The 120,664-nt window shown below is 35.9% G+C and overlaps 14 protein-coding genes, 1 long non-coding RNA gene and 1 pseudogene across 21 annotated transcripts; 5 read left to right on the plus strand and 11 right to left on the minus strand.

Moving 5' to 3' along the window:
- Positions 1-12,021: 12,021 nt before the first annotated feature.
- LOC123917933 (tetratricopeptide repeat protein 27 homolog) lies at positions 12,022-23,441 on the minus strand. Its single transcript, XM_045969845.1, has 20 exons — positions 22,998-23,441; positions 22,763-22,898; positions 22,064-22,377; positions 20,520-20,601; positions 20,067-20,379; positions 19,292-19,350; positions 19,042-19,131; positions 18,204-18,295; positions 18,007-18,105; positions 17,841-17,918; positions 16,529-16,613; positions 16,353-16,411; positions 16,131-16,200; positions 15,649-15,740; positions 14,822-14,884; positions 14,410-14,476; positions 13,539-13,811; positions 13,243-13,365; positions 12,732-12,884; positions 12,022-12,621 (listed from the first exon to the last, which is right to left on the minus strand). The coding sequence occupies exons 1-20, from the start codon at positions 23,393-23,395 to the stop codon at positions 12,526-12,528; spliced, it is 2,742 nt and encodes a 913-aa protein (XP_045825801.1). The 5' UTR covers positions 23,396-23,441; the 3' UTR covers positions 12,022-12,525.
- A 2,763-nt stretch (positions 23,442-26,204) lies between these two features.
- Positions 26,205-28,790, minus strand: LOC123915016 (helicase-like transcription factor). Its single transcript, XM_045966174.1, has 3 exons — positions 28,776-28,790; positions 26,448-27,201; positions 26,205-26,398 (listed from the first exon to the last, which is right to left on the minus strand). Exons 1-3 carry the CDS (start codon positions 28,788-28,790, stop codon positions 26,205-26,207), a joined length of 963 nt encoding a protein of 320 aa, XP_045822130.1.
- A 4,621-nt stretch (positions 28,791-33,411) lies between these two features.
- On the minus strand, positions 33,412-37,184 carry LOC123917935. Of its 4 annotated transcripts, none has more exons than XM_045969848.1 (5): positions 36,713-37,184; positions 35,113-35,187; positions 34,931-34,978; positions 34,727-34,795; positions 33,412-34,625 (listed from the first exon to the last, which is right to left on the minus strand). In XM_045969848.1, exon 5 carries the CDS (start codon positions 34,444-34,446, stop codon positions 33,607-33,609), a length of 840 nt encoding a protein of 279 aa, XP_045825804.1. In that variant the 5' UTR covers positions 34,447-34,625; positions 34,727-34,795; positions 34,931-34,978; positions 35,113-35,187; positions 36,713-37,184; the 3' UTR covers positions 33,412-33,606. The 4 variants fall into 3 exon arrangements, 3 of the variants coding, with proteins under 3 accessions (XP_045825804.1, XP_045825803.1, XP_045825802.1); XM_045969847.1 differs by having other exon boundaries at positions 35,113-35,352; XR_006812638.1 differs by having other exon boundaries at positions 35,113-37,184.
- Positions 37,185-39,012: 1,828 nt separating this feature from the next.
- LOC123917936 (calcium-dependent protein kinase SK5-like) lies at positions 39,013-41,178 on the plus strand. Its single transcript, XM_045969850.1, has 4 exons — positions 39,013-39,615; positions 40,424-40,567; positions 40,707-40,859; positions 40,945-41,178. The coding sequence occupies exons 1-4, from the start codon at positions 39,075-39,077 to the stop codon at positions 40,998-41,000; spliced, it is 894 nt and encodes a 297-aa protein (XP_045825806.1). The 5' UTR covers positions 39,013-39,074; the 3' UTR covers positions 41,001-41,178.
- Positions 41,179-42,937: 1,759 nt separating this feature from the next.
- Positions 42,938-44,293, plus strand: LOC123915017 (calcium-dependent protein kinase SK5-like). Its single transcript, XM_045966176.1, has 4 exons — positions 42,938-43,484; positions 43,627-43,770; positions 43,884-44,036; positions 44,142-44,293. Exons 1-4 carry the CDS (start codon positions 42,938-42,940, stop codon positions 44,291-44,293), a joined length of 996 nt encoding a protein of 331 aa, XP_045822132.1.
- A 2,030-nt stretch (positions 44,294-46,323) lies between these two features.
- Positions 46,324-50,384, plus strand: LOC123917938 (calcium-dependent protein kinase SK5-like). The gene is made up of 7 exons (XM_045969852.1): positions 46,324-47,006; positions 47,705-47,848; positions 47,962-48,114; positions 48,220-48,335; positions 49,457-49,624; positions 49,748-49,972; positions 50,149-50,384. Exons 1-7 carry the CDS (start codon positions 46,463-46,465, stop codon positions 50,278-50,280), a joined length of 1,482 nt encoding a protein of 493 aa, XP_045825808.1. The 5' UTR covers positions 46,324-46,462; the 3' UTR covers positions 50,281-50,384.
- Positions 50,385-50,926: 542 nt separating this feature from the next.
- LOC123917941 (acyl-coenzyme A thioesterase 13-like) lies at positions 50,927-52,520 on the minus strand. Its single transcript, XM_045969856.1, has 2 exons — positions 52,129-52,520; positions 50,927-51,283 (listed from the first exon to the last, which is right to left on the minus strand). The coding sequence occupies exons 1-2, from the start codon at positions 52,444-52,446 to the stop codon at positions 51,140-51,142; spliced, it is 462 nt and encodes a 153-aa protein (XP_045825812.1). The 5' UTR covers positions 52,447-52,520; the 3' UTR covers positions 50,927-51,139.
- Positions 52,521-53,289: 769 nt separating this feature from the next.
- Positions 53,290-54,770, minus strand: LOC123917939 (acyl-coenzyme A thioesterase 13-like). The gene is made up of 3 exons (XM_045969853.1): positions 54,539-54,770; positions 54,215-54,361; positions 53,290-53,834 (listed from the first exon to the last, which is right to left on the minus strand). Exons 1-3 carry the CDS (start codon positions 54,731-54,733, stop codon positions 53,691-53,693), a joined length of 486 nt encoding a protein of 161 aa, XP_045825809.1. The 5' UTR covers positions 54,734-54,770; the 3' UTR covers positions 53,290-53,690.
- Positions 54,534-57,405, plus strand: LOC123917942. The gene is made up of 2 exons (XR_006812639.1): positions 54,534-54,639; positions 56,729-57,405. It is a non-coding gene; the product is annotated as an uncharacterized LOC123917942 (long non-coding RNA).
- A 1,726-nt stretch (positions 57,406-59,131) lies between these two features.
- Positions 59,132-61,751, minus strand: LOC123917937 (pentatricopeptide repeat-containing protein At1g25360-like). Its single transcript, XM_045969851.1, has one exon. It carries the CDS (start codon positions 61,643-61,645, stop codon positions 59,138-59,140), a length of 2,508 nt encoding a protein of 835 aa, XP_045825807.1. The 5' UTR covers positions 61,646-61,751; the 3' UTR covers positions 59,132-59,137.
- A 642-nt stretch (positions 61,752-62,393) lies between these two features.
- On the minus strand, positions 62,394-65,100 carry LOC123917940 (putative esterase F42H10.6). 2 transcript variants are annotated; one of them, XM_045969855.1, is made up of 5 exons: positions 65,027-65,100; positions 64,502-64,727; positions 64,288-64,434; positions 62,997-63,179; positions 62,394-62,599 (listed from the first exon to the last, which is right to left on the minus strand). In XM_045969855.1, exons 2-4 carry the CDS (start codon positions 64,676-64,678, stop codon positions 63,030-63,032), a joined length of 474 nt encoding a protein of 157 aa, XP_045825811.1. In that variant the 5' UTR covers positions 64,679-64,727; positions 65,027-65,100; the 3' UTR covers positions 62,394-62,599; positions 62,997-63,029. The 2 variants fall into 2 exon arrangements, with proteins under 2 accessions (XP_045825811.1, XP_045825810.1); XM_045969854.1 differs by having other exon boundaries at positions 62,394-63,179.
- Positions 65,101-74,944: 9,844 nt separating this feature from the next.
- On the minus strand, positions 74,945-80,073 carry LOC123917944 (putative esterase F42H10.6). Of its 3 annotated transcripts, none has more exons than XM_045969857.1 (4): positions 78,765-78,911; positions 76,634-76,850; positions 76,390-76,536; positions 74,945-75,511 (listed from the first exon to the last, which is right to left on the minus strand). In XM_045969857.1, exons 1-4 carry the CDS (start codon positions 78,776-78,778, stop codon positions 75,368-75,370), a joined length of 522 nt encoding a protein of 173 aa, XP_045825813.1. In that variant the 5' UTR covers positions 78,779-78,911; the 3' UTR covers positions 74,945-75,367. The 3 variants fall into 3 exon arrangements, with proteins under 3 accessions (XP_045825813.1, XP_045825815.1, XP_045825814.1); XM_045969859.1 differs by lacking the exons at positions 74,945-75,511; positions 76,390-76,536 and adding exons at positions 79,424-79,570; positions 79,662-80,073 and having other exon boundaries at positions 76,721-76,850; positions 78,765-78,944; XM_045969858.1 differs by lacking the exons at positions 74,945-75,511; positions 76,390-76,536; positions 76,634-76,850 and adding exons at positions 78,247-78,669; positions 79,424-79,570; positions 79,662-80,071 and having other exon boundaries at positions 78,765-78,944.
- A 945-nt stretch (positions 80,074-81,018) lies between these two features.
- LOC123917945 (cleft lip and palate transmembrane protein 1 homolog) lies at positions 81,019-88,828 on the minus strand. Its single transcript, XM_045969860.1, has 12 exons — positions 88,313-88,828; positions 87,579-87,725; positions 87,340-87,454; positions 87,148-87,242; positions 85,929-86,032; positions 85,722-85,759; positions 84,643-84,878; positions 83,921-84,014; positions 83,623-83,813; positions 83,114-83,333; positions 82,311-82,478; positions 81,019-81,601 (listed from the first exon to the last, which is right to left on the minus strand). The coding sequence occupies exons 1-12, from the start codon at positions 88,523-88,525 to the stop codon at positions 81,444-81,446; spliced, it is 1,779 nt and encodes a 592-aa protein (XP_045825816.1). The 5' UTR covers positions 88,526-88,828; the 3' UTR covers positions 81,019-81,443.
- A 2,769-nt stretch (positions 88,829-91,597) lies between these two features.
- On the plus strand, positions 91,598-95,340 carry LOC123917946 (putative pentatricopeptide repeat-containing protein At5g08490). The gene has a single exon (XM_045969862.1). The coding sequence runs from the start codon at positions 92,111-92,113 to the stop codon at positions 94,733-94,735; it is 2,625 nt and encodes an 874-aa protein (XP_045825818.1). The 5' UTR covers positions 91,598-92,110; the 3' UTR covers positions 94,736-95,340.
- A 737-nt stretch (positions 95,341-96,077) lies between these two features.
- On the minus strand, positions 96,078-100,466 carry LOC123917947 (protein SUPPRESSOR OF GENE SILENCING 3-like). The gene is made up of 6 exons (XM_045969863.1): positions 100,302-100,466; positions 98,620-99,628; positions 98,170-98,467; positions 97,780-98,024; positions 96,938-97,095; positions 96,078-96,638 (listed from the first exon to the last, which is right to left on the minus strand). The coding sequence occupies exons 2-6, from the start codon at positions 99,613-99,615 to the stop codon at positions 96,434-96,436; spliced, it is 1,902 nt and encodes a 633-aa protein (XP_045825819.1). The 5' UTR covers positions 99,616-99,628; positions 100,302-100,466; the 3' UTR covers positions 96,078-96,433.
- A 13,557-nt stretch (positions 100,467-114,023) lies between these two features.
- Positions 114,024-117,728, minus strand: LOC123917948 (annotated as a pseudogene).
- Between the last annotated feature and the right edge of the window lie 2,936 nt (positions 117,729-120,664).

Here is a 120,664-nt window from a genome sequence, read left to right on the forward strand (position 1 = left end):
TTTAAAAAAAAAAAAACAGGTTTGAGGTTGTTTATTATAAAAAAGGAAAATAATTAACGAATTAAGCAATTTATAGTAAGTATTCTCTTTTTTTAAAAGAAATATATATCTATTAAGCAGTATCCTTGATTGACATTAATTTGTGATTTCCTATGAAAAATTAAATTAATAGAAAAATTATGAAAAAATATATATACTACAGATTTTTTGTAAAGTAGCATTAGATATAAATTTTTTTAATAGAAAATTTACGCTATTGAATCTTTAAGCACTATCCTTGATAACGACATCAATTTGTGACGTAAATCACAACATTAATCACGCAATTTCTTTTTTTTGGATATATCTAATCATGCAATTTAGATTTAGTAAAAAAAAATCACATAATTTAGTCAAAAATAAAAAACATTAATCACGTAAATCTAGCCTTAAGAGTTAAGATGTAAGGCGAGAGCAATTTTTTTTTTTTTTTTGTCGCTACCGAGCTGACTCAAGGAAGGGATACAACTTTCGCTTCCTATTCCTTTCCTTGATTATTTGAGTAATCTGGTGGCTAGAAATTTCATCTTTGGAGTGGATAAGTGGAATCACCGGGATTCGAACCCAAATTCTGCATATATAATGCAATATCTATACCAGCTGAGTTAAGTTCACGGACAGACGACAGCAAAATTCTTCTAGATGAGATATAAAAAAAATAAAAAAATGCTAAATGGGAAGTGTTGAAAAAATTCTTTCTAATATTTATTTTTATTATAAAGTGAAGGAATCCATATAAATGCTAGGCAAAGTGTTGAAAAAAGTGTTACTACTTTTATACCTTTTTATATCAGATTTTGTATGATTTTTCAACTACAAATTCTACTACGATTTTTTGACAATGCACATAAACTATTCATGAATGAATTATATAGATTAAATTATCCACTTGTATTAATATTTTAAGTGGAACAGTTTGAACAGGACATTTGTTCTTAAGTTTTGTCCTTTTATAACATTGTGATAAAAAAAAAAATATTGAACAAGAAATACAAATTTGACATGAAAGATTGATTTGAAACATTAATAGAATCCAGTTAAATTCTTCTCTCTTTTAGAACAACATCAAATTTCAAGCCACTAATTTTAGTTTAGTGGTGACGACTTTTAGTAGTATGCGAGAGATCTTGTGTTCGATCATCGGCTTCATTGGAAACCAAATAAAAAAAACATCAAATTCTCTTTTCAAAAATACAACTTTACATTATATATAATTTGAAAACATATTAAATCGATTAAAATAATCTCACTAAATCAAGAAATACATAACTTCATGATGTCTGGAAACGCAAAGAGAGCATAGCATATTCATGTGATACTTACAAACAAATTTATAAAAATTTAAAGTACAAAGTTGTAAATACTTATTTTAAGTACAATACAACATGAGGTCATAGTTTTCCGTAAAAAAAATAAATAGAGGTAATAAGGAATAGAAAAATATTAATATTTGGTACTAAATACATACCTTTGTCACTGCTAAAAAAGGTTTTTTTTGGACAGAATTACGGACGGTTTAGGGATGGAATTTGGACTAATTCTCTCAATTTTGTTAAACGTGTTTTCTCATCAATACTCTGTGCTTTTTCAGTCTCAAAACAAGCGTATTTATAGATTATTACAAGGTGCCAAAAATTTGGAAGGAAAAATTTATTTTTTTATTTTTTTTGTGTAAAGGAAGGAAAGTTTTTTTTTTTTTTTTGAGCAAAGGAACGAAAGATTTCCGTCTTCGTGTACCAAAATAAAAAAGAATATCGATTTAACACCGATTATTGGCAAAAGTTTTTTCATAAAATTATTTCTTTCCTTTTTTATGATTTCCATATTAATTGGGCTTATTTAGGTTTAGTGTTTTACTTTACATTGGCACAACAATATGACCGCACATGCATAAGACTTAAAGCCCTAATCTCATCCAAAATCATCTCCTAAACTCAAAACGCACCAAACCATTTACAATCTCTATTAACGAATTACCCTTGTGTTTACACTGATTTTTGGTAAACAACCGCTAGTTTAAATTAATTACTTGAGAGATCAACTAGTAAATCTCGGAACATATTTGTCTGTTATTTTCTAGAAAAATATGAATGTTCATCATCTTTTACTTGAACATTTATTGTCTGATTTGCATTAAATGCATTAAAAACAGACTGATTCGACGAAGTCGAATGATCAAATTAAAATACAAAAAGGATTAAAGTAAATTTGAATAAACTTGTTAAATGATTTGCAAATAAAAGTTAAAGAACCTGAAGATAAATTGCAATGAAATGATAAAGTGCAGAAACTTTAAAAGACTTGAAAGATTAAATTGCATTTGAATGTAAATAGTGGTTGGAATCCATCTATGTCCGTCCCTTGAACCCGTTTGCCACCGCGGCGTGGGTGTTGCAAGACTTTCATAAAATAGGATTCAACCCTTTGTTCTTATTACAAACAGATATATATAGACCTTGCAGGAAAAACTATCACTAGATCCTACGGTCTAAGTTAAAACAGGAAATAACTTCTAATAGTAGCCTTACACTTGGCATAATTACAAGACAAATAAAGATAACTCCCACTTGCATGCTTCTGCCTTGCTTCACGTTGATAACTTCTATATTTTTTCAACTTAAACCAATATATATATAAGTCTGTATTAAATTGAGAAAGAGCAAGATAGAATTCGACCTCATGGCATTAACATGCTGCCACGTTCCTCCCAACTTAATAACTTCTATTATATATATATATATTAACCTTTTTCGACCAAATATATATATATTTGTGGTATTAACAATGGATTAAAGTGAAACACAATATACCAATTCGACCACTTTTTTGAATAACATATATGTACTTGGATTAATACTTGATAGCATGCATGTATCAATTAACATTTTGGCAATTGGAACCTCAAACCAATAATTCGACAAGTACACATATATAAATTAATCTTAGTCGAAATACACATGCCGATCAAAATTAGTTTTTTCCTTCTTTTAAATTCAAACACCAAGACTTTCTCAATACCATAAATCTTATAATTTTGGTGTTAACAGAGGCCCCCAAAAATGTTGTTTCTCGAATGAAGTGAGAGGAATAACATTTTTAATCATGTCACCAATTTAGAGAAAACACTTACTGACCTCTTTTAAAAGAAACAAGACCAAATTTTAGAGAAGATGATTCCGACATCATCACCACATTTTTTTTTATTTTTTGTCGAAAGAAACATGGTAATACTTTACCATTGTTTTGGTCAACAATAGAGTCTACATCTTAATAAAATGTTTGGTCGAGAACATTATTCTTAGAATGAGATAAAATATAAAAATTCAATCAGTTTTACGGCATCCCTCGAACCGTGTTTGACCAATATTTCACTCATCTTTTCATACTTGATATGATCAACAAAATTTTGACCACTTTACCAATTTTAAAAACAACTTCCATGTTAGCATCATGCATGGCAAAGTGTTTCTTCAAAATTTAATTTGAATCTTCTAAATATTGGCTTAACCGTACCCAACCAAATTTGATTCATGAAATGAAGTATATACACATTAATTATTAGAAAACAATTTCGATCATTGTTTTCTTGAATTTAGTTTTATTAAAACTTCTCCATACCACTTGGAGTTAAAAGCAATTCAACCTTTACATGATGAACGTGTTTACACTGATTTTTGGTAAACAACCGCTAGTTTAAATTAATTACTTGAGAGATCAACTAGTAAATCTCGGGACAATTGTTCATGCATTTTGTTAAAGGAAACTTGGAAGTTTATCTTTGAAGACATCCTTATTTGATAAAAGAACAATATGTTTAATTTCTGAAACATATGTTAAATGTAATTAAAGCAAGTTCACTCGAACGAGGGAACTAATGAAAAGCAGAATTTGTAAATGCTTTAAGAAAATAAAGACTTATGAAAAGTAAATTTGCATTTAGAATGTAAAAGTTACAAAGAAAATGTAAAGGTTCACCGATTCATACATTTTTCTCGAGTAACTCGTTTCTCGCCTTAACATGGATACTTTGAGTGTTTGAGATTTTGTGTAAATGAATTGTGACCCCTACTTCGACTATACATACTTCTATTTATAGAAAAACTAAGCAACGTCTATCCTAACGTTAAACTACTAAACTTCAGCCACGCGTCCTTTTGCATTTGAAATGAACCAAGGCCTTTAAACCGTTGTAACCGTCGAAGTCGAATCACACTTAAATGATAAAAATGCTCTAAGTCCATAATTCTTGACTATTTCGATTCATTGGCTTTCATCGAAAGATTCTTCAGTCTCGAGCTATGAAGCTTTTCCATTAGGATTCTCTTGTTCTTAAAGACATTACCCTTAACCTTCATTTAAACGATAAGAGAAAGAATCTCTCTTGTTTTTGAAGACATTAAAGACTAAGGCTACTTAAGGCCATTTCAACAGGTTTTTTTAGCAATAAATGTCTTTGGAACTGGAGATTATAACATATTTTACCTTGAGCTAAAATATGGGATAACAAATTGCCCCCAAAAATGCCTATTTCGATTTGAATGACTCGAATGAAATAAGAGATTGGCATTTTTCAAAGTACCTCTTTCCAAACGCCATCCCTTCTATTAATTGTTCTAGCTTTTCTTTGGACACTTTGTATCCTGAAGCAATCTGGGCTAAGTCATTTGCTTCTTGATTTTCTATTCGAGGAACATGTTCTATGTCAATCGAATCGAAACGTTTTAGTAACGCATTTGCTATGACAAAATAACGAATCAAATGCTCTTTGATACATTTGTATTCTTTTGTCAGTTGTTTCAAAACTAGTTCTGAATCACCTTTTATTTTAATGTCTTTTGCCCCCAGGCTTAATAATATTTCTAATCCTGCTATCAAAGCCTCATATTCAGCTTCATTGTTCGAACAAATACCATTAATCCTGTATTTGAACTTAGTGGGAATTTTTTGTGGGGAAATTATCAAAATACCTATTCCAGTACCATGTTGATGTCTAGACCCATCGAAATACAAAGTCCATGGTTCTAGAGCAATGTAATTTTGAGGTGATTCGATTGCTGAATGATCAACAATGAAGTCAGCCACTATTTGGCCTTTAATTGCTTTCAAAGGCTTGTATGAAAGTGAATATTCAGAAAGAGCTAAAGCCCATCTCCCAATTCGACTATGTAAAATTGGTTTTAGCAACATATGTTTAATAACATCATAATGAGAATAAACATAAACATCAATAGGCTTTATATAATGCTTCAATTTCATACAAGAAAAGTACAAACAAAGACAAAGCTTTTCAATACTACTATATCTAGTTTCAACATCATTAAGGACTCTACTTAGATAATAAATGGCCTTTTCTTCGCCATTTTCGTCCTCTTGGGCTAACATACTACCTAATGTGGTATCAGATGCTGAAATATACAACTTCATAAACTTATTTCTAATTGGTGGCATCAGAGTTGGAGGATTAGACAAATATCTTTTGATTGCATCGAATGCTTCTTGCTGATCCTGCCCCCAAGTAAAAACATCCTCTTTCTTGAGTCGAAGCAATGGTGAAAAAGCTTGAGCTTTACCACTTAGATTCGAAATGAATCTTCTCAGAAAGTTGATTTTTCCCAACAAGGATTGAAGTTGCTTTTTGTTTGTTGGAGGGTTAGTCTCCAAAATCGCTTTTGTCTTGTTTTGGTTTATCTCAATGCCCTTTTTATGCACCACAAACCCAAGGAAATCTCCTGCATGTACACAAAAAGCACATTTCAATGGATTCATTTTCAATCCATATTTCCTCATTCTTTCGAATGACTTTTTTAAACAAACCAAATGATCATTTTGTGATGATGATTTAACAATAATATCATCAATATATACTTGCATAAAAGTATCTATAAAATCATGGAAAATTGAGTTCATTGCTCTTTGGTATGTGGCTCCAGCATTTTTCAATCCAAATGGCATTACGACCCATTCATAGGTACCTAAAGCCCCTGGGCATCGAAAAGCTGTTTTTGCCACATCTTCCTCAGCGATAAAAATTTGGTTATATCCAGAATACCCATCTAACATGCTAAGATATTCGAAACCTGCTGCTGAATCTATTAACATTTCTGCTACAGGCATCGAATATTCATCTTTAGGGGTAGCATTATTTAAGTCCCTAAAATCTATACATATTCTAAGAGAACCATTTTTCTTAATGACAGGAACTATATTTGCTAACCATTCGACATACCTGGTAGTCCGGATGAACTTGCTTCTCAGCAGCCTTTCAATTTCCTCCTTGATCTTAGATAGGATTTCTGGTGCAAATCTTCTTGGTGATTGTTTAACTGGTTTCTTGTCTGGTCGAATGGGTAATCTATGTTCGACCAAATTTCTGTCTAGACCTGGCATTTCATTGTAATCCCAAGCGAAACAATCTTTGAACTCTTTAAGGAGTTCGACCAGTTTATTACGCAAGTCCTTTGGGATATTGGCACTTATGTACGTTGGCCTTTTGATAGAGCCATCTCCAATATCTATTTCTACCAAAGGATCTTGGGCCTGCATCTTTTGACTGGAACTGGAAGGATCTTTCTCAAATCCTAATGGTTCTTCATCATAGATGCAGTCCATTTTTTGAGTCATTGGCAATAATTTGCCATTTTCACAGTTGTTGGCTTCGACAGCCATGTTTTCTTGCAGCATTGTGGCTTCTAAAGCCATCTTTATCTTGTTTTCGGCCATATAAGCCGAAATCTTGGCCCAAGCATTGGGCTTAGTCATCGTAGTATTCTTCAAGGTCCCACCCAGTTGGGCGGACTTTGCCTTCATCCACATGTGGACCTTCGTCTATCTCCTCTCTCTCCCAAATGAATCCATGAGTTGGATCCAATTTGACAGAATGGTAGACATTATCAGCAGGGGCATAGGCATATCCCTGTTCAGTGCATGGCGATATATTCGCCAATTTCTTATCAAATGAATGCTTGGTTATGTGGTGTGTTTCAGCCCTAAAATAACTTTGATCAGCTTCGATATTTTCTACCACACCATCATCTCTCCAAATACTCACTCTCTGATGGAGGGTCGAAGGCACTGCTCCAACACCATGTATCCACTCCCTTCCTAGAAGCAGATTATAATTGGCCTTCGATGCTACAACCAAAAATAAAGTTGGCCTAACAGTGCTGCCAACTGCCACATCGACTTGAATTGCCCCCAGCGAGAAACCAGTCTCACCTTCGTAATTCGAAAGAACGATGTTGTGAGGGTGCAAGTCAGTAGAGAATTTACCAATCTTGGTAATCATGAATTCTGGCATCAGGTTTACTGCTGCTCCTCCATCAATCAACACTTTGTTGACCCCCACATTGTTTACTTTGGCCTGAATAAAGAGGGGTTTCAAATGATTCTTCATTCCCTCAGTTGGCCTCTCAAAATTGGCCATCTGTTCCTCTAAGCAGCCATTATTCATTACATAATAACACATTGGCTTGTGTAAAGCCAATTCAGACTCATCGAATTCATCCTCCCCTTCAGTCACTTCTGACCACACGTCATATTCAGCAGGGAGAATCGAAACTACGTTCACCAGCACATCAAACTCGGGATCTGAATCGAGGAGATCCTCATCTTCCATGTTCTCTCCTTCAAACTCATTCTCAACCTTTTGATCATCCTCTGGTTGAGTCAATCTTTCTTTCAGAGGCCTTCTAGCCACTTCGATAACCTGTTTTCCTTTGTTGTCTTCAGTCTTTTGAGCCTCTTGAAGGGAGAGCCTTTGTTGGCGTTGATGCCTACGCCATTGTGTGCGGGTCATGGGATTCTTTCCCTTGTAATTGTTTCTGTAAGCATACTTCTTCGAATCGACAGAATGACTCGAACTTCCCTTGTCAACAGAATTTCTGACAAAGTTGGATGCATGACCATGAACCCATTTGTTCATTGGTGATTTGTTGGATGGCACAAAAGTATTTGGGTTGCCCAACCTTTGATGTATTGGTTTAGCATGCGCCATGTTCTGTTTTTTCATTGGCCTTGAGTTTGGCCAATTCTCTTTGTTTCTTCTGAATGGTATAAACTTGTTAAGGCCCTCAGTAGCCTTCTTATCGAATACAGCACTGCACCTTGGGCAAAGCATCACCTCAGACTTGTTAAGCTTACACCTTTGTAGAAAATCAATCAGTTCCTCTTCAGCCCCAGGATATACTACTTTCATTTTCTCATAGTACTCATTCTCTGGAATAGAAACTAATTGAGCGCCTCCTGATAAGTCCATGGCATCGATCATCAAGCATTCGACCGGTTCCACATAGGAAGCATCAGATATTTGTAGTGGATCTTCGTCAATTTTCATCTTGTGTCCGGATTTCTCTCCAAACTTCAGCCTTCCATCTTTCAAAGCCTTTTGAACCAGATCCCTGAAAAGAACACATTGTGAGGTTTTATGACCCAAAAAATTATGAAATTTGCAGAAACCTCTTTTCTTTTGCTGTTCAAGGGGAGGCACTTTCAATCCCTTTGGAACAACAATTTGGCCATCAGTAACCAACAAATCAAATATTTCATCACATTTAGTTATATCAAACGAATAAGTTTTAGCGACAAATTTATCATTCTTGGGTTCGACAGGATTTTTTCCATTCGAAGGTTTTAGTAATTTGCAGACATAAGGGGGCCCAGGTTTTAATTCGGCCACATTAATTTCATTATCCTCTATGTCTCCATAGTTTATTACGTATTCCTCATCATCATCATCTATAGTTTCAACATAAGCAATCTTTTCTCTCTTCTGAAACTTCGATGATCTAGCCTTCTCAGCCTTAAGGCGTTCGACCTGTCTTACCCTATCTGCTAATTGTGCCATGTCTCTTAGATGTTGTGTATCTAATTTCTTTCGAATTGAATAATCTAGGCCTCCAGCAGCCATTTCGACTAACTCATGTTCAGGCACTTGAGTAAAGCATCTAGCCTTAAGTAGCCTAAATCGATTCAAATAGTCATCTATGGACTCTGGTGTCTTTCTCCTGACACTGGCCAATTCCTTCAAACTAATCTTAGATTGGCCCATATAAAACTGTTCATGGAAAGCCCTCTCCAATTGAGTCCAATGCTGAATCGAACGGGGGGGAAGAGTTGTGAACCAAGTGAAAGCATTTTTTGTAAGGGAATTTGGGAAATATTTCAACCTTAAATTTTCGTTATCTGCCAAATTTCCTGCTTCGGCAAAAAATCTTGCCACATGTTCCACTGTTGACTCAGTTGTGTCCCCAGCAAACTTTGTGAATTTGGGGATCTTCCATCCCCTTGGCAATTCAGTTTGTAACACGTATTCAGATAATGGGGAAATGAAGTTAGGCCTGTGTAGGCCAACATTGAAACCGTTTTGAGTTAAAATAGTTTCGACTAAATTTGCCAAGTTATCTTGTTGCGCAAAATTATTTCTTTGCACATTTCTAATTACTTCGTCAGCATTTTGATTTCGATTAACCAAAATTACTTCAGGCTCTGGCACATGGTGCACTACTGGAGCCGGTGGTTCCTCTGGTACCACTTGTGGTACTTGATCGTTTGGAACTTCATTGTTCACACGAAACCCTTGGTTCTGAACCTGTGTTTGGTTTCGAATGGGCTGAAGGTTTTGGTTAGGCATTGTAGGAGTACCAAAGAAATCTGCAATCCGCCCCATCTGATGGGCTAGCAACTGATAATTATTATTTGTATTGTTGATTAAAGGGTTCAAAATAGTCCCCAATTGTGAAGTCAGAGTGTTAACCATTTCATGATTACTCTCGTCCATTTGTTGTCGAAAAGACATCATAGTTACATTGGTTAAATTTTGTAAGGCAATATCTCTGGTCCTATTTCCCACAACAGAGGCTGCTGGGGAAGGCATGGTACTCCTGTCAGGATTTGGGTTAGAATTATGTAAGCCTGCCATCAAAGAATCTGGCATTCCTAATCCTGATTGGTTCAACAAAAACGATCGAATGGGGCTCCTTACATCTTCAGCACCAGGCTGACTGCCCCCTATACCATGTGATACTAACGAAGATATCGACCCAGATACAGTCGAACTCGTTGAGGGCATTGTTACCCCTATATTCCCAAAACTGACTGCAGGAACGCTCGAAGCAGATGTTCCAGAGCCTTGGGCCATGACAGTAGCGTTACTAATTGACGCTTGTGTTGGCTGTCCTTCAGGATTTGGGACATTGTTGTTATTGTTTTGATTATTATTTGGTGGTCTAACCATTTTTGACCTAGATTTGACACTAGTTAAATTTGGTAAAGATTTACCACTTCTCAAATGCATACAGAACCAAAACACAAAACTGTAAACACTAACTGTCTTAGTATTTGTAAAAGATTTTTAGAAAATAAACTTCTTTTAACAATGTAAATTGCACAACACAACCCGTCCCACTGGGCGTGCCAATTTGTTTACACTGATTTTTGGTAAACAACCGCTAGTTTAAATTAATTACTTGAGAGATCAACTAGTAAATCTCGGGACAATTGTTCATGCATTTTGTTAAAGGAAACTTGGAAGTTTATCTTTGAAGACATCCTTATTTGATAAAAGAACAATATGTTTAATTTCTGAAACATATGTTAAATGTAATTAAAGCAAGTTCACTCGAACGAGGGAACTAATGAAAAGCAGAATTTGTAAATGCTTTAAGAAAATAAAGACTTATGAAAAGTAAATTTGCATTTAGAATGTAAAAGTTACAAAGAAAATGTAAAGGTTCACCGATTCATACATTTTTCTCGAGTAACTCGTTTCTCGCCTTAACATGGATACTTTGAGTGTTTGAGATTTTGTGTAAATGAATTGTGACCCCTACTTCGACTATACATACTTCTATTTATAGAAAAACTAAGCAACGTCTATCCTAACGTTAAACTACTAAACTTCAGCCACGCGTCCTTTTGCATTTGAAATGAACCAAGGCCTTTAAACCGTTGTAACCGTCGAAGTCGAATCACACTTAAATGATAAAAATGCTCTAAGTCCATAATTCTTGACTATTTCGATTCATTGGCTTTCATCGAAAGATTCTTCAGTCTCGAGCTATGAAGCTTTTCCATTAGGATTCTCTTGTTCTTAAAGACATTACCCTTAACCTTCATTTAAACGATAAGAGAAAGAATCTCTCTTGTTTTTGAAGACATTAAAGACTAAGGCTACTTAAGGCCATTTCAACAGGTTTTTTTAGCAATAAATGTCTTTGGAACTGGAGATTATAACATATTTTACCTTGAGCTAAAATATGGGATAACACCTTGACATCCCTTATTCCTTATTTTCAAAATCCTTATTTTCAAAATGTTGGATAGTCACTTAACCCTTCTAAAAACCCTAATCGTGCCCAAAATATCCCCGAAATGCAAAATGCGGCAATCCATTTATAAACTATATTGACGACTTGTGTTAACTGGCCATTGATATTATCAAAATATTTTCGAAATTGATGATCCATTTGATCCCACAATGCAATGCTTCATTGGCTTCAAACCTTCAACCCATACTTATGACATTAAATACTTGAACACCATTTGTCAAAGCTTAATTATAAAGTGTGCATTTTTTCAGAACTTAATCATGAAATGTGTTTGCCATTTGCAACAATATCAGTGATCCTGCTTTAAGATTTTTTATCTAATTACTCTTTCCTTTCACTTTTTAACGATGTAGTATCGCTCAACTTTCATAATTTTACTCAGGATTTTGCCATCGCTCAACTTTCATCTCTTTACTCAGGATTTTGCCATGACAATCACCGAATAATGGTGCAGCAAGAGGAACATAATCTTTTTTCATGCTATATGCTTTATCGTTATATATGATTTATAAATACCTCTCCAAAATATAGTATACATAATTTTTTGAAATTTTTTAGTATGCAATATCCGAGATATATAACATGTTAACAAGTTAAATTTTTTTTTTTTGTGTGTATAATTGTTTACACGTTTTATATATAATAGGTAATAATATAATTTTTTTTTTTTTGGAGAAAGGGTAATAATATAATTCCGTCAAAGAAAAGGTAATACTATAATTAAGACAAACACTAACAAGTGCTTTTACGTTAGAGTAAAAAATAGAAATATTATCGCAAAATATATTTAATTTAATGTGTTACACAAACTTCTACAAAAAAATTATTTATGAATATTTCTAAATGAGTTAACCAAATCAAATGACTAAGCTACATCCTAATTATGGCAATAGCAAAGAAATAGAATACATAATAAACAATAGAGATACAGATCCCGTCCATCTCAAAATCAACCTTTCAACAGATTTGAGAAAGTTTCATAGCCATTCTAGTATATGATGATTCAGGTCAAAACTTGGGTTGAACTCACTGATGACTTCAGGTTGAAGATTGAACTTTTCGCCGCAACAAGTTCAGTGGGAGAATCAGATTCAGCATTTTGACTTCAGGTCAAAACTTGGGTTGAACTCGCTAACAATCTCATAATTCCTTTAACAAGATTTTAGCTAGGTATTGAGTTAGATTGAAGTTTAATTTTCACTTCATCAAGGCAAGTCTGAATATCCATGAATTCTTCTGTGTCAGAGAAGCTCTCGCCCTGAGAAAATAAGTGTAATGAATTAGAAAAATTTAACACACAAAGAACAACCTTGTTTCCTAACTTTTTTCAATCCTCAAACATCAGAAAGCTTAAAACAAATATCTTGCCTGTCTGCAGATGTTCTTCAAGTGCATCTCAGCCGTAAACAATTCCTTGATACTGCCAGTTGATGCGGATATTTCCATGTACACCTTGCAAAGTTCCAAAGATGCTTTTGAAAACTTTTGGAAGCGATCTCGGTCCTTCCAAGTATCAGAACCCTGAGAGAATACAATCGGACAATTATATTAAGACAACAAATGAGAAATTTCAGAGAGCGAGCTAGCAAATAAGTCAAAAAACAATAGATCAAAGATACTTCTAGTTAAAAATGCTTTTGACAATCAAAAGAAAATGGTGAGTGGTTCATTGTGCACAAGCTACTTTTACTTAAAATCACCCCGAACCACCTAGACTGGCAGTTCACGCTAGCCAAAGACATGTTATTGAACGATGACCTTCTCTGACAAACACTGCATGTGAATATCATTTTGCAAATGTGTGCTTCACAGAAATCATGCCAATATCTTTCGGATAAAAAAGATATCTGAGATGTACTTGACCGTGTATGGGACATACCTGGAGTGATCGAACTTGCTTTAAGAGGGCTTCAGAACACATCATGAGATCTCCCTTAATTCTGTGCCATTTAGCATATAAGCCCCAGATATCAGGTCCACATTCACTCCCATTTTTAACTATCTGTATCAGTGAAATAATATTAAATAGGGCCTCGTGGACTTACATGTACCACTAATCATTTAGCATATCCTTTATTTAACGAGCAAAGATTATTGAGTTGCACTGACTGTTCATTAACCACTTGACTAAATAGAAAGAATCTACAGAAACAGAATCTTGAGAGAATTGTTAACCTGCTGTAAAACATTTCCAAGCAACGACAATAATTGCTCACTTTCACGCAATCTTCCTGCAACGGATAGTCCAGATACTTGCTCTTGATGTTCTGACCCAGAATCAACAATGCAGGATTGATCTGTATTAGGTTTATTATCAGTTGTCACAGGAGGTACAAAGTTACTTGTAGAAAACCTCTTTTCCACCTCATTTGTGATTCTTTCCAATAAAACCGTATCTACTCTTTTATTATTAGACATGTCCAAAACCATCTTGGTGCCTTCCAGTGCCTAAAAGAATTTACCAAAATAGATGAACAATGAAGAATCAACAAGTGTTTCAAGTAAAGTACTTTTTTAATGCACCAACCCTGCATTTTATGTCATTGATTTGTTAAAAAAATAGCCAAACCTTTAAGTTTATTTATTTTCCACCATATATTTGTATCGACTGTGTATTCTATGACCTATGTGAATGAAGACAGTTTCATACATTGCGTACTTATCACATGTCCAGGTCTGGATATTTAGCGCAAACAAATAAGGGCGACACAATAAAACTGCCTTAACATTAAGGAAATATTTGATAAATAAGTTGATTCCATACCATAACCCAAAGAAGAGAGCAATGGGGGAAAGGTACTAGATGGAACGAACCATTCTATGATATTTTAAACAAGACAATGATAATTAATATAATCATATTTCATTTCAATGCACTCGAATTTATCCCTCCCTATCAATCCAAACATAGCCTCGCAGTGATGACATAGAAATGAAAGATGGCATATAACATGAAATAAAACAGCACAAAAACACCTTTCATCCTTCATAATATCCTATTACATGTCAGACTAGTTTTGACCAACAATATAAAAAATTCATATACCTGACTGATATTGTCAACGTCAACAGCAACATGACTGTAATTCTCCCAGAGTTGCCAGCTGTTCCGTCTGTTACCAAATATCATGGTGTTAATGGGTAGCTTAGATGACTAAATTTCCAATTATTATGAACTAAAACATATATCACAGTAGGTGTACGTTTTTTAATGGGTATCCTAGATGGGCTAAATTTGCAATGATTATGAACTGAAACAGATACTCCCTCCGGCCCCTATTATAAGAAAAAAATCACGTATAAACTAGATACGTCAGTTATTTAATGAATCTAAAACGTAATTTTTTTTCCTTATAATAGGGACCAAAGGGAGTATATCGCATTAGGTTTCTTTGAATGCAATAAAGGCCGATATATATGACATAGAGAAAGTTTACTAAGAGGAGTAAATACTGAACTTGAACTTCAAGGCTTCTTTGAATGCAATAAAGGCCTCTTTGCTCTTTTTCTTGATCAAATGCCTGCAATGTTAGGTTAAACATGTCATTAGTACAGGCAAGAAGGAAAATATTTAATAACCCTATCAACTGATTTTTTTTTATCATTACTATTACTACCTTTGTCCCTAAATATAGGAGCACGAGTTTTTTTGTCCCTTTTTATAAAATCCTTTTAAAATTCTAAGTGCAATAATTATTTCCTTGCCAACATACCCGTAATTATGTTACATCTTTTTCGGCAATCTGTAATAAATATTTTTATGCAAACATTAACTAATTCTCTCTCCTAAAGGATAAACTTGTAATAAAACAATACAAATTACCAATAAATAATTTTTTGGCATACTTAACTTAATACCATAACCAATTTTGTCATGTGATTTACTCAACTGTGACTTTATTTTTTTAATAATCATTATTGACTGGGAATATATTGAATTTTATTGCCGAGCTCACAACTGTGATACCAAGGTAAAAGGGTTCCGATTCAGTTTCTACAAGATATTTTGTGCCTAAAGATAATCTACAATGGTAAAGCATCAAATTCTCCAAGCTGGAGATATCAACTTTGAGCCCACAGGAAGAAAATCAGGTGAAATTTAAAGGAGGGACTTCATTTTCTCATTATTATGTAGCCCAATTTCTGAAGTCCAAAAAATTATGCCTTTACATAATTACAGGTAAGGTGGGGCTTTGCGGGAAAAAAAAAAAAAAAAAAAAACTTAAATAGTTTAAAACACAGACAAACTAATTTTTATTATAAGAAGAAAGCAAGAGCTACATACAAGCAAGCTATGTTATTCCAAGCTTCCCCATTTTCGGGATCAAGTTGAACAGCACGAGTAAATGCATCTAGAGCCTTTTCAACATCCCGTGCCTGTTGAACTTCTATGGTTAGTAAGAAGTACTCAAGAAAACATAAGTAAGAAACAGAAAACAAGTGGAGCAAATCTACATTAGCCACTGTCAAAACATGGGAATTTGTAATTCCATGCCCATCCCGACAAACCAATTAAGTGATGCAACATAAACAAATACTACCTCAGGTCCTTATTATAATAGAATTTTTGGATATTGTTTTGGTCCTATTTATAAGAAAAATTCATTTCAAATGTGTAATTAATGCCTCACAATTTCTCCTGAGGGGTGTAATTAATGCCTCACAATTTTTTTTGTTTTTCTTCTTATTCTTATAATATAACAAGGACTTATTATTAACCAAAGGGAGTAGATGATAAGCAAATCTAAGAGACATCACGCAGTTTACCTTCAATGCAGCAGCGCCAAATGCAAACCAACCATCTGGATACATAGAGTTCATTGACATTGCAGACTCCCTTAAATTAACAAACAAAATTTACTGTAGTTAATATACTATACTAAACCAAATAACAATGTTACAATCAAAACAACCGACATTTTTAACATAATGATGATAAAGACAGTGATGAAAGTGAAAAGCTTCATTCAGGATATGCATAGAACACACCATAAAGTTTTAGACATCTCATAGTCTCCTCTATTGTATGCACTGCGAGCCAGAGAGCGCTGTGAACAGAGAAAAACAAATTTATCAAAAAAATGTGAGTTTATAAATTTAATAATATCATAGAAGCAAACATGAAGAATATAAGCACAACAGATTAAGCATATACACAGGCCCACCTTAGCTCTAGCAGACCTATTGTTTGAAACTTCCAGAGCTTTCTCATAGCATGCATCATTATTGGTAGTGTCACCCAAGGAGCACCTAGAATAATATTCATGTGAGAAATAAATTAGGCAAAATAATTATATTCTAGCTGTTTAATTTTTCAATTTCTTTATAGTGTAAGCTAGACTGTGATCTGTCATGGCAGGTTCTTGATTGATACAAAGTGAGCGAGGAAAAACAGATAACCACATATACCCTCAGTGAAGAGATAATCCAAGTCTGCACTCTTTCGATATGTGATCATTGCTTACCTTTTTAAATTGTTCAAATTATTGTGGTCCCAACTTTTGGCCAATTTAGAAACACACTATGTGAGGTTTTATTTAAGCTGTTGGAAATTAATTTATCTTTTTTCAGGAACAAATTGGGAATTGGGAACCCTTGCATAGGGGATTAAACCTTGTGGCCTTTTACTAAACCTAAAGCTAATTTTCTTAAATCATTTATTTCTTTCATATTCAGTAGCTTGTGCATAGAAAATTAGTATTTGGTTTCTTTCCTTTCCTTCTCCTTATATCACACCTCCGGAGCTGATCTTGAGCTATTTATGTACTTCTCTTTTGGTAAAATGAACCAACAAACAAATTAGGGCCCGTTTTTTTATGAAAACATTTTCTAAAATTCATGTTAATTTTACTTGTTAACAAGAACATAGAGACTCTTGAAGTGAACAATTGTTTACATTTTTCGGAAACAATAAAAAGCCAAAAGAATTATTTTCATTATTTCTTGAACTGCATAATCTCTAACTAGCATTTCATCTTCTCTCCATCACAATGGTTCACTCTTCAAACAATTATCATCCCAGAAGAATCAGATAAAAACATAAATTAAAGGAACAAAAATGATTGTTTGATATATCTTGATATTAAAAGTAGTGGCTAAAAGATTTGGATGTCGTTCTTCATGCTCATTGGTTGTTAATTGTTATCCGTAAAATACCAATGTGTTTGAATAAGCAGCTTAATTAAGTGCTTTTCACATGAGAGCTTATATCATAAATGCTTAAAATATTCAATAAGCATAAGCCAATTTCCATTAGCGCTTGTATCATAAATGCTTAAAATATTCATTAAGCATAAGCCAATTTCCATTATCTTATCCAAGTAACTGCTTATAAAAAAAAATAAAAACTTATCTAAGTAACTTAGTGTTTGTGCCATAAGCTAAACCTAAATAGTCATGGAAATTAATTAACTATTGTTCAAGAGGAATGATAACCTAATTAGGAAAACCAAAAGCAAGATGAGCAAAGTAACATACCATAATCTGGGGTCATTTGGTCTTTCAGATAGTCGTTTCCTGATGAGTTCAACAGCTGTTGCTTTCTTCTCCAATAGACTGATTTCCATATCAAACATCAAATGAACCAATAAGGCGTGAATATTGAGAGAGAAAATTGGTTCATTAATTTCATATTACATCATACCTGTAGCAGTGTATGAGATTGTCCCATAATTCTAAGTCTTCAAACTCCTTTATTGCATCCCCTATCAAGCCACAACGCACCAAAAGTTCCCCATATTCCCTGAAATTGAAAGAAAATGTAATAAGAGTTAAAAGAAGAATAAAAAACTTAGGGTGTGAGGAGGTCATGTCCAAAATCTACAGAGCGAAAGTTTATACTTTCTCAAAGCAGGAATGCTAGCCATATAAACACCATAACTAAGAGGAATTCTTTCTGCAATTTCTGGAGAAGATTCAGAAACACGCTTCACCTGCAGAAATATGTATATATCTTATTAGGAACAGTAGACAATCAAGACAATTCACAATCACATTGCAGCCAAATTGAAACCAATGCGTTTTTTTGTACAAAGATTTAAAAAAGCTTCAATGTGTTATATATATATATATATATATATATATATAACCTTGCTGCATCCTTAGTTTCTCTGAAATAAGCTTGTTACTGTGTGAATCTTGTATAACTTCCACATTAGAGTCTCTCAAATTAATTCATTTACTCAAAGTATTAAATAGAATGAAATGTGTAGCAGAACAAATAAGGAACACCGAGAGTAGCTTTAGAAAGAAAAATGGCATCTACTAGGTACTTTCTGCTCAATCTTGCTGGAACTTACATTAGTTTCAGCTTAGATTCCTTTTGCCTTTCTAGAATATTCTGCCAGCACGGCAGTTTCTGTTAGCAGCAGTTTGCACTGCTCTAAAGTTAGATACAGGGGTTTAGGATAACCCCTCAGTCGGTGTAGGATAAGAATCCTATATAAATCATCGTACTCTGTATTTTTCTTTCAAGAATTCACAATTCAGAAATTGAAAGAATAGATTTCTCAATTCTCCTTTCACTTTTCTATTACTATGAGAAGCTTAATATCAATATTTTGACGCAGAATTATAAAAGCCGTTCATTACATAGGAATACAGCAAAATCAATTACCAGAAAAATGATATAGTTTTATAAACATAAAGCTAACATGTTACAGAAATGAAACACACATACTAAGCTTTCCATCATCAGTAATGCACGCTCCTTTGTTCGACTACGCAATGACTCCCATCTAATACGCAGGATATCGCAGAAGCATCGTATCTATAGCAGGAAAAGAACATTAAAAATGCAGATAATTAAGTGGAACATTAGAATAAAGGAAAACACACACCATAAGCACACACGAAGTTGGCTTTATGGTGTGGAAAAAAAAAACTCATCTTAAAACAAATACAAGTGGTAGATTTTTTTTTCTACTTACGATGAAGTAAGAGAAATGCTGGGAATCAATTGCCTCAATGTAAGGAGCCATATCCCATCCTGAAACCAAATGACGAGCCATCAATTAAGTGAACATATACAAGACACGGCCATTTTGTTTTCTCCTTTTTTTCAGAAATATTTGTGGTTTTGGATTTTAGAACTCAATTAGAAATGTAAATAGCACTAAAAGTTGGAAAAATAATGGAAAGAAGATCACTAAATGTTAGAGACCATAATCTTGGTTCTGCCATGAAAGAAAGGCTAATTAGGGATTACATAGTAATGAATCCTCCAAGTTCCAAGCTAAAGTGAACATTTAAATAGACACCAGATCAACTTAGAAAAGCAAACAAGACTACTGAAATTTATTTATTTATTTATTTTTTACTTCAGACAAATCTCTCCTTTGATCAGACTAAAAAAAGGACAACATATGTTTAACAGAAGAATTGGTTAAATTGTAGAAGTTGACCCTAATTTTATCCCCCTGTGGTTTCAGATTTGGCATTCAACACACTGAAAGTTTCAATATGTGGCTAATAAAATAACCACAACAAATTAATGTTGAACAAATTTAGAAACGTTAACTGAAAATTCAATTGCACATCTAGAGCAGTGACCTAGGAGAACAGCTGTTCAGTAAAGGTAAACCAAAATCTCTATTCATTCTCTGAGGTAGTTTCCAATTAGAAGGTTGAAAGAGGGATTTATATCGAAGTATAAAGATGCTAGAAATAATATTGTAAATGCATGTTCAAATTAAGGCAACTTACGTTGCAATTCATCGTGTCGGGAACTCTTCTCAATTAGAAGGCAGTATGCTAGAATTACAGCCTGTTGTGTTGATGTTAGGTTGGAAGTGACAGAAGCACCATTTTCCATGTCTTGTGACCTAGCTTTAGAGTCATCAGTGTTTTCTACCAACTTTGGTATTACAAGTATGTCAGATTCTTCAGAGGCTTGATGCTGACGCAAATTATTGCTGCCATCATGTGTTTGGATACCAGTTCCCGTTAAGGGGCGGTTGTCCCCACTGTTTGACGAACCTGTGCATGTAACAAGTACCATTTGTGCCTTTGGTTCGACCTATGTCAAAGAATAATGTATTAAAAGGTAAGTACCATTAATGAAACATGCCAACGAAGCAATTTACTGTGTTTGCGTAACGTACTAAAAGGTAAGTACCATGAACGAAACATGCCGACGATGCAGTTTATTGTGTTTACCTGATGTGCAGTACGGAAACCAAGTACCCCGGTAACTGAAAGCTGAAGCCCAGCTGCCGTCTCAGCTGACTCAAAATGTGTCCTGATACAATAAGGTACTTCATCATAAAAGGATACCATGGGAAATCAAAGTCAACCATCATTTAAACATTCAAGTAGTATTCTACAGGAAAATTTTACAATAAATTATTTTCTAGTATAATCAAAAGCATTTCCAAGGACATCATGCTTCCAATATATTTTTGCACACTTCAGGGTGAATCCTCACAACTGGATAGGAAATACGGGGTGGGGAGTTACAAGTCACAACTTAGTATTATCGGTGAGAAGTAAGAAGCAATGCATGTGTTAAACTAATCAAACACAGGTGTGCTTAACCTTGTATTTGTGAACTACTTTTTGCTTAAGAAGATGAATAAATGTAAGAAGAAAAAGATATCACTTTATGCAATGCAAGCCCAAAAACCATACAAAGGAAAACACAACTTTTTTCCCAACCAACTGTCCTTTTCCTCAGGGAATAGTTTTAGTTGGTTTTTATTCCAGTTCCTCACTTAATTATGTAACAGATTAGTAAATCCTGTTTACTCCCAGCAAGGTTACGTAAAGCAGTTGGAACATATAAAGGAACCAGAAAAAATAACCTCACAAATATATGTGACTATGCAAATATTGTCATTCATATGTTGCTTATATCCAAGCAAGAACAACAAATTCATTCCGAGAGGGTAACAAAACAGGTTACAGTATATCAAAATAAGTATATTAAAGATAAGACATCGCTAATATTTTCCCAAAATATCATAAAATAAATATCAACTTTTTATGCTTTTATACACTGAATCAACAAAAAGCTCTAGTATGTCAGTGACTTCCTTCAGGATATGATACCAATTATGGTGCAAGTTATGACATGGTTTATTATGGTTCATTGTTCATAGTAGCTTGTTAGCATAAGCAGACATTAAGTGTTTTATTTGCAGGGAAAAATTCAAAGATTTTTAATTTTAAAATTATGTGGCTATCATCGGGGGGGATCTTATTCACCGTGATTTATTGAGTAACAACATTTTAGAGTTCTATCCTATACCCAGTTTTAAAATTTATATATCACATGACTATTTTAAAAATAAACATAAACCAGACAACTTTTTCTTGTCTAGTCCCTCGTTTTTAAACAAACCATACCTACCCTAAAGGTAAAGTGCTTCCATTGAACAAACTACCTTGCATACCAAGAGTGGCCTAAATATTCCCAGTGACTGGACTATATGTAGGTACTTAAAGCAAGCTAGTAACACATAATGAATCAGATTTTCCATTCACATTGCAAATAAAATAGTACAAATAAGTCTACAAATCCTAGCTCAACTGGCAGAAATGCCGAAATTGCTAGGTCGGACGCCATGACCGGGATTCGAACCCCGGTCCCTCCACTTTGTGTGTGTGAGTTTTCAATGGCTTGTCATTTCGTCTACCAAAAAAAATAGTACAAATAAAACCTGTGAAAGTAAAAGGAAAAGTAAAAATCCAAGCGAACTGACCTACAAGGGTCAACTCGTCCATATGCATATTCCATAATTCCAGCCTCTAAATGAAGCAAGGAAACAATAGCCAAGCTCTCTCTATCACGCAAATCAGTATCCCAATAACTCTGAACTTTTTCTGAAGTGCCAAATTGCTGTAAAGCTTCGCCCATATAAGCATGCAAGAGATCGCAAAGTGAAGAAGACCGCTCGTCCAAAATCCTCTGTTCAAGAAGCAAAACTCTTCCAAGCCACCAAGAAAGACTTCTAATTCTAATATCAATTGATAAATCTTTCATCCTCATAAGCAACATCTTAGCAAAAACTATATACTAGAAGAAAAGAAAAAAAGACTAGTTAGTTATTAGTTGATAATTCAAAATAAAATTATGAAAGATTTGGTTACAACTAACTTTATATGGGCCCTGTTCAGATAAAAACCATAATTAAGCGTGCATAGCAGAAGTGCATATCATATAGTTGATTATTGAAATAAGCTATAAGAGAAAATAAAGTCAAACTATTTTTATATAAGTTGTTTCCTAAGCTACCCTGAACAACTTACGAAAATAAACTTAAACCTAAGTTATTTCCACAAGCTCTCACAATCAGTCTCACAAACGTTTATGTCAGTAGATAAGTTCAAATACGTCGATCCAAACACCCCCATGGTTTAATAATGAAATGATAAATGCAATGCCAGCACGAACGGAGTACCTGAAGATTCGAGAACTTTCCAAGCAAATCAGAACCATCAGACATAATATAATTACGTGCCCAAATATCCCATTCTGCACACTCAAATTCAACCAAAGGCAAAGGGAATCTTGGTAGCTCCTTCCCCTTCAAAGGCCTGCAATTACAATTTCACAAACCACTAATTCATAAACCAAAATAGCAAATAGTAAAAATAGTTTCAAACTGTTACTTTTGTGATGAAAATGAACATTACCCTGTAAAATTACATTGAGTAAACCCTAGAAATGCAGCAACAGCAATACACATCACGAGGATGGCTCTGTGAGATTGTTCAACAGTGCTAACTGAGGCGTCTGTTATGAAAGACTCGGCGCAGTTCACCAACTCGGAGTAGAAGTGTTCGGCGGATTCCGGTGGCGGTGAGTTGTGATTAAGTTGGAAGATGAGTTTGCAAGATTGAGAGGTGAGTGCTTCAGCATAGTTGCCACATTCAATTGAGGCCAATAGTTCCTTGATGAGGTCATCTGAGGATTCGGTTTGAGGTTCAGGATTGAACGCCGTCGTCGTCTCCGGTGAAGGAGTGAGGGTGCAACGGATGAGGCGGAGTTCGTAGCGACGGGTTACGGCGACTTGAGGTTCGGAGTTAGACATGTCTGTTCCTGCTTCAGGGTTTAGTGGTTCCGTTAAAATACTTCAATTTTACTGGTAGAACTCGTTTGAATTAGTTTATTGGTGACAATGTAGTTTATGATAAAATAAAATGCAATTTTCACTGATATGATCTTATAAAATAACATAAAACCTAATTTATATTAGATAATCTGTTTGCGTTAATCCAAACGAGACTCTAAATTATACTGAAAAACAATAAAATAGTTTCGAAACTATCATAAAACAATTGAAAAATAATCTCTAAATGTTCAAAAAAATAAAAAAAACAGGTCTTAAGAGTTGCAGTAAAAAATAAAATAGATTTGTAGTAAAATAAAAAATTCAATTGTAACAAAAAGAAATTTCAATATATAAAAAGTCTTCACTAAAATAAAAAATTCAATATAAAAATATTATTCTTAAAAATTGTGCATTCAAATTTTTAAGAGTCGCAGTAAAAAAATGTTTTTAAGAGTTAAAATGTTGTACTTTTCATTGCAAAAAAAAAAAGAAAATTCTATAGTACATTTGATAATTTCTAATGTATCGGTACACTAGGTCATTAAAATGATAGGTAAATGAATTTTTTTAAAAATAAATAATTTTTTCTATCATTTAAAACATTATAATAACCATCTTCTAAAAAAAAACATTATAATAACCAAATATTATTTATCAAAATTGTCAAAAATATAAAATTTGATATTTTTTGAATTTTTATTCCTTATAATATCAATATTGAATTTTTTTTAATGAAATTTTTTTAAAAAAAAAATAGTGAATTGCTTATAAACATTGAAATTGTGATTGTTCTTGTGATGTTATTATCTCTAAAATACAATAATCGACTTAATTCATAAAAATAATCGCTAATTTATCAATTTAACGACTTAATGTACCGATACATTCGAATTATTTCAATGTACCGTAAAAGCTCAAAAAAATGTTATACTTTTCAATGCAAAAATTCTAATGTTGGAATCTTTAATGTGTCTTAAGAGTGCACTTCTGACATAGGGTTCTAGATCTGCCATCGAATATATAAATGCACTCTCGTCATCAAATCAATCCATTTTAAATGTATTGACATCTTTATATATGAGAATTATTGTGTGGATATACTATTAACATGGTGTTCAAGACGTGGTTTGATGGTCTAATTGTCTTAACTCTATTAGGGATGAGATCTTTGAAGCACCGATACGCTGAAATGACTTCATAATCGTACTTAAGTATCGATACGTTTTGATATGTTGTCGATACGTATTGAACAAGTATCCAAATTTATTTTTAAAAAATTAAAATGATTTATAATTTGGTACGAGGGAGTATCATTTTTTCTCGAGTTATCTTTGTTTCGTCGTCAACATTGTTTTTTTATTATTATTTCATTTATTACTCCTTGTATCTCTAATATTTGTCCTTTTAACTTTTTACTTTTGTCTCAAAATTTTGATTATTAATAGTTTTAAAATTATTACTTGTGTGGGAAGCATATAAATAACAGCAAGTGAGAAGCTCTGACTCTGTCTTCCTACTTTCATTCTCTTTTGTTCCAAACCAAACACAGCAAAAGTTGAAGAATGTCTTCCAACGCCGCACCACCAAAACCCACCCAGGTTCACCCTTTATGCAACAAAGGATCTTCTTGAAGTCTACACCTTGGGTACGAAATTGGGTCAGGGTCAATTCGCTACTACATATCTCTGCACACACAACACAACAGGTAGAACCTATGCTTACAAATCAATTCCAAAGAACAAACTTTTGTTCAAAGAGGATTATGATGGTGTGTGGAGAGAGATTCATATAATGCAACATTTATCTGAACTCCCAAAAATTGTGAAGTTCAATGATGCCTATGAAGATTCATTTTTTGTTCATTTGGTTATGGAGCTTTGTGAAGGTGGTGAGTTGTTCGATAGGATCGTGCAGAAGGGATATTATAGTGAGCAAGAAGTTGTTAAGTTGGTTAAGAATATTGTTGAGGCTGTTCAAGATTGTCATTCTCGCCTTTAACATCAATACTTTGGTAACGACTACTTACGATTATTATAATCTAGATGCAATTCAGTGAATTCTTATTGAATATCTGGATTTAGAAAATTGTGATCTCTAACTATTTGAGCCAATTAAATGCTTACCTCCTCGTTCCATTTGAGCCTATGTTTTCTATGAATGACCATATTCATCTATGGACACAAATTTTGCATTGTTTGACATAATCGACCCAACAAAACAACTAGACACAAAAACCAAAGCTATACCATGCTGATATAAACATACAAAAGCTAACCATTAATTCTCTTATTTTGAACCAAAACAATCCTGTTAGAGGCACAAAAACATAAGCCAAAAGACCAGAAAAAGGAACATACAGTATGTAGATACAAATAGCACTGAAACAACAAGCACAATCAAACAGTATAGCAAACTCCTAAAAAAAATAACTACAGTCCCCAATATACTACAGACCTCATAGAACAAGCAAGGTATAGTCTTCAAACCAAATTAAAATCCACTTCCAAGACAAATTTTATTTCCTCCATTAACTCTTTGTAATCAAAAGACAGATTATCAAAGAGTCGCATTCCTATTTGTGTGCCATATCAGAAGAAATCCCTTCTTAATTTTTCACTGCAAGAAGCCGAACTCAGACCACCAAACAACACCTATCCATCAGAACACATCATACCAAATTTTGGAGACAAAACTAGAATATAATGCAAAAGAAGTTAAATTGGAGTTTCAATCCAAACCACACAAAATACACAATCATTTGAATCATCTGGTGAAATCACTCGACACCTCATGTTAAATTTTTTTCTATTTCTAGCATGTTAAGTTCTTTGAATCCAGCTTCTACCGTCCCTTTCAATCCAACAATTTTTCCTTCAATTGCATCTTCAACCACCAATCTAAAAGCTCCATGAAATTTTTCATTTATTTTTCCTTTAACTCCTGTGATGTGACTTATAACAGCATTTTCCTCATTTTCTTTCACTGCCTCCATAAAAAAAAACCTGGTGGATGGAAGAGATATCCATCTCACCTGAAATAGCTTCGAAACTTGCTAATAAAACCCTATTTTTCTCACTCGAAGAGTTTTGAAACATTTGAGCTATCTCTAATATCTCTTCAGCCTCCATCTTCCCATGGATTCTATGAACTTCAAACCCTTTGTCTTTTAAAAAACTTTCAAGCCAGGTTAACAAGCGATCAAACTTTGAAATAACCAGTGACTTACTTTCTAAGCTATTAAGCATTACATCTGCTTTTGTGCTATCAGGACAGTTGAAAGGTGATGAAAAAACACTATCATCATCATGTAGCTCATCCCGACATAGAGCACACTTTTTATCTTTAAGACAAAAAATTTCCATACACGGTTGACAAAAGATATGTTTGCATTCTTTGGCGATGAATACTACAGGAAAAAACTTCAACTCAGAGTAACAGATGGGACATGCTGCTTCCTTTTCTTTAAGCTTAGTATTTATCTTCTCCTTGAGTTCAGAATTTCCTTGTATATCGCCTTTTTTCACGGCTAATGGTATGCTTGAAAGCATTTCTCGAAGCCTTAGGATGCATAGTTCTAGATCGAGAAATAGTTGTTTCTTTACTCTTTCTTCCTCAAGTGGTTGGCTACTAAGTTTCATATCCCTTAGTTTCTCTTTAACACGATGTTCAGCTATTAAGTAAAATCCTTTTTCTTCATCTGTGAGTTGAATGGGAATTGTTTTAACTATTTTTGAGCCAAGATGATATAAACTCTCTATGGCTGGTATAACATCTTCCAACTCTTCCTAGCAAAAACAGAAAAAACTTAGAGTGTGTTTGGACGAGAGATTCTAGAAATCCAAGGGATTTTAAATACTAGGCAATTCAATTGATTCAATTGAATTCCCTTGATTTTTAAATTCCAGTGTTTGGATAAAGTGTTGAAATTCCATCAATTGTAAAATTCTTTGTTTGGGTAATGTAATTGAATTTCCTTCATTTAATTTTATTTATTTTAATAAAATCGACCCTAAACACAAAAAATTGGCCGAAAAACCTAAAATCGTCCAAAAAACCTAAAATGACTATCAACCATTATATAAGCCGAAAAACCGAAAAAATTGGCAAAAAACCATAAAATCGGCCGAAAAACCCTAAATTCGACCATAAATACAAAAACGGCTGAAAAACCTAAAATCGTCCAAAAACCCAAAAATCGGCTGAAAACCCAAAAAATCATTCGAAAAACCAAAAATCGACCCTAAACCCAAAAAATCGGCCGAAAAACCAAAAATCCAAAAATCGACTATAAACCCTAAAATTGACCGAAAAACCCAAAAATCGACTATAAACCCTAATATCGGCCGAAAATGGGTTTATAGTCAATTTTTGGGTTTTCGGTCGATTTTAGGTTTTTCGGCCGATTTTGGAGTTTATAGCCGATTTCAGGATTTTGGGTCGATTTTTGGTTTTCGGCCGAGTTTTTTGGGTTTAGGGACGATTTTAGATTTTTCAGCCAATGTTTTGGGTTTTCAGCCGATTTTAGGGTTTATAGTCGATTTTAGGGTTTTTGGACGAATTTAAGTTTTTCGATCGATTTTAGGTTTTTTGGCCGATTTTAGGGTTTTTGGACGATTTTAAGTTTTTCGGTCGATTTTAATTTTTTCTGCCGATTTTAGGGTTTGTAGTCGATTTTTGGGATTTTGGCCGATTTTATGTTTTCGGCCGCTTTTTTGGGTTTTCGGTCGATTTTTGGTTTTTCGGCCGAATTTTTTGGTTTTCAGACGATTTTAGGGTTTATAGTCTTTTGCAAAGGTAGAACCGACCAACAATGAATATAGAAAAGTTTCTGCTTTTTCTTTTGAAGAGGTAGAACCAAGCAACACTTCAGGTTTGCCTACTACCCATCTTTTTTCAACTTTCAGTTTCAGAATAAAATCAACTGCATCCTTATTATCAGAGCAATCTCAGCAAACATGTCATCATCCAGCACTAATCGGTACCAATCATGTTGTTTGATAGAGTTTAGGAGGGGGTCTTTTAGCTTCTTCAGGTTGTTTAGGTAACTTGACAAAACTATATCAGTGGTATGAAATTTTATTTTCCTACCCGGATCGCCTTCATGGTACAACAAAATTTACTTTGGAAGCTTATTTTCTTGGTATAGAAGCAAGAGAGACTGAATGAAGATTATAAAGAGGGCGGGAAGAAAATTGTTTTTGATTTTTAAAAATAAATTATTTATATGTACATTGTCCCACAACACTAATCGGTACCAATCATGTTGTTTGATAGAGTTTAGAGGGGTCCTTTAGCTTCTTCAGGTTGTTTAGGTATCTTGACACAACTATATCAGTGGTATGAAATTTTATTTTCCTACCTGGATTGCCTTCATGGTACAACAAAATTAACTTTGGAAGCTTATTTTCTTGGTACAGAAGCAAGAGAGACTGAATGAATATTATAAAGAGGGCGGGAAGAAAATTGTTTTTGATTTTTAAAAATAAATTATTTATATGTACATTGTCCCACAACACTAATCGGTACCAATCATATTGTTTGATTGAGTTTAGGAGAGGGTCCTTTAGCTTCTTCAGGTTGTTTAGGTAACTTGACACAATTATATCAGTGGTATGAAATTTTATTTTCCTACCCGGATCGCCTTCATGGTACAACAAAATTTACTTTGGAAGCTTATTTTCTTGGTATAGAAGCAAGAGAGACTGAATGAAGATTATAAAGAGGGCGGGTAGAAAACTGTTTTTTATTTTTAAAAATAAATTATTTATATGTACATTGTCCCACAGCACTAATCAGTACCAATCATGTTGTTTGATAGAGTTTAGGAGGGGCTCCTTTAGCTTCTTCAGGTTGTTTAGGTAACTTGACGTACACAACTATATCAGTGGTATGAATTTTTATTTTCCTACCCGGATCGCCTTCATGGTACAACAAAATTTACTTTGGAAGCTTATTTTCTTGGTATAGAAGCAAGAGATACTGAATGAAGATTATAAAGAGGGCGGGAAGAAAACTGTTTTTGATTTTTAAAAATAAATTATTTATATGTACATTGTCCCGCAGCATTAATCGGTACCAATCATGTTGTTTGATAGAGTTTAGGAGGGGGTCCTTTAGCTTCTTTAGGTAATGATGACAGCCGGTCATTTGTTAATTTTAATTGCAATTTTATAATAGTTTAATAAGTTTTGAGGAAAAATACATGGTCAAATAGAAGATTATGCGAAGAAAGTGATTTACAAAAAAGTTTGAAGACAAAAGATCACAGAAAAAAAGACTTAGAAAAATATTGCAAAGTTTGATGATGAAAAACGCTGTAGCCACTGTTATCCTCGCGTCACTGTTGGAAATTCATAGCAGCGCGATTTTGGTTTATTTGAAGCAGAACATGACGTCATGCTGACGCGAATTGTTTTCCTTTGTTTGATGAGGTGTCAACGTGCAAGAGGCTGGAGTCCCTTTTTGATGTGCACGTGATTTGTTGCTTTCCAAAGACATATAAATAGCAACTAATTTTATAAACCTAGGGGGATCACGCAGACTTTTGGAGAACCAGAGGAGAAAAGAAATTCACGCCGTCACCGAGAGAATAAGCAATTATCCTTTGGGTCTTATTTGTAAGGTGCTTTCATTATTAAATTATGTCTAATATTCATAGTTTAATTGTTATGTTTAGCATGAGTAGCTAAATCTCTATTGATTAGAATTAGTAGATGTTCTTCCTTGAATTGATTTGAACCATGTAAATTGTTGAGGATCCTTGGGACCTTTTTAATATTATTGTTATTCAGTTATTTCTGTGCTTAATGCTTTTTATGAATTGACGAATTTATGAATTGAATTTAGGAATTGAATGATTACTAACCATAACTTTTGAAACCCGAATCTGAAATAATTGTTTGGTCAATAGTCGTTTTAGAGATATCGGATTATTGTACTATGATAAGGAGAATTAACGAGCATAAATCTTTCTATGAATTTGAATTGACCTAAGACATTAGAAAATTATTTTTATGGAAAAGGGTTCTTAGTCATTAACACTAGTCTGAACTATTTAGTTAATTTATCGTGACAATAAGAGTGAAAAGGTAGCCTAGACCGCATTTACCAAATCATGAAGAGGAAGTGAATCGAAAATTCTAATCATCTCTTTAACCGTTTGAAATCATCACTTTTAATTTTAATTGTTTTATAAACCAACTTTGCTTAGCAAATCCCCCTGCATTTACATTCCTAAATACGATACAATTGTTTTGTCGAGATTGGAACAATCCCTGCGGATACGAACTTTATAAATTTTATTACTTAACGATAAGTTAGTACACTTGCTAATTTTGATAAGGCCCGGGAGGAAAAGTATCAGTTGAGAATAAGAGTACTTGAGGCACTTGCATCTTGAAATAGATAAGAGTGAGGTATTTCAAAATATTATTGTTTAGTCATTTTGTTAGAAGTGGATCCTTCATATTCCTTTATTATATCTAATTGATATCAAAGAGAATTTTTGTTACAAATAGCACACAGTTGGAAGGTAATTGTTTCTATTATTACTTGCATCATAAGCAACATATATATTGAGATACTATAGAAAGATAGTACGACATTCATCAATATAATCTTTAGTTACTATTATTTGATTTTCTAACATTTGTTGAATTTCTATCATTTGTTGATTTTCTAACATTTGGTTCTATGTACTCAAAGTAGCCACGTAAAAGGTATGACACTATATTGACATTAATATGATGAGAAATTAGTATGACACACCTTTTTCCAAACTAATATTAGTTTTTTATTTACTCAAAAAAGAAGATATACAATTATAGTTGAATTATGAACAATATAAAAATGTGATTGGAGATTTAAAGGATATGATTATTTAGATTTTCTTTGTTTATTATGTTCTTTCCATTTTATATGGAGATAGAAACTCAACTTTTGAACCAATTTTACATTCCTCTATAATCTTAATTTTGTTTCAATGTCATGGTTTGTTGGATTAAGTTAGACTTACGTTGACTTTTTTGTTTACTAAAGTACATTTAAATACTTAACTAAATGCAGTAGAGCATTTTATATTCATATTATCTCCAGTTTAAATGTTTTCAAGGAAAATTGAGGAGGGAAAACTAAGAAACGTTATTTTGTCATTTGATTGAATATACTTATTTGTATGTGATGTGTGTTCAATCAGAATTGGTTTTCCATCTGGCTGAATCTAGGATTGTTACATTAAAAACCCTGCAACATCATGCAGATGCCCTTCAGCATGACCCAATAGGTGCAGGGCTTGCAACAATGGATTGAGCTTATTTTCACAATATTAGATCTGATTATATGTTACATTTTCTGAACATGAACTATGGTTTTTATTGCCATTATATATAAGATTTTGAATTAGTTAAGAAAATTGTGTTGGACGTTTGGGAGCTATTACACCAAAACTGGTTCATGTATCTTGGATGGAACATGTTGCATTTTGTTACTTAACTTTCATAATGTATATTTGACCTACTCTTGGATGAAACATGTTGCATTTTGTTACTTTACTTTCACAACTTTCATACAATATATTTGACATACTACTTTTATTACAGGTGCACCTACAGTAGGTATGCCTTTTGAGAAGATAGACTCTGATGCATATATGATGAGAACCTTGAGGGATAAGGAGAAGAAAAAGGAATAGAATAGTAAATTTGATGCATAGTATAAGGAGGGTCGTTTAATGTATATAATGCTATCATACATTTAACACCACATATTAATTTAATCCGTCGACTCTATGTTCGAAGAGATTGTTATGCAATGGCTTTAATTTTGAATTTGGAGTTAGACAAAAGTTACGTATTTTAGGGCTTTACGAAAATTATGATTTAATTTTTTTCTTATTATGTTTTCTATCCTTGGTTTGTATCTTCCTATGCCTATTTTTACACTTGATCAATTATATGTTGTTGTTTCCCGTGTTAGAACTCGAGCTGATTTAAAGATATTAATAACAGATGATAGTGATCAATCACAAACTTTTACAATCAATGTTGTGTATCCTGAAGTTTAGCTTAGCATGATATTACTAATGATTTTGATGATTTTAATTTTAGTAAAAATGCGGGTAAAGAATAAGGGTTTGGGTGCTTAGTAGCTATAGGGTATGGGCACGGGTACAGAGATTGTTACCCACGCGGATATGAGGATGGGTACGAATATTGTTTCAAACTGCAGATACGAGAATATGTACTATACTACTATTATAATACTTTGGTCATTTGTGTTGTTTGATGTGTATTTTTTTTTTTGTTGCATTACATTTTTTATTATTTTAAAATTCCATGCGATGACAATCAATAAACAGTATATACTTTCTGTTCGCCAATCAATAAACAAATTTTTTCTCTTTCAATTTGTTTGGAAAATCTCTACCAAATACTCATAATTACTTTAATATCGTCAACCCTCTTTCTTTTTTGTTTGAAACCTTTATTTCCAATTCCATTTTTCTTTTCATACTCTTCATATTGGAAATTTGTTTTATACTTCAATGTCATAAAAAATATTTTTCTTTTATACCAGACATATTAAGATTTGTTTTCATAAATTGTATTTCAAGTTTCTGGCCACTAGAGGACTAATTTGCATCTGAGGTTATTTCTAGCATCAAGTGGCTTCGGTTGCTCCTGTCGTAGTTCTCTTCCCTCAAATGTGGGTAATACGATAAGGATAATAAAAAGAAACACGAAAGATTTATTTACGATTTACATTGGATCTAAAGATTAATTTTTTTTAGGGATTTTTTTAAAATTAATACTATACAAAATATACTTCTAAAAATTAACATAGTAAATTGTCCATTATCTCATCCTCATTGTCTTTTTTTTTTTTTTGTCTTTATCATCTAACTTATTTGTTTCTTGCTTTAATTTGATTATTCATTTTTTTATTCTATTATTTATAAAATCCGTGCGATGCACGGGTCACTAACTAGTTACTAACACTTCACTTAATACTCATCTGCATTATTCTCCGTCATAGCAAGCACACTAATAGCTAACTCATAACTAGAATTCCCACATAACCAGGAATTCTCTTATCCAATAAACACCTGCCTACAAGTGTGTACTAGTAAAACAACTAATTATGCTAACAACTTATTCTAGATCCTTCATACAGATGAAGATGTGTCCTTGGAATCACTTAGGCTTGGTCATGACATAGTCCTTTTGCCATATGGGCTTCATTATGTTTCTCTTGGCCTTTAAGTGAGGAATTGGGCCTTTGTACTCTTCTTCCCTTGGCTCATCTAGGCCCATAACATTCCTTTCCCCTTCAAAATGCACCTTGTCCTCAAGGTGAAAGTCTGGATACACGCGAAGCATGTCGTCGTAAGGTTCCCAAGTGGCATCCTCTGGAAACAGCCCTTCCCATTGAATGAGAACCAATGGTGAAGCAGTTTCTGAATCTCGCTTCCAGTCAAGCACAGCGAGAGGTTGAAGCACTGGCTGTGCCTGTGCGTGCACAGTGTCCACAGGTAATGCAGAAATGTTGGAGGGAGTGGTGTAACTGAGCTTGAGCTTTGACACATGGAAAACCGGATGAATTTTGTTAGAGGCAGGTAACTCCAATTCCAAAGCAACATCTCCAATTTGGCGGATAATCTTGAAAGGGCCAAAGAACCTCTTTGAGAGCTTTTGAATGCGATGACCTTCTACGGATGTTTGTCGATATGGACGCAGCTTGACAAACACAAATTCACCGAGTGAGAACTGATGATTGATATGCTTCCTATCAGCTTGAAGCTTCATAGTGTTTTGAGCCTTGAGTAACTTGTTTCTAAGGAGACAGAGCATATCTTCTCTGCAATGTATAAGGGCAGAGAGAGGGAGGACTTCGACCATATACAACCTGAAATGGTGTGAAGCCAAAAGATGAATGGGTGGCAATATGATCACTGCTGCATAAAATATTATCTCCAATCCCCTTTTCTGCATCAAGCTTGCGAACAGGGGCCTGAGACAGTTGAACTTGAACATCTGCTTGTATTCGTCTCGGTTCAGAACTGATAGGATGAGTCTTTAGAGCAGCTGTGAAATCACTTTGTTTATTAAAACCCCTTCCATGTCTTCTCTGTTTGCCATCTGCTTCCTCCTCTGAATTTGGTTCGCTAGCGTGCGCTGATTTGCTGGATGAAGAGGCACTTAAACCCGGATTTCTGCATTGATTGTAAACACAAAATATGCATAAGCAAGAAAAGGAAAGCCAGAGTGAGAGATGCACATACAAGAGTAAGTAAAAAAGAGGACAACAACTTACAGATCAAAAGTTCCACTCTGCAAATCAAGCAAAAAATCTTTTGCCAGCTGTCGAGCCCTTTCATTCCTCCTAAAATATATAAAGTAACAAAAGTTAAAAACACCTGTCTATCTTATAAGCACCCCCGACAAAAATAAAACAGACCCATTTAACATGACAATATGTTCTGTTTTTATTCAGAACAGTAAGATTGATATAAAATACCTTTCAATGACTTTAAGCAAACTTGTTGGATGGTATTTATCTTTCAACCTATATAAAAAGGTAAAACAAGAAACAGAAAGAAACAGAAAAGGAAGTCAGATTGGGTGAACTTCAAAAAATATGGCGATTCGTACCTTCATAGTAAACATTTAAAGATTGAAAACTAAATTCTTTAAGCATACCACTCCTCATCCTTATGAGCATTGAAATAAGCTCTTTTTTGGGTAGAAATGTACTCTGATCTATATTCTTGATACCTAGAAAAATCAATCAGAAGTCATTTGTCAAGAAAGATCAGAAAATTTTCCGACATAACTTGAATTCTCAGAGATAACGCAAAAGATTATTTATGTTCTGCTTCAGCTGGTAGTATATCATCCTCAAGCTCCTGAATGAATTGCTTATAGGACATCAACCCTTCTCTAAAACAGGTCATAAATATACTAATGTTAAAATGCCAAAAAGATCAATTATTAGACAAAGTGAAATAAAGATAACTTGGAATCATAAAACAAGCAATAATATTAACAGTTTTCGATATGTGTTACTTTCATTAGTTACCGAGGAAACTCAATTGTAGATGCACTTAAGCATTAAAGTGTCACAAGTAGATAATTAGTGTTGAACGCATAAAACAATTGTTCTATAAGAAGCAGAAAAAACTGACTAGAAATTAGAAATAAAAGCACATCATCGACAATGCAATGCCAAGAAATTTTGAATCTAAGTGGCTTGATAAATCTAATTTAGGAATCTACTAGCAGCCATATAAACAAATGTGGCGGTTCAAAATCAACAATGTATCTATGAAAGACAACAATTTTAAGGTAATAGTGATTCATTAGGGGTAATTACTCATACCCGTCCCCATACCGGCTCATTTTTACGGGTAATTACCCATACCCGTGACCGTACCCAAAACGCAGGTTTTTAACCTACCCGTTGTGGGTATTTTTTGCGGGTGCCCACTAGGGATGGGTCAAATTGTCATCCCTATGAAAAATGAGTGAAAGCTTTAAGATGGAAGAAGACGAAAAGGCAAATGTGATAATGAGAAATAATAGACTAGAAAGATACCCATGTGTTTCTTAAATGAGATCTGAACCGTTTATTTTAATCTAAAGGCTAGCAAGTTTCTCATCATTCTCATATAATTGATCAATCAAAATTACAAGAGCTTTCTTAAAGGCAAGAACAATATAACAAACTGAAATGAATACATCATTTCTTCATGAGCTACTTAATGGAATTTCTACATTAAATAACATAGCAATTTCTCAAGTGGCATAATACAATTAAAATTAAAAAAAAAACTGGGGATAACAAGGGACAAACAACCCCTCAATGTCCCTAAGGTAACAAAACGTGAAGTTCTTAATTGCACATTAGAGACCGGTAGTGAAAGCTTTTGATATGACTCATTCTCTAAATGAAGAGAAACAATGAAATCTGATACCAACCAATTAACAGAGTCAGTGACAAATATTCCCTCCCTACTACTATAATTATACAACAATAATGATTGGCCGGAGTGGAGAATTGGAAAGTCTTGAATCCTTTTCCAATAATCTGTACCCAAAATATGAACACTGACTTCTCTTTTGGTACTAAGGGCATTAAAAGCAATAACCTTATAACTATCGACGAAACGGTCATACAATAATGTATATGAGATTGAAGTATCTTCTGGAAATTTCAAAGAAGGCAATATTATGAATTTAGATCTAATAGAAGGGTTAAATAAAACAAGTGAAGAATTATTTATCTTATAACATAGGATACCGTCACAAGTGGAGACAAAACCACCAATAGATTTTCCTTCTTTAAGATAGTAACTGGACATAGTAACGTCTTTGGAGTTGATCAAGATATTGGAGATTGGGCATTGTAAATGAAGGAACTCAGAAGACTTTAGGAAGAGATGGTGGCGGTGCTCTTCGCATGATGATGACAAGCGGAATTGCTTCTTAGCAAAATTTGAATCTTCAGGGATAAGGGAATTCCATGACTTGCAGACGCAACGGAGTTGACTCAGTTGTTTCACCGAAACTCTACAAAGGATTTCTACAACCAGATCGAAAGGAAGATGCGGTGATGGTTGTATCCGCCGTCGTCGAATCCGTGATGTTAGGGTTAGATCAGGTTGTTTCCGTCGTCGAAGCGGCAGTTTCCTCCGAAGAAGAAGCGCCGTTTTTTTTGCCATCAAAAATCGTAAGCAGAAGGCTACCATTTTATTATTTTATAAATAAATAAAACTATTAAGGTTTAATGTTTTTTCACAAATATATATATAGTATATATACTAACCTTTTTTTTTTTTTTTTTGTAAGTTAAGACCAAATAACTCAAATTAATCTTTCATAAAAAAAAACAAATTATAAGAGAGAATTACCTTCCACACCCCTTGAAATACATGGGTCATCTCCTGAATTATTTCTCGCATCTTGGAAAGCGAACAATGTTTGTATTCTAGAAAACAAGTGTGCAAAAAATGTCAACGTTAAGAATCAGTCACCCCCCAATGAAAAATTTGAAAACACTATATTCGGTTCTCCTCCTAGAAAGCGAATATTATCTTTAGTAATTGCATCTTAGGAAGCGAATACGCCTTATATATAAGGCATGCGTGTTCATCTTCCCCCCCCCCCCCCCCATTTCCTTCGGTTACAAAAAAACGAAAAGAAAAAAAAACACATAACCCTTCAAAAATACCATTTGGTGAAAACTTCATCAAAATCAGCCGATTCTTGCTAATTCGTGGTCGAAATCATCAAGAAAGTCAAGATTAACATAAGGTAAGCACACATTTGAATGTTTCTTGGATTGTTTTTGTGTTTTATTTTTTTTACGACTAGGGTTGTTCGGATTCTAGTTGGCAAACATTAAGCTATTCGTCTTCCAGAAAGCAAACGTGACTAATGCTATTTTCATTATTGTTGTTTTGCTTGATCATTGTATGAATAAGTTTGTTTCCTTTTTTTATTTATGTTTAGCCATGAAATCTACATCTAATGAAATCTACATCTAAGAAGGGAGACAAGCAATTTTGTGGCGCTCATGGTTTTAGCAAAAATATTAAAACATGTTTACAAGCAATTTGGTTAGCCTTCATCTGGTCTATTTGGAAAGTTAGAAATGATAGAGTGTTCAATGGAAAGATAGTTACTATTGACAGGTTAATCTTTACTACCAAAGTTCAAGTCTGGTGGTGGTTTAAGGCGAGCAAAAAAGGTTTTTGTTACGATTTAAATCATTGGATGCTAAATCCAAAAGTTTGTATAGGGCTCAACACAGGATGATCTTGTACTTTGTTTGTTTTTCTTTGTGTACGAACTCTTATCTTTAGGCACACCTTGTGCTTAATTTTTAATATATTTCTTTGGCTTCTTAAAAAAAAGAGTAAAAATTATTAAATATTTTTGGATCTCAACCCCAAAAGTTAGCTAAAAGGGTGAAGTTGTCCCTATATATTTATACATTCAATAGTTCGGGAACCTAAGTAATGTGAGACTTAAAACAAACTCCAACATGACAACTACATATTCAACACCCATCCTCACGTCTAGTGTGGTTCTGGGTCAAATGTCTAATATTGCAGTCTTAATTCGACATTGATTCACTCTTTGAGCTATCTTTTGAGATTGTGATCCAAACATATTTGACAAAAATGACTTAACTTATTAATATTTATTATTTTGTAATATATGTGTAGAACTCTACGAGACCAAAGATTTAAGACGAAAGAATTAATATTTAAATAATTTTTTTGTTTTCACCACCAGTATTCGTCCATTGTATCGCATAATCTGGTTCGGATGTCAATTCTGGCATCAAATGGTTTCAACCCCCTCTCAGTTACAGTTACGGGGATCGAACCGTAGTCCTTCCTACCAAATCCAATGTCAATCACCACACCGATTGGTAGTAATATTTAGATAATTGTTGAAATTTGGGTGAAGATGTCATGAACCACGATTAATTAAAAACAAGATTATTAATCCCAACAAAAAAAGAAAAGAAGATTATTAATAGTTTTTAAATTATTACTTGTGTGGGAAGCATATAAATAGCAGCAAGTAAGAAGCTCTGACTCTGTCTTCCTTATTTCATTCTCTTTATTCCAAACCAAACACAACATTGAAGAATGTCTATTTCAAGCGCCGCACCACCAAAACCCACCCAGGTTCTCCCTTATGCAACAAAGGATCTTCATGAAGTCTACACCTTGGGTACAAAATTGGGTCAGGGTCAATTTGCTACTACATATCTATGCACACACAACACAACAGGTGAAACCTACGCTTGCAAATCAATTCCAAAGAACAAACTTTTGTTCAAAGAGGATTATGATTGTGTGTGGAGAGAGATTCGAATAATGCAACATTTATCTGAACTCCCAAAAATTGTGAAGTTCCATGATGCCTATGAAGATTCATTTTTTGTTCATTTGGTTATGGAGCTTTGTGAAGGTGGTGAGTTGTTTGATAGGATCGTGCAGAAGGGATATTATAGTGAGCAACAAGCTGTTAAGTTGGTTAAAAATATTGTTGAGGCTGTTCAAGATTGTCATTCTCTTGGTGTTATGCATAGAGACCTTAAACCTGAGAACCTTGTGTTTGATACTGTTGAAGATGATGCTGATCTCAAAATTGTTGATTTTGGGTTGTCTGTTTTTTATAAGCCAGGTTAGTTTCTATTTTGACCAAATTTTGTGTGATTTGAAATTGATGAATGATACGATGTTTTTGCATATTCAAATTTGGTCAAATTTTGGGGATCTGATTTCAATCTTGGTGTTGCTGATTTTGATTTGATAAGAGGGTTTTTTTATAGAAAAATATTATTGGTTAATTTTTTAAGTGGGGAGAGAATTTGTTAGTGACTTGGTACATCTTCAAGGATTTATATCATCAAGAAGTTGATTGATCGTGTCAATTTGATTATGCTTTAATTGCTCCACTTGCTTGATTCTTTAGCACAGGTAGAGTGTTTAGGAAATAGGTAGATTTAACTAAGGGAGCAAGTGGTTCCCCTTGGACGAATCGTTCCGGAGAATCCGAGTTCGATTCCTGGCGGAAACAATTCTTGACTAGACTTTACCTACTTCACGGCCGAACTCTAGATTATCGGGTCTCCTTTCCCTGAAACAAAAAAAAATATTGGGTGTGGCTGTCTATTCATGATGTCATGTGTATTTAGAAATATGTATATAGTATAGTATAGTATAGTATATTGTTATTGCAGGTTCATGGCATGGTTTATTGAACCTCAAAGAGTATACACACCACTACACTGTATTTGATATAAAATTCCTAAATTATGCAGAACATAGGGTAAAAGTACTCAAATTAACGAGTTAAGTAGTGTGGTAACAATGAAATCTGAAGCTATGCAATCTTGTCTTCTAGCTACAATTTGATTTTCCACCGTCGTTAATTTCAATCGGAAGCCCTTCCATGATTTACATGTTTAACAATTTGATGTGATTTTCAGGTGAAATCTTTAGTGATGTTGTTGGAAGCCCGTACTATATTGCACCAGAGGTCTTGAACAAGCATTATGGACCTGAAGCTGACTTGTGGAGTGTCGGGGTTATTTCCTACATCATATTAAGCGGAGTTCCACCATTTTGTGCCGGTATCTATCTATCTACCTTACCTACGATTTATATATCAAATTATCAGCTGCAGTGCAGGGCGTAGGCATGTTACTGGTGTTTTCACATCTTTATCTTTTGTCATTGCTAATATTGTTCTGCAAATTTTCTAACCTACAGAGACCGAGAAGGGGATCTTTGCACAAATTTTGCATGGAATACTTGATTTCCAGTCCGAGCCATGGCCTGTGATTTCAGACAGCGCCAAGGATCTAATTCGAAAAATGCTTGATAGGAATCCGGGAAAAAGGTTTACGGCACACCAAGTGCTCAGTAAGTCTAAAATTTCATATAGAGCAAGTATAATGTTTGTATGAATTGTTGTAAATTATAAAACTAAAGTGGTTTGTTGTGGCAGGTCATCCATGGATTGTTGATGATAACATTGCACCAAATAAGCCTCTTGGGGTCTGATACTAATGCAGAACTTAAAAAGACAATAGATGTAATCTTTGTAAGAAATAAATAAAAGTGCTCTCATGCCACATTAAAATGTAGTGCAAATCAATGACAGTCATATAAATGTAAGGTTTGGGAATTTATGTGCAGCCCACAAGGAAATAATAGAGAAATAAATGGATCAATAATATTATGCAGTTTGAGTCAAGAGATTCAAAACCACAATTTAAAGCAAGATAAAATCACTCTATTTAAGGAATAGAAATACTAGAACAGTAGAAAGATAGAAGAAGACATCGAGCTGGTTAACGAGCTCTCCTTAGGACGAATTGTTCAGGAGAATCCGAGTTCAATTCATGGTGGGAACAATTATTGGTTGGAGTTTACTTACCTTGACCGAACTTTGGATTACCGGGGTCCCTATCCCCTAGGAACTAGAGGGTTAAAAAAAGAAGACAAAGTACAAAACATAACCATTACTTTACAAGATAGTATCAATGGAAGAGAAAAGTGACTTCATCAAATTTTTTTTCACACATTGGTCAATTGGTCGTGTGAATCATTGCTCCTTTTTATAGAGGGTTAAGGTATATAATATATTTTGGATCAAATGACAACGTCCCTTTTATTTATCAAATTTGTTGATTAATACCACTTTAATGACACGACTTTTCTTCGATTAGTATCATAACATTACACTCCCTACTAAAAATAACATTGTCCTCAAGGTTGTAGGACTTTTCAAATTCCTTAGTACTCAGAAGTCAGAACCATGCCATTGAACTAAAGCAAGCTAAGAAGTAAACTCTCAAATTAATTTCATAGAAGGTCAACAATGATCGAAACCAACATAGTTAAATGAGTGAAACCATATCTTGGAAAACTCTATTTGAAAAAAAGATAAACACAGGTATTTATCTTTTTTTTTTTTTTTACACAAGTATTTATCTTAATTACCCCCTCCGGTCCATTTTATAAGGAACATTTTGGGAAAATACTTTGTTCTTTTTTATAAGAAACTTTGACCAATATTCAAATGTTTTAAATGTTTAATTTAACTTATGCACTTATTTATTATGATAGATAATATTAAAATTAAGTAAGTTATTTGAATCAAAAGTAATTAAATAAGAGTATACATTGAATCAGTTTAAATTTATAGAGTATTAAATAAAAATAACTATTTACAATGTGTTTTCTTGGTCGGCATGATTTTTTTCAAAGGGTCCCTTCGGAGGGAGTACTAAATATTGGGGAATCAAATCAAATGATCCATCATTTTAAAAAAGTTAGCTTAGCAGGCTTTTTCTTTTTTTTTTTTTTACTTTCCATAGAAAAAATTAGACGAATTGAGTACCTATTTTGTTTTTGAGTATTTACTAAGGTCACAAAAAATCTTAAAACGCTATTGACAGATAAAATTTCATATTGGTTAAAGGATATATATGATATATCAGTGTAATTTAATTTAATTCAAATCCTTTATTGTATTACAAATGAATAAGATAAAAAATTAATTTGTGTATATTTATAAAGATAAATGACTTCTGTGGAAAAAAATAAGATAAAGGACGAATATATTACAAATAAATAAGATAAAAGATTAACTTGTGCACATTTATAAAAATAAATAATCAACTTGGAAAGAAAAAAAATTAAAGGACGAATTTGTTATAAATAAATAAAATAAAGGATTAACTTGCATACATTTATAAAAAATAAAAAAAACCAATTTGAAAACAAAATTAGAAGATAAAGAACGAATTTGTTACAAATAAATAAGATAAATGACGAATTTGTTACAAATAAATTAAATAAGATAAAGAACTCGTCCTATAATTTTGGATAGTTGTTATTATGATTACTTGTGTGGGAAGCATACAAATAGTAGCAAGTGAGAAGCTTTAACTCTGTCTTCCTACTTCCAAACCCAGCACAACAAAACTTGAAGAATGTCGATTTCGAAAACGACGACACAACCAAAACCCACACAGGTTCTCCCTTATGCAACTGAGGATCTTCTTGAAATCTACACCTTGGGTAGAAAATTGGGTGAGGGTCAATTTGCTACTACATATCTCTGCACACACAATACAACAGGTAGAACCTATGCTTGCAAATCAAATCCAAAGAAGAATCTTTTATGCAAAGGAGTAGATTATGATGATGTGTTGAGAGAGATTCAAATAATGCAACATTTATCTCAACACCCAAAAGTTGTGAAGATTCATGATACCTATGAAGATTCATGTTATGTTGACTTGGTTATGGAGTTTTGTGAAGGTGGTAATTTGTATGATAGGATTAAGCAGAAGGGACATTATAGTGAGCAACAAGCTGCTAAATTGGTTAAAAATATTGTTGAGGCTGTTCAAGATTGTCATTCTCTTGGTGTTATGCATAGAGACCTTAAACCTGAGAACCTTGTGTTTGATACTGTTGAAGATGATGCTAATCTCAAAATTATTGATTTTGGATCGTCTGTTTTTTATAAGTCAGGTTAGTTTTTTTTTTTTTTTTTTTTTTTTTTTTTTTTTTTATTTTATATTTTGAAAATATTCATCGAGATAAATTAAACAATATCTTATCTATTAACATTTGTTTTTATATATTAATTAAAACAATTTGATGTGATTTTCAGGTGAAACTTGTAGTGCTATTGTTGGAACCCCGGACTATATGGCACCAGAGGTCTTGCTCGAGCATTATGGACCTGAAGCTGACTTGTGGAGTGTCGGGGTTATTTTGTACATCTTATTAAGCGGGGTGCCACCATTTTGGGCCGGTATATATCTATCTATCTATCTATTAGCTGCGGTATAGATCGTATGTTATTGTGTTCATCATCTTTATCTTTTGTCATTGCTAATATTGTTATGCAAATTTTCCAACCTACAGAGACCGAGGAGGGCACCTTCATACAGATTTTGCAGGGAATACTTGATTTCCAATCTGAGCCATGGCCTACAATTTCAGATAGCGCCAAGGATCTAATTCAAAAAATGCTTGATATGAATCCGAAAAAAAGGTTTACGGCACAACAAGTGTTATGTAAGTCTAAAATTTCATATAGAGCAAATATAATGTATTAATGTTAGAATGAATATTTGTACAAATTATTATAAACTATAAAACTAAAGCAGTTTTTTGTTGCAGGTCACCCATGGATTGTCGATAATAACATTGCACCAAATAAACAAGGTCGGGCCGGAGTCCAGACAAGCTGGGCTATGATCCAAGACCTCAACATCTTTAGGGCCTCGAAAATTTGTAATTTTATTAAGTCCATCATTCAAACGATATGTTAAGTAATTGTACTGAAATTTAAAATTATAAAGTATTAATTGAGGTAATGATAGTTTATTTTTGTCAAGACTAAAGGGGCATGGGTTCAACTCCTTCTGTGACAGTTTTTTAAAATTTTATTTGGTGTGAGAGATTGTTCTATAAATAGAATCACTCTTTTACCCAAATAACTACACTATTTTATTTTAAAAAATTACACTTTCTAATCTTTTATTATTTTACTTGTTATTTCTTTTAAAATAAATAATTAATTTCAAAAACTAAGTTACAATGTAGTGCAAATAATGACCATCATATCATATTGTATCATATATAAATGCAAGGTTAATGAATTTATGTGCAGCCCAAAAGGAAACAACAGAGAAATAAATGGATCAATATTATGCTCTTTTGAGTCAAGAGTATGAATTACAATCAAAACTAGAATTTAAAGCAAGATAAATTCAATCTAATGAAGCCACTATTTTTTGTTAAACTTTATTCCATTAATTGTTGGATCAAATGACAATGTCCCTTTTATTTAATTATCAAATTTGTTGATTAATCCACTTTACTGACATGACTTTTCTTCAATTAGTATCATAACATTACACCCCCTATTAAAAGTTGTAGGAGTTTTCCAATTCCTTAGTACTCGAACTATGCCATTGAACTATTGCAAGCAAATAAGCAAACTCTCAAATTAATTTCATAGTAGGGCAACAATGATTGAAACCAACATAGTAAAATGAGTTAAACCATATATCATGGGACTAAGATCCTTTTCATTTCTCAAAAGAAATGGAGAACTCTATTTGAAAAAAAATAGACAAAAAAAATGCAATTGATTCTACCACCAAGTGGGGGTCGCACTATCGTTAAATTTGTTTTTAAAATAATTCAAACTTATTTATTTTTATCATAAAACTCTTTATTTCTTTTGAAAAATAAAGAAGATTCTAACTTATATTTTGACATCACTTTATTCTATATAATTTTTTTTTACGGTATACTCTATATAAATTGTTGAAACTAACATATATATAGTAAAATGATCCCATTTTATTTTATTTTTTTCATTTCACAAAAAGCTAAAATCCAACTAAATATTTGATAATTACATGTATGTAACCAAAAGGTTACATATTTTGCTCCTTTTTCTCAAGCTTTAACGGTGGTAGACATACAATAACATCAAATTCTTTTACAAGATTTAAGAAGTTCTTGGAGTTATTGTCTATGTCACATGTTTATAGAGAAAGTGGTGAGAGAGCCTCTTAAATCTCAGACTAAAACCCTCTTCGCATATTTATAAAGAAAGTTAATGAGACAAAAGTGTTATTATGAAAGTTAATTAGAGGGCCAACAAAATCACAAGTTTGTGAAAATTAGGGGCCAAAAGTTCAATTAAGTCAAATTTATATTAAATTAAAATAAAATAAAATTTTAGCATATAAAAATTAATTTAATAATAATAATAATATATAAATGTTATGTTACATTAAAAAATTTAAATAACTATCTTGAGTATAAATTTTATTATTAATTAAAAATATTATATTTATCAGCTAATTGAACCACTAATTTTACCAAACATCTTAATTAACTTATCATCTATAAACTATTTTTATTAACCATCCGCTATCTTTATCAAATAAAATCTTAATCGTAAAACTTTCATTTGACACTAACAGTCAAATTATACGTTATTAATATAAAAAAATTACATGTTATTACTACACCATTCATTTAACAAAAACTCACAAATACACATAATTAAAACCTAGCATATAATTTATCACCAAAGTAACATTTTTTATGACATTATAACATTCTATTAATTAATGATCTCCATTTCTGTTCCATTTTCTTCAACAAAAAGTGGCACCAATATTAAAATGAGAATAAAAAAATAAGAAGAAAATCACCAAGTTAGATTTTTAGTTCAAATTTACAATTTTCATTAGATTATTAAGAAGATTATTATTATTATTATTAATTTATTATTACAGTTTATAAAAAAGTTTAATAATATTTGTCAAATTAAAAGTTTAATAATAATATGGTAGCAACTAGCAAGTGAAGTCACAAACACTTTGACTCTGACTCTGTCTTTGTCTCTTGTCTCCTCTCTTTCTTGTTCTTCTTCCCAACCCAACAACACAGTACAACACAACACAGCATCGTCAACAATGTCCAATTCCAACAACCCAACACCACCAAAACCCACATGGGTTCTCCCATATGTAACAGAGAATCTTCTTCAAGTCTACACCTTAGGTAGAAAACTGGGTCAAGGTCAATTCGGCATAACATATCACTGTACACACAACTCAACAGGTAGAACCTACGCTTGCAAATCAATCCCAAAGAAGAAACTTTTATGCAAAGAAGATTATGATGATGTTTGGAGAGAGATTCAAATAATGCATCATTTATCTGAACATCCAAATGTTGTTAGGATCCATGGTACTTATGAAGATTCATTTTCTGTTCATTTGGTTATGGAGCTTTGTGAAGGTGGTGAATTGTTTGATAGGATTGTGAAGAAGGGTCATTATAGTGAGAGACAAGCTGCTAAGTTGATTAGAACTATTGTTGAGGTTGTTGAAGCTTGTCATTCTCTTGGTGTTATGCATAGAGACCTTAAACCTGAGAATTTTTTGTTTGATACTTTTGATGAAGATGCTGTTCTTAAAACTATTGATTTTGGGTTGTCTGTTTTTCATAAACCAGGTTTGTGTTTTTTTTTAATGTTTTTGGTTTCTATTTTTATCAGATTTGGTGTGATTGGTGAATTGATGTTGTTTTTGCATCTGGGTCTTTGTTAAGATGTGGTGGGTTTATTATGAGGGAGATTTGTTTTTGTTAAAGATGAATTTTTTTGGTGAAATTTTGGAGGACTTGATTTAAATCCTGTTGATTTTGATTTTGGTTGTGTTTTGGATTTTTTTTTTCTTTCCATGATTCTTCATGCTTTTTATTAAATTTAGCAATAGATCCCGGCTTTCTCTGTGAAGATTCATTATTCTCTGTGAAGATTAAATTGATGAAGCCGAAAAAGGCAATGCTTGATGAGAAAAATGAAGAGGTTACTCAAATGTGGAACATTCATATCCATGTTTTGAAAGTTTCTCTTAATCTATGTGGCACGGTCGGATTAGACGTGGACTGGTGTCTGACACATGTCAGTGTCGGACACCACGACACCGACACTTATGATTTGATTGAATTATGTCATTTTCTCAAATTATTATTGGTATGGACGTGTCAGTGTTGTGTTCGGTGTTCTGTATCCATGTTTCATGGCTCTTAATAGTGTATGATATGGAATATACAAATTGAATTTTGACTTATGTTAATTTCATTCATTACCATATCAACTGGAAATGATTGCATGATGTGTATGCTTAACAAACTGATGTGTTTCTCAGGTGAAATCTTTAGTGATGTTGTTGGAAGTCCATACTATGTTGCACCTGAGGTCTTGCACAAACATTATGGACCTGAAGCAGATGTGTGGAGTGCTGGCGTTATTTTGTATATCTTATTAAGCGGGGTGCCACCATTTTGGGCAGGTATCTATCTGTCATTTATACATTAAATTATCAGCTGGGGATAAAGTTACTGTTTTCATCATCTCTATGTTTCCCCATTGCTAATACTGATCTGCAAATTTTCCCACCTACAGAGACAGATCAGGGGATCTTCAGACAGATTTTGCAGGGACGACTTGATTTCAAGTCTGAGCCATGGCCTGGGATTTCAGACAGCGCCAAGGATCTAATTCGAAAAATGCTGGACAGAAATCCAAAAACTAGGCTTACAGCTCACCAAGTGCTATGTAAGTCTAAAAATTCTATATAGAAGAGCAAGTAGAATATTTGAACAATTATTGGAATTTGGAATTTGTTTGAAACTATGGAACTTAAGTGATTTTCTGTGTCAGGTCACCCATGGATTGTTGATGATAACATTGCACCAGATAGACCTCTTGATTCTGCTGTTTTATCTCGCCTGAAGCAGTTCTCTGCAATGAATAAACTTAAAAAGATGGCTTTGCGTGTAAGGCTTCTGCGAACCTTTTTGCTTAGGCTCAATGAAAGAACAATTTTATATCTTAGTAATACCTGATTGTGTCTTGTTAGATTGAGAAGGTAAATTATATGCGTTTTAGTAGAATTGAGGCTAAATCGATAGTGAGTTGGTGCTCTCTAATTAACTGTTTGTCTTTATGAAATTTGTGTTCATTCTCTTTAGCCAGTTTGGTAAAATGGCTTCTTCATTCTAAAGGTTAATACAGTGCATGGTAGTATTTTTGTTTCCTTCAAGAACAATGATGCTGGAGCTTCTTGATTACTTATTTTTTTCTTTTTCCGGTTCTATGAGCAAGATGCATAGCTTTCTGACATGGCTATAGGGTTACTGTGTTTATGTTTTTCATGTATGGACTCTGGCGACACTTCAACCTCCCGATGTTTGCAAGTTTGAAGATTCTTTTATAGTAAATATGACTAGATTTTGAATGGTTGTATTTTTGAAAGAAAATTACACATTGAGTGAAGACTCTGAGGCAAGTATAATGCCTGAGGTTTCGCATTAATGATAAGGCTCTATCAAAAAAATTGTCGCTCGAGTCTTAACCACCCTTATCATTAATGCGAAACCTCAGGCATTATACTTGCCTTAGAACTTGGAAAGATATGTTGTTGAACAGGAAAACCCACATTCTGTTCTGATTTTCTCGAAACCTGTGATCAATTTGATGAACTTCATGAATATGAGACTTATGAGTGCTGGCTTTTGCTTTCGTAATGATTCCTTTCATTGTTTCAGAATATTTTTTTATATCAATTCAAACCCCTGCACATATGCTGTTGGGTTTCCGTCTATTAATTTTGGTCCTCGGCTATGCATCTCATCCTCTTTGAGTGTTAAATATGGGACAAAATCATGCCTAAACCTCACATTCTTACACTGTGCTTTATGCATTGGCCACAAAATCAGATGAGAAGGCTTGCAGAATTTTTCAAGTTTTTAAGCTTAGCCTTATCATTGCTTGTGTTTGGATCTCTATCAGGGCCACATTGTCCTGACTGAGAAGTTAAAAAGGGATTCATTTCATAGTCTTCTGTATGCCAAGTCCTGATACCACGCTGTTTCCTGTTTTGTATACTTATTCCTAGGTTATTGCGGAGAGGCTTTCCGAGGAAGAAATTGGTGGTCTGAAGGAGTTATTCAGGATGCTGGATGCTGACAACAGTGGAACTATAACATTGGACGAGCTCAAAGAAGGCTTAAAGCGAGTAGGATCTGAACTTATGGAATCTGAAATTAAGGATCTTATGGATGCAGTAAGATAAATAGTTAATTAGTAGTATTGTTTTAGGTTTTAACCGAGTTTCTTTATTTGCGATGTTTCCCTAATTCTAAACTTGAGAAAAATTGGACAAGACTTATAATCTTGCATATGACAGGCAGATATTGATAATAACGGTACACTCGACTATGGTGAATTCATTGCTGCTACTGTCCACTTAAATAAGCTGGAGAGAGAGGAAAATCTGTTGTCAGCATTCTCTTACTTTGACAAAGATGGAAGTGGCTACATAACCATTGACGAGATACAAGCAGCTTGTAAGGAGTTTGGTTTGGATGATATCCATATTGATGAAATCGTCAAGGAAATTGATCAAGATAATGTAAGTTTTTTTTTTCCCTTTCTTTGTTGCTATTAAGAACTTGCTTGTGTGAATCATAAGTTCCTGCAAACTCATCTTTCAAGATTATATGCCAACATTAGCATTGTTTTATTGAAAAACTGTAAACCCTATCAGTTGCCAACTTGTTTGTTTTTGATGAAAAATTTGTGTTGCAGGATGGACAAATAGATTATGGGGAATTTGCTGCCATGATGAGAAAGGGCAATGGAGGGATCGGAAGGCGAACCATGACAAGCACACTCAATTTCAGAGATGCTCTAGGAATCATAGGCAATGGTTCCAATTAAGTTATTGTACCTTATATAATTATTTGCTGATACAGATTTTGGACGAGGAAAAAACCTTTGGTAACTTTCAACATTATTAGTAACCCGACCAAAATTTGTCTTTATGAATAGACGCATCATTCGAAAATGTTTTTCATGAAACAAAGCAATTCTAACATTTGCACAGAATAGAAAAAGGACGAAAATGGCTCGGATGAACTTCTTTTCCTTGCGACATAATCAGATGTTGATGAATAGGCAGACTATATTTTTCATTAGATGCTATTTGGTTTGAATGAGAATGAATTAAGAACTATGCTATATAGAACCTTCAAATCAAGAGCATGAGCGAGACTATTATGGCAAATACGTTGTTCCTAGCATCTCTAGAAATTAATCATCGCTAAGTGTGTGTTTGGTTTCAATTCTGTTCGCCACTACCACACATCTAGTGCCCCCCATTTGCCGTGAAATCAAGAAGCTAGGAATAGTAGTGTTAAAAAAATGCATGTCTGGCTCTGTTCCACCACGGTTCCAAACAGTCCTTAATTTAAAATATTCATGAAACGGAAACCAAGAGTGTGTCCATATTCTTCTTTCCACTTTAAGCAGACAGGGAGCACCAGAACAGTATATAAATAAAATAGGCTAAATGGTTCAGAAGATATAAAATTTAAATTTACATATTTATATAAATCCATTAGAGTAACGTTTAAAAAATGTTGTGTAAAGAACAAGGTAAACTTCCACATGAAGCAAATGAGGACATTCCAAAAACTTAACTAAAAATGGCATACACTTGTATTTGTGAGATACCAATAGTGGAAGGTTTACACTGTACTTGATTCAGAGTACATATTTGGTTATAATTTGGTTCTTTTCACAATCTACTGGCCACGGGAAGATATTTGGTATGGCGTCCCTGAGCAAAAACCTTGCCTGTTTTTTTCTTCCTGAACTCCACACTGATAACAGCAAGGACCTTTCCTACACGCAGGGCTCTAGCTTCAATCTCAATCTCCTCCTAAAATAACAATTGAAGAAACAACAAAAGTACAATGCATTGAGATCTTGTATTAAACATAGAAAACACAAATTGTAGCAACAATGTGTACATAAACAAAACCAATACCAATCTAAAAAGCACATAAAACACTAAACACAACACTTAAACACTAGTCTCAGTGAGCTTAGCTCAGTTGGTAGGGACATTGCATTGGGTTTGAACCCTGGACACCCTACTTATCCACTTAAGAGTGAAGTTTCTAGCCACTAGGCTATCTGACCAAAATAATAAAAACACTTACACACTAGCTACTATTAATAAATTAAAAAAAAATGAAAGTGGTTAAATATGTGTCATATCAGTAGCACCAACACTTCTGATCAAAGATAGAAGCGTGTCAACACACTGACACACATCATGAATTCAATTATGTCATTTTCTTAAATAATTTCTTGCGTCAAGGTGTCAGTATCATGAATGTGTCAGTGCTTCATAATGTGTGACATCATACCGGGCAATTGGTTTTAAGTTATGGTCAGCAACGAGCTCGGCTCAAGGTTTTGACAATCGCAATTTTGACCATATGATCAACATATTTTCATACTCCCCCTAGTTTCATACTCCCTCTAGAAAGTAATCATTTTACAATGTATAAAAAAAATAATATTTTTTTTATATATAGAACTAAATGAAGTATTTTACAGCAGTGAAATTGTTAATGTAACTGCAACCGCAATTTAAAAACCAATCGAGAGACATGATAATAATAATAATAATAATAATAATAATAATAATAATAATAATAAAAAGCATAATTGAGTATTTGAGAAAGAAGTAAGAAGAGAATAGAGAGAGGTACATACATCTGCATAAGCAGCATCCAAGTAAGAAACATTGATCTCAACAGAAACTCCGGTGAGACCTGGATGTCCAGAGGCTGGAATAGCAGCGGAACCAACAACATCGACGAGTGCAGCGGTGGCGCCACCGTGTAAGGAATTACCGGAATTGAGTAAACGGGGAGGTATTTTCATAGAGCATATGACACGGCCAGGTTCGATGAGATCTACGCGAAGGGAACCCATGATTATGGGTTCCATGAATCTGAGAGGGAGTTCATTTACAGTTGACGCAGTTTCTCCTCCTTTCTCTAAGTATCTTTTCACTGATTCCAATTCCATTTTCACTTTCTTCTCCTTTTTGTTTTACTCACACAACCTCTCCTTTTATATGACGAATTCACAAGGGGAACCTTTTTATTTTTAATTTTTCTAATGAAAGAAAATGATTTTATTTTTTTACCTTTTGAATTTTTGTTTGATTGTATGATTTTATATTGTTTTTCGTTTAATGATTTTACACCACCTACTACAAGATATCACCATTTTTTTGATGTCATACAATTAGTTTCTAGCGAATATTCTGATACACATCTTATTTAAATAGGTTTATCGATAGTGTTTAATATAGAAAAAAACCCAAATTAATAAACAATATTTGTGAAACTATCAGAATTGTCCACCTCATCAGGTGTACCAGTACCAATAGTGTTTAGTATTTTGAGTTTAATGAATATACTCCGTCATAATATAAATAAAATATTTTGCTATATATCATCATACAATTAAAGTCAATTAAAGTGGGGTGTAATAGGATGATTTGACGGAATACACAATGACTATTGGATGTAAGTGTAAACGGTTTTCTCTAATTTTGTTTTTTTACCAACAGAGTATATTAGAAAAATAAATATCAACAATAAATTGATTCAATTGGGAAAAATTTTGAATCCTTTAAGCAAGCAAGTGGTCTTCAATTTGATATTTGTCTTGCATAATATGAAGAAAAAATTGATTAGAAGTGGATAACTCATCTCATGTGCTCAAGATTAATCATCATTAAATTGATGTGTATTCCTTCATCCACCAAACACAAACCATTTGTCTTAGCCAAAACAAAATCACCAAACCAATTTCTTATGCACATACGAGTTTTGATCATCTCCAGCCACTGAATGGTACTTATTCGATCTCAGCCTTTTATTTTCATTAAATGTTCGCAATCAACACCACAGTATAATTGATGGACAGTTCAAATATGTGCCGGGCATAAAACTGGAGAAGAATGACAAGAGAGGATCTGAATCCATGCACATACCCAAACCAACACGGTTTCCATGCCACCCATGAAGGAGCTCGAGCTCCCGCCGAACAACCGGGATCCAATGCCCTCTTTAACAGAAGAATGTAACTTCAGATACTATAATATAACATGGTTCATGCTTGAATCAATCAATTAATTTCACATTTTATAAAATTATTGAATGGTGTAGTGGCACATGTAATCTGATCTCTAAAATAAATCTTGAATGAGATGTTAGGTTGCAAATACAACAACTATCTCCCTTTGTCCTTTGATCTTAGTTTCACAATTTACTGGTACGGGGAAGATATTTGGTATGACGCCCCTGAGCGATAATTTGGCCAGTCTTTTTCTTCCTGAACTCCACACTTACAGCAGCTATAGTCTTTCCTACTCGTAGAACTCTGGCATCTATCTCAATCTCCTCCTACCATCACATAAGCCATAGGGAATTTTAAAAAAACTATTATTGTAAAATTTTCATCACATTAATCCCATGCATCATGTCAAAAATTGAAAGGAGTAATTTTTCTCATTTTCTGCTGGATAATTAGAACTTGTGATTAGTTGTTATGCTATTGAATGATTCTGTTAGCTTAGTTTGGTTATGCAACTAGGCTATTGTAAGTACTTGTACATAAACTTCCAAATTCCAATAATGACCATGACCAATATATTTAGAAACTTCACTTCAAAGAAACACAATATCAGGTTTTACTAGTGTTTGCTAATTATCCAATACAGGTTAATTAAGTCAATGATATTATTAATAGCAATTACTAGAAGATAGATATTATAGATACCAACATGAGCATAGGTAGCATCCAAGCATGAGACGTTGATCTCGAGGGAAACTCCGGTTTCCCACGGAAATCCAGCGGCCGGAATTGCGGCTGCGCCTACCACATTCACCAGAGTAGTTATAACACCACCATGTAAGTAGTTACCTGAATTCTGCGAATAATTTAGGTAAAGAACAAAAATGATGATCAAAGTAGTTATTATTTGGGACCTGGGAGTGTGCTCCTCTTGAGGTCTGAGTTCGATTCTCTCTGACGCCAATTTGGGTAGGCTAATTTAACTTCTTCAAAAAAAAAAAAAGAGAAGAAGAAGAAAATTGAAGATACGAACGAGTAAGCGTGGAGGAATGTTCATTGAGAAGAGGACACGGCCAGGCTCAATGAGATGGAGGCATAGGCCACGCAAGATTAGATGATCAAGAAACCCTCGAGGTAATTCTTCATCATCTACTGTTGATTCTGATTCTGATTCTCCTTTATTCTTCACCAAGTACCTCTTCACTGATTCAAACTCTATTTTTCCCATTCTGTTTTTTGTTTAGAGCTTTCACTTTGACTTTTGGGTTATGTTCATGTTCATAACTACTACTAAATAAATCACAATAATTGTACTTATTTATTGAAAAATGATATTCTAAATTAACTCACAATTTCTCTTTTCTATATAACATGAATTATATTTCTTAATTTGTATAATATGGTCAAAACAACCTATATTTCTTAATTTGGAGGCGTAGGCCACGCAAGATTAGATGATCCAGAAACCCTCGAGGCAATTCTTCATCATCTACCGTTGACTCTGATTCTTCTTCTCCAAGTACCTCTTCACTGATTCAAACTCTGTTTTTCCCATTCCGTTTTTTATGTTTAGAGCCTTCACTTTGACTTCCAGGTTATGTTATGTTCATAACTACCAAATAACAATAATTGTAAGTTTATTGAAAAATGCTAATAAGTACTTTTTTTAATTTTTTATTTACAATGATATTGACATGAAGTTTCCACCTCCGTTAGTGATGACTAATCTCTGTCAGGAAATCTATGGGGCATGACCCATGAGTTCTCCCTTCCCAGCTGAATTTTCTTTATATGCATGAGCCAAAAATTGAACTCCTGACTACATACTTAAGACAAAAAAAATTATCACTTGAATTAGTTTATCATTGATAAGTAGTGTCTTTAATACCTTGAAATTAAAACAAAAAAATTGTACAAAAAAAAAAAATACAGAAACGAAGCTAGTATTATAAATTTTGATCTACATATGAGAATGTGTTTTTAATAAACATATGAGAATGTTGGCACTTTAGAATTTAATGGTGTTGACAAAAAAAGTATTTAAAGGGAAAAAAATTGACTCATTTTTAATTTTTTGTCTTAGGTAAAATGACATGTACCACTAAAAGTTACACATACAATTGTTAAGTTTCATATTTGAATTCGAATGAAAATGTGTTACTACCAATTTAGGGCTGGTTGTTTAAGATTTAAGATTAAAATAAAGTTAATTATCAAGAAACTCTTAAAACCAAGGATTAATTTGTTACTCCCTAAATTTACAGGACTAACCTACCTTTGAAATTTATAGATCAAAATATTGATTTACCATCAAGTTTAATTGGAGTAGTCCAGTTTTTAACAGAAAATTACTGTCAGTATCTGACCTCTTCCAGTCCGAAGTGCTCAGTGATTCAAAGAAGCCAAGAGGCATTTTCAACTAGTCTTGGTTTGAGCAAAAGATGCTTTTTCTTTGCATACACCTCTTCCTATCTATTTACAGTATATGCATCAGCATCAGCTTTTTTTACTACCTTGTAAGAAATTATGGTACCAAAAAAAGAAAGAATAATATTGTATGCTCTACAATGATTTTTCTCCTTAATTTTTTATTTAATCTTTTCTCCTTAAAAGGTTACATGGTTTTTCTTTACTATCATTATCAAGTGAGTATGATACTTCCATGGCAGATGGCTTAAATATATATACAAAAAATAGCACTACCTTATATACTTCAGTAAAATAATGTCAATTTGAAAGGAAAAAAAAAATGCTTTAAGCCAATTATGATATCCCAATTAAAGATTATGTAGATTATTTTTTTTTTCTTTTTCTATTTGATCATTGACTATGGAAAAAAAATTGCTGTAGAGGAATTCATATTAATTTTAACATAAGACAAAAGGAAAGCACACAATTGTATATAACAGATTTCTGCCTTGCATTAATACTTTCGAGGAGACACGGTAAAGGGTGCGTGCTTTAAGGAAATATGTTAGCATGACCTAAAGTCTAATCCTTAATTTCACATGTTATAGAGATGGATATATTTATGATTTTCACTTCGTGTATGATAGGATAAATATGATAATTTATTAAATTTATATCGGGGTCCAATAGTTGTGGAGTGGAAGAAAATGTTTCACACTTAGTTTTTCATTGTTCAGTAAATACATTGGTGTGGCACTGGCACAGGCTAAACTTATATGCACTGTATAATATTGCTTCAGTGAAATTTTAGCAGTTTGCAGGCCTGATCAGCCGCGGCAGGGTGCGGAGCCGGCCGGAATGTGCCCTCAATCTCTTTCTGACACAGGGCTGAGCGCTCTAGAAGCGAAACAATGACCCTGCACCAAAAAATTAAGTGATATCTGGGGTGCTACTAAAAGGACGCAACAAGAAGGTTTTTTAGAACAGAGATGGATTAGCAGAAGATTTGTTAGAAGAATGAAAATTCTGTCATGAAAATTGTTAAAAAGCAAGGTGAACAGCTTCAGTTTCTCTGTCATCCAATGGATTTCGATTTTACATCGATTCTTATGTCTAGGTTTTGTTGGTTGATGATTCTACAATGCTTCGGTTGGTAGTAAATCTGGGAGGTTGGGGAGAGGCTGTAGCAGAAAAGTTGATTGCTGCTAACCTTGGTAATGGGGCAATATTGGTCCTGTGACTTTCAAAGTGATTAGCTTGTACTTTGTAATTTACTGTGTAACTTAATTTTAAACCATTATTATATAAATTGTGACAAGCTTATATGCCAGGGAAGGTGAGCTACTGTAATTAAAATTCAGGTGTAGTTGAAGTGATTTAGGGAATGTATTTTATCAAGGGTTGCTTTGCTGTTATGTAAGAATGTTATGTAGTAACCTTTAACTTTGTATGGCATATCTTAGGCAACTTTGATGAATAAATTAAATCTGATTTGGCCTTTTCAACTAAAAGAAAATAAATTATATCAGGTCCTTGAGGCATCCCAAAAAACAGCAGAAGTTAAGAACACCGCAACTCATTCAGAAGGAGACACAATAAAGGCAAAAAGCCATTACTTTAGCACTCTTGAAAAGAAGCATGTATTTGCAATCCGGATTATTCTCACTGCTGTTTTTGGTCCACGTGCCTCCAACTTAGGAAAGTCAATACCAATATAAGTAATCCTCTATTTTCTTGGATAGTGCAGTTAGGATCAACTGCATATTGGAGAGTCCATATGTTGGTTTATAAAGCACCTCAAAAGTCAGAAGTTAGCTTCTCTATAAGAACAGAAGGCAAAAACAAATCCTCCTTTAGATTTTTGTGAATTAAAGTTTCAACTCACATGAACTTCAGAATATATTGTAGAATTATGGCTTAATTACAGTTTTTAGGAATGTGATATATCATATTTAAATCTAAGATTTTAGGGAGGTTTTCTTGTAGTTTCATGGGTGTTGATAATTTCATAACATCAGGTTGTATGATACGCCATTTAAAATAGGGTTTAAAATATGTTACATCACTATTTTTTAGTCCAAACATATGAGAAAGGGACCAAAACTGAGTGATTTAAAATAGGGGGACTAAAGCTGTAATTAAACCTAGAATTATTGATCTCACTATCCCTTTTGTAGAAAGACACTGTTTGGATAAACAGCCTAATTAAGAGCTTATAGTATGTTTTTATCATATCAGTGCTTATGTATAAGTTATTTTTATAACAAAAGATAAAATAAATTCAAATTATTTTTATACAAGTTACAAGCTGTGTTTGTAAACAAGCTGAAAATAGCTTATGGATATATCAAGAATCACAAGTGCTTATGTCAGGAAATAAACTCAAAAACAGTCAATTTAAACAGGACCAAAGTCATGCTTACAGAGAGCCTAACTAAAGCTTCTCAGATATTTACTGGTATTTTTGGCCGTGCTTTGGACTTACCTTCAAATTGATGAGCACCAAACAGAAAGCCGATAACAGGGCACACAATTCTGTCACTTTTTCAAATCAAAGTGGCTTCCGTGTTAGCCTCTGTCATTGCTCCTTCCACCCTGCCAAAGCCTGGCCACCGAGATGGCATGCAACATTATAGCTACCAACCAGATGATACTGTATTGAATTGCTGCACCTGGTGCACACAAGCACATGAACCAAAAGCTGAAACAGAAAATTAAAGGGAAAATGAAACAATGATAACACATGATGATATGATATGGCATTTGCTACAAAGCCACAACATGAACAATTAACCGATTTTTCTTACTATCCACATTCCAAATGACTTGAAATTGCAATAATTAACTTTAGCATTCACGTGCAAGAGGGGTACAATAAGAGAACACAAATTTCAAACCTGTAGACCGCAAAACAAGCTGAGAATCATGGATGGATATCCTTTCCAATGGCTTTGGGGTGTCCTGTAAACAGTAGTGACAGAAAAGATGTGTCATTCAGTTTATCAAAAGCAAAAATAAAAAGAATCAGAGAGAAAGAAAGTAAGGGGTAAAAAAGTATTCATATTACCATTGATCAACATTTTGGAGATCATTTTGGGGCTGTTATCAGTCTCGATTTTGAATTTCTGATTGCGGAAGCTCCATGCTCCATTTCATATATTATAAATCCGTTGATCACTTTTGACATTAACCCTCAACAGTAACAAAAAAACAGAACCTTTTCCTACCAGTAATTGCCACAAGAACATTCCCCATTTCTAAAATGGTGAAACCTCGCCCTATCTCTCACAACTATCTCTCGTGCCACTACTTTGGAAATAAATTTGAATGCATTATGGCAGTCCCCACATATCCTCAAATTTTTGAAAACCCGAATTGTAGCTCCTAATGGAAGTTTCATAATTCCATAAACAACAGCAAGCTTTTCACTATGTGTAGACAAGGCATGTTCTTTATGTTCAGGTTCCATATCATGTAATACAAACTTTGTATCAGGGACATACCCCAATTTTCTCATTTCAATTACCAGTTGCTCAAGATATGTGTACACGGCTTTAACCTCAGGGTGCCTAGCATCATCAACCAAAAAGACATGGACCATATTTTCAACCTCAACCCAACTACAACCAGGTTCCTTCTTTACTCCTCGTTCCCTCATCAGTAACCTCACCCTGGCCATTTCATCCCACTTACCTAAAGCAGCATACATATTGGACAGGATTATGTAGGTTCCATCTTGATGTGGAATAAGCTCAAGGAGTCGGCTGCCAGCTTCAATACCCAATTCAATGTTCCCGTGAATCCGACAACCAGCGAGAAGAGCTTCCCAAATTGGCGCACCGGGCTCAAAAGGCATTGATTTGATTACACTGTCTGCTTCTGAGAACATACCCGCGCGACATAACAAATCAATCAAACGGGCATAATGATCCTCTCCTGGGGTTATACCATAATGAGTACACATTGTATCAAAATAATGACGTCCCTCTTTGATCAAGCCAGCATGGTTGCAAGCAGTAAGAATTGTGAGAAAAGTTATCCTATCAGGCAATATATCTTCCTTCAACATCTGCTCAAAAAGCTCAATGGCTTGGACACCGTGTCCGTGTTGTGCAAGAGCTGCAATCATGGCATTCCAAGATACTGAATCCACATAAGGCATTGACAGAAACACAGATTTAGCAGATTCAACAACACCACACCTCGCATACATGGTAATCAGGGCATTTCCTGCGGAGAGGCCCGAATCATGACCCAATTGAATCACTTGAGAATGAATTTGTTGTCCATTGTCCAATGATCCAAGAACAGCACAAGCTATAATCGCCCCAGCATAAGCATAATCGCAGGGTTCAAGTCCCTCTGACTTCATCTGGTTGAACAGCTTCAAACCTTCTTCTCCAAAACCGTTCTGTGCCAAACCAGATATCATCACAGTCCAAGTCAGCAAGTTCCTCTCTGGCATCTCCCTGAAAATAGAATTAGCTTCCTCAATACGCCGCACATTGACGTACCCAGACAAAACAGCATTCCAAGAAATAATATCTCTCGTAGGCATTTTATCAAAGACTCGCCTCGCCTCTACCATTCTATCATGCTTAGTGTAAAAAGTAATCAAAGCATTGTTAACAGACAAAATAAAATGTTGTGACGGCTCCACCACTGTCCGGAGAATATAACCATGCACCAGTCTTCCACAATTGAACATCCCCATTTTCTCATTACAAGAAGCACACGCACTAATCAAACTGGTGTAAGTATACTCATCCTCCTGAATTCCCATTGAATGCATTCTCCTGAATGTGTCAAACGCCTCTTCATATAAACCACGACGAACATAACCAGAAATTATGGCATTCCAAGCAACATCAATAGGATAAGGCATTCCATCAAGAAGCTCGCGTGCTGCAGCAAGATCATCATTCCTCACATAACCAGCAACCATGGTAGTCCACGAAGGTTCGTAAACCTGATTCTTAGGAGCCTCGTCAAAAACCTTCCTAGAAGAAGCCATCAACTGAGATGATTTCACCAACGGCGAAGAAGCACAACAAACATAGCAACTCAAAAGCGCATTCAAAACAGATGGTATCGACAATACTCCCCATTTGATAACCTCGCAATGTAACATTTGACAATGCCACTCCTCGTCCGCTATGATGGACAGAGCAGAAAGCACGCTGGAAAAGGTAAACGGATCAGGTTTAAAGCCGTTTCTTTTCATTTGAACGAAGAGATTGAGTGCAGCGTGACCATCGTTACAGTGAGAATATGCAGTGATCATGGCATTGTAACTGACGGTGTCGCGGATGGTGATTGGGGTGGCATTGAAGAATTGTTGGGCGAGTTTGACGTTACCGGAGGAGGAATATGCGGAAAGAATGGTGGTTCTTGCGACTATGTCTGGTTTGGGAATTTTGTCGAACAGTTTGCGTGCGTAAGTGATGTTGGAGGATTTGCAGTAGATGTTGATGAGACGGTTGATGATGAAAGTGTTTGGTTTGAAACCGGAGGTGAGGATGTGTGCATGGACGGCGCGTGCGATGGTTTGCGTGGCGGAAGTGTGGTTGACTTGGGTTAAGTAACGGTATGCTATGTCGCGAACCTCCATGTTGTTTTTGTTGGAAAATGGAGATGGATTGTTTTGTTTTATACAGTTAAGGGTATGTTGCAATTTTTTTTGGGTTAATCCTTTTTTTTTTTTTGTCAAGTAGATACAAGACTCGCACATTTAAATGCGGAAAAATGTGAAATTTGGAGTTCGAACATCGACCACTCAATAATGTCTTTGGTAGTGGTGGCTACCATTTGAACTAATAATAGGAAATAATTTCCGATGATCTAGAGTTCGATGTTAATGTAAGTAAAATTTAATTAAATAAAATATATCCTATAAAACATTAAATTAGTTAAATTATTAAAACCGCGTTAGAGCATGTCCAGTAAGAGTATCAAAGAGAGTATTATGGTTAATGATCCGTAATTTAATCTTTTTATTATCAATTTAATATCATTAATTTTAGTTAAAAAAATAAATATAAAATGGATCCTTTGTTACTAATGTATGATACCCAAAGTGATATCACTATTGGAGCAAAATATTTATGAGTTGCATGAGTATTACATGACACTATATGGACCACTTATTAGTAATGTATGATACTCAAAGTGGTATCACCATTTGACATGCTCTAAATTCCTTAAACACAATAGTTTTTTTCCCATAAATGTGACAGGAGGGAGTCCAATATATGCTCGTTCGTGAATATAGTTCAATTGGTGGTAGGTAGGACATTGCATTATGCAGGAATCGAGTCCAACCTTTAAACATTTTGTCATGTATATAATTAAAGTTGAGATGTCGTAGGATCATTTGGCTGAATAGTGAATACATGGTTATTATCAATTCTGTCTTTAGCTAAAACAAAACCACCAAACCAATTTCTTATGCACATATGGGTTTGGATCCTTTCCAGCCATTGAATGGTACCGTTCGATCTCAACCTTTGATTTTCATTAAATGTTAGCAGTCAACACCATAGTATAATTGATGGGCGGTTCAAATCTGTGTAGGACATAAAATTGGAGAAGAAGGGCAAGAGAGGATTCAAATTCATGCACATACCCAAACCAACACGGTTGCCATGCCACCCCCACAAAGGAGCTCGAGCTCCCGCAGTGCAACCTGCATTGAAGGGATATCCAACTTCCTCTTTAACAGAAGGTAATTTCAGATACTATAATATAGGCTAGTTATCAACTGCACAATTATAAGAATTATTACACAGACCATTTCTGGTATAAGCCATCCTTTGTATAAATTATGTTACAAGGGATCAAAATAACCATCACCAAGAGCAACCCTATTCTAAGGATACTCAAAATATCTTATTCGTGACTTTGTTCTCAATTATATGGAACTTAGAAAACCAAACATTGATAAAATACAACTCTAATATTTCTAGCAGGGAATGATATTGAATGAAACACAAACAACACCTGATGGAAATCCCCATCAAATCATATGAGAAATGAATGTCAAATAGAATTTTTGAATTATAATTGGTAGAATAGTATTCTACCTCAAAAATTTCATATCTTCTTTGTTCTGAGTATCACAATTTACTGGCTATGGTACTAGGAAGATATTTGGTATGACGCCCCTGAGCAAAAATTTGGCCAGTCTTTTTCTTCCTGAACTCCACACTTACAGCAGCTATAGTCTTTCCTACTCGTAGAACTCTGGCATCGATCTCAATCTCCTCCTACCATCACATAAGCCATAGGGAATTTTTAAAAAACTATTGTTGTGATATTTTCATCACATTAATCCAATGCATCATGTCAAAAATTGAAAGGAGTAGTTTTACTCATTTTTTGTTGGATAATCAGAACTTGTGATTAGTAAGTCTCTGTTATACTATTGAATGGTTCTGTTAGGTTAGTTTGCTTAAGTAATATCAGTGTTTCTCATATTCATATGAACTAAAATAAAGGAAAGTAGAGAAAGAATGAAAATGATTCTCATTAACTAAGAAACGAGTGATTACAATGTTTATATACAAGTTGTAATATCCTAACCAACTATCCACGTGGCATAACTGCCTAAACAACCAAATGGAGCTCTAACTAATTGTAAGTAACTCCTAGAAATGAACTAACTTGTAGGACCAGTTATTCAGCTTCTTCTTCTATTGTTAAGCAACTAGCTATTGTAAATACTTGTACATAAACTTCCAAATACCAATAATGACCATGACCAATATATTTAGAAACTTCACTTCAAACACAGTAAGTAGTGTTGGAAACAATATCAGACATGAAAAACCATAAAAAAAAGACTGTTGTCTTGTCTTGGTCGTATATGGATCTGGATTGCTACAAGCCGGATGCATCTCTTACAATTTCGGGCATCTTAGAAGTTTTGATCGGGTCTAATTCAATGTTACAGAACCGGCTTATAAAGTGATGACTACCTCTACGTGTAAAATCATGTTCAGGTCATCTCTCATCCACACTCTTTAACACCCTTATTAATTCACACCGTCAACACATCGGTGACAGTTTGATCGAGTTTATATTTTGAATTTTCAAAAAGAATCAAAAGCCACTATTTTGTGAACTATATACAATCCAAATGAAACGGTCACTAATGGACTACTAACAGCATTTTTGTCTTTTATTGGTATAAAGTATAAACTATAAACATGCATTTTAGCATCTATGTTGGAAATATAGCATAATTTCCTAGCACATTAGTATTCTAAATTCTTCTTCCAAGTTTTATACGTGTTTGCTAATTATTCAATACAGGTTAATTAAGTCAATGATATTAATAGCAATTACTAGAAGATAGATAGTATAGATACGAACATGAGCATATGCAGCATCCAAGCATGATAGATTGATCTCGAGGGAAACTCCGGAATCCCACGGAAATCCAGCGGCGGGAATTGCGGCTGCGCCTATCAGATCCACCAGAGTAGTTATAGCACCACCGTGTAAGTAGTTACCTGAATTCTGCAAATAATTTAGGTAAAGAACAAAAAATGATGATAAAAGATAAAGAGAAGAAGAAGATACGAACGAGTAAACGTGGAGGAATGTTCATTGAGAAGACGACATGGCCAGGTTCAATGAGATTGAGGCGTAGGCCACGCAAGATTAGATGTTCCAAAAATGCTCGAGTTTCTGATTCTGATTCTGATTCTCCTTTATTATTCTCCAAGTACCTCTTCACTGATTCAAACTCTGTTTTTCCCATTCTGTTTTTTGTTTAGAGCTTTCACTTTGACTTCTCACTTCTGGGTTATGTTCAAGTTCATAACTACTAAATCACAATAATTGTACTTATGCTGCCGTACCAAATTATGTCACTCTGTGTGAAAAAATTGTACTAATACAATTTACATTATGATGATGCATTTAATGTTATTTTTTTTATTATATCCTTAAATAGCTTTTTTTTTTGAAAGATCTCTTAAATAGTTGTTACTTTCTCTTCTTATTATTAATGAAGAACAATTTTGTAAATTAATTTATAATTTCTCTTTTCTATACACAACATTAACTACATTAATTACATGAGAAGACCCTCTCTTACCTATGTTATTTCATCTCTCAACCTCCTCCATTTTTAAGCTATGTTTCTAGGAATTTTGATCTGTCTTCAATTTTTTTATTTTTATTTTTTATATTTCTTTTGTTATACTTTAATAGGTTATTGTTTGTAGGATTTAAGTGACTTGTGCTTCTTTTTTCTTTGTTTTTTTTTTCCTTTCACTTTTACTAGTGTACATGTACACTTTAACGTAAAATATATATTACATGAAAATAATATATAAAATATATATTATATTTTTGATAAATTTAAATTACTATTTTAAATATAAATTTTGATATAAATTCCTATATTTATGCCCGCTCAAAAGCATGTGGCTGGTGTATCATAGCGTCTGGTCTTAAAATTTAGAAAGTCTCAAATCAGAATTTTGAGAACATACAATGATGTGCATCAGTGGATTAGCACAAGACTATATTGAAGACTAGATACATTACTTTTTTTTATAAATAGATGCATCACTTTTCAGTAAATGTGTACTCCCTCCGGAGACAAATATAAGAAAAAATAACTGTTTACGTGGTGTTTAAGAAATTTAGTTAAGTGTAGTTAATTTTCTTGATTTAATGCAAAACATGAGTTAAGTTTACTATATTACCCTTTGAAAAGTGATTTATGCCTGGGAAATCACATAAACTTTTGAAAAGTGAAATGATTAAATAAGGATATATTAGTAATAGTAGTATTAATTAGTTTAAAAGTAACTGACTTTTACTTATATTTGTGTCCAAAATTTGAAGTGTTAATGCTAAGATACTTAATCAATGAAACTATTCCTTCTTTCTCTGAATCTATTTGTTTGTATCAAACAATTACCTAATTAATTTCATTAACAAAAATAAACAGAATACTTACCTCATCAATTTAATTAATTGACGACTTGGGATACCCTTGACGACCCACAACTTATAATTTGTTGGTGTCAGTTTCAAAAAATTTGAACGCTCATTACTTGGATGATCATAGACTCGATTATCATCTCTACATACCATTATTAACTGTGATAAATTGCAATACCCACTCTCCAAAGTAATGGTACGATACTTATCATCTATCTGATCAGATAAGCTGCGGATAATCAACGACATTTTGTCATATCTTCAGTAGGCGTTTATTTCATAAGAACCCTTGTTTTTTTTTTACATCACATGAAGACTCACAATGGACCATTCAAGTGTTTCAAGTGCAAGAGGGTGTACTCGATAAAGATTGGTATAGAGGATCACATAAAAATGGTCATAGCGGCAAGAAACGATCGAGTTTGTGTCTCATAAAATAAATTAGTGTCTCATGTTTGTTTATATTCCACTAAGAAGTAAGTTAGTGTTTCAGATGTTGTTAGTTTTAGTAAGAGTCGTCTATGTCTTTGTCGTGTTTTAGTTTTATTGTGGATCTCTTATATTAGACATTTTTATCTTTGAACAAGTTCCTTTGTTTTCAAATTGATGTTATGAGAATATAATAGTTTATTAACATTAGTAATTTTCTCTTATTATTGATAACTAATATGATAACTAAATCAACATATGAACAACTTTTTCTTTTTTAATTTTAGGAAAAGACTCTCAAACATGGCTAAAGAAAAATTATATTTATATCATCCATCACATTTGTCTCATATGTAAAAACAAATGTTTAAACGACATGTTTAAAGTGTCAAAATTGAATCCAACCATCTTGTTTTTTTTTCCCTTGTTTTTTTTTTTACATCACATGAAGACTCACAATGGACCATTCAAGTGTTTCAAGTGCAAGAGGGTGTACTCGATAAAGATTGGTAGAGAGGATCACATAAAAATGGTCATAGCGGCAAGAAACGGTCAAGTTTGTGTCTCATAAAATAAATTAGTGTCTCATGTTTGTTTATATTCCACTAAGAAGGAGTTCTTGCTTGCATGATATTTCAATCCATTTAACTAAACTTAACAAAAATTAACACTGAAAACATATAATTTGAAAAATTATGTATGAAGTTTCCATTCAACTTAATATTGTTCTATTATGAATGGAAAATCTTGAATTCATTTAGCAAGAAATATTTATAACACATCTTCAACAATATAATAAATAAACAATTTTATTGGCTAATTAAATAAATAAACTTGAGATGAGAAAAATAGACAAGATAATAAATAAAGATTTTTTCTTGAGCAGAACCAAATATACAAATTAAATTCAAAAGACAACAAAATATATGAAAATAAGACAAAGTAACATACTTCAATTTGAAGTTGTCAATCCCACTTAAATGATGAAATAACCCATAGTGAAGTTGGCATCTGTGTGAACCAATGTTGTTAAGGACAATGTTGACTAAAACTTCCATATTTTACATTCCCGTCCAACGGTACGTATCGTTTTACTTCACAAATTTTCCGCCGTTGCTTTCAAATTTTTTCCTTAGGAAGGGTTTTGAGGTATGTGGTTTGTTGGAGGACGTGTATGTTGCTAAAAAGAAGAATAAGTATGGAGAACCCTATGGATTTGTAAGATTTTCCAATGTTAAAGTGTGCCTAAATTGACAAAAGCCTTGAATGATGTCTGGTTCGGACACTATAGGGTCCGAGCTAGTGTGGCTTTATTTGACCGTTATAACTCTGGGGAGGATGATAGACATGTTTTTAACAAGGTTGGCCAGGCAAAGCGTGTGGATCAAATTCCGACAAAGGATGTTTCCAAAGTGTTAGGGCAGCCTGCTGTGTTGAAAGGTAGTGAGGGTGTTATGGCTGAGCAAATGGTACCTCGTGAGAAGGAGAAATCCGGCCCTTCAGATAGTGTGAAGGTGGGGGATATAGTTGTCAAGGTTGGGGCTGGTCAGAAACAAGTAGCTCGAAATGACGATCAGAAGAAAGGGGGGGGAATGAAAAGCTTTGAGGTGGTAAAGCCAAAAGAAGTTGTTCAAGTAAATGAGCGCGCATTCTTGAGCAAGTATCAACCAAAGTCAGCTGACGTTGAATGGGTTCAAAAGGGCCTGGTGGCGACAGTCCTAAATGGAGAGGCTATTCCCGTGGTGCAAAATAGATTAATAGATGCAGGCTTTGGTGATTTGATTCTTATCCCCATGGGGGCTGATAAAGTTTTTGTTAGGAGTTCGGAGGGGGTGGATGCTTTGTTGATTGTAAATGGCGCAAAGGAGTTTTTCCAACTTGTTTTTTCACACTGGTTTAGATGGGACCAAGATGTGACGCCTTATCGAAGAGGGGCTTGGGTTCGTCTGTATGGTGTTCCGTTGAATGCGTGGAATATAAATTTCTTCAAGCTTTGTGTTCTTGATGTTGGAAGCTACTTACGCACGGATAAGTGTACTGCAGATAAAGATAGATTGGATTTTGCTCGAGTTCTTGTTGCCACATCCGTTTTAGGTATTATCAAAAGTGTGGTGACGGTCCTGGTGGACGGAGCCCAAGTCAAAGTCCAGGTGGTGGAGGAATGGGGGTATGCTTTGGGAGAAGACATTTGTCTTTTTGATGAGGAGAGTGATACTGAAGATTTTTATTCCGATCTTGGAGAGGAGCCTGTTGATATGGAAGCTCGGCGCAATGTTGACAGTTTGGTCGAGAGCCTGGTGGAGGGGCTGAGGAACGAGGATTGTGATGACCCTCAAGACCAGGGGGATGTTGAGGTGGCAGATAAGAAAGAGGTGAGTCAGGACGTTGAGAAAGTTGTTGAGAAGGAGGTTGAACGGGCTGCGGACACCGTTAACTATGCAGGGAACTGTGTGGAGTCTTCTTCGAAGAATTCTAGCTCTCCTAAAACGGGTACTATTTTTGGATGTGAAGAACAATCTACGCTCCATCGTAAGAGATCTGAATCTTGTCCTCCAAAAGTGAGTCGCTCTATTATCTCGGGGCCATGGAGTCTGGAATGGCTACATGATCACAATTATGGGGATGCAGGGGTTATTTTCTCGGCACGTAAGAGACTTACCCCTCGGGATCATAGTGGAGTGAGGAAGCAGAAAGACGGTCATTTTGACTCTAGGAGAAGGAAAGATAGAGGGTTACTTAGTCATCCACTCCATAGTATCAAGAAGGTGGCCAGAATGCCAAGTCAAGATCGTAGAGAGGTTCTAAAAGTTTTAAAGAAGAATGTGCGGCGACGTCGGGGTGGGGATGAGGTGAATCGTTCTTGTTCGATGAGTCATCGGATTTCTTCTGAGGAGTCTTCTTCATCGCTCTCTGTTAATGACGATTGGCAGAATTGGGTGGCTATGCAAGGTAATGCACAAATGGCAGTGGATGATGTGTGGGGGATAGGTAAATCTATTGGGGTAAAGTTCAATGGTGATAATGTGAATATGTTTCGAGTTTTATCTAGGGCAGGAAAAGGTAAGAAGACGGTATCAGGCTCGAGACTGGAGGAAGGAACACATCATGACTCAGAGTGCTAGGTCTGCGATGTTTCTGTGAAACGAGGGGGAGTGTGTTTTGATGAAGATTATTTCTTGGAATATTAGAGGCTTGGGTGGGTTTGAAAAGAGGAAGGAAGTGCGTAAGTTGGTGGGGGACCAGAAACCTTTCATCCTTTGTCTTCAGGAGACCAAGTTATCTTACTGCGACGTTTTTATGTGTTCGACTCTCTGGGGTAGCTCGCAACATGCGTTTTCTTATCGGCCTTCAGAAGGGGCATCGGGGGGTTTGCTAACGCTATGGGATACATTGGAGGTGGAGGTGTGGACGTCTGAGACTAGCGATCATGTTTTGTGGTGTCGGGGTAGGTTTGTTAAATCTGGAGATGAATTTTTGCTGGCCAATGTCTATGCGCCATGTGATGACGGTGCTAAGCAAGGGCTTTGGGACTCTTTATCGGCTCGGATTCAGTTGCTGGGGAGAGAGAGGGTGTGTATTTGCGGTGATTTTAATGCAGTTAGACAATCTGAGGAAAGGCGCTCCTCTAGAGGGAGCCATCGTAATGTGGATATTGCCCCATTTAATCGGTTTATTGACGAGAATAATCTTTTTGATCTTCCCCTCATTGGCCGCAAGTTTACATGGTTTAAAGGGGATGGGCTCGCGATGAGTCGTTTAGATAGGTTTCTGCTTTCTGAGGAATGGTGTTTGACTTGGCCCAATTGTAAGTAGGTGGCTAATTTGCGAGGGCTTTCTGATCATTGTCCTCTAGTTCTTTCTGTAAGTGAGGAAGATTGGGGACCCCGCCCTTCAAGGATGCTTAAATGTTGGACAGATGTTCCTGGTTACAATTCTTTTGTTAAAGAGAAATGGAATTCTTTTCATGTCGATGGCTGGGGTGGGTTTGTGCTTAAGGAGAAACTTAAGATGATAAAGGTAGCTTTGAAAGGTTGGCACCAAATTCACGTTCAGAATTTGCCTAGTAGAATTGAATCTTTGAAAGAGCGCTTGGCGGTTTTAGATCAGAAGGGGGAGGAGGAAGAGTTGACGGAAGTAGAGTTAGTTGAGCTTCATGGGGTCACTGCTGGTATTCATTCGATGTCTCGCTTGCATGCTAGTATTAGTTGGCAACAGTCGCGGTCGCAGTGGCTCAAGGAGGGTGACGCTAATACTAAGTACTTCCATTCAGTCTTGGCGGGACGTAGGCGACGGAATGCTATTTCGGTAATTCAAGTGGATGGGGTTAGTTTGGAGGGTGTGAATCCGATCAGGCAGGCTGTGTTCTCGCATTTTGCGTCTCACTTTAAGAATCAAAATATGGAAAGACCCGGAGTGGAGAATCTTCAGTTTAAGAGATTGAACCATATTGAGTGTTGTAGCCTTATCAAACCTTTTACGGAAGCAGAGGTGAAATCAGCTGTCTGGGACTGTGATAGTTACAAAAGCCCTAGGCCTGATGGGATAAATTTTGGTTTCTTTAAGGATTTTTGGACGGAGTTGCGTGGAGATGTCATGCGTTTTTTTCAGATTTTCATCGGAATGGAAAACTGACAAAAGGAATCAATTCTACTTTTATTGCGCTGATCCCAAAGGTTGATAGCCCTCAACGGCTGAATGATTTTCGACCGATTTCGTTAGTTAGTAGTATTTATAAAATTTTGGCGAAGGTCCTAGCGAATCGGTTACGTCTAGTTATTGGAAGTGTGATATCGGAGTCTCAGACGGCGTTTGTTAAGGATAGGCAGATTCTGGATGGAATTCTTATAGCTAATGAGGTTGTGGATGAGGCTCGAAAATCTAAGAAGGAACTTATGCTTTTCAAGGTGGATTTCGAGAAAGCCTATGATTCGGTGGATTGGAGTTATTTGGACAAGGTTATGGAGAGAATGTCGTTCCCTACTTTGTGGAGGAAATGGATTAAGGAGTGTGTGGGTACGGCTACGGCATCTATTCTGGTCAATGGTAGTCCTACTGATGAATTCCCTCTCGAGAGAGGCCTTAGACAGGGAGATCCATTGTCTCCTTTTCTTTTCCTCTTGGCTGCGGAGGGGTTAAATGTGCTGATGGAGGCCATGGTAGCGCGTAATTTATTTGTGGGTTATAGTTTAGGGGAGTCGGATCCTATTTCGGTGTCGCACTTACAGTTTGCTGATGACACTCTGTTAATGGGGGTGAAGAGTTGGGCTAATGTACGGGCTCTGAGAGCGTTATTAGTGTTGTTTGAGACTATGTCAGGCTTAAAAGTGAATTTTAATAAAAGTATGCTTGTTGGGGTGAATATTCCTGAATCCTAGTTAGGCGAAGCTGCGTCTGCTTTATGTTGTAAAGTGGGAAAAATTCCTTTTCTTTACATGGGTCTTCCTATTGGGGGTGATTCGAGGCGCTTGGGCTTTTGGAAATCGATGTTGGAACGTTTAAAGAATAGATTATCTGGGTGGAAGAGTCGCTTTCTTTCTTTCGGTGGTCGTCTGGTTTTGATTAAGTCTGTCTTGACATCTCTACCTGTCTATGCTCTATCCTTCTTCAAAGCTCCTTCAGGTATCATTTCCTCTATTGAATCTCTTTTAATTAATTTTTTTTGGGGGGGGTGTGAGGACTTTAGGAAAACAGCTTGGGTAAATTGGAAAACTATTTGTTTACGGAAAGAGTATGGAGGTTTGGGGGTACGGCAGTTGCGGGAGTTTAATGTGGCATTGTTAGGTAAATGGTGTTGGAGGATGTTAGTGGATCGAGAGGGGTTGTGGTTTCGTGTGTTGGCAGCTCGTTATGGGGTGGAGCGAGGGAGATTGAGAGATGGAGGGCGGCGAGGGTCTTTGTGGTGGAGAGAGATAGTGAGCATTCGGGATGGTGTTGCAGAGTCAGGGGGAGGTTGGTTCAGGGAGAATGTGGTTAGGAAGGTGGGGGATGGTTCAGATACTCTTTTTTGGACTGACCCCTGGGTGGATGAGACTCCTTTATGTGAGCGATTTGGCCGTCTGTTTGCTTTATCCGAGACCAAATTGCGTACGGTGGCTGAGATGTTCTCGTTAGGGTGGGGGATGGAGGGGATGGCTTGGGTTTGGCGGAGGCAGTTGAGGGCGTGGGAGGAGGACATGTTGAGGGAGTGTCAGTTTTTACTTGCTAACATCTCTTTACAGGCACAACACTCAGATAGGTGGCAGTGGCAGCCAGATCCTGACACAGGTTATACTGTTCGAGGAGTTTACCAGCTTCTGACTGCTCGCGATTCGGTTACTATGGATGATGCAACTCATCTTATTTGGCATCCTCAGATCCCTTTGAAGGTATCCATCTTTGCGTGGCGTCTACTTCGTGACAGGTTACCTACAAAGACAAACCTGGTTATTCGAGGCATCATATCTTCTTCAGCACAGGAGTGCATAGCGGGTTGTGGGGAGGCAGAGTCGGCTCATCATTTATTCATCTCTTGTAGTTTCTTTGGTTCTCTTTGGGCTTTGGTATGCACGTGGATTGACATTCCTTTGACGGAATCCAGTACTATCCGGGAACACTTTGTTCATTTCACATCATCATTGGGTGGTTCTCGGGCACGCCGGTCTTTTTTGCAGCTTATTTGGCTTGTTAGTGTTTGGGTCATATGGACGGAAAGAAATCATAGATTGTTCAGAGGCTCAACTAGCACTTCTCTTCAGTTAGTGGACAAGATCAAGTTATTTTCGTTTAGGTGGTTGAAGTCAAAGAATGTTACTTTGGCTTTAAATTACCATAGCTGGTGGTCGAGTCCTTTGTTATGTTTGGGCCTTGTATGATTTTGATCTTTATTTTTCTCTTCCTGTCTCTTTGTAAACTCTGGTAGCTCATCTAGGCACACCTTGTGCTGAGGTGACTATTTTTAGTTAATATATATATCTCATTTTAGCCTCTTCAAAAAAAATAGATTCACATATAAACGGTCCATTAGGATAAGCAAGTAGCACATCGTTGTAAAAATCACCTGTATAATAAATTGAATCTTTTTTAGATAATTAAAGAAATATGAAGCCGACAAAGATACATAATCACTGACTTTGGCTAATATGAACTAGTTGATCTAGCTAAGTATCCATCATCATCCTCATTATGATCAGGATAACCAATATTTTTTTTTACAAGCCACAAGTCACCCTCCAACGACTTCACAAGATAAGATCGATGAACATAAACAACCCCTTGTGAAGAAACAACATTGAGAATGGCCTTCTCATTCTCCGAGTAACAGATATCGAAAGCAACGATGTTATCCCACCGTCCCACAACATAAACTAGATTTTTATAGAATATAACATCGATGAAGCAAAAATATGGTTATAATTGTAACTTTGGAGTACTCCACCTTTGCTAACCAACCATAATTCGAGTTCATATTTTTCAGATATACACTACCTAAATCATTTGCAAAAGTTAACTAATAATACACAACTTGAAGGGGAAAAAAAGAAAGGAAATGCACCAAATCCTCCTCAGATGTGAAATTTTCCCTTTGGTAGATTAGGACCGTAAGTAATCAATTGCAGCTACTATCCTCCATCAACTCTGTGAAACACTATAGAGTAGGAAATTTCATATGCTTTTTGTTAGTTGATTTATCACTACCACTACACTTATGCTTGAATAGTCCCAAAATCAATTCATCCATTAACATTAACACAACCATGCCCATTAACAATTAATCATAGCCATAACATATGAACACAAAGTGCCAATCAACAATTAATAAAAAACAAAAGTGTGATCACCAACACAACCCTTTTCTAAGATTTCCCATACTTCTTTGGATGATGATGCATTCTTGATTTTCCGGAAACTGATTGTCCACAACCCTTTTCAAAGTCCTTCTTGGAATCATTGTGGACTGCACATTGTGCATCAGTTGCATCATTGGCCAGTTCTTGTACTCCATTCTGAACTGCCTCCATAACATCTTGAAAACCAAATATTACCTTCATTTGTTTACTCCATTGATCCAATTCTTTCGATCAACAACTGGTAGTTTCCCTCCAACACTATTGTCAAGACTCAAGAGTATCACTAGAGCTTGCAATCTTTACTCAATGCAAAAGAACAGATAAAGCACACTTCAATCTTGAAGTTTTTTGGTCCCAAGAACTTGAGGCTCGCGATACCACTTGTTGGAAACTATGATCAATGGTTGGTTACAAACACATAATGAAGGAGAGGGGAAGTGACTTCGAGTGAAAGTGATATGCAAAATTAAACTACCTGCTTTATACATGAACATGTCTTTTATTTATACAATGAATATGTCGAGATACTTGGACTTATTCAATTTTACTAGACCCAATACAATCGACAGCTAATTTGTTACTTGTTTAACAAGTAACCTAACTACTTGCCTAACTTCTTAACTAATTCAACTTTGATTTACATGCTTCAACACAAATGACCTCTTTAACCAAAGAGGCAATTTCAGATATAATATATAAGATGGTTAATGCTTGAATCAATTAATTTCACATTTTACAAAGTTATTGAATGAGCCTGTGCAAAGAACAAAGTAATTGAATGGTTTAATGGCAGATTCAATCTAATCTCTATAAAAATCTTGAATGAAATGTTAGATTGCAAATAACTTAACAATTAGAAGGAGACAGAGACAAATTAAGTGACCAAGATTCACATAGTTTTTCAACTACTTATCAACTGCACAAATTGTGAGAACACAGGCCATTTCTGGTATAAGCCATCCTTTGTATAAATTATGTTACAAAGGATCAAAAAACCATCACAAAGAGTAACCCCTTTCTAAGGATACTCAAAATCTCTTATCCGTGGCTTTGTTCAAAACTATTTGGAACTGAGAAAACCAAACATTGATAAAATACAACTCTAATATTTTTCGCAAGAATGATATTCCCCATCCAATCATATGAGAAATGAATGTTACATAGAATTTATTTTTTTTAATCATGGCAGAATAGAGTTTTCTACCGCAAAAATTTCCTATCTCCCTTTGTTGTTAGTTTCACAATTTACTGGTACGGGGAAGATATTTGGTATGACGCCCCTGAGCAAAAATTTGGCCAGTCTTTTTCTTCCTGAACTCCACGCTTACAGCAGCTATAGTCTTTCCTACTCGCAGAACTCTTGCATCGATCTCAATCTCCTCCTACCATCACATAAGCCATAGGGAATTTTTAAAAAACTATTGTTGTGATATCTTCATCACATTAATCCAATCTAGGAAACCAGTGAAAGAATGCATCATGTCAAAAAAGAAAAGAAGAAAGAAGCATTCCCCAGATTATGTATTTGATATCACAAATAATCAGTTATGATTCTGTTATGTTGGTAAAGAGTACTCTTAGCTTAGTTTGGTTGGGCACCATGCTATCGTACATACTTGAAGATAAGCTTTCAATGAATGACCAATGCATTTAGAACATTCATTCTTTCAATATTATGTTTTGTCTTCACACTCCCTTAGTTCAAACACAATAAGCAGTGTTGGAAAAAAAACTAGGCATGGAAAACCATTAAAAGAGTGTTGTCTTGGTTTTTTATGGATCAATGCAGGCATGATGCCCTCAATTCACACTGTCAACGCATCGGTCGCAGTTTGATATCAAACAGTTCATATTTCAAGTTCCATATTTTGAATTTTAAAAGAATAAAAACTATGCTTAATTTGTGAACTATAAAATCTAAATCAAAAGAATCAACACAACAGTTATTTATATATCCCAAAAAATTCAGTTTCGCCTTATATTAGTATGTATAAATATGCATTTTAGCATCCATATTAGAAATTCGGCATTATTTCCTATAACATTAGTATTATTTCCAAGTTTTACTAGTGTTTGCTAATTATCTCGAGCCTCACTAATGTGTTTGGAGGAGGTAAATGTTAACACATTTATACATGTTCAATGAACTCTAAAGTCTTTTCTGCATTTGACCGGACATCATAAGAAAAAGAATGAAGAAAATCCGGACATCATAAGAAAAAGAATGAAGAAAATTAGAAGATAGATATTAGATACGAACATGAGCATATGCAGCATGGAAGCATGAGACATTAATCTCGAGGGAAACTCCAGAAAGCCATGGAAATCCAGCTGCGGGAATTGCAGCCGCGCCTGCCACATCCACCAGAGTAATGATGGCACCAATGTGGAAGTAGTTAGCCGAATTCTGCAAAATAAATAAGAACAAAAATGACCATCAATTGTTATATATATATATAATAGAGAAAGAGGAGAAGAAAAAGAAGAAGATTGAAGATACGAACGAGTAAGCGTGGAGGAATGTTCATTGAGAAGAGGACACGGCCAGGTTGAATGAGATGGAGGCGTAGGCCACGCAAGATTAGATGTTCCAAAAAGCCTCGAGGCAATTTATTATTAACCGTTGATGCTTCTTCTTCTTCTTCTTCTTTGTTCTCCAAGTATCTCTTAACTGATTCCAATTCTCTTTCGTCTGTTTTTCCCATTCTATTTGCATTTGTTCTGTAGCGTGTTCACATTGACTTGTAAGTTATGTTCATGTTCATAATAATTAGTAGTAAATAACAGTAAATGTTCTATTTATTTATTTCAACTGTTTGAAATGGAATAATATAATACACGGTGGTGGTGCCATCACTTTATCATAAAGAAGGATAAGGCAGTGTCCCTTCGGTTTGAAGAAACATTATCAAAATCAAAATATAGTATATATTTTTTTTTTTTTACTAAATAAAAGATATTCATTCATTCAAATTGATAAGAGTACATCGATGCAATACAAATCAAAATCGCTAAAAACAAAAAGGATGAATCTGCGAACAAACTCACAGCATCCGTGTTAATAGCATCAAACGGCATATTGCAAAAGCCTACATATTTGACTATATTGAAGTTTCCGGAACATTCATGTCGCCGGATCTGTAGCGTTGATGGTACAAAAGTCATTGATTGGATGTGCACTGGATCAACCTTAATCTTCAAACCTGAAACAAATGAACACCGCACAAAGACGGGACAACAATACTCCGCACTAAGACGGGACAACAATACTCCGCACTAAGACGGGACAACAATACTGAAAATCAAAACAAAGGATAAAATCGCAAAGATGAAAACAAAACTATAAGACTTAAACTATGTGAAAATCACTTATTTGTATTAAAAAGCAAGAAGAAAAAAATGTAAAGGGGTGATTTTAGGCCAAAAATTGACCTAAAACCACCCCTCTATGGGTGAGAGAAGAAGAAGAAAATCAAAAGGAGTTTTAGGGCCGGCGGTAAAAGGAGGAATAAATATAGTATATATTTAATAATCCAAACTAAGCCAATTTTATTACTACCTCCCTTATTATTATTATTATTATTATTATTATTGTTGTTGTTGTTGTTCGTTGAGAGTTTTGTCTAACATGTGAAACAAATATTTTATTATGTATGTACAAGTTTATTTTTACTATTAAGATAAATTAGTCTCATCATTGGATCAATATCTCACATCTCATTTGATCCAATTGCGAGATTTATCAATCCAACGATAAAATCAAATTCAAGTATGATGGAAAATTTGTCTCACGTGTGCACAATTGACTTGGCCTAATTGTTTTATTGAGAAAAACCTTGTGTCATCTATTGTTTGTTAAACTTGAATTTACAAAAGCCTAGACAAAAAGATACAGTTTTTATTAGGAAATTTTGTTCCTCTAGTTTTTCAAGTGCTAACAAAATTTATATTTCATGTTTCGACCAGTTGAATACTCCTTCTGTCATTGTCACCGAAAAATTAAATCATAACTGTTGCAGAAATCCTCTTAAGCCAACATTCCTTCTTTGTCTCAAGTTTTTGTTCAAACAACTCATTTTCCTTAAGTCTGAAACCTAAACTCTACTGATATATGCAATTTTTGGCCAACATTATTTTGTATAGATTTGAGGAAACTGTCAATTGTGTAGGAATCAAGAAGATTAACAGTAGAGTTTCATTGCAAGAGGAAAAAAATGAAATTAACATGGCATATAGCTGACAACATTGACTCCTCCTTTGTATTCTTTATATAACAGAAGTGCATAAGCTAAAGTTTAAACTTGTGGTAGTGCACTCCTCATTGTGTCCTTGAAAATTTTATCATCACCTTAACAAAAACTTGGCAGCACTCCAAGATTATAATATCTAGTTTCTTAGGCACATCAAACACATGATAAATTAAGACCGTATCATTTTCATATCCTACATTATTCAACTCTCGTATCTTATTCGTCTCTACTGTCTATCAAATCATCACCATCAAACGAACCTTGAAAGTGTTTTGTGGCTTTGTTTCCAACTATAAGGAACCAAAAAAACCAAACATTGATAAAACAATGATAAACCTTAAGAATGTTTTTTTAAAATCATAGTCAAATAGAGGGAGCTTTCTACCTCAAAAATGTCATATCCTCTCTTCTGTTTTTAGTTTCACATTTTACTAGTAATGGGAAGATATTTGGTATGGCGCCCTTGAGCAAAAACTTGGCCAGTCTTTTTCTTCCTGAACTCTACGCTTACAACAGCTATCGCCTTTCCTACTCGTAGAACCCTCGTATCAATCTCAATCTCCTCCTACATTACATAAGCCATTGGGAGAATTAAATAAAATATTGTTCCATATATCTTCATCAATCATCACACAAATCCAATATAGAAAACCAGGAAAACAATTTCCTATTCCCTCTAATTATCAATTTGATATCACAAATATCAACAACACAACATCCTATAAAAACTCATACACTCATAATCTATCAAGCATGAACACTTCTCAAATTAGCCGTGTCCCGTGACGAACACGTGTCGGTATCGGACACACCGACACTTACGATTACACTTAATTATGTCATTTTCTCAAATTATCAGTAACGATGTGTCAGTGTCCGTGTCCGATGTTTGTGATTCATAGCTCATAATCAAATGTCATTCCAATTTAATGTAAAAATTGAAAATGTTATTAGAAAGTAAGACAATAATAATATTAATTAATTAATTAAAAATTGTGTGTTAAGCGATAATATAACAATGATTAAAATTTGAAATACACTAACATTGACATATGCAGCATGAAAGCATGTAACATTGATCTCAACTGAAACTCCCGTATCAACCGGAAATCCAGCGGCGGGAATTGCGGCGGCGCCAACCAGATCCACCAGAGTAGTGATGGCACCAACGTGCAAGTAGTTACCTGAATTCTGCAAATCAAACAATAACAAAAATCATGAAAGAAAAGAAGAAAAAGAAGATTGAAGAGAGTAGTAGCTAGGATGGATACTGAGTACGAACGAGTAAACGTGGAGGTATCTTCATGGAGAAGACCATACGTCCAGGTTCCATGAGTTGGAGGCATTGGCCATCTAAGACTAGAGGTTCTAGAAACTTCGGAGGAAATTCATTTTCTACCGTTGATGCTTTTCCTTTGTTCTCTAAGTAATTCTTCACTGATTCCAATTTTGTTTTTTCTTCTCCTTCTGTTTTTCCCATTCTATTTTCGTTCGTTATTTCTTCATGTTCACCATAAAATTAACAATTTATTTATTTATTTATTTCAATTTTGGGATCTAGACCAAAAAAAGAGACTATATAAAGAAGAAGGAGATAAGATAACACCTTGCTTCTCTTGCTCGAGGAATAATAATAACTTGGTACCTAAGCTAAGCCAAATTAATTAAACACACTAGGTAAATATCCCTCCGATCGTATATATAAGAAATATTTTACTTTTTAGATTCATTTTAGAATTGATGTATCTAAACAATAATATAGTCTAAATACATAAATTTTATAATGAATCTAAAACATGAAATCTCTCTTATATGTAGGATCGAAATGAGTATTTTAACATGATTATCATGTTACATGGAGATGGCGTGAAAATTTTGGGTCATTCCGGCACATGTTAAATTGAAAACACAATTTGTTCATAATTTATAAATGCTTAAATTGCTTGTGTATATATCTTTACTAAATTATTACATTTTTAGACTTGGTCCCCCCAAAGTGGATTGCCTTCTCTTTAAGCTATTGAGAAACAAGGACCAGTGGTCCACATTGCTCACATCCCTGTCATCATAATAAATACTAATAAATAGGAAAATTACAATTAGACATGAAAAGCAAAGGGAAGAAAAAAGAGTTGCACTCCCATTCTAGGTACGTTTTGCTTTTACCTCCCTAGACAAGAATAATTTCTCAATTATTGCATTCAATTGTGTGCACAATCTAAAGAGGCGCAATATCTAATCTATGGCTATGGTCTATGGGTGTATGTATATGTTGGTGACGTAATACTTTATTTCAAGTTTTTGTTCAAACTAGTACTCATTTTCCTTTATGCCTGAAACCTAACCCTCTCCTTTGTTTTTACATATTCAATTTTAGATCTCCAGCATTGCTAACGTGCATCGTTCTTCTACATTTGGATGGATGCTCCACCACTTTTGTGAAGATTTGAGAAAACCCTCAATAATCTTGGAAGAGGATAAATCTTAAAATCCCATTACAAGAGGACTAAATAGACAAATTTATTACACTACCTAATTTTCTTAAATGTATAAAACTATCACAAATCACATTAAACGGTTGCCTAGATTCTTTAGTGTAAATTAGGTTAATCTGAAATGTTATAAAAGTTGAACACAAATTACAAAAAATAATAATTTTAAGATCAAGGATAAATTAGTCAAAAATACATTAGGATAAAGGGGAAAAACCAATACATGAAAAAAGTAACCTATCCCAAAAATAAGACATAAATATTTAATAATAATAATAAAATAAAATAAAAACAAGGGAGAGGGCATTCTAATACACAAAGAAACTAAGAAGCTGTATGAGTATGACCATCACAGGGTTGCCGTGTAGTAGTCAGATACCCTGCATCCTTCTGTCCTACTAACTAGTAAAACTGTAAAACTGTAAAACTTCCAGGAAGCAAGACCAAGATACCCTTCATCCAAAAATCTAATAGCAAGTGCATACCCAGAGAGGGAGTAAACATAAATTAATCCCCATTGAATTCTAGCACATTTAGTACCAACTCCCTCAAGTGCTTGGGAGAAAAACAAATCAATTAGTTTTCTTCTCTTCTTCCTTTGCAGCAACCGTCTCTGCGGAATCCACAGCCTGAGGCTGATCATCCTCGCCTCCAAAACCAAATTCGTTAACACGCTTCTTGTCCACTGGATAAATCCACCTTTGGTATACATATATAAGAAAGATAAGATCTGCAAGGAAAGGAGGAAAGAAATCAAGTCAATGATCATAAGTGGAATACCTTTTTATAAATATATGAGTGGTCAATTGTCGAATGATGCAACAAATCCTTGGATTAGAATGAAGATGAAGAAAGACACATGCAAATGTCAATGGTTATTTAGCTTAGTGTTATAGCTTCCGCGAAGTAGTAGACTCGAAGTACTATCCATGTTAACTCTACTACAAATAAGCCCCGCCCTTCCTCCTCTTATTGATTGAAGATGAAATGAAGTAACAATCTGCAAATTGCAGAGCTCCTCGGTAAGGAGAAAGTAGCTATCTCTCACAACCTTAACTGTATCCGGTTTAACAAACTCAATCCTGAACATTCCCTTCCCCCCCCCACACTCACACACACACACACACTCTTATTAAGGGAAATGGAATATACTAACTAATTGCCAGCTCACATCTTCCTCGCACACTCTTCTTTTTCCTAGTGTAAACTCTCCATAATTGGACTACTCATTACCAGCACATCTCCCTCAATTGGATCAGGCCTATGAAGACTCCTAGCACAGTTTTTTAGCCTCTTTTCTCAAAAGAAGAAGAGGAAGAATAAACAGAAAAGGCAACATTGCATACATCACGAGCATATTAATGTTTAAGTAAGGCTATCCCTGGTATCTGAAGCAGTTGTAACTTGCAAATAACAAGAATTCATGGTCCCAATCTTACCATCACGGAAGACAGAAAGCCGATGTAGTGTTGGCATTTTAATGACGAAGGCAAAAAGATCATCAATAATGGTGTTGAGAAACTTGTAAGTCATCTGCCTCCATGGTAGGTGAGCAACAGATTTTAGCTTGTAGTTGATGAACAGTTGTGGGCACATCATAATAAAGCCTGTAAAGATTTACAAGTACAAGGAATATGAGCATACAAAGTTTACCAAATAGGTTGTCATGAAAATCATATTTTTTTTAAATAAGTAGATATGGAGAAAAAATATAAGAATTAAGAAGGCGTTGATTATTTTTTACAAAAGAAAACTAAAATTGCTGCAATGGAAAGTAGCAAAAAGTGTGGAGTGGATTTACTAGAGGAGAATTTCATTCTATTATGGTCCAGTGACAGCACCAAAAACAAAAGACAAACAAAATTCCAACATTTTTTCTAATTATTCTTTGATGAAATATAAGCATGATGACAGCAGGAGGTTTAAAAAGAAGTTAAAAATTATCCTCTTCCTAAACAATTTATAAAACCGTTTGCAATAAGGAGGTTTAACTCATAGTGTCTGCTACAATAGCAGCCCTTGTAATTCACACCCATGAGATGACAAAAAAGGTTCATCCAAGTTCAGGACAGTCTTACTAAGGATGCATGAGCTGCTACTACAGCTAGAAACTTAAAGCAATAAAGCATACCATATTTATCAGAGTCTAAGCATTTCATTAACTTAGTGTATTAGTCATGCTCACAAATGGTAGTTTCACTGCAAAACAGATATAGCTTAACCAATTCAGAAGAGTGCTTACCGAACATGTAAACACAGCTTGTGAGAGAAGACAGAATCCAAGAATACCAGCTCTTGTGACGCTCGTACATTAGTGAGTAAGCAGCAAAGCCAGCAGCAAGGAGAAATAGAACATAGGTTAAATACTTCATTGCAATGTCATCATACTCTTTTGTCTTATTCCCTGCATATGAATCTCGATCCCGGAATCTTAACATAGGTATCCTTCCTGTTCTATCAATCTGGGGGGGAAATTGCAGATATCAAATAAAATTAATTAGGGAACAACAGAACTCATGGAAGTAGACATAGCAAGAAAATATGAAAGGTCTCAGCAAACTGTTATGTACAAACAATACGGGTAATGCTATACATGATAGTAAAGGGGTAAAATCCAGCAACGGCGGTAATACCGTAATAGCAATAATTGTCACAAGAACCATATTACTTGTTATATAAAAAATTCAAAATGCAACCCTATCAAATAGGTCCAGGTACTATTAAAAAAGGCTAGAAGATCATAAATAATACCTCTATGTGCATGGCTTTTCCAATTTTCCAGAACTCAATGATCAAACCAACCCCAGAGCTTAGAAGAATCATCCAAGAGGTGTCGTTGTCAAGCAGATAAAGGAAGATGATAAGCTGACAAATAAAGCTCACAACAACAGTCTTTGCAGAGAGTCCTTCCATAGACTTATTTTTGTTCCAAAATTGGATGTCTGGGCAGAAAGAAAATCATTAGATTATAATCTATCCTCTAACTATATCCATAACGATTTTCTTGTCAGAGCTATTGTCCTAAATATTGTTATACAAAATAACTTACCATTCTTAAAAGCCAAAAAGTCAAATACTGAATGAAGAAGAGAAACAATCATGGTAATTCCCAGGAGGTAAGGATTTCCTTCCAAGAATACCCTCTGATAAAATCATAAAAAAATCAAATAGTCAGACAATTAGAAAAACAAGACACCTACCATTTAATAAAGTGGGAACTGCAAAAAAAAAAAAAACGACTTTCTTATATTTTGAAATTCCATCTTAAAATCTTATAAAGTATTAAGGCCTGTTTGTTTAAGCTAGAAAGAAAATCATTTTTCAATAGAGGTTTTTTTTTCATAATGTAGTATTTTTAGCTTTTGAGATCAAACACACAAAAACAATAAAAAAAAATCTTCTGTTGAGTTTTGGCTTTTTTCTTAAAAAAGCATGCATAATTATTATAAAAAATGTAGCAGGATAGGATAAGAAGTGCCCAGAGATAGATGTGCATTCGATGGAAGACCATAAGATTTATTTAAGAATATGCAAAAAACATTCTGTTAAATAGGTCCAGTCCATTATAATTATTTATTACCTCCATCACAAAATATAAAACTCTCGGAGATTTTACATTGTTTTTTTTTTAATTAATCCTCTCTCATAAAAGGTATATTTGAAAAACAATTCTAATTCTGAACAGATTTAATTTGAATCATGTAATATAGTCAACGAGGTCCTACATTTAGGGACAGAGGGTAGTAGAATTTTACAAGTTAGAAAACAGACCTTAAGTTCATCAGCCTCGCCTTCAATCATGCTTCCATAACTACGGTGAATCTGGAAGGACTGGTCAATTTGCATGAACAATTGCCATTTTGTCATGCTAATGGGGCCAACTTCCAGATGAAGTAATAGTTCAGTTACTGTCTCATTCAAAGCTATCAACTTATCCCGCAGTAACCAGAACTCATTGAAGAAAATAGTTGGATAGTAGTTCCCAGTGATAGGATCAATGTTCAAGTCTGATCATCAAAAGTTAAGGAAACTAATATATAAATATATGATTAGCTAACTTGCATATACGGCAGTGAATCGGTGTCAACGATATTGTAAGATAAAAAAAGGAACTTGAAGTTCATATATTAATGGAGAAAAAATATCACTGACTTGCACAATCAAGGAAAATATCAGAGCTGGATAAATTCTCCATTTTTCAACATTAACCTTGCATAAGATGACCATTATTATGGGGTGAAATCCGAATCCCACATTGAAAATAGATAAGGCCTAAAAAACGTTTATATAGAGTGACACTCTTCACATTACAAGTCAGATTTATATGAATGAGCTAGACTCAATATAAAAGCCTAGTATGGTATATGGTATTAGAGCTTATTGATCTGGTCAACTGTCAAATTATACACGCACGAGCACCAAATCCAATAGTGTTGTACGTGACGGGGTGCATTAAAGAATAGAAAAAATCCAAGTGCATGGCCTTAAAAATAGATAAACGTGAAAAGAGTTTATAAAAAGTGACACTAAGGGCATTTTTTTAAGGGTGAGTTAGACCCAATATAAAAACCTAATATGCATGTTGTTTTTAAGGGTCATGCTAACAATTGTTCTAAGGGCGTTGTTTAAGGATTCCAATTAAAAAATAATAATTTATGAAAAAGTTGGGCAATGAATGTACAACTTTTCATAAAAACTTGCTATTTTAGACTATTAAGAAATACATTGGGGCACTTATTAACATTTCCCTATTTCTAAAGGGAGACCCTGAAACCAATACCGAGAAACTGCAATGGGAAGGGTAACAAAAGGAAATGAAAAATGGAAAACAATGTTAATGGCAAGGATACGTGGAGCAATGTTAGGTGGTATGCCTGTATTTGGGTACCTGCAAACAGGAAAAGTAGAAAGTAACAATTAGCAGGGTTAGAAATAATATCCATCCATTAACTGTATCGGCAACAGACAAATTTAGATGATTTTAAATATTTCAAAGTTTCAACCATCTCTATTACTGCAAAACTGAAAATAAAAGTAATTCCACTTAAGAAACGTACTGAGTGAAGTCAGCAATTAAGTTAATCGTTATATTTGGTTTCCAATATGCATGCCACTCCACTGGACCATCATCTTTAGAATCCTCTTCACTATCAGCAACGACCTAACACAACCAAAAGAGGTCAATACTGAGACCATAGTGAAAAGAGTAACATATCTTGGTGGCAAGCATTGCACACTAACCAAACAAAAAGTGAGAACATTATTGATACAGACATAATGTAACAGCAACAACAGTGATATAGATAGATATACAGTACATAAAAAAACTATGCATTGGTGCGATTAGTTGCATACACACATACCAAGTCAATAAGATTACAGAATCGTATTTCAATCATTATCAAAACTTCTAAATGCTGATTTGAAGCATAAGGAATAGGAATATTAAACCATATTCTCTGTTTGAAGGCCAAATGAGGGGAAAAGGGGGCTGACAAATTTCCATTTTGAATTAATTGAATTGTCCACCTCAGATCAATTTTCCAGCATATGAAGAGATAGTCTACGCTGGCCTTAGTTACTAATAAGCAAGTGTCCTAGTTTTGCTGCTCACAACAAGTGTCTATCTTTATAGATGAAAAAAGGAAAGAAAAGAAAATAACACTCCCTCAAGATACAAGATGTTATCTGTCCCACATATGGTCACATCATTGTATTACCAGCTTGGGTACAGGACAAATTTGCAAGACGGGAGCTTAAGACAGTGCTTTGAAAGATGGTCCTAGCATTCAAGCAATGATGAGTATATGTTTTCTATGAAAGTGTCAAGATAGGATTATGAAAGAAAGCCTTAGAGAGAAAGTCAGGGAAGTACTTATTGTATAAAATATGATATAATACTCTTGGCTAAGGTGATTTTAGCATGTGTGAAGAATACGCATAAAAACACAGGTTAGGAGTGTAAATGAGATGAAGGATAGTTCAATGGTTATGGGTGGATGAAGACTGGCAATGACTACAGGCGTAACTATTAAGGATTTGGATTTGAACAGCCTATCACCGGAGGCAATTATTAATGAATAATGATAGGCTATCATAGTAAAATGTTATGGCTGCTGTTAACCTAGACATTGTGCAGAATATAATATAATAAATATAATATAATAGTTCTAATATGTAAAAACTCAACAATAAATATCTTGAACTGAATCCAAAGCAACATCATAAAAAGTTTTTATAAAGCTGACTATAAAATTATGTGAGCAAATAACAAACCTCAGGTGTCACTTGACCCTCACTTGAATCAGGTACACCTCCCAAAAGACTCTTCTTTTTATCTGCTTTTGACTTTGGCCAGTATATCACAATAGCTGAAAGACCATAAAAAGAAAGGCTTTTGTAAACCACTTTCCCGAAGTTAAATATATTTAACGTTATTAATGGGTTATTAAGAAGCAATAAACATACGATGCGTCCTTCCAAAGGCTGCCTGAGGCTGGTACTCCGGATCACTAGGATCAGGTGAATATCCAGATTGTGCAAAGAAAACATGAGCATATAGACTCCCATTGTGCTTCAAAGCCTACAAAAAGAATATGTAACCATAAAGTCCAATTTCAAAGTAACTAACTACTTTAAACTCCCTTCAGGCTTCAACAAACAAAATAGGTAGTAGTAGTAGTAGTAGCAATTTCAGAGAGTCATACCTCAGTTGGGGGATACTTCAAAGTAAGAGTCCTGGTACTCTCAGGTCCCCAAGAGGCGTACGGAATATTAGTTTCATGCCATACAAGAGCACTTTCATTACCAAAGTCATTGAACTTCTCATTCTCGGTAAGATAAAGCCACATATCCTGAACAAATTGTCACCCAAAATTAATTGACTAAACAAGAAACAACACAAACAAAGTTATTCAAATTCGAACCAACTATATAACACAATTAGTTATTTTTTATGTATCTTTTCCTATAAAAACCTTCTGCTACGCCAAGTTTTACATTTACCCGAACGGCATCAACTTCATTTAACTATACTTCTCTGCAATATTATAACAGTAACATGACCGCAGTCTAAAACCTTATAAACCATTGCTTATTTACTTTCTCCTTGTACATGTTTATTTGATATACATGTGATCGTATTTGGTATCATAAATATGGAAATTTCATTGAATAAAAAAAGTATAACCTAAATAAAAGTAGCATGAAAGTTTATACAATTAAGTAACCTAAAAGTATGATTAACATCGTATTAGTATATAATTTAACAAGAGAATTAACAGAGTGAATAAAAAAGGCGGTAGTGGAGGTGTTAACTAACACTTAACAGTTAACGGTTAACATAACCTAAGTGAATGATGATGAATCGAAATCTGAATTAATTAAATAAATATAATAAAGTATAATCAAAAGAGATCGCGATGATGAAAAAAAAGTGTACCATAGGTTGAGATTTATGGAAGAGGTTAGAGACGAGAGCGGAAGGTTCGGTAGATTTTTTAGCAGGAGAGAAGAATTTGGAAGCGAAATACCAAAAAACAACCATACGAATAATTCCGGTGAAGCTAAAACCTCCACCAGTGGCTGGTTGTCTACCACCTTGCGGTTGTGGAACAGCACCACCGCCATCAACTACTGCCGTTGGCGGCGCCATATTCGGCAGTTAGAGAGAGATAGAGAGAGAAAGCGATGGAATCGAAGATTTGAAAAGTGATGAAATTGTTCTACTACTTTGGTTTTGTGATGGGTTTTATATGAATAAAGTAAGGGCCTGCGTTGGGTTTGTTTGTTGCTAGTGAGTAAGAAAAAGGAATTTGTTTTGCAACGTGATATGTATACTAAGCTTGCCACGCAATTTCCCACCGATACTTGTTGGGTTCAGATCTTCTGCAGTTTGTGTTTTTTTTCAACCGCAGTGGATCTTTGTTCTCAACCTTTCAAAGATTTAAAATTGCGTGTGCACAATATTCTAAGATCTACGAATATATATAAATTAAAAAAAATATATAACATCTTATCACCAATATAAGTCGGTTAGTTGAAAAAAAACAGTATATTATTTGCAAAGTATTTGAAAATGAAAAACTCAAGCGAGTTGAGCTATCGGGCCGACCCATTAGCACTATATATTTACACGGGTCGGACTTCAAAAATAGCGGATCAGCTCTTATTGGACCGGATCTTATCGAACTAGGTTTTTTATGAGACGACCCACAGGTTTTTTGGCCAGCCCCTTAAAGAATTAAAAAAATTGTTAAAAAAAAAACAAACTGAAATTTTGATTTTGAAAAAAAAAAATATTTTGGCCCCTTAAATTTGTTTTTTTTTAAGGATGGCCCCTTAAATTTGTTATTATTAGGATAATTATCTTTTAAATTTAAAAGATCATAAATTTAAAATAAGTTAATTATTATCTTTTTAACGTTTATTTTTCTATTGTAACTTGTAAGCCTTTAATGCCAAACATATTTATGGCTCGTTTGGCCCAGCTTTTTTTAGGTGTGGAAGCTCTTTTAATCATAAAGCTAGAAATAATTTTTTTTTAATTAAAGTTAAAATTGTTTGGTAAATCTTAATTTTTATAATAAAAAAAAGTTAAAAGTTGTTATTTTTTATTATAATAGTGTTAAAAGATATATATTTGATAATATATTATAATTTTCCCTAAAATATAGACACTGTTTTTTTTTTACTATAGTTTTTAGAAATTGTTGTTTGGCCTAGCTTCTTATTTTTAAGCAAAAAGAAAAGGAAAAAAACTATGCCAAACGGACCCTTAGAATCAATTCAAGTTATAGTTTATCATAAAATTTTGACTAAATCCAAACGAATCCTCCATTGTTTTATGTATTTTGAATTGTTAGGTTAAAAGTTTAGTTTGTGATGTAAGCTTGAAATTTATTAGCTTTGAGGGTGCACTTTATAAATTTATTATATCTTGACTTTTGCGTGAATATTTTGTAGTATTTATTAGAGTAATCAGTCAATTTAGTCCCTAAACTATCACTCTCTCACCAACTTAGTCCCTAAACTATTAAAACCAACTAAAAGGTCCCTAAACTATATTCACATCCTTCAATTTAGTCCCTAAACTATTAAAACCAACTAAAAGGTCCCTAAACTATATTCACATCCTTCAATTTAGTCCCTCGGTTAACTTTTCCGTTAAGTGACTGTTAGTAGTCCCTAAACTATAAAAAATACTTCAATTTAGTCCCTAAACTATCTTAAAAAACAACAAAATAGTAACAACACTGTTAAATCATTACTGCTAAATCATACTGTTAAATCAAATTACTGCTAAAACAAATAGTCTCTAAACCATACTGTTAAATCAAATTCATTTTTAACATAATTCATTACTGCTAAACAACACTGAAAAAGCAACTGTAACACATAAGAGCAGACACAGACATTTGAAATATTTATGTCTCATGATTCTACTACTAGTTCTTATCTAGAAGAAGAAATTGTATTACTGAAAGGAGCTAGATCAATAGATAAATGAAAAAAGCAATGCGCCCAGTCAAGGACAAATCCTCTCTAGCCCCAAGCTATAAGCCAAAAGAGGAAAATACAACCAGAGGATCGATTCTCTGTTACATTCTTATAGAAGAAATTTCACGTAACAGAAAAAATAAGGCAAACGAAATGAAGCAAGCTCCTTAAACGATAACAATTAGGAAAGCAAGGTAAGGCCAGTAGCCTGATAAAAAAAGAAAATGTTCCTCAGTACAGCCTAACCAATCACCCACTCCTCAGTACAGTCACTATAATACTTAAACAAATTAGGACCACAAAGCAACATAAACAATAATATAGATGGTAATAATATAAGAGATACAAAAGCTTCAAAATAGCAGCAACATGAATAAGCGAAAAAAGAAGCAACAACAACATGGTTCACGCTAAAACAAATTTGGTTCAAGCTAAAACAACATGGTTCATTGTACTAAAAAACACAAATTTCATTCATGAAAATTAACAAGTGAGAATAAACCCTTACAAATTTATAAAAGTTAGAACGAAAAATAGTGAAAAACGTACCTTAAAACAACGACGACAATCGGAATTGGAGCGTATAGGTGGCGCTAGGGTTTTCAGATTGAGATGAGATTTGAGAGAGTTGATCGAGAAGAGAGAGATACGAAGATGCAATTGAAGGGGGTTGAAGAAAAAAGAGTTGGTGACGGAGGACTAAATTAATGGAGTTGAGAGAGTTGATCGAGAAGAGAGATATAAGCGTAAAAGTAGCTTTTGGATTTTAGGGTTTTAAAGAACAGTTAACGGAAAAGATAACGGAAGACTAAATTGATGGATGAAAAATAGTTTAGGGACCTAATTGATGGATGAAAAATAGTTTAGGGACCTTTTAGTTGGTTTTAATAGTTTAGGGACTGAATTGGTGAGAGAGTGATAGTTTAGGGACTAAATTGACTAATTACTCGTATTTATTATCTCGTGAAATCGTGACACCCATTTTTTTTATGGACACTAATTTGTGTGTCATTCATAATTTTTTTTAAAAAATAAAAATAAACAGGTCGGTCCATCGGACGATGTAGGCTTTTGCTTATCGGGTCGGGCATGCGGGCCAGGCCAAGAAGTTTACGGGTTGGTCCAGGCCCTTTAAATGTTCCGGCCCCCCGGGCAGGACCAGACCAGGCCGACCCCTTTGACAGCTCTACTTATATAAGATGGCGCAGGTCACTTATAACTTAACCAAGATCTTGGGTTCGATCTCCAGCTTGGGCATGCAACAATATTAAAATTCTTAAGAGAGTTTGTCATCTATTTGGATTTCACATGGCTCGAGGGATTAGTTTATGTGCGCAGAGGATATCGAATTAAAAAAAAAAATGAAAAAAAAAACAGGTTTCGAAAACTCTTGGCAACTCAGCTACATAAGCACTACAGATACACAGTGCATAAAGCTACATTTGCCACGATTTAGCAAAACCAGCTATTCATTGCCCCTCACTCTATCTAATAACACAACCATACCCAACTCTTCTTCTTCCATCTTACAAGCACCATCTATTTTAAGCCCATTATTAAATCAGCTTCAACCAGCGCATTGAACATATCACTCTGTCTTTTTCATTCAGCACACCCACTGTTTGTGAAAATGCCATCAAGAAGGAAGAAACGTTTTGAAGCTTTTTGTACCTCTCCATGCGTTGTTCTGATTTCATATGTCAGTATAACATTGAACTCCCATTGGTGAATTCTCGTGGGCATGCTTCAACCCAATTTCAAGACATGGGCTTCCATCATTAGGAGCTTATGTGTAGATTCCAGGCACAATGAAGCTTTGTCCTTTTTCCATCATTGCTTGAAGGATAGTGCAGCTTTTAAGCCAGATCATCAAGTCCTTGCTGCAATTCTCAAGTCTTGTTCAGCACTTTTGGCTTCTAACTTGGGAAAATGTCTGCATAGTTCTGTTGTTAAACAAGGTCATGATTCTTGCCATGTTACGAACAAAGCATTGCTTAACTTGTATGCCAAATGTGGCATGCTTGATGATTGTCAAAAGATGTTTGATCAACTCGGTCACTGTGATCCTGTTATTTGGAACATTGTTTTGTCTGGATTTTCAGGGTCTGGTAAACATGATGCTGATGTGATGAGGGTGTTTAGGAGAATGCATTCAAGTGGAGAGGCTATGCCGAGTTCTGTTAGCGCTGCTATTGTTCTTCCTGTTTGTGCTCGTATGGGGAATCTGTATGCTGGAAAGAGTGTGCATGGTTATGCTATCAAATCTGGTTTTGAAGTGGACACATTTGCTGGAAATGCTCTTGTATCAATGTATGCAAAATGTGGTTTCGTGTCTCATGATGCATATGCTGTCTTTGATAGCATTATTCACAAAGATGTTGTTTCGTGGAATGCAATGATTGCAGGTCTTGCTGAGAATGGGTTGTTAGAGGAAGCATTTTCATTGTTCAGTTTGATGGTGAAAGGACCTATACAGCCAAATTATGCAACCGTAGCCAATATTCTTCCTGTTTGTGCTTTGTTCGATGAGAATGTTGCCTACCGTTGTGGAAGGCAAATCCACTCGTATGTGCTGCAGTGGCCTGAATTGTTGACTGATGTTTCTGTATGTAATGCTTTGATGAGCTTCTACCTAAAAGTTGGACGGACGAAAGAAGCTGAATCTTTGTTTTGGGCAATGAATGCAAGGGATTTGGTTTCTTGGAATGCTATTATTGCGGGATATACATCGAATGGTGAATGGTTAAAAGCGTTGCAAGTATTTGGTAATTTAGTGTCTCTAGAGATGTTATTATTGGATTCTGTGACCATGGTCAGCATACTTCCAGCATGTGCACAATTGGAAAACTTGAAGGTGGGGAAAGAAATGCATGCATATATTTTCAGGCATCCTTTTCTTTTTGAAGAAACTTCTGTTGGAAATGCTTTAGTTAGTTTCTATGCAAAATGTGGCTATATAGAAGAAGCATATAACACATTTTCTATGATATGTAGGAAAGATTTGATTTCATGGAATTCTATTTTGGATGCCTTTGGAGAGAAGAGGCATCATTCAAGATTTCTCAGCCTGTTACATTTGATGCTTAAACTAGAAATCAAACCCGATTCTGTTACGATATTGTCCATAATCCATTTTTGTTCTTCTCTTTTGAGAGTAGAAAAGGTGAAAGAAATACACAGCTATTCAATTAGGAGTGGATCATTATTAAGTGCTACTGCGCCGCCAACTGTTGGGAATGCAATACTTGATGCATATTCCAAATGTGGTAACATTGAGTATGCAAATAAAATATTTCAGAATCTGTCAGAAAAAAGGAATCTGGTCACATGCAATTCATTGATATCAGGTTATGTGGGTTTAGGATCACATCATGATGCTAATATGATATTTAGTGGGATGTCAGAGACAGACCTTACCACCTGGAATCTAATGGTTCGAGTATACGCTGAAAATGATTGTCCTGAGCAAGCTCTAGGATTGTTCTCAAAGTTACAAGCTCGAGGGATGAAGCCTGATGCGGTGACTATGATGAGCCTCCTCCCAGTATGCACACAAATGGCATCAGTTCACTTACTGAGCCAGTGTCACGGTTACATTATACGGTCTAGTTTTGAGGATCTCCATCTTAAAGGAACCCTCTTAGATGCTTATGCAAAATGTGGCATCATAGGCTGTGCATATAAGATATTTCAATCAAGTGCTGATAAGGATCTGGTTATGTTTACTTCTATGATTGGTGGGTATGCTATGCATGGTATGAGTGAAGAAGCACTTGGGACTTTTTCTCACATGCTCAATTTGGGAATCAAGCCAGATCATGTTATATTTACTTCAATATTATCAGCTTGCAGTCATGCTGGTCGTGTAGACGAAGGACTGCAGATATTTGATTCAATAGAGAAAGGCCATGGTATGAAACCAACTATGGAACAATATGCTTGTGTGGTGGATCTCCTCGCTCGAGGTGGCCGCATTAGTGAAGCGTATTCATTTGTGACTAGGATGCCGATTGAAGCTAATGCAAATATCTGGGGGACATTGCTTGGTGCCTGCAAAATCCATCATGAGGTCGAATTGGGTCGTATTGTAGCAGACAAACTCTTCAAAATTGAAGCTAATGATATTGGAAACTACATTGTATTGTCAAATTTGTACGCAGCAGATGGTAGATGGGATGAGGTAACAGAGGTAAGAAAGACGATGAGGAACAAAGATTTGAAAAAACCAGCAGGATGCAGCTGGATCGAAATTGAGAGGACAAATAACATTTTTGTGGTTGAAGATTGTTCCCATCCACAAAGAAGCTTGATTTACAGTACACTGTATACATTGGATCAACAAGTAAACGAACCGTTGGAATTTTAGCTCAATCTTGGATATGTGCATTATGAATATATGTATTTGTTGAGCCAACCCACCAAATTTTTTGAATATGAGAAATATTTGTATAGAACATATAGTATATCTTAATAAAGTGAGTTGACTAAACTAATCAACAACATGTGCCATACAAGCGATAGAGACTCGTACGGGTGTCTAACACCAATGCTTGACGAACATTGAGATATGCATAAAGTAAGGAGTACATGTGCTTCGTAGCTCAGAACTGGTTCTCATTTTTCTCGGTTATTCATATTTGTCTGTTCACATATGGTTCTCATTCACAAGTATCAAGGAGGAACAGTATAACGGCGAGAAAATTGCAGTATAAATTACTCAATCACCATCTACTAATCGATCACAATCAACAAAATACAAGAAAAAGAAACAAGGAGCAAATATTAAGTTGACAATATAACCGAGTTTCTTTTTTTATCATTGGGTTAAAAAAGACTCGGTGAAGTTGCAAATTGTCTAGGAATAGTCGTAAAGATGTATTTGATGATTCAAGAAACATTATAAACATTACAAAGAGTGTTTTGCAGCAAAATATTACTATCTAATATCTATGTTACATTAGTCCTTAATATAAGAAAGAGTTTACATTTTAGATACATTGGAGATTGATACATCTTTTTCTTTTCTTTTTTGACAGGAAATTGATTTCATTAATCAAATTGTGGCAATAAATCAAATGCCACAACAGCTTCAATACAAGGGGAAGTTTATATATCTAGTCTATAATATAGTTTAGTTACATCAATTTTTCAATATATCTAAAAAATAAATTTTCTTATATTAAGGACCAATTTTAATTTGTATTGCTAATGATTATTTTCTCATAACTATATAAAACCATTTCATTAATTTGTAAAATTTAAATATTAACAGTTAATTTGAAGAAAACTATTTGTTGTTTAATACACTGAAAACAAAAATAGTAGAATGATATACTACTAATCCAAACATACTCAACCACTTCACTGATTCCATGTGATTCCACCATCAATATATTAATGTAAAATCATCACATCCCAGGGGGTCGTCGCCTAACCTACACTACACCCCTGTTAGACACCGCAAACCACTCCCAATTGGAGTTTCTCTTCGATTCAAGTAACTATAAACAAGACAAGCAATAACCCTCCAACGATATAGGAGTCACAAGACAGAAGAGTCATGAATGGTCCTATTTTACTATATTCCACAAAAAGTGGCAAGCAGTAGGCCAAGCATCTCTCCACATGGCCATCAAGCATTCCAAACATTTTCGTTTATATTCGTGACAACTAAGTTCATGCATCAAAAAAGTATTAACAAATAAGTATTGCATCGGCATCCAATTTTCTTCAAAGATATATTGATAGTAATTAGCAGTTGATTTATAATAATCTAGCAAGCATTTACTGTAAAATCAGCCTCTAAGAAACATCTAATAACCCAATTGCATTGCATAAACAAGGGTATGCAACTCAATTTGTAAAAAGTCGATCAAATTAAAATTTCTAAAATAGAAGTGCCTAGGAGCACTACTTCAAGCTAAAAATACGAGTTCCAAATTCTTAATTTCTAAAAAGTTCATGTTTCAGCAGTAATTCATCTTTTTCTTTCTATTTCTTCCCTGTGTTTATATTTGCATGCACCTGTGCAAACCCTCCACTGTCAGACACCATCGGACTTTTTCTACTGGTGAGATGGGGAGTACTTCTCCATGAGTTTAGTCAAGTCCTCATCAAACTTCTTTTCCATCGCCACCTCCTCCTCCCAGTGCCTAAGCCTCATAGCAGCAATGCTCTCTTCATGAGCTTGACAGAGCTTCTCCTTTTCTTCAACAAAGTTCTCCATTTCTTTATCTTGCACTGCAACAAATTTGAGATATCCCTCCGCCCTACATCCAAAGAGATCAAATTCATTGCAAGTCATTGAAATATATAAATACTACTATCCACACGACCTTAAAATTTTGTACATGTGCTAAGCACTTTAAAATAAAACAAAATTAGGTTCTCTTAATTTTGTCCTTTTGCCATATTTAGAGTCACCTAATCGATATTAATTTGATAAAACTTATTGAAATTCGATATTAATTTGATAAAACTTATTGAAATACACTAGCTTGAGATGTGGATAGGGAGGTCATTAGTCCAATGTAATAGAAAACAGTCTCAAAGAAAGAAAAATCCATACTTGAGTCGCCGATCCTCTGCATTTAAATGACCAGTACTTGACAGCTTGACCTTCTCACGCTCCTCCTGCTGCATCCGCTCAAAGTCTTCTTCTTTTGTAGTCCTTAAAGCGTGGATGCCGCTGATTTGTTCCTTAAAGAATTGCTCTTGGTGGTACATCTTCCATCAAGAACAGGGACAATGGTAAGACAGCGTAACAATGAGAAACATATAAACTAAATGGAATTTAAAACAAGAAACACATCATAATGAAGAATGAGGGTAAAGTCACCCAAGTGTGTAACATTAACAAATAACGATCTGATTCTTCAAGAGAAAACAGATAAAAATGGGTTAAGCATTTTATTGTAAAAAGAGTGAACAATAACTTATTTAAAATTACACGGACAGATGGTAGAGAAAGTATCTCTCATTGATTCAGAATAAACACAAACTGGTCTGGAAAACTGTTTCATCAATAGTATGCATCAGACCTTTACAACAAAATATAAGTCCTCAAATCCAAATCTTTCAAAGACTTTGTGCTTTCATTTTAAAGCAATGCAAAAAACACGCCTACTTTGAAAGGTAGAGTGGAGTTTAATGGGAACATAAATCACATAGTTATACGCAAAACCATCTCGTATGATAAGAAAATGAGAATGTGACAATATATTTTTAGCTAATCCATTCTTGAACTACAAAAATATAAATAACAGCAGAAACTTTCCAGCAAAACAGCCAAGCAAACTAAGATCCTAACCCCAACTTGATGGTCCATAAATAATTATATACCAAGAGTAAATTAAGTAATAAAAAGTAAACCAAATATGCATCAAGTATTGTGTCTGAAGTCAGTATTACCTCTTCTTTGATCTCTTCATGTTGCATTTTTGTTCTCCGCCTCACAATGCGATTTTCCTCCATTGTTTTGCGAAGCTTCTCAGTCACAATGCCAAAAGATTCTTCCATAGCTTTTGAATGTTTCTTCTCTTTGACAACCTTGTTCTTGAAATAGAGAAGCTGCTGGTTGTCCTCGCTCATTTGACGGATTTGGTTTACGACCATCTCTTGGTATGATTTCATTTCATACTTCAATCTTGTTTTGCCTACAGAGTCAAAGGAAAAGAGACAAGAACACATCAACATATACGTTACTTTCATCATTCTGGCTTGGTTAACCCGCAACTGGTAGGCATCAAACAGCATCCATAGTAAAAGTATATAGAGAAAAAATTACAGAAGATAATGAACCTTGGCAATGCCTATTGAAAAATTCCAGATCTTCTTTAGTTGCCATGTATCCATACAACTGCCTGTTACCACCAGGGAGAAACAAAATACGGCGATTACTAAACCAAGCATCTTTATCAGTTCCTTGTTCAGTAAAATGCTTGTGCAGGCGTTCTGCCTCTAGATAACCACTAGCTGAGGCTTCAAACATCAAAACACTCATCCCTCGATGACCTTGAGGGCCATATGAGTGTCGCGCTCTCTGAGCTGCATAAGAGCTAAAATAATCAAGCAGCTCTTGGTTACCCATACCTGTCCACTAAATAGAAAGAACAAAAATCTAAAGTTAACACAAATTCTAGCAATGTTCAAGGAGAGTTATGAATGTTTTTGCACTATTAATACAAGATGACAAAATAATAATTATCATATTGCTAGTTTGTTCATCATCATCCAGCATTTAAGCTATACCTTATCATTTTCATCTTGCTCAAGCTTCGTATTCTGAATGATAACCATTGGAGGCCAAATTATTTCATGATCTTTCTCTCCATCTTTTAAACCTTTCCATTTGCCAAATACTTCTCCTGCTGGAACTACTGTAGTGCCCCTTCTACGCAACTCCTCATCAAGAAGTGCAGCAAGCTCCCTGTGAACCTTGACCCTTTTTGAACCCTTTGTTTTAGCATGATTCATAAGGGGCTGCAGTCCGTTGTACCAATCAATAGCACCAGGACCACCTTGACAAGCTGGACAGTGCCACTGTCTCTCCGGTTCATTGATTTGTTCAACAGTCAGGTTATCCAAATTCTGGAAGAATTTGTTGAACCATCTGTTCTTCTTTCGTGTCTCATGACTCTTTTGACTGGCATCCGAATCATATTCATCACTCATTAGATCATCATCAGTATCTTCCAGATCATCACAGTCATCATCCACCTCATCATCATCCTCATCATCATTCTGTCCAAACACCTCTGGTGCAACGTCATGCCTTACATTTGGCTGTGTTGATTTCCAGTTCCAGCCATGCTCCAGAGGAGGACGAATGATGGGATTTGAAGTCACATTGTTATAATCATATCCACCATATCCACCTGTGGCTATCTGGGGCCTTCCATTGCCTCTGCCCGCAGGTCTCATATAGTTAGCATTTTGTTGCTGCCAGGGGTTCCCAGCACCTCTTCCAGCTCCACCGTAATTGCGCCCACCTGTCTTTTGAGCCATATCAGCATTCCCCCATGCTCTAGGATTAGAATTATGGGCTGGAGGAGCGGCCCATTGTTTCGGAGCACTGCTTCCCCCTCTGTTCTTGGTTTTCTTCGAGTAAACCTCCCACTGTCCATCATCTTGTCCAGAGCCAAGGTTAACATCAGCAACACCTTGAGCCAGCTGCTCAACATTGGGGTTAGATTGGGATACACCCTTTCCCCTGGACGAAGCATCACCAACTCTTCTCGAACTCATGTTTGAAGATTCCCTGTTATGGATCATTACTTTTGTCAGTCAATCATTAATATTAGGGTTAAGTGATTAAAACATCATAACACAGACGGAGCTTAACAAAATATCATTCAATTTAATTCATCAGGAAGCACAAAAAAGGGCAAATCAACCATTCACTATCACTAAATTACCCACCATAGGAAGAAAAAACAATTATACACTCAAATAAAAGGGTATCATCATAATCAACACTTCAGTACGAACTCGAACTGAACACAGAAAGATACAATCATACAGAATAAAATAAAATAAAATCTGAAGCTGAATCTCAACACAATGCTACATAGAGACCAAGCCAATGTACAAGAAAATGTATAGTAAAAAAAAAAAAAAAATCATCGTACAACATACAAGAAAAAAAGAGGCCAAGACTGACAAAGAAAAAACCTAAAACCTAGAATGTTAGCTTTCTATGTACTCTTTTCCATGGTATAGAATCAAAACACAAAACATGCCAAAAAATATCACTGAACACGAACCTAAAACATTAAAAAAAAAAAATAAAAAAAAAAACTGAACACAAAATCATCATCCAAGAAGCAATGCGGGTAAATGGAAAAAAAAGAACAAATAACAAAGCAAAATTCATGTATGAACTTAAAGAAAGAGCAATAAAATTGAAAATCAGTAAGAGTGGAAGAAATAACCGTTGATTCTAGGAAGATCAGCCGTAGAAAAGTCGAAGGAGCAGCGGCGGTGGAGAGCCACGCGCTGCCGGAGTAAGTGAGAGTGATGGGGTTTAGACGAGTGTGAGAGAGTAACTAACAGGTGGAACGTGAAATTCAGGACAAAATGCAAAAAAGTCATGAAAATAAGACCATGGTCTTATAGGTGGATTTTCATGTGCCGGACTTGAAATTTTATTCAAATTTGGTTTATTATTGGGTGAAAGATAGTAAAAAGTACGCGGTAAAAATGTTATTTATCTATGTCGTCTTTTAATGTAGAGAAGCTTCTAGAGTAGATAAGGTGGTATTTAGTATGGATAAGTATTAAATTTGTCCACGATGGATTGCTTTAGATTATTGCTTAAATTTTACCGTTCTTTTAAGTTTGAAATTTATTCAAATGTGGTTTATTATTTGGGTAAAAGATAGTAGTAAAAAGTAGACGGTAAGTAAAAATGTTATTTATTTATGGCGTTTTTTAGTGTCGAGAAGCTTCTAGAGTAGATAAGATAAGATAACATTTAGTATGGATAAGTATTAAATTTGTCCACGAATGATCGCTTTAGATTATCTGTTAAATTTGATGGAATTAACAAATCAATCCACAACCAAAATAAAATTTTCCTGCCCAACACTTTGAGCAAAATTACAATGCAACAACAAATGAATCATCGTCTCGACATACTCCATACGCCAATTGATTTCATACTTATGTATACTAAATGCCAATGGTAGATAAATATGTCATGTACTTTATGATGGATTGAGTTTTGCCACCATTGAATTTTTAGGCTTATTGATTTCATTGTAAATAATTTATTTACACCAAAAAAAATTATACTCACACTCTCTCTATTCTCTTATACATCACTTTCACTCTAAATTACTATTTTTAGAAAATGTGAGATTAAAAGATCTATTTGTAAATAAAATAACTATTTTGTGGACATTAACTTTGTGATTAAGTTTGATGTCATTTTCGAAGAAGTTAGCTCAAACTTTTTTTGTCAAAAAGCACCATTGATGTCTCTAGGAAAGATTGTGTGACAAAGAGTATACGGTGAAACCAATTGGAAAACTTTGTAATGTGTCATGATCTTCCATGTCATTTTCTCATTGGTTGCAAAACCACAACTATGATTGATTTTTGTTTCTTGTGTGATTAAAAATTTGTAAAATATATTGGTTTTATGGATGAGTTATTATGCTGAGGATTCATATTTCTGATGAAAACATTTATGCATACACGAGTATATCAGTATATGTCATCCATCAAAATATAAATTATACAATCGTATTTTGTCTTGATTTTCCCGTTGGTCCGAGATGGATATTTCCCATTTATATGACATGATTGGTATGAGATGATTTTTTTTTATTTTTTTACCTCATTCATATGAGAATGAGATGATGGGTAGTCACGATCATTTAGAGCCACCTTAAACCTGTGTACTAACCAAACATCTCATTTTGTGAAACTTGATTTGTGAACATGCTTTTGTGATGTCTAACATGATATGATACATTTTTTTTTAGGTATAATATATGATACATTTTTATGTCATTTTCTTACTTGTCTAAATGTAAATATGCATGCATACTATCCAATAACGCTTAGATGAAATGACGTAAGTCTCTTATAGTTTAATTAGGTCTTGAGTTTGATTTTTGGTTTGAGCATGCAAAGACGTTAAAATTTTTAAGGAGAATTTGACACCCATTTAAGCCCCACAATACTCGGAGGATTAATCTCTGCAGTTGTACACAAATGATATAGGGTTTACGAAAAAAATGAAAAATATGCATGCTTATCACATTTATGCAATTTTTCCATGTTCTTAGTTCATTACAACTAGTCACGAATTTACCATTACACAAGATTTTAGGTGCTAATGACTAATGAGATAGAGAAGAATCAAACACCAAACATGATTTTAATTATGATTTCAACTAACCTTTCAACTTGTTTAGCGGTTAGAATTGGACTTGGTTAGGCCTTAAAGCTTTTTCCTTCTCTTTATTTTCATATAAACTCTATTTGTTAGGCACGTCTTATACTTAATTCCCATTTTAATATATAATGTTCATTTGACTTCTAAGATGTTGATAGTAATTAGCGGTTACTAGCAAACATTTACTGTAAAATCAGCTGCTAAGAAACATCTAATAACCTGTTCTGGACTAGACTAATGCTAGTCCACCTAGACCCTCACAAAATCCACATAGCTTGTCCAACCACCTCCATGTCAGCATGGCACAACCTCTCCACCAAGATAGGGTAAAATTATTACTCTACCCACTATCTAAGGGTAATATCTTGGCAGTCCCTCTTAATGGGTCTTGGCTAATCCAGCCCACTAAGAGGACCTTTGGCCCAGAGCTGGGGGCTATAAATACTCTCCCTCATGGGAGAGCAAGGTAGAACACTATTCATTATCACAATTACTCTCTCTCTCTAACTTCTCTCTAGTATCTCTTTTGCTCTCTATTCCTTGTCTGACTTTGGCATCGGAGCACCTGCAGGTACAACCCCCCCCTCCGTGGATCATCTGCTCGGATTACTGCCTACCACCTGCTCAACGGACTTCCAGCTGGCCTTCTACCTGTTCTGATCAACAGTTAAGATCAGTGGCGCCGACTGTGGGGACCTGAGTTCTCCCCTTCTTTGTTTCGAGCAAGTAAACCAAAGAACAAAACCAATCAATCACTTTTTCATCATGGCCAGTTCATCTCATTTCAACAATGACGTTGAGGACGCTGCTCCTCCATCTTCTCCCCGTCTGTCTCCTGCTCTCATCACTGACCTCCAAGCCCTCCCCGAGTCTGACCCTAGAGACGGGCAGGAAACTTCCTGGACTTCTGAGGATGGCGACTTGGTCGTCTTGACTGAGAAGCAGGCAGGGAAGCGCCCTCAGTCCGAGCAGGGCAAATCAGCAGAGACCGACTTGTCCACTGCTTCAGTTACCAATGCTGAACTAGCAGCACTCATAGCTGCCCTAAAGCAAACCACCGAAGCTCTCTAAGGCCAGAATCGCCGAATGGACGAGCAGAATATGAGACTAGATCGCTTGGAAAGGAATCAGCGACTCTCAAGGAACAACTCTCCCCCGAGGAGAACTCCCACTTCTCCATCCCCTCCTCGTCAGGAAACTGTCAGACAACGACGACCTGCCCTTGAGAGGATCGAGCAACCTGGCAGGAAAAGAGACCATGTCTCCCCTCCCCGCGAGGGTATATCTTCTCCGAATGTGAAGAAAGGAAAAATTGTGGACCGAACACCTCCTCGTCGTCATTCTCCCCAGGGACTCAACTTGATGACCAAACAAGGGCAGCCAGTAAGCCGCAGCCATCACACTGACCAATTCTCCAGGAGCCCAACTCCTGATCGTGAGGCCTCGCCTCCCCTAAACTCACATGAGAGTGACGAGGATGATCCCCGCTGCCCTTTATCTCACGACATACTTCAAGCACCCGTTCCAAAGGGATGTGAGCGACCACCTCCTCTCCCAGCTTACGATGGACTTTCTGACCCAGATGAACACATCGCATCAGTTAATGCTACCCTGAACTTCTTGAGGGTCAGTGGAGCAATTAGATGCAGAATATTTCCAACTACTCTGAGAAAGGGAGCTATGGCTTGGTACCACAGCCTAGCTCCTCGCTCCATAACCTCATGGATGGATCTGTCCGACCAATTCCGCAGGCACTTCACTGCTTCCCGCAAGCAACCAAAAACCGAGGCAGTCCTGGATGCCATCTTCCAAGCTGATAATGAATCTCTCCGCAGTTTCATAGAGAGGTTCAACAAAGAAGCCGTCCAGGTAGAAACAACTGATGATATGAAGAAATACTTGCTCCAAAGGGGCCTTAGGCCAAACTCTGACTTTGCAAAAGCCGTTGGAATCGAAAAACCGCGCACCTTTGGCGACCTCCTCCTCAAATCTCAACCCTATATCCAATATGAAGAGCAACAAGCTGCAGATGCTGCCCGTTATGGGCGAGCAGGAAACAGTCAACCTGCTCCTCGTTCAAATGCTGAACAGTCCAGCCGAGGAGGAGGAAGGCGAAGAGGCGAAAGGCCTAGGGAACCCCGTGGACCTCCCAGCACGTTCAGCAACTATACTCCCCTTAGCAAATCCCAGGAAGAAATTTGGAAAGAGTGCAACTCAGCTGAGTTCACTAAAGCAGGAATTAAATTTCCAAGACAACAACCCACAAAGCCTGGCCAAGACAAGAGCAGGTACTGCAAGTATCACAAAGGTTACGGCCATCTGACTGACGATTGCATACAACTTAAAGACGCCATTGAAATTCTGATTAGAAATGGGCAAATCAAACAATACGTGAAGAGGGGCAATGCTCCCCGGACAGAAGCTGCTGAGACCAGCAACACTAAAGAAGCTGCACCAGAAAAATCCGGGCACAAACCAGTTGCCCTTGCCATCTCCAGAACTGAAGACTTCTTTGTCCCTGACTACTTGGACGACACCTATGTTGCCCCCACGCTGAGCAAATGGGACGCACTTGCTCACGCTATGGTTATCTCTGGTGGAGGTTTTGACAAACAGACTGTGGGGTCCATCAAGAGAAAATTTGAAGAATTGATAGATGGCTCCTCCAACCTGAGCGCAACTCTAGATAAACCGAAAGGGCAATCAAAGCCCTTAGCCTTCTACATGGAAGAGCTGCCCGGTGGAACTGCAAACTCCCAGATACCCCTGCTCATCAGAGTGGACATGGCAAATATGGACGTCCGCAGGGTACTGGTCGACCAAGGAAGCTCCTGTGATATCATGTATTCCCAACTTTTCAAGACTCTGCAACTAGATGAAACCTACCTCACTCCTTATTTTGGATCTGATCTCTCCGGATTTAATGGAGCAACAACCAAGCCATGGGGCTATGTAGACCTGCTAGTCACCGTTGGCTCTGAAGAAACTGCAAAAACTATCAAAGTGAAATTCCTGGTAGTAGACTGCCCTTCTCTCTACCAGTGCATCTTAGGCAGAACAGCTATTGCTGACCTAATGGCTGTCCCTTCAACCGCCCACCTCAAGATGAAGTATTATACTCATAAAGGCCAAGTTGCGACACTGCATGGAGACATTGAAGCAGCAAGGAGAGTCTTCAATGCATCCTCCAAAGGAAATGAATATATCGGGCAGCTCCCCGAGTCCAAGAAGTCCAAGGCAACAACTTCCCTGCCCTTGCCAGAAATCAGCTCCATCGACCTCGACAGCCGCTTTTCCAAACAGGAAAACAAAGATGAGAAGAAGCTCCGCAAGGAGAAGAAGGAAGACGACGAGGCAAGCCAAGAGCACCGTCGTCCAGTTCCAGACGGCGAGTTCGAGCTGATGCCCTTTGGAGAAGACCCGAGCAGGGCAGTGAAGATTGGGACCGGGCTCCCCGAACTTGCTAGGAAGCAACTTGAAGCCTGCTTGAAGGAAAATGCTGATCTGTTCGCCTGGCACGCTTCCGAGATGCCCGGCTTGGACCCCAACATAGCATGTCACCAGCTGACTATTGATCCCACTGCACTTCCCATTGTACAACGTAGGCGTAGGCAGTCTCCGGAGAAATCGGAGGCTGCAGAAAAATGTGTAAAGGACCTCCTAGAGGCAAATTTTATTTCGGAGGCCAGGTATACAACCTGGCTGTCCAACGTTGTACTCGTCAAAAAATCTAATGGAAAGTGGAGGATGTGTTGCGACTATACCGATCTTAACAGGGCTTGCCCTAAAGACTCTTATCCCTTACCTTGCATTGATAGACTTGTTGATAATTCTTCTGGCTTTAAATTATTGTCTTTTATGGATGCTTATTCAGGTTATAACCAAATTCCAATGGCAGTAGCAGATAGAGAAAAAACAGCTTTCATGACCGAGTCGGGCAACTATTACTACAACGTAATGCCCTTCGGTCTCAAAAATGCAGGAGCTACATACCAGCGAATGATGAACAAAGTCTTCCGAGGACAAATAGGAGACATGCTCGAGGTATACATGGACGACATGATCGTAAAATCCCCCGAGGAACTCGACCATGTCGTGCACCTTCGAAAGGTGTTCGAGCAGGCCAGGAAATACAACATGAGATTCAACCCAGAGAAGTGCACCTTCGGGGTCCGAGCAGGTAAATTCCTGGGATTTTACCTAACCGAGCGAGGGATTGAAGCCAACCCTGACAAGTGCAGAGCTTTTGCCGAGCTCCCCACTCCGAGCGATAAGAAGTCCATACAAACTCTTAATGGAATGCTAACATCGCTTTCCAGATTTGTATCCAAATCAGCACAACATGCACTCCCCTTTTTCAAACTACTAAAGAAGGAAGCCGTCTTCGAATGGACAGATGAATGCGAGCAAGCTCTCCAACATCTGAAAAAGGCCTTATCAGAGCCACCTGTCCTCTCACGACCAAGTGACGAGGAGGTATTATACCTGTACCTTTCCGTCGCCTCAGAGGCTGTAAGTGCAGCTCTTATTCGTGAGACAAATGAAGGGCAGAAACCAGTATACTTTACGAGTAAAGCCTTGCAAGGTCCTGAACTAAGGTACCAACAAATTGAAAAAATAGCCCTTGCACTAGTTTATGCTGCGAGGAGACGAAGACATTATTTCTTGGCCCATACAATTGTGGTCCGGACAGACCAACCAATCAAGTCTTTGCTTGGTCGACCAGATATGGCGGGCAGGATGCTCAAATGGTCCCTCGAACTCTCAGAATTCGACATTCGTTACGAGAGCAGAAAAGCTCTAAAAGCCCAAGTCCTAGCTGACTTCGTCGCAGAGATGACGAGCTCCTCCCCTACAGTGGACGGAGCAGATAAATGGACGATCTTTGTAGACGAAGCATCAAGCGCTACAGGAGCAGGTGCAGGCATCATTCTTGAAAATGAGAATGGCTTACTAATCGAGGTCTCCCTAGCACTATCCTTCCCAACTTCAAACAATCAAGCAGAGTATGAAGCATTCCTCGCTGGACTACGTTTAGCCGAGGACTTGCAAGCCAAGGAGATAAAAATATACACAGATTCGCAGCTGGTCGCTTCACAGGTGCTAGGAGAGTATCAGACCAAGAACGATAACCTCTCTGAATACCTAGCGCTAGTAAAGGAAAAAATCACCAAGTTCAACTCTGTTGAAATATTACATGTTCCCCGCGAGCATAACAAAAGGGCAGATATCCTGTCCAAGCTGGCAAGCACAAAAAGGAAGGGCGGAAACAAATCTGTCATCCAAGAGATACTCCCTCGTCCAAGCATAGAAAAACCAAGCAAGGTTGTGGACATAAACGTCATTGGCGATAAAGACTGCTGGATGACTCCAGTATACAACTTCCTCAAGCACAGAACTCTCCCTGACGACCAAAAACAAGCAGCTATAGTCAGACGAAGAGCCTGCTCCTATGTCATCCTTGATGGAAAACTATACAGGAGAGGATTTTCCATTCCTCTCCTAAAATGTGTGGACGAGGACACAGCAGATTACATCCTGCGCGAAGTCCATGAGGGCATTAACGCCCAACACTTGGGAGGAAGGTCACTTGCCAGGAAAGCTCTACGAGCAGGGTACTATTGGCCTACTATGCAACAGGACGCCAAAGACCACGTCAAAAAATGTGACAAATGCCAAAGGCATGGGGATATGCACTTAGCTCCCCCTCGAGAACTAAAATCTTTGTCTTCCCCCTGGCCCTTCGCCTGGTGGGGCATGGACTTACTTGGTCCTTTTACCAAAGGACTTTATCAAAATCGCTACCTAATAGTAGCAGTGGACTACTTCACAAAGTGGGTGGAAGCCGAACCCCTCTCCGACATCACATCACTCAGAGTCCTGCGCTTCTTCAAAAGAAATGTGCTAGCTAGATTCGGAATACCACAGGTGGTAGTCACAGACAACGGAACACAGTTTACAGACAAGGATTTTCAAGCATTCCTTGTTGCCCTGGGCACCAAGCAGCACTTCACATCCGTCGAGCACCCCCAAACCAACGGGCAGGCTGAAGCAGCCAACAGAGTAATCCTGAGAGGGTTACAAAGAAGACTTGACCAGAACAAAAAGAAATGGGTCGAAGAGCTTGACAATGTACTCTGGGCCTATCGAACAACCCCACACTCCACAACTGGAGAGACCCCCTTCCGAATGGTATATGGAACGGAGGCAGTTATCCCCGTAGAGATTGGGGAACCATCTCGTCGGACTGAGCAGCCTCTTGACGAGGAGCAAAATGACGAAGCACTTCGAGAGGAGCTTGACCTCGTCGAAGAAATTCGAACAGGAGCTTCTTTAAAGGAGGCCACCCTGAAGCAGAAAATAGCTGCCCGTCATGACACCAAAGTCATCAAAAGAGAGTTCGAGGTGGGCAGCCTCGTCCTAAGACGCAATGCAGACTCCCAGGATGGCAAACTTGCACCCAATTGGGAAGGACCATACCGCGTCATTGACAAAACAGAAAATGGTGCATACTATCTCGAGGACCTTCGAGGGAAGAAACTTCCTCGACCTTGGAATGCCCAGAAATTGAAACAATATTACAGCTAAGTTGTTGCCACACTAAAAGGCTGCTTGCACTTCAGAACACAACGAATCGAGCACCTTAAACAACGGAGGGCACCATGGCACACGTGCTCATCTAAAAACCATAGCAGGGGAACTAATTCACCATAAGGGAAATGGAACTCCTGCTAGACGAGGATAACTCTCGAAACGAGCCCATCGTCCCCGTGCCACGACCTAGCACCCAGCTCGCGATGGGAGGTTCAGGTTGCGAAGAAGGGTACACTAGCGTGCTTGTATTCGCGTAACTTAGAAACAACTCTAAGTGCTTATACAGTTCCCCAAACTGTTTAAGTCAAAACAGAGGAGACTACCCTCAATAAAACATGCTCAGTATCAAGCAGGGGAAACCCCCCGGCAAAATAACAACGAGCGCAGCATTCATACATGCAAAAATATGATAAGTATACAAAACAGGCAAAACTTAGCACACCAACTTGCTCGAATGAGCATACCAGCATGCCCAGACGAGCACCTCAATAACGGGGAAATAAGCTCCCCGGCACGAAGTTTAAACAACAAATTTCGTTAAGTTAAAAATGGGGACAAGCTCCCCGGCTCAGATTTTGAGCAAGAAATTAGCATAAAATTTGGCTAAGTTAAAGGTAGGGACCAGACCTCCCCGGTTGGAATTTTAAACAATGAAATTCCGTCAAAAAATGTTCTAAGTTATTAGACGGGGAGGCTCCCCGGTTGGAATTTCAAACAACGAAATTTCTCCAAAATTTTCTAAGTTAAAAAGACGGGGAGGCTCCCCGGTTGAAATTTTGAACAACGAAAATTTGGTAAAATTTTCTAAGTTAAAAAAGGAGGAAACATACACGCGAGCAGAAAATGTAAACATACATGCGAGCAGATATAGACGAGCAGTTATAAACAAGCATAGATAAATAAAACGGGCACCTGCCCGGAATTGTCATAAAAATCATACGGGGACAAAAGCCCACTTGTTTCAATATTACAAACCATGGCTCAAAGGCCCCAAAATTCGAAAAGACAAAATAAAATTACAATAGAAAGGCCGGGGACATCTACTCCTCGCACCTACCCTCCTGCTCGTGCCCGTCACCTTGCTCGTCTTCTTGACCCTCCTCGAATGCCACGTCAACATCATCCTCTTCTTCATCAGAGTCGGCCAGACCAGCCGGGATAACAATCTGGCCATCCTGGACCTGCCCGTTTACATGCATCCCCCGGGTCACCAGCTCCACGTCAGGATTTAGACATTTAATTTGCTGCACGGCATTCTCAAAGGCATACTCAGTGCCCTCTACAAGGTCATGAGACAGCTGAGCTATCACCCTGACCAAGTCTGCTCGGCTGGTCAACCCCTCGGCAGCCTTGTGCTCGTTCTCGCCCGGCGCCATAGCAGCAGTGAGCCTTGCAATCTCAACCCGAGCAGCTTCCAACTCCTCTCCCCTTTTACGATGCTCATCCAGCTGGTCACCCCAGTGTTGTTGCTTCTCCTTGAGGTCATCCACAGCAATTTTGAGCTGGTTGATCCGACCTTTCGCCCGCTCGTGCCTGGCCTGGGCAATGTTCAGCTGCCCGACTAAGGATTCTCGCTCGTCACCAAGGACAAGGCTGCTCGAAACCATCCGCATCAGGGCAGCCATGTCACGAGCATGCTGCTGCTTACGGACCTCAGGCTCTTGGTTGAGAATAGCAGCCCTTTCAGATTCAAAGACCTCCGGAGGATACTTCTCAAAAAATTTGTCCACGGTAAAGCACCGAGGAACTGGAAATTTGCTACATGCACCCATGCCCGCCTCATCAACCGGGGAATCTTCTTCTCTTATCCTCTTTGCTGGAGGAGGCCGGGGAGCTGAGGAGGGGGTGCCCGCCGAGGTCCCAATAACCTGCACGGAGGGGGTCCCTGGTCTCACTTCCTGGGAAGCTCTGGCAACAACCTTCTTCTTCCCTCGGCCAGACCTGCTCGCCTTCTCATCCTGCTTGGCCTTCAGCATGCGCTCGGCAATAGATTCCATTTCGTCTGAAAATAAATAACGAGCACATTAGTAAAAGACGAGGAATACATACCAAAATAACAGAAAATTTTTCTAAGTTAAAAGGAAAGAAAGCAATACCCAAGCACAGTTTAACCTCCCCGGCATTTTTGCACTTAAGGAGGGTCCTAGTGTTAATAAAACGAGGAGAGGCCTTAGGCTCCCCGCGTTCATCTCTTATGGTAACTCCCTTACGAGTCGTCCAGACCCCGGGAGTAAAACCGGCCACAAAGGTCTTCAGACTTTCGAAGGCAGCCATGTCCTCGGGAGACAAGTCTGCGTCCCCGGTTGTATATTCCTTGGGCTCCTTCAGGAAATGGGTATACGACCAGCTTAACGGGAACTTAGGGACTGACCGAAATATAACTTGCCCGCTGGCATCCTTGCGAGCAACACCTTGCTCGTCCCTATCTTCCTCCAGCTCCAGTAAACTCTCCCGGGCAGATGGAGACTCTGGACGGACAACAAAGTACCTCTCCTTGAAATCCTTAACGGAATCCACAAACATTTTGAATAATTTAACATCCTCGTGATGCTTTAATGAAACCCAATTCTGACGAGGTGCTCGCCCAACCTCCCTCGTCGGCTTACGTTGAATTTTGAAGATTCTAAAGAAAAGGGGAAGAGTGGGAAGAACGCCTTTATACGTACAGAGGTGCTCGAACCCCATAATAAAAGACCACGAGTTTGGATGCAGCTGCGACGGAGCCACCTGCAAGGCTTTAAGCACGCTGGCCGCAAAGGGGCTGAACGGCAACCTGAGCCCCATCTCCTTAAATACAAATTCGTACATAGCGAAATCATGCCCGTCAAAAGACGAGCACACCCGTTCACCCTCCCCGGGTATACGGGTCGACCAATTTTGAAGCCCGTCTGCTCCCTGCTGCTCGACGGTCATATATAATCTTGGATCCTGGAAACTAAGCGCCGAGGCTATTCCCCGGGGTTCTGGAGCAACCCAATCCAGCGCAGGATCGGTTATGCAGTCGACCAATGTATACTTCTCCGCACCCTGGCTTTCCACAACCTCCTCGGACTCTGACATTTTACAACCTGAAATGCAGCAAAAACAAAGTGAATTCGATGATCAAATCCACCCTTTCACCGCAATTCAAGTGAAAGGGCGCAGGATAGGACGAGGACGCTGTCCCCGACCAAAGCCCTTTTCAAATGGCAATCAAAATCGTTTCCGAGGAGGATAAGGCAAATAAAGACGGGGAGATAAGCTCCCCGGCATGAAATTTAAACAGCAAATTTCGTGAAATTTTCTCTAAGATAAAGACGGGGAGGTAAGCTCCTCGGCATGAAATTTTGACAACAAATTTCATGTAAAAATTTCTAAGTTAAAAACGGGGAGATAAGCTCCCTGGCATGAAGTTTAAACAGCAAATTTCATGCAAAATTTTCTAAGTTAAAAAACGGGGAGATAGGCTCCCCGTCACCTAAACAAACTATCCAAAGTGTCAAACGGGGAGATAGGCTCCCCGGCTCTTAATAAACTATCCAAAGTTTGAAACGGGGAGATAGGCTCCCCGTCACTAGTCGTCTAGTCTAAAGTTTCAAAAGGGAGGAAAGCTCCCCGGCACTAAATCCATATGGTGCCCGGCATGTTCATCCTAATGTTCATAAATTCATACATTCTTCATGTAAAAAACGCCCAAAACTGGGCAGAAATGACAAAAGATAGATCTAAGCAAGAAAATTTGGAAGAATTACCTTGAATATGAGGGAAATCTGAAGAGCGATTTGACTAGGATGTTTAAACTTCAGAGAAATCCACAAGTGAAGAGAGAGAGTGAAAAGTAAAAATGAAGTTCACTCTCCTCTATTATATAGATCAAGCCAGGAAAGTGAAGAGACGCTTTGATCCAATGGTCCTTACACTCCCTCGTAAAAATCAAAGCAGTAAATGCACCCTTTCACGTCCCCAATGAAAGAGGATGCTCGAATTTCACTCGAGCAAGTCTTCAAGCAAAAAGCTGCGCTTCGCAGAAAACCTCCTCGTTGCTAACTTCTTCGTCATAGCAACGAGCAACAATTCCTTTATCTCCTCGTCATAAATACGAGCAACAAATCCCAGTTATCTCCTCGCAGTAGATACGAGCAGAATACTAAATACCCTCGAGAAACCACTCCGAGCAAAACATTGCAGATACTTGCTGCGAGCAAGGCCTTGACGAGCAAGTTCCTCGTCCACATTTGTTCAAGAGAGGTTGCAAGGAAATTTCCTTTTGCACTTGGGCACACATCTAAAGTCATCACTCCTATGCCTAGGAGCAACGACTTGGGGGGCTCCTGTTCTGGACTAGACTAATGCTAGTCCACCTAGACCCTCACAAAATCCACATAGCTTGTCCAACCACCTCCATGTCAGCATGACACAACCTCTCCACCAAGATAGGGTAAAATTATTACTCTACCCACTATCTAAGGGTAATATCTTGGCAGTCCCTCTTAATGGGCCTTGGCTAATCCAGCCCACTAAGAGGACCTTTGGCCCAGAGCTGGGGGCTATAAATACTCTCCCTCATGGGAGAGCAAGGTAGAACACTATTCATTATCACAATTACTCTCTCTCTCTAACTTCTCTCTAGTATCTCTTTTGCTCTCTATTCCTTGTCTGACTTTGGCATCGGAGCACCTGCAGGTACAACCCCCCCCTCCGTGGATCATCTGCTCGGATTACTGCCTACCACCTGCTCAACGGACTTCCAGCTGGCCTTCTACCTGTTCTGATCAACAGTTAAGATCATAACCCAATTGCACTCCATGACCATACACACAAGGGTGTGCAACTCAATTTGTAAAAGGTTAGATAAAATTAAAATTTCTAAAACAGCAAGTGCCAAGGAACACTACTTCAAGCTAAAAACAATTTAGTTCCAAATTTTTTTTCTTCTAAAAAGTTCATGTTTTAGCCACAATTTTACGAGTTTAAATAGCAAATTCATGTCAACTCGGTAGTAAACTAAAAAATTGTTAAACTTGAATAACTACCCAAGTTAACTCACTGAAATTGCGAGTTGACTAACTTAACACGAATAAACTCGTATACGAGTTCACAAATCTACACAAGGAATCACATTCTCAAGTGAGGATGAGAGAACGGCAGAGATTATCACAAAAGCGAACGGTGAGGATGAGAAAACAGAGAAAGTTATCGGTGTATCATGAAATCTGCGAGGTTCAGAGAACATATTCACAAAGGGGTAGGCACTTAAGGAATACAAAGAATAACAAACAAAATAGGTCGAGCCCTCAAACCTCGGCGCCTATTTCTAAGAATAAAACTACAGCACCATAACAACATATATCTTAGTTTACAAAAACCTAACCAAAGAAAAACAAAATATATCTTGTTTTAAATTATTGATGCAAAACATGTCATGTATATAATAATTTACGAGTCAATTCTATATAAGAACTCGAATTTGACAACTTCGGTTTCATCATTATTCAACTTTTCTGGCAAATTCTTCCCTATGTTTATATTTGCATGCAGCTGTGCAAAACTCCCACTTCAATACACCATTAGACTTTTTCTACTGGTGAGCAGGGGAGTACTTCTCCATGAGTTTAGTTAAGTCCTCATCAAACTTCTTCTCCATCGCCACCTCCTCCTCCCAGTGCCTCAGCCTCATAGCAGCAATACTCTCTACAAGAGCTTGATAGAGCTTCTCCTTTTCTTCAACATAGTTCTCCATTTCATTATCTTGCACTTCGACAAATTTGAGATATTCCTCCATCCTACATCCAAAGAGATCAAATTCATCGCAAGTCATTGAAATATATAAATACTTACTATCCACAAGACGATAAAATTTTGTACATGTGCTAAGCACTTTAAGATAAAACAAATTAGTGTCATGTGAAATTAGGTTCTCGTAAATTTGTCCTTTGACGATATTAATTTGATAAAATTAATTGAAATACATTAGCTTGAGGAGTGGATAGGGAGATCATCAGAACAATGGAATAGAAAACATAGTCTCAATGAAAGAAAAATCCATACTTGAGTCGTCGATCCTCTTCATTTAAATGAGCACTACTTGACAGCTTGACCTTCTCGCGTTCTTCCTGCTGCATCCTTTCAAAATCTTCTTCTTTTGTATCCCTTAAATTGTGGATGCTACTGATCTGATCCTTAAAGAATTGTTCTTGGTGATACATCTTCAATCAGAACAGGGATAATGGTGAGAAAAAGTATAAATAACAGCAAAAACTTTCCAATAAAACAGCCAAGCAGAAGCAAATTCTAACCCCAACTTGATGGTCCATAAATAATAGTAATATGTTTCAAGTAATGTTTCTGAAGTCCGTATTACCTCGTCTTTGATCTCTTCATGTTGCATTTTTGTTCTCCGCCTTACAATGCGATTTTCCTCCATGGTCTTTCGCAGCTTATCAACCACTATACCATAGGATTCTTCCAGTGCTTTTGAATGTTTTTTCTCTTTGTCAACCTTGTTCTTGAAATAGAGAAGCTGCTGGTTGTCCTCAGTCATTTGGCGGATTTGGTTTACCACCATCTCTTGGTATGATTTCATCTCATACTTAAGTCTATCTTTAACTACAGTTTCAGAAGAAAAAAGATAAGAACACATAAACATATACTTTACTTTAATCTTTGTAGCATACATAGTGACAGTATAAAAAGAAAAAAATAACCAAAGAGAACGAACCTTTGCTATGCCTGTCGAAAATTTCCAAATCTTCTTTAGTTGCCATGTATCCATACAACTGCCTTTTACCACCAGGGAGAAATGAGATACGGCGATTACTAAACCAAGCATCTTTATCCGTTCCTTGCTCAGTAAAATGCTTGTGCAGGCGTTCTGCCTCTAGATAACCACCAGCTGAGGCTTCAAACATCAAAACACTCATCCCTCGATGACCTTGAGGGCCATATGAGTGTCGCGCTTTCTGAGCTGCATAGGAGCTAAAATAATCAAGAAGCTCTGGGTTACCCATTCCTGTCCACTAAAGAGAAAGAACAAAATCGTAAGTTAACACAAAATCTAGCAATGTTCAAGGACAGTTATGAATGTTTTTGCACTATTAATACAAGATGATAAAATAATAATTATGATATTACTAGTTTGTTCATCATCCAGCATTTGATGCAAATAAGAAATATAGCTATACCTTATCATTTTCATCTTGCTCAAGCTTCGTATTCTGAATGATAACCATTGGAGGCCAAACAATATCACGATCTTTCTCTTGTTCTTTTAAACCTATCCATTTACCAAATGTTTCCCCAGCTGGAACTACTGTAGTGCCCTTTCTACGCAATTCCTCATCAAGAAGTACAGCAAGCTCCCTGTGAACCTTGACCCTTTTTGAACCCTTTGTTTTAGCATGATTCATAAGGGGCTGCAGTCCTTTGTACCAATCAATAGAACCAGGACCACGTTGACAAGCTGGACAGTGCCACTGTCTCTCAGGTTCATTGATCTGTTCAACAGTTAGGTTATCCAAATTCTGGAAGAATTTCTTAAACCATTTGTTCTTCTTTCGTGTCTCGTGGCTCTTTTGACTGACATCCGAATCATATTCATCACTCATTAGATCATCGTCAGTATCTTCCAGATCATCACAGTCATCATCCACCTCATCGTCATTCTCATCATCATTCTGTTCAAACACCTCTGGTACAATGTCATGCCTTACATTTGGCTGCGTTGATTACCAGTTCCAGCCATTTTCCAGAGGAGGACGGATGATGGGATTAGAAGTCACATTGTTATAATCATATCCACCCGTGGCTATCTGGGACCTTCCACTGCCTCTGCCAGCAGGTCTCATATAGTTAGCATTTTGTGGCTGCCAGGGGTTCCCAGCACCTCTTCCAGCTCCACCGTGATTGCGCCCATTGTTTCGAGCCATATCAGCATTCCCCCATGCTCTAGGATTAGAATTATGGGCTGGAGGAGCATCCCGTTGTTTCGGAGCACTGCTTCCCCCTTTGTTCTTGGTTTTCTTCGAGTAAACCTCCCACTGTCCTTCATCTTGTCCAGAGCCAAGGTTAACATTAGCAACACCTTGAGCCAGCTGCTCAAATTTGGGATTAGATTGGGATACACCCTTTCCCTTGGCCGAAGCATTACCAACTCTTCTCGAACTCATATTTGTATGTTCCCTGTTATGGATCATTACTTTTGTCAGCCAATTAGGGTTAAGTAAGTATAAAACATTGTAACACCGACGGAGCTTAGCAAAATTATCATTCAATTTAATTCATCACCAAGAACAAAAAAGGGGCAAAATCAGCCTTTGATTACCACTCAAATAACCACCATAGAAAAAAAATTATACACTCAAATAAAAGGGCATCATCATAATCAACACATTTCATTACGAACTCGAAACGCAAAACATCATGTTAGCTTTCATGTAATCGTTTCCATCGTATACAATCAAAACACAAAACATGCAAAAAATCATCACCGGAACAAAACAAAAAAAAAACAGAAAACCTCATTTCATTTCTCATTTTCAATTTTCTTTTCAATTTCTGAGCAGGAAAGAGTATGAAGATGCAAAAGGAACAAATCACAACAAATTTAACAACAGAATCATCATCCAAGGAGCAATGCGGATTATTGGAAAACACAGAACAAAAACAAAGCAAAATCGTTTATCAGCTTTAAAGAAAGAGCGATAGAAATGAAAATCAGTAAGAGTAGAAGAAATCACCGGTGATTCTAGGAAAATCTGGCGTAGAAAAGTCGGAGGAGAAGCGGCGGTTGAAAGGCACGCGCCGCCGGAGTAAGGGAGAGTGGGGTTTAGACTTTAGAGGAGTGTGAGTGAGTAACAGGTGAAACGTAAAACTCCTGAAAATGAGACATGTAAATGATCTTATAGGTGAAACGTAAAAGTAAAAAGTAATGTAACTCAATATAGAAACAATAGTTTTAAAATAGATGTGCATTCAATTTTTTTATTTTTTTAAGAAGTACATTTAATTTTGTCAGAAAAAGAATTGCATTTAACTTTTTTTAAAGTTAAAATCACATTATGCGAAAATTGACCCCCGAATCAGATTCAACTGGTGGTGAAAAATCCAAAAAAGAAAAATTAAAATATTATTTATTTTAATATAAAATTTATATTTTTATTTTGGTATTAGTCATTTGGTTCTCAAGAGAAGCAGTCTGGTAATTCAAAATCCAGTCACATGATAAGTAAAGTTCGACTAAAAAGTGTTTCGCAAGATAAAATTTACATTTTTGATTTTTTAACTTGTGCTATTGCATGATCTAAAGGTAAAAAGATTTGGGCGTTAGTCCTCTTTGACTACCAAAAAAAAAAGGTAAAAATATTTAATTTCACTTTTTCACCTCATGAGTTTTATAATCATGCAATTTTAGTCTTTCAAATTTATGAATTATGAGCAATTTTTTTAAAGTTAAATGAGGAATTTTGATCCTTGAAATTTACCTCATTTGCATTTTTTTTATTCTTTTTATAAGTAATATTAGTAGTTAGTATTATAATGTTACTTTTTCTCCTTTGTTAGGACTTAAATTCTGGACCTCGTGCTCCTTAACCCTTAGCTCAATTAATCATCTCACCCCTTACCTCTTTTGCATTTATTAGTTCCGCATGCACATTTTGGCCAATTTTTATCCAAAATTAATGACTCTATTTATTACAAGATCTCTCTCCAAATACAAGAAGCATACAATTACACCCTCTCTTGAATACAGAAGAATACTAACACTAAACCTCATAGGAGAAACTCTACATTTTTTCTCTCACTCTCAACAATGACATATTGTTGTGTTACTTTGATTTTGGGATGAATGAAGTGGTACAGAGAGCTTGCTATTTATATTTTATAGGAGTGAAATGACACTATTCCAATCACTTTCATTATGGCACTGTAAAAACTTGTGGATCATTTGTCAAAAGTTTTACTGTCATACCATGTAAATTCAACAAAAGTTGGCTTTACACATTTCTTGTGTTCACAAACACTCTATCCACATTCTTTCTCAATCCACTAAAGGCTCCTCGGCGAATCTGCAGACACAGTTATCAAAAGCAAGCATTCCATTTTAATTTTTTTTTTGTTCAATATTTATGCCAGATTTAGTTTTAGTTCAGTAATGAGCCTGACCAAGCCAACCAAGCCAAACATGAAGTGTTGCTTTTCCTCGCTTTATCTTTTTCCACCTTGTTTACCTCCTAAAAATAGACGTGTCGTGTTGGTCATTTGTCACGCGATGTTATCTCTTTCGGTGTTAACATTTAGGGCCTTCATGGACGAGAGCAGCTTTGCTCCTTTTCCTAATGCTCCTTTTTTTCCTTTTCCTTTCATAGATTGAAGACATGTGGCAGTAATAAATCTGATGGTTATAATTTAAAGACCATAATTAATAATTAAAAATTAAAAGCACACAGAATAAGGAAAGCGCGTTTGTTGGTCTTTCCATCTTCTTCATCACCCTTGCCATTTGCCAACCTCCTCCGCCGCAGCCACCGCCGACGCCACTTTCCGGCCATGACAGGGAGGCAGTTTTCCTCCTGGTTTCTCAATAAACCACCACACACCAAGAACCCAAAACCAGGAACACAAAAGAATTGTGTTGTTACTATCTGCCATAATTTTAAATTAATTCGAATTGTCCTTCTAGTTTTATTCACTGTTATAATTTCATTCTCCTAAATTGCACGACTATTATAGTATCAGATTGTCAATCTGCAGTGTAAAAATTCAACAAGAATTGTGTTATTACCGCGAAACAGCGATTTCCAGAAGACAAGATGTTGAGGTGGTTTTGCGGTTTTGAGTTCCTGGTGTGTGTGGTAGTCTATTGTTGTCTATTGAGAAAACGGGAGGAAAACTGCCCCCCTGTGATGGTCGGCAAGTGGCGTCGGCGACGGTGGCAGCTGCGGAGGAGGTTGGCAGAGGCGATGAAGAAGATTGAAATACCACGGAACTGTTTTCCTTCTTTTGCGTTGTTTCTTAATTTTTAATTATCTATGGTCTTTAAATTACAGCCATCAGATTTATTACTGCCACATGTCTTCAATCTATGAAAAGAAAAGGAAGAAAAGGAGCCTTAAGAAAAGGAGCAAAGCTGCTCTCTTCATGGACACTACAATAATTGCTTTTACTTGAATCCCTTCCTAACTAGCCTCAAACATAACATACAACGTTTAGTAATTTGGTCTCTCCCATAGAAGAGTCATTCAGTTTCATGCAAAGCACACAATCATTGCTTAGCCCGGCAGAAAGTCCGGACACACGCAAACGTAGCCCAACAACCTAAGATGAAAGCAAAACCCCACACGACAGCAAACCCCTTTGTCGTCTGATGAATTAAGACAAGAGGGAAAATAACGAAACTGCAAACACTGAACATTCTGTTATTGATTCTATATTCTATGAGAAAAGCATACTAGAAGTTATCTATATCAATTGCAAGTGAATTTTAACAGATTCACTGGTGTAGTGTAGTATGCCTTTCCTGCCATAGAAGGATGACAAACCACCACTCTGGACCATTACCACTTTGAAAACTGAACATTTGTAAGAAGCTGCAAAGAACCTTGTGTGAAATTAAGAAATTAAGACCTTGTGTGAAATTTTGCTTCAAAAAAAAAAAAAAACCTTGTGTGAAATTAAGAACTAGGGAAACAACTTGTTTCTCACTTTGTCATTTTCTCTCACAACAACATTAGTTACTACTTACTACAGTCATGCCTTTCTTATATGAAGGCGAATCAATGACCCTATTTGGTTCACTACAAAACTCTCTAATGGAAGAAT

This window comes from Trifolium pratense, linkage group LG3, assembly GCF_020283565.1.
Source record: "Trifolium pratense cultivar HEN17-A07 linkage group LG3, ARS_RC_1.1, whole genome shotgun sequence".
Classification (NCBI taxonomy): domain Eukaryota; kingdom Viridiplantae; phylum Streptophyta; class Magnoliopsida; order Fabales; family Fabaceae; genus Trifolium; species Trifolium pratense.

Excerpts from the sequence above, each read along its gene's own strand:
- LOC123917933 (XM_045969845.1), bottom strand. The coding sequence starts at position 23,395 with ATGTCTAACTCCGAACCTCAAGTCGCCGTAACCCGTCGCTACGAACTC. Across the intron at positions 14,885-15,648 it reads TGGAATAACATAGCTTGCTT|GCATTTGATCAAGAAAAAGA; the intron begins GTATGTAGCTCT and ends CTAACATTGCAG. Across the intron at positions 12,885-13,242 it reads AGCAAGTTCGATCACTCCAG|GGTTCTGATACTTGGAAGGA; the intron begins GTATGTCCCATA and ends GTATTCTCTCAG.
- LOC123915016 (XM_045966174.1), bottom strand. Across the intron at positions 26,399-26,447 it reads AAGTTTCGAAGCTATTTCAG|TGAAAGAAAATGAGGAAAAT; the intron begins GTGAGATGGATA and ends TTATGGAGGCAG.
- LOC123917935 (XM_045969848.1), bottom strand. The coding sequence starts at position 34,446 with ATGTTCAAGTTCAACTGTCTCAGGCCCCTGTTCGCAAGCTTGATGCAG.
- LOC123917936 (XM_045969850.1), top strand. The coding sequence starts at position 39,075 with ATGTCTATTTCAAGCGCCGCACCACCAAAACCCACCCAGGTTCTCCCT. Across the intron at positions 39,616-40,423 it reads GTCTGTTTTTTATAAGCCAG|GTGAAATCTTTAGTGATGTT; the intron begins GTTAGTTTCTAT and ends TGTGATTTTCAG. Across the intron at positions 40,568-40,706 it reads AGTTCCACCATTTTGTGCCG|AGACCGAGAAGGGGATCTTT; the intron begins GTATCTATCTAT and ends TCTAACCTACAG.
- LOC123915017 (XM_045966176.1), top strand. The coding sequence starts at position 42,938 with ATGTCGATTTCGAAAACGACGACACAACCAAAACCCACACAGGTTCTC. Across the intron at positions 43,771-43,883 it reads GGTGCCACCATTTTGGGCCG|AGACCGAGGAGGGCACCTTC; the intron begins GTATATATCTAT and ends TCCAACCTACAG. Across the intron at positions 44,037-44,141 it reads TACGGCACAACAAGTGTTAT|GTCACCCATGGATTGTCGAT; the intron begins GTAAGTCTAAAA and ends TTTTTGTTGCAG.
- LOC123917938 (XM_045969852.1), top strand. The coding sequence starts at position 46,463 with ATGTCCAATTCCAACAACCCAACACCACCAAAACCCACATGGGTTCTC. Across the intron at positions 47,007-47,704 it reads GTCTGTTTTTCATAAACCAG|GTGAAATCTTTAGTGATGTT; the intron begins GTTTGTGTTTTT and ends TGTGTTTCTCAG. Across the intron at positions 48,336-49,456 it reads TTAAAAAGATGGCTTTGCGT|GTTATTGCGGAGAGGCTTTC; the intron begins GTAAGGCTTCTG and ends ACTTATTCCTAG.
- LOC123917941 (XM_045969856.1), bottom strand. The coding sequence starts at position 52,446 with ATGGAATTGGAATCAGTGAAAAGATACTTAGAGAAAGGAGGAGAAACT. Across the intron at positions 51,284-52,128 it reads TGGATGCTGCTTATGCAGAT|GAGGAGATTGAGATTGAAGC; the intron begins GTATGTACCTCT and ends TTGTTATTTTAG.
- LOC123917939 (XM_045969853.1), bottom strand. The coding sequence starts at position 54,733 with ATGGGAAAAATAGAGTTTGAATCAGTGAAGAGGTACTTGGTGAAGAAT. Across the intron at positions 54,362-54,538 it reads ACATTCCTCCACGCTTACTC|AATTCAGGTAACTACTTACA; the intron begins GTTCGTATCTTC and ends AATTATTCGCAG. Across the intron at positions 53,835-54,214 it reads TGGATGCTACCTATGCTCAT|GAGGAGATTGAGATAGATGC; the intron begins GTTGGTATCTAT and ends ATGTGATGGTAG.
- LOC123917937 (XM_045969851.1), bottom strand. The coding sequence starts at position 61,645 with ATGTGCGAGTCTTGTATCTACTTGACAAAAAAAAAAAAAGGATTAACC.
- LOC123917940 (XM_045969855.1), bottom strand. The coding sequence starts at position 64,678 with ATGGGAAAAACAGAGTTTGAATCAGTGAAGAGGTACTTGGAGAATAAT. Across the intron at positions 64,435-64,501 it reads ACATTCCTCCACGTTTACTC|AATTCAGGTAACTACTTACA; the intron begins GTTCGTATCTTC and ends AATTATTTGCAG. Across the intron at positions 63,180-64,287 it reads TGGATGCTGCATATGCTCAT|GAGGAGATTGAGATCGATGC; the intron begins GTTCGTATCTAT and ends ATGTGATGGTAG.
- LOC123917944 (XM_045969857.1), bottom strand. Across the intron at positions 76,537-76,633 it reads ACATTCCTCCACGCTTACTC|AATTCGGCTAACTACTTCCA; the intron begins GTTCGTATCTTC and ends TTTATTTTGCAG. Across the intron at positions 75,512-76,389 it reads TCCATGCTGCATATGCTCAT|GAGGAGATTGAGATCGATGC; the intron begins GTTCGTATCTAA and ends ATGTGATGGTAG.
- LOC123917945 (XM_045969860.1), bottom strand. The coding sequence starts at position 88,525 with ATGGCGCCGCCAACGGCAGTAGTTGATGGCGGTGGTGCTGTTCCACAA. Across the intron at positions 87,455-87,578 it reads TGAAGTATCCCCCAACTGAG|GCTTTGAAGCACAATGGGAG; the intron begins GTATGACTCTCT and ends TTCTTTTTGTAG. Across the intron at positions 82,479-83,113 it reads AAGCTGTGTTTACATGTTCG|GCTTTATTATGATGTGCCCA; the intron begins GTAAGCACTCTT and ends AAATCTTTACAG.
- LOC123917946 (XM_045969862.1), top strand. The coding sequence starts at position 92,111 with ATGCTTCAACCCAATTTCAAGACATGGGCTTCCATCATTAGGAGCTTA.
- LOC123917947 (XM_045969863.1), bottom strand. The coding sequence starts at position 99,615 with ATGAGTTCGAGAAGAGTTGGTGATGCTTCGTCCAGGGGAAAGGGTGTA. Across the intron at positions 98,468-98,619 it reads AGCAAGATGAAAATGATAAG|TGGACAGGTATGGGTAACCA; the intron begins GTATAGCTTAAA and ends CTTTCTATTTAG. Across the intron at positions 98,025-98,169 it reads TTTCAATAGGCATTGCCAAG|GCAAAACAAGATTGAAGTAT; the intron begins GTTCATTATCTT and ends TTGACTCTGTAG.